This window comes from Oncorhynchus nerka, linkage group LG1 (genome assembly GCF_034236695.1).
Source record: "Oncorhynchus nerka isolate Pitt River linkage group LG1, Oner_Uvic_2.0, whole genome shotgun sequence".
NCBI lineage: Eukaryota > Metazoa > Chordata > Actinopteri > Salmoniformes > Salmonidae > Oncorhynchus > Oncorhynchus nerka.
The window spans coordinates 19,500,723-19,644,901 of record NC_088396.1 but is presented as its reverse complement, the minus strand read 5'-3'; the positions used below and the strand labels follow the sequence as shown (position 1 = coordinate 19,644,901).

Here is a 144,179-nt window from a genome sequence, read left to right as displayed (position 1 = left end):
CATCCCCCTTGCCTCCTTCAACTAGGCTGCTGTGGTAAATTTGTAAATTCATGAGAAGACCTCCTCATGGACACACAGTATAGAGAGAGTAGATTTTCATGTAGGACAAAGGGATTTCTTCCACCTCACAGAACTTGAGGTACGAACAAATTTCATGTTCTGGAGAAAGTATAAAAGATCGGTGAAGAATCCAGCTACGAACTGGTCCGTTTGTCACAACTTGGGAAGATCATGGGAGACGGTGTGGCCACATTACCATACCGCTGTTTATATAATAGCCTCAGATATGAGGTTTACATCTAATTGTTGTATAAGATGAATGAGTGAGTATGATACTGTTTGTATAATTGTGTAATATGATTTTGGACTGTTTAATGAAGAAAAATACAATTCCCTTTTGATTTGAACTAAATCAGAGGACCGCCCCTGAGCACAGTTAGGGTCAAACATCCTGGGACAGCCCTCTTCGGCCCTTCCGAATAAAACCCCCACTCTGGTTTTCGATCAGCAGACCGAGCTTACCTCAATTACGAGATGGCTAAAGGTTGTAGACCATGTTTTTCTCCATTAGGAGGACAAAGGTTGTAGACCATTGCTGAATCTTTTAACCATACCACATGGTTAAACTCTTAGACTATCGATACCGACAGAATAAGAACAAGTCTTTGATATTTATTACTAGTCTGCAGCTAGGAATTCGGTATCATTGAACGCGAAGAACAACAACCGCCGAAACACCCATTCTATAAGAATGTCACTCTGAACAATCCCCTCTAACCATGACAGAGAGAGAGAGAGGGAGAGAGACGGACAATTCTACAAAATAAATTAACTTTTCACCAGCGATCAAATCAAATCAAATCAAATTTATTTATATAGCCCTTCGTACATCAGCTGATATCTCAAAGTGCTGTACAGAAACCCAGCCTAAAACCCCAAACAGCAAGCAATGCAGGTGTAGAAGCACGGTGGCTAGGAAAAACTCCCTAGAAAGGCCAAAACCTAGGAAGACAACACACTGAGCGTAAATATATATATATTGATTACAATTGTTCCCGAATGAGTGAGCGTTCATGTGCAAAGAATTAGCATTTCAATTGTTATAATTATCACTCTGTAGTGACTTCTTAGTCGATCCCCACTTCCCCTTTTGTCTAACAAGCCGCCATGCCGGTTTAGCCCACTAGGGCACATTCTCCTGTCATTTCCTGTAACCACATTTACCTTGTTTGTTTGTTTATGAATTTCTGTGAATTACTTAGTTAGTAATAAATAAATGATTTAAGACAATTGATGTATGGATGACTCATAGTGAAGACTGGGTTCGTGCAGATAACCAACAATTTACGACGTTTGGAATGAGACTAATGTGAGGTAAAGTAAATAATTCATTAATTCGAAGACTAATTGATCAGATAAAATATCTGAAAGGTTATTTTAGGAAATGATAACTTTGTAATCTGAATATTTTTCCTTGGTTCCCCGACTTCCTAGTAATTACGGTTACATGATTAATCAGTCTAATCGCATAATACTTAATTACAGAGAATCTTTGATAAAAACTATAAGTCTTCAGTTAATGATAGTAAAGACACGACAACATTCAACAATCACAGCACTTACAGAAATGACTTCTGATTGGCTGAGAGAAATGTATGATAAAAAGATTGTGGGAGCTGTTTTGTTAGACTTCAGTGGGGCTTTTGACATTATCGATGATAGTCTGCTGATGGAAAAACTTATGTGTAATGGTTTACACCGCCTGTTATATTATGGATAAAAAGTTACCTGTCTAACAGAACACAGAGGGTGTTCTGTAATGGAAGCCTATCCAAAATAATCCATGACTACAACTTAACAAAGACATGCAGTTAGTTTCAGAATGGTTGGCAAGGAATAAGATAGTCCTAAATATTTCAAAAACTAAAAGCAATATATTTGGGACAAATAATTTCCCTAAACCATGAACCAAAACTAAATATTGTAATAAATAATGTGATAATTGAGCAAGTTGAGGTGACTAAACTGCTTGGAGTAACCCTAGATTGTAAACAGTCATGGTAAAAACATGTTGATACAACAGTAGCTAAAATGGGGAGAAGTCTGTCCATAATAAAGCGCTACTCTGCCTTTTTAACAACACTATCAACAAGGCAGGTCCTACAGGCTCTAGTTTTGTCGCACTTTGTCTGCTCAGTTTGGTCAGGTGGCACGAAGAGAGAGCTCGGAAAATTACAATTGTCTCAGGACATGGCTCAAAGTGGAGGAGAGATTGACTTAATCATTACTTGTTTTTGAAGAAGTGTTGACATGCTGAATGCACCGAGGTGTCTGTTTAACTGCTAGCACACAGCTCGGACACTCATGCATAACCCACAAGACATGCCACGAAAGGTCTCTTCACAATCCCCAAGTCAAGAACTGACTATGGGATGCGCCCAATACTACATGGCTACATGGAACTCTAGTCCACATCAGGTAACTGATGCAAGCGGTAGAATCAGATTTAAAAAACAGATATAAAACAGTGAGGACTGTGAAGAGACACACCAAGGCACAGACAGCCCTACACATGATAAGACATGAACTCTACAGACACATACACATGGATGTTGCATTGTAAATAAGTGGTGGTGGAGTGGTGGCCTGAATGAACACACTGTTGAGTAAGGTGTAATGAAATGTAATGTCATGTAGTATTTTCAACTTTATGTAACTGTATTATGTTGCTGGACCGCAGGACGAGTATGGGGATCCATAATAAATGGATACAATAAGGTTGCTACAACCTAGCCTATGAATGAAAGTCTGAAACGCATGAGCATTGCCTTGTTTCTATTAGGTGCACGGGTCGAGAGAATTTCGAATAATCATGGTGACAAACAGTGACACATTCAATACCTCCTTGCCCACTCTTGCCTGCATCTAGCTGATCTAGAGTGTAATAATTAGTCCAACAGTTGCAAATGAGAGTTCCTATTGGACAAATTCAGGTATGTTTATACCCGTTTCATTCCGTTTGTGAAACATTTTTCAACAGAATCGGCGGAATGAATACGACCCTGATCACATGCACAGTTCACTTTCATAGCAGCATGTTCATAACTAACCACTACACACAGCCTACGTCATTATCACCTCATAGTCAACATAGCTACTAAAACTAACATGTTAGTAAACCAGCTAGAATCTGCAGTACAATGTACAGTCAGAAAGCAGTTCAGCGGTTACACCGGTGTGCCCCGATGGCAATAATAAAACCAAAATCTTACCTTGACTCAGAAGAGTTCCAGTGTTGGTTAGCCATAGCCAGCTAGCTAACAGAGCATCCCTCTCTGTTTGAGCTGGGTGTTTGAGTAGGCTAAAATAGCTAGCTGCATAAAAAAAATATATACAAATACAACCAAATATAGATAGCTCTCTCTCTCTCGCTTCTCTGTAATTTTGGAAGAAATTAATTTGTTCAAAACTGATGAACTATTGTCTTCCTCTCTTTATGAGTCAACTATTCACCATATGTTATGCACTGCAGTGCTAGCTAGCTGTACCTTATGCTTTCAGTACTAGATACATTCTCTGATCCTTTGATTGGATGAACAAGATGTCAGTTCATGCTGCAAGAGCTCTGATAGGTTGAAGGACTTAATAATAATTACCGTGTAAGTCTATGGAACGGGGTGAGAACCATGAGCCTCCTAGATTTTGTATTGAAGTTAGTGTATCCAGAGGAGGACGGAAGCTAGCTGTCCTCTGGCTACAAAATAGTTCTACCCTACAGAACGCTGCTGTGGCTACTGTAGACCTTAATTGCAAAACACTGTGTTTCAATCAATTATTTGATGACGTTAATATATTTAGTATAGTTTTATCTAAAAAACATAACCTATAAAAATATTTCACTATTTACATTTTTATGAAATTCACTGAGGATGGTCCTCCCCTTCCTCCTCTGAGAAGCCTCCACTGCTGGACTCTCTAGACTATCACTGGGATCTCTCTCTAAGGAAGAGATAATCGAGTATTTGTCTGGATGAGCCAGAAAATGTGACACATCACTCCCTATGCAAATATTGTGTCTCAAACATGACACTTCAAGTCAGCTCTCCGCTTTGAGAGTGGAAATGGAGCGAAAACACATAGGGATTTCTGGTGTGAACTCTTCGTACACCAAAATGTCAGTCGGAACCAGTCCAAAACCGCTTAACATCTAAGAGGGTATTAATTCATACTTAGCTAGCATGTTACCTAACCCTAACCCTATCTATAACCTTAACCCCTAGCCCTAACACGGAACCCCAACCAGCTGCGCGCATGTGCATAAATGTATTTTTCCCCCACACCAAACGCGATCACGACAGACAGGTTAAAATATCAATACAAACTCTGAACCAATCATATTAATTTGGGGACAGGTCGAAAAGCATTAAACATTTATGGCAATTTAGCTAGCTAGCTTGCACTTGCTAGCCAATTTGTCCTTTTTAGCTAGCTTTTTTACGTTCGTCAATGGAAGGATCGGACCAAGGTGCAGCGTGGTAGGCGTACATCTTACTTTATTCAATGAACACTGAAAAAAATTCAAATACAAACGAAATGTAAAGTTTAGTAGGGCTAAACAGCACAGTACCAAAACAAGATCCCACAAACTACAGGTGGAAAAAGGCTGCCTATGTATGATACCCAATCAGAGACAACGATAGACAGCTGCCTCTGATTGGGAACCATACCCGGCCAACAAAGAAATAGAAAACATAGATTGCCCACCCTAGTCACACCCTGACCTAACCACATAGAGAATTAAAATGATCTCTACGTTCAGGGCGTGACAAGCTTGCTGTTGCTTGCTAATTTGTCCTGGGATATAAATATTGAGTTGCTACTTTACCTGAAATGCACAAGATCCTCTACTCTGCCAATTAATCCACGCATAAAACGGTTAACATAACCGAATCGTTTCTAGTCATCTCTCCTCCTTCCAGGCTTTGTCTTCTCTTGTCTTTATATTGCGATTGGCAACTTTCATAAATTAGATGCATTATCGCCACTGACCTCATTCGTCTTTCAGTCTCCCATGTGGGTATAACCAATGAGGAGATGGCACGTGGGTATCTGCTTCTATAAACCAATGAGGAGATGGGAGAGGCAGGACTTGCAGCGCGATCTGCATCAGAAATAGAACTGACTTATTTTTTAGCCCTTGGCAACACAGACGCTTGTTGGCACGCACATCAGTCTGGGTGCAATAATTGAATAATATAGATTTCTAAATTTATTTTGCACGGTGTAGTCAGCCTGTATCCATCATATGTAACCTTAACCACTAACTCTAACCCCTAGCCTAGTTAACGTTAGCCACCTAGCTAACATTAGCCACAACAAGATAATTGTGTACCGGACACAAATGCGTTAAGAAGAAAATTGTGTGGTGGACATGAAAAATTTTACTTTTTCATATGCCCATCGTGGATTTTGAAAAATGTATTTGTGTCTATTTGAGGGACATTTTTTGATAGTGTGTGAAAATCACCTACGTAACTGATCTCAGTTTCAAACATCATCCGTCACCGATTTACAGCTCCATAGGTTGGGCTATCTTTGTGTCCTGATTGCAACCAACCTTTATCAAGATGATTTCGCCTTCTGGTGGGTATTTTCATCAGAACAATTTGATCTTGCAACTTTAACTGACTAGGGGATTTATCTATTTGAACATAATTTCATTGTTTAAGGAAACAGATGCAAAGGTATTTGTTTTATAATACTATTTAAATAGTCTATCACACATGTTGCTGCAATCCATATTATTTTCATTTTCAATGTGGTAATTAATTAGAAGTTCGTCTTCAATAACTTAATTTTCGCAAAGCTACAATCATCATAATTGACAAAGGCTCCATTTACAGTCTCATCATTTTATTTCAGTTGTAATAAGTACGATTATTCCATTTATCTTTTTCATAATTCCGATTTAGTTGATTCTGATAGGATGTTACTTCGTTGGGGTGGGACTAGTAAACAAAAGACAATGACCATTTCCCATGCCATTCCCGCTGTTTACTAATAAGCCTGTTTGACACTGTAACAGCGTCAGATCAGCTGGTCTAGTAGTTTTATTCTGCTGTTTTTTTTTCATTGCACCCAGGGTTATTTTAGCATGGAGCTCTTGTGTAATCTCCCATCAGTAGCGTGTTAAAAGAATCCAGAGGTAACCTGCAGGTAACCCACAGGTTCCGCGTCTTCGTTGCATTCAGGCCAATCATTTCAAACCTCGATCAGATTGGGATACTATCACGTGTCTCTCTATTATGTGTGGGGATACTTGGGAACAGATTTCCTGAATTAAAATCTGGATTTCCTTGTGTTTTTACAGTCTTTGATGTACAAAAAAAGAAAAAGAAAAGCAAGTTGGGGAACCCTTCGATAGACTGGCCATACAGAACAAAGAGAACGACAGGGCATATGTCTAGCAGACAGGGAGGATCAAAGTTGCTTTATGAACAGCTTTCAAAAGAAGCCAATGTAATTTATGGTCTGGCCATCATATGATTTCAACACGTTACAGCTGACTAACATACGAACAACATCCTCACATGCATGGGTAGAACACACCGATGTTGCCCAGGGGTCTTTTCACATTTTCAGAATGCGCTCCAATATTTACACAGCCTGGGAAAGAAATGCAGAGCAGCTGTTTCTCATGCTGGGGTTGGGTTAAATGCTAGCGCAACAAGATCTCCAGTTTTAGGTTCACTGGTTCTGCTCCCCCTCTCTCCATAGAGCTACAAGAGGTTTTACCTTCTTTAATCTGTCTAGCTGAGAAATTGTGATTAAAATGGTCACTGGCTTCCCGTAAACGGCGAGGAGCGCTTTGATGATGGGGATGTTTTGTGACTCGGCTTGTTTTACTTGTTCCAGATCGTTACAATCACACGATGCTCAGATCTCAGTTGTTTGTGTGTGTTTTCTATTAGTTGGTCCCATCATTAAAATATATATTGAAGTCAAGGCTTTTCATGAATAGAACAAGTTGCTTGAAATATCTCTTATTTCCACTTAAAGACATGAACATCTGTCATTGTCATTATTATTATTTGTTTGCATTCTCTTCAACATTCAAGTTCCAGCCTGGTCACAAATGTATCTCTCACATTCCTCATTTTTGCAGCTAGTATTCCCTTCTGTTTAGTCTAAAAGACACTGAATACGCCTTGCCTACTTAAAACAACAGAATTAACAGAGCCTTGCCCTGAGAGAGGTGATCAGTGACAGCTGATATAAAACCATAACAGTATAAAACCATAACAGCCTACAGCTCTCTGTCAGAGATATTGTACAGTGGTGAACCGGGTATAACTCCAGCAGGTCAAAGCCCTAGACCATGCCCTGTTTGCTTAGTCTGACTTTCTCATGGAAACCTCTCATCTCTTCTGCAACGCAAGTGTATCGCTGCGGTACCTTGGGTTGGATCTTCAGCTGTTCAAATAAAGGGAAATGCTCCCCGGCTGTGATGCATTTGGGTTGCTATGTTTTCAGTTTGACACCTGTCCAGAGTAAGATAGACATAAAGGCAGAGCTGAATCTATGTTTTCAGTTTGACACCTGTCCAGAGTAAGATAGACATAAAGGCAGAGCTGAATCTATGTTTTCAGTTTGACACCTGTCCAGAGTAAGATAGACATAAAGGCAGAGCTGAATCTATGTTTTCAGTTTGACACCTGTCCAGAGTAAGATAGACATAAAGGCAGAGCTGAATCTATGTTTTCAGTTTGACACCTGTCCAGAGTAAGATAGACATAAAGGCAGAGCTGAATCTATGTTTTCAGTTTGACACATGGCCAGAGTAAGATAGACATAAAGGCAGAGCTGAATCTGGATTTGACGCAAAAAATAAAATAAACTTCTGGCTAATGACTGATTGAAACAAAATATAATACAAACACATTTTTAGGTGAGTGCCATATCCATATCAACCCAGCATCGTGGACCTTTTCATATCACATTATATGTTGCTATCCAGTGTTGTCACATATCCAGTTTTTGGTTCATTCATGTTCTGTACTACTAAAACTAGAAAGCCAAACCCTTTGATTAATTTGACAGATCACAAAAAGCAGACCAGAGGTGGCTACAATAAGCTTTCACTTTGAGTTGACAGCAACTAAACAAATGCCAGTTGAAATGTTACCACAAAACTGTCTAGAAGGATCAGATTGCTCACAAGGCAAGTAGAGTGCAGGTCAGGAGTATAGTCGACCAACAGCAGGCTGTCATATGAGGTGCACCCAGTGAGGGTGAAATAAATTAAAGGCTAGCATGCAGATTGCCATACACAGGTTTGCTGGTTCAAATCTCACCCCAACCCTTAACTCTAAATTTAACTAATCACATTTATTAAACTCAACCAACCTTAACCAATTGGAATTACTTGCCTAAATGCAGCCAATCACATTTCTGCTCTTGAGGCAGAGCTGCCCTGAGAACTGGATTGAACTGCCTTGTTATTTACACATTGCACATTAAAGCTCCACTCATAATTGTAATTTACTTAGTTCCTTACTTACAATAGAGTTTGAAATATTACTTAATCCACCTTTTAAGATGAATGACATGTTATATAACATTATGAACCTATATCTATCCTACCCTGCCATTCTAAGGTCTTCGAAAGCCAAGTCAACAAACAGATTACCGACCATTTCGAATCCCACCGCACCTTCTCCGCTATGCAATCTGGTTTCAGAGCTGGTCATGGTTGCACCTCAGCCACGCTCAAGGTCCTAAACGATATCTTAACAGCCATCGATAAGAAACAATACTGTGCAGCCATATTCATTGACCTGGCCAAGGCTTTCGACTCTGTCAATCACCACATCCTCATCGGCAGACTCGTTAGCCTTGGTTTCTCAAATGATTGCTTCGCCTGGTTCACCAACTACTTCTCTGATAGAGTTCAGTGTGTCAAATTGGAGGGCCTGTTGTCCGGGCCTCTGGCAGTCTCTATGGGAGTGCCACAGGGTTCAATTCTTGGACCGACTCTCTTCACTGTATACATCAATGATGTCGCTCTTGCTGCTGGTGAGTCTCTGATCCACCTCTATGCAGACGACACCATTCAGTATACTTCTAGCCCTTCTTTGGACACTGTGTTAACAACCCTCCAGACGAGCTTCGATGCAATACAACTCTGCTTCCATGGCCTCCAATTGCTCTTAAATACAAGTAAAACTAAATGCATGCTCTTCAACCGATTGCTGCCTACACCTAACCGCCCGTCCTACATCACTACTCTGGACGGTTCTGACTTAGAACATGTGGACAACTACAAATACCTAGGTGTCTGGCTAGACTGTAAACTCTCCTTCCAGACTCACATCAATGGGGCGCAATCGGGCGATGTAGGCTTGTACACAATCGCCCAAAATTAACACACACATACACACTCTCTGTGTGTGGTTACAGTAGGCTAACATATGTCAATGGTTTTAGGAACAGCAGTAACATCAGGCAGGATTTAGGCTACCAACTGCCTAGCTAGTTGTAGCTCAATCTTGGGTGCAATGATCACGTTCCCGCACTGCCTGACTGTGTCATTGCTCATTGATTTAATGTCACTTTAGCCTACATGCTACACTAACAAAGTTATAAATTATATAGCTATCGGCTATATTAGCCACGACTTACCGTTCTTTGTGCAGCTTCAAAAGTCAAACAAAGTTGGAAATTGTTGCGCCTCTGTCTGTAATTTTCTTCCCCCGTGTTTTGGAAGTTGTAATCCGTTTCTTGTTGATACAGTGTCATCTGTACATCTGCCGGGGCGGCAGGGTAGCCTAGTGGTTAGAGCATTGGACTAGTAACCGCAAGGTTGCAAGTTCAAACCCCCGAGCTGACAAGGTACAAAATCTGTCATTCTGCCCCTGAACAGGCAGTTAACCCACTGTTCCTAGGCCGTCATTGAAAATAAGAATTTCTTCTTAACTGACTTGCCTAGTAAAATTTAAAAAAAAAAACTTTTTCTCAGCTGGCACAATTTGATGTCCGATTCAAACTGTAATCCGTTAAATGAAGAGTTGATGTGCAGCACACTTTTTTAAATAGCATAATTTTACATTTTTGGGCTTGGGGAGGGTATCAAGTCAGGTCGAGTCAAAAGGCTCAAGTCCAAGTTAAGTCATGAGTCATTGGTGTTAAAGTCAAAGTCGAGTTGCCAGTCATCATATTTGTGATTCGAGTCTGACTCGAGTCCAAGTCATGTGACTCGAGTCCACACCTCTGTTCATTTGTACAACTGACTAGGTATCCCCCTTTCCCTTTCCAATCTGCTTGCATGAATCCCATGTAATTACAGTAAAAAGCCAAAATTATTACAGTAGCATTTATATTCTGACAGTGTAGTAGGGTAATTTTACAATATTGTACTGTGTCATTGTAATGCATTTTCCAGTCACTTACAGGAAGCTGGTGGCAAGTTACTGTGTACATTACAGTAAAGTAATTTGAACTAGTCAGAGATTGGCAAAAATGCATTCAAAACGTAACTTGTCACAAACACATTCTTCTTCTTCGTCTTTGATGAGGTTTAAAGGCGGTTGGCATCCAATAAATGTTGCATTACCGCAACCTACTAGACTGGAGTACAACTCCCTTATACTTTGCTTGAAAAAATAAATAAACAAATACCCTACCATCTAACATTACACTCACAAAAAAGAAGAAAGAAAAATAATGAACTTACCCCACCCTACTCGACTATTTAAATCTACTTAGTCCTCAGGCCAACAACTTGAAAGGATGGGACACCACCACTTAACACACCCTGTAACTCTTCTGATGTCAAGTCTCGCACACCCAAATACCTCTCTTCAGCTGCCACTATAACCTTCATTTTCATCAATTTACGTTGCATCCCTGCAGTACAGTTGATAACCATTGCTATAAATGCAGAAAATCCAATCTTATTGAGATATATATCACTTGTTGGCCTATCCCTCTGTACTGGGACAGATCTACTACTCACACCACTCCTCTTAGGATCCCTCCCCTTGACCCATCTTCCTCTACTTTCTTCACTGACTCAGCAAATGACAACTTCTGCACTACTCTAACCAGGAAACCTCAACCTGCCTCTCTCGCATGAGACATTTCTGATCCCCAGCCCCATGGACACCCCTACAATTAACACATACCACTGCTTTCCCCAATGCTACACATTCCTTTGTCTCATTCCTTTGTCTCATGTCACTTTGTCGGACGAAGACTCAAGATCAAAACTAAAAAGAACAGACAATGACTTACGCCACCCTGTCTGCATCGCACCAAACGACGAGCATCACAAACACCGGGAATCTTCCCCTTCAGTTGGTCAACTTTGACATTTACTGCTACCCCAGTAATCACTCCTTTCAATTGGCACCCTTTTCTTGAGAGAAAGCAAAACAATTCACATTTATTGCCCCCATTCGTTTAACGTGGAACGTCTTCTCCCTCTGACCAGCAGAAACACAAACAATTATCGCAAGACCACTTCTGGTTACCCTCACCAATTCCTCAGCACCCAACTCTGTTTTCACCCACACTGAAATGGATCAGCCAAAAGGCAAGGGTCAACTTTTTCCAAAAACTTCACTCCTACTGTCACAAACTCATTTTTATCCTGACCGTCGGTACAAGCATCTGGTTCCGAGAACTTCACCACACCTACCACCTCCGATACTTTGACCTCATTCACTTCCATTTCTCCTCCTGTCTTCAGCTCACTCTGCTTACACTTTCTACCATTCTTCTTTAACAAACCATCTCCCTTTTCCCCAAAATGTTTTACCGACTAGAGCTCACCCTCTTCCTCCCTCTCTCTCTTAGCCCTCCTCTGCCTCTTTTTCCCCCTCCATTCCTCGTCCGTATTCCAAGTATTTTCCTTATGGAAGTACTGCACTTCTCCTGACATACATCTTGTTCTTGCGCTTCTCAAGGGACGCCATTTAACCTGGCTGTTAATCTCTGTACAATCACACGAGCCCCTCAGGATGTAACCCTCAACAGTGCATCCCACTTAATAAAGCAGCTGCTTCATCTTGATGTTCTTCTTTATCAAAAGCTACCTTGACGCTTTTCCATTTCAAACAAGCGCACTCTTCCAACCACCATCCACTGTCTCGCTTCATGCCCGGCACAAACACATCATATGGTGAAGACCAATGTATCCTTAACTACAACTACATTTCCAGTTACAGAAACGTTTTACTTGCTATGACTGTGATATGTTGTCACGAGAATTTTGCGATCTCAGTTGTTGAACTTAACTACTCAAAGCTGTGTCTATTTCCTGAAGGTTGTAAATCTCCAATTTCAAAGAAGTAGACAAAGACTCAGTCTGCAAAATATCAATACTTTATTCAGAGAGTACTCTGAAAATCATACAATGCACATAGCCTTTTATACCTCACACACACACACATGAACTCACATCGGTAGAAACTCCACCACTCTTTAGGTGGGCTGTATTTTTCCCATGTTCACATATATTGTTTATCACCCTTCTGCAACGTGTTTCATCATTATCACAAGTCTACAGTTCAGTTGTCCTTGAATGTCTACCCAGCTCATATTGCAAAATAGTAACACAATGGCCTAGTCACACACATTGTTGAATTATGACTCTAACACATTATTATAGCCTTATAATTCTAATACATTTCACACAGTTATACAGTTTCAGGGTGGAATACTTTAGTCATTGATTTAAACATATAAATTCCTTTATCATATGTGTTTTTTTAATGAACCTTATATAACTGCTCTGACTGTAAGTCACGTCTGCTAAATGACCGAAATGTAAATGTTAAAAATGACATTTGCAAAGCACACTGCTGAGTATTATTCTAATAAGCTCCGCCCTCAAACTATTTATATTTTGATCAAATTTGGCCTTGTTTGGGGGTGGAGGTCATTAGAATAATACCCAGCAGTGTGCTTTGCAAATGTTAATTTTTAAGTGGTTAAATATGTGTAAAATATATATGAACTACTGTTCAAAAGTTTGGGGTCACTTAGAAATGTCCTTGTTTTTGAAAGAAAAGCAATTTTTTTTTGTCCATTAAAATAACATAACATTGATCAGAAATACAGTGTAGACATTGTTAATGTTGTAAATGACTATTGTAGCTGGAAACGGGTGATTTTTTATGGAATATCTACATAGGCGTACAGATGCCCATTATCAGCAACCATCAGTACTGTGTTCCAATGGCACGTTGTGTTTTCCAATCCAAGTTTATCATTTTAAAAGGCTAATTGATCATTAGAAAACCCTTTCGCAATTATGTTAGCACAGCTGGAAACTATTGTTATGATTAAAGAAGCAATAAAACTGTCCTTCTTTAGACTAGTTGAGTATCTGGAGCATCAGCATTTGTGGGTTCGATTACAGGCTCAAAATGGCCAGAAACAAAGCACTTTCATTTGAAACTCGTCAGCCTGTTCTTGTTCTGAGAAATGAAGGCTATTCCATGCAACAAATTTCCCAAAAACTGAAGATCTCGTACAATGCTGTGTACTACTCCCTTCACAGAACAGCGCAAACTGGCCCTAACCAGAATAGAAAGAGTGGGAAGCTCCGATGCACAACTGAGGCAGAGGACAAGTACATTAGAGTGTCTAGTTTAAGAAACTGACGAGTCACAAGTCCTCAACTGGCAGCTTAATTAAATAGTACCCGCAAAACATCAGTCTCAATGTCAACAGTGAAGAGCCATGCTCGGTTGTTGGCTCGTTAGCTGGCTCTTTAGCTAATGTTACGTGATGTGTGGTCTTACATGTTGTCTACCTAGCTAGGTTCATTGTTTACCTAGCTAGCTAGCTACATGTCTTAATTAAGCTAAAGTGTACAACACCCTTTGACTATGGTCAGGGTCAGTAAACGTTGGCAAAAAAAGCGTAATGAAATTGTGGCCAGCAGAGCTGGTTAGGCTGTTTTCATGTTATCCAGAGGTAAACAAAAAATCATTGTCCAGAGCTCAGAGAGCGAAACTAGATGGGTGGGGCTAAAGCTTAATTATGTGGGTGTGAATTATGCTGAAATGGGTGTAGACAAAGAAGAGCGCTTCGCAAGAATTAATTGTAGTTCAGGCCAGTGAAATAAAAAATTACAAAATAGGTATTGAATGTATTGAAATACATATATCAAATACATTTAACAAAAATACTGCATGTCGTTGGCATTAGCTACCTGCACTGTAAATTTGCAACAGTTTACTAACCACTGTGCTTCCAGTAATGCACTGTAAAGTCCTGTAAATCTACAATCTACTGGCTACTGTGATGCAAGTAATTGATCTAAACTAATTAAATCTGTTAGTAGTTGGATTTATTGCACTCTTTACTTCGATGGTTATTTCAGTTTAGATGGTTGAGGTAGTCTTAGTAGTCAAACTTCCCTATCCCGGCAGTCATTCTGAATGCAGGTTGCAGGTGATTACAAATTCCACTTGTTGGATATGTTGACTCTTCCTGGATTCCAATAGGGATTACGCATCACTTTGAATGCCAGCATAATGTGACTGGTCTGATGTGGCTGGTAAACCAGGCATTTCCTAACACCACTGTGTTAGGGTTTAACTAGGCCTTCAAAGAAAGGTCTTACTGTATGATACTGTATATGGAATTATTAATAAGGCTATATAAGACTAATAAGACTAATAAGGCTGGTGAAATCTTTCAGACAGTTATAGGAAGAATCCTCCAAAGATAAAATCGTTTTCGGTAGAACCCTTCATAGAAAGTTCTAGGTAGAACCATATACAAAGGGTTTTATGAAGAACCCTACATAGAGGGTTCTAGGTAGAACCCTTTGCACCAAAAATGGTTCCCCAATGGGGACAAACCGAAGAACCCTAGCTATTTAGCACCTTTTCTATGAGTGTAACTTTATACAGATATTACTCAACTAAAATATAAACACGGAACAATTTCAAATATTTTACTGAGTTACAGTTCATATAAGGAAATCAGTGACTTGAAAGACATTCATTAGTCCCTAATTTATAGATTTCACATGACTGGGCAAGAGTGCAGCCATGGATGGGCCTGGGAGGGGATAAGCCCACCCACTTGGCAGCCAGGCCCACCCACTGGAGAGCGAGGCCCAGACAATCAGAATGAGTTTTTCTCCAAAAGGGCTAAATTACAGACAGGCTGGGGTGGTTACACATGGTTGTTAGGTCTGTTGGATGTGTGAAGGAAAATGTTTGTACTTTTCTAATAACCAATTCGACCCCGTTCATGCAAGTGACTGATTGATTGTACTTGGGAGGAATCCTCACTATCAGTATAAGCAATTTGGCAGTATGCCCAGAACATTGTTTTGATAACTGAAAGCGGTGTCTCAATTTCAAGGTCTCAGCTTGGAGAGAAGAAGCCTTGTGAGGTATTGGTCGGTCATGTGCATGAACCAAACGTTAATGATGAATTAATTATGAATAATGAATAAGCTGAATCATGAAAACATAACACGTCTATGTAAGCAGTATATAAGAGAACTAACGAGACTGCCCCGGCGGAGCTCCCGACCGACATGTACTATGGTGCATTAAGTTTGTTTGAACCTCTACAGCTTGCTGATAATAAATAATGATTCATTTAATATTGATTTCAGGTGTCCCTGGTGGTAATTTCCACGAGAGATGTACTGCCTAATTCTCTTAAATGATTTTGGAGGCTGCTTATGGTACAGAAATTAACGTTAAATTCTCTGGCAACAGATCTGGTGGTCATTTCTACAGTCATCATGCCAATTGCATGCTCCCTCAAAACTTGAGACATCTGTGGCATTGTGTTGTGTGACAAAACGGAAAATTTTAAAGTGGCATTTTATTGTCCCCCAGCACAAGGTGCACCAGTGTAATGATCATGCTGTTTCGTCAGTGACTTGATATGCCACACCCGTCAGGTGGATGGATTATATTGGTAAAGGAGAAATGCTCACTTTACATGGATGTAAACAAATGTGAACATTTCGCTTGTTGGGTTTATATTTTTGTTCAGTGATATAAATATATATTTTCCAACGCAAATTCTCCTATTCACTGCACACAATACCCATCCACACTTAATTTCACCTTGCCAAAAGCTATACAATTGAATGTTCATTACTAATTTTGCACATCGGCAAGAGCATGCCCTGACATTGAAATGCAACGATAAATACAGAGGTAGTCACTTAATTTGAGCCAGTTTGCTACAGCAGGAAAACAATCCTGCAGCAAGAGGACATGTGAATTATAATGTGGATTACATTTAAGGGACATTTTTGTAGGGGTTGGTACATTTTTATTTAGGACAAATCAAGTCTGAAATTTCAAAGTGGAAATGACAAGCTTTAGAAGCCTTTGAAATACACTACAAGTTTTAATTTCCTCATGTGCAGGAAAATTCTCAACAACAAAATAGTGATAAAATGAAGGTCCTACATCTGTACATGTCTACTTTTTTTAAAGACTCCCAATTAGACCAATTAGCCATTTGAGAAGAGTCATTGATTTTGATCAATGATAAAGGAACAGGGTCTTACAGGGTATCAAAACTGCGCCCAGTCTGCCGAGTATTGAAAGAAAACAATGTACTTATGTGCAGCTATTCACACATGCTGTGCATTATAATGCATTATGCATACTTCATAAGGAGCTATACATTTGCTTATTAATGCATTATTAAGAGGGTAAGATTAATGAGCATTCAAAGGCTTTCCTCAGTCTGGTTGGAGTCTACATGTAGTTAGATCACAGATTGGTATAATTCTGAACTGATCGCTACATTTTTACCCCAAGTCCTCACTGTCCATGGATGGTGTGAAGACAATGCTACATGGCTCATAATAGTCTCTGTATACTAAGTGATTCACGTTTTCAGTTGGGGAAGTCTCATAGCATTGTCTCAATTGTATGACTGTTATGTTCCATGCTGTAATTAGTGGTGACCATTTTGAGACATTCTCCATAGAGTAATGTGATCCCTACATAATGTGGTCACATTTAACTTTTATAAGAAATATGTGACATGTAACCTGTTTTTTATTGGCCGAGGAGAATGTAAAACACTGTAATACTTGAGGTCATGAACAGTGCTTTAACAGCCATTCTATCCCTCACCATAGATCCCATCTTTCCTCAGTTTCTTCTATATGACTTTGACAGCTCCTCAAACTGAACTGTTATCACAAAGCAGCAGGGGGATGCTTGTGAGAGAACCAAAGCCACAACAAGCCCTTGAGGTAAGCAGTTTTACTGCATGTGGTTCCCTTTGTCTCAATGTCAAAGCCAAAGACAATCTGCTGTATACTGATATTTGTGGAGGTCTCTCACTGCAGGTTTGAAGTGGGCTATACTAATGATGATCGACAACGAAGCTGAGTCTGGCCACGTTGATCCAACTGCCTTGATAAAGCAGGTGGAAATATCAAGGAAACTACATTGACAAAACCATCCTCCGCCAAGAGATGTGGTTCAGAAATGTGTGAGGTGGATTGTAATTAGGAGTACAGCAGCTTCTCTTACTAGGTTCAGGGTTACCATCTCTGTTTGGTTTACTTCAAAAGGTCCCACACTTAAGAATACATATTATCAGCCAATTGGTCATTGATTTGTTTTGTGAGGGTTCTGATCTATACCATTCGCTCTCTTCTATACCATTGAGTCCATTAACGCATAAGAGTCTAAGCCCTATTTTAGCCGGCAGAGGGGGGAGTCCTACTAAATTATACGTAATTGTTTTAAGAAAACATTTATTTGGCCTTACTGCTATTAGCCCATACAAACGCACCGAATAACAGATTCACTACATGTAACAACAGATAGTCCCCCCCAAAAAAAATCTAAAGGAAGTTTGTTCTGAAGTGTCTAGCCTATATCTGAGAGATATAAGAAAGATCGGGAATCATTATTATTATTTTTGTACATGTATTTATCCCCTTATTTTTGCCACTAAACAGTCTAAACCAAACTTTTTATAGTCCCGTACCCCTTCAAACATTCAACCTACAGCTGCGTACTCCCTCTAGCACCAGGATCAGCACACTCTCAAATGTTGTTTTTTGCCATCATTGTAAGCCTGCCACACACACACTTTACGATACATTTATTAAACATAAGAATGAGTGTGAGTTTTTGTCACAACCCGGCTCGTGGGAAGTGAGAAAGAGCTCTTATAGGACCAGGCCACAAATAATAATATAATAATAATCAATCATTTTGCTCTTTATTTAACCATATTACATATAAAACCTTATTTGTTAATTGAAAATGGTGAATAACTCACCACAGGTTAATGAGAAGGGTGTGCTTGAAACGATGCACATAACTCTGCAATGTTGGGTTGAATTGTAAAGAATCTCAGTCTTAAATCCTTTTTCACACACAGTCTGTACCTGTATTTAGTTTTCATGCTAGTGAGGGCCGAGAATCCACTCAAATAGAGGTACGTGGTTGCAAAGGGCATCAGTGTCTTAACAGCTCGATTTGCCAAGGCAGGATACTCTGAGCACAGCCCAATCCAGAAATCTGGCAGTGGGTTCTGACTAAATTAAGTTTTCACAGAACCGCTTGTTGCAATTTTGATGAGGCTCTCTTGTTCAGATGTCGGTAAGTGGACTGGAGGCAGGGCATGAAAGGTATAACGAATCCAGTTGTTTGTGTCATCCATTTTGGGAAAGTACCTGTGTAATTGTGCACCCAACTCCCTCAGCTGGTTCACTATATCACATTTGACATTGTCCGTAAGCTTGAGTTAATTTGCACACAAAAAATCATACAATGATGGAAAGACCTGTGTGTTGTCCTTGTTAATGCAGACAGAGAAGAGCTCCAACTTCTTAATCATAGCCTCAATTTTGTCCCGCACATTGAATATAGTTGCGGAGAGTCCCTACAAACCTAGATTCAGATCATTCTGGTGAGAAAAAACACCACCCAGATAGGCCAGTCGTGTAAGAAATTCGTCATCATGCAAGCGGTCAGACAAGTGACAATTTTGATCAATAAAGAAAACTTTAAGCTTGTCTCTAAAAATAAAAAAAACATGTCAATACTTTCCCCTTGATAACCAGTGCACTTCTGTATGTTGTACGCTGCCTATATCATAGCGGAGTCCCAAAAATACACGAAAGTTCAGGGGCCTTGCTTTAACAAACTTAACCATTTTCACTGTAGTGTCCAAAATGTATTTCAAGCTGTCAGGCATTCTCTTGGCAGGAAGAGCCTCTCGGTGGATGCTGCAGGGTACCCAAGTGGCGTCGGGAGCAACTGCTTACACACAAGTTACCAGTCCACTATGTCTCCCTGTCATTACTTTTGCACCATCAGTACAGATACCAGCACATCTTGACCACCAAGTCCATTTGATGTCACAACGTTGTCCAGCACATTAAAAATAACCTCTCCTGTTGTGCTGGTTTCCAGTAGTTTGCAGAAGAGGATGTCTTCCTTAATTGACCCCCCATAAATGTAACGGACATATACCAGGAGCTATGCCAGGCCCGCCACGTCTGTTGACTCATCCAGCTGTAACGCATAGAATTCACTGGCTTGTATGCGAAGCAGTAATTGTTTCAAAACATCTCCTGCCATGTCACTGATGTGTCATGAAACAGTGTTGTTTGATGATGGCATTGTCTGTATAGTTTCCCCCAGCATTGTCCCACCCATATCCGCGGAAACAGGAAGAATTAAGTCCTCCACAATAGAATGGGGCTTGCCTGTTCTAGCCACTCGGTAGCTCACCATATAAGACCCTTCTAGCTCGTTCATATTATATATTCATATGGTATCTGTTTCTTTTATACATGTCTTACTACTCGAAAGTCATCTTAATTCTCGCTCAAAAAACTCCAGTTGCTTATTTTTCAAATTGGCATGTTTTGTTTTCATTGAGTTGTGAGATAGTACTTTTGCACATCTAACACACTGTGCTGAGGAAAGTCACTACTCCCAATATAAGTCAACCCCACATCAATGTAGTTCTCATCGTATTTGCAGCTCATCAATGGTCTGAGATCCCTGTCTGTTGTTCGGTGCTTTCCTGGGTAAGGGGGCAGTAGCTCCTCGGCTGCATCAGATTCACAACTGTCAGTGTCCATGCTAGCTGGGCTAACAACAAACATCATAGTTCCGCTCCGCCGGACCCAGCTTCTTAGAAAAGAAAGCGCAGGGACGGAGCTTCGGTGGCGTGCCCGAGCGCTGCCCCCCCAAAGGTGCGGACTCAAAACCTGAACCTATAGGGGAGGGTCTGGATGGGCATTTCTCTGCGGTGGTGGCTCTGGTGCGGGACGTAGACCCCACTCCACCTCTGGCTTGGCCCACTAGGTGGTGCCCCTAGAGCGGGGACCCTCGCTGCCGACCCCGGACTGGGGACCCTCGTAGCGGGCCCCGGACTGGGTACCCTTGTTTCGGGCCCCGGACTGGGCACCCTTGTTGGAGGCTCCGGACTGGAGGGCGTCGCTGGAGGCTCCGGCCTGGATGGCGACTCGGAAGGCTCCGGACTGGAGGGCGACTCGGAAGGCTCCGGACTGGAGGGCGTCGCTGGAGGCTCCGGACTGGAGGGCGACTCTGGAGGTAGGAGACACAGAGACAGCCTGATGCGTGGGGCTGCCACAGGGCCCACCAGGCTGGGGAGACCTAGAGGAGGCCTGGTGCGTAGAGGAGGCACAGGGTGAACCAGGCTGTGGGGGAGCACTGGAGCTCTGGGGCACAGCCTTGGCACCACTCCTCCAGGCTGAATGCCCACTTTAGCCCGGCCCCTCCAGAGTGCAGGCACAGGTCGAACCGGCTGTGGGGGAGCACTGGAGATCTGGTGCTTACCACTCGCACCTCTCCACTTGGCTCAATGCCCACTTTAGCCCGGCACGGGCGGAGCGCAGGCATAGGACAAACTGAACAGTCCCAGCGCACCAGAGACACAGTGCGCAGAGCCGGCGCAGGATACCCTGGGCCAAAATGACGCACCGGAGACAGCTGAGCTGCCACAATCCTCCCTGGCTGGATGCCCACTCTCGCATGGCATTTGCGGGGGGCTGGCATATAGCGCACCGGGCTATGAGCGCGCCCTAGAGACACTGTGCGCTTTATCGCATAATACGGTGCCTGACCAGTACCACAATGCTTCCGGTAAGCACAGGGAGTTGGCTCAGGTCTATAGCCTGACTCCGCCAATCTCCCCGTGTGCCCAATTTTTTTTGGGGGGGGAGCTGCCTCTCGTGCCTGCTTCGCTGACTCGCCTCATATCGCCACCTCTCAGCTTTAGCTGCCTCCAGTTCCTTTTTCGTGCGGCGATATTCCCCAGCCTCTCTCCAGGGTCCCTTTCCGTCCAATATTTCCTCCCATGTCCAGGAGTCCTGAACCCTCTGCTCCTCCATACCATGCTGCTTGGTCCGCTTGTGATGGGTAGTTCTGTAACGGGTGTCGCCGTCTGAAGAAGAGGAATCAGACCATAGCGCAGCGTGGTAAGTGTTCATGCTTTGTATTGAAACTGAACACTATAACAAAATAACAAAGAGAATAAACGAAACCGAAACAGTCCTGTCAGGTGCAGAAAACACTAAACAGAAAACAACTACCCACAAAACATAGGTGGGAAAAAGCTACCTAAGTATGGTTCCTAATCAGAGACGACGATAGTCAGCTGTCCCTGATTGAGAACCATACCCGGCCAAAACAAAGAAATAGAAAACATGACCAAACCAAAATAGAGACATACAAAGCTCTCTAAGGTCAGGGCGTGACAACCCGCTCTATGCTTTACAGGAATATGACCCTGAACATAAAACGGCAACACCTCCTCCATTGACATTCCTGTTTCTTCTGATGAAGTTGAAGCCATGTTTCACTACCACTGGATCATCAAAGATAGTCAGTATATGAATGTTATCTGATACTTGCAAGTTATCGATTTCATGAACCTTGTTTCTTAGCCTACATACACTACATGATCAAAAGTATGTGGACACCTCCTTGTCAAACATCTCATTCCAATATCATGGGCATTAATATGGAGTTGGTCCCTCCTTTGCTGCTGTAACAACCTCCACTCTTCTGGGAAGGCTTTCCACTAGATGTTGGAACATTGCTGCGGGGACTTGGTTCCATTCAGCCACAAGAGTATTAGTGAGGTCGGGCACTGATGTTGAGCGATTAGGCCTGGCTCGCAGTTGGCATTCCAATTCATCCCAAAGGTGTTCAATTGGGATGAGGTCAGTGCTCTGTGCAGGCCGGTCAAATTATTCCACATCGATCTCGACAAACCATTTCTGTATTTATTTTTATATAACTAGGTCAGTCAGTTAATGACAGCCTACCAAAAAACAAAAGGCCTCCTGTGGGGACGGGGGATGGGATTAAAAATACAAATGAATTCAATAAAAATATAGGACAAAACACACATCACGACAACAGAGACAACACAGCACTACATAAAGAGAGATCTAAGACAACAACATAGTATCACGTTGTATAAATAATTGCAGATAGGCGCAGGAATTTGTAATACGGGGGTTTAATACTCCACCCAAAATATACAACATCCCATGACAAGGCACGGGGACGAAGCCCAAACAAACACGTATGCAAAAACACATGGATGTAACCCATGTTTTTAAATATTTTTTTATTTAACTAGACAAGAAAACCCAAACAAAAGAGCGAGGTAATAAATACATGGGACGAGAACCACAATACACTACACGGGGCGAAACTGTAATAACAAGTGCACAATACACGCAGCCCGGAAGTCGAAATAACAAAGCACAGGTACTCACAGGCCTACGGATATGGAAACAATAACCGACAAGACAATGGTGAACAGAGGGCACATACAGTGCCTTGCGAAAGTATTCGGCCCCCTTGAACTTTGCGACCTTTTGCCAGATTTCAGGCTTCAAACATAAAGATATTAAACTGTATGTTTTTGTGAAGAATCAACAACAAGTGGGACACAATCATGAAGTGGAACGACATTTATTGGATATTTCAAACTTTTTTAACAAATCAAAAACTGAAAAATTGGGTGTGCAAAATTATTCAGCCCCCTTAAGTTAATACTTTTTAGCGCCACCTTTTGCTGCGATTACAGCGATAGATGTAGTGATAGATGTGCAGAAGATGAATGTGCAATTAGAGATACTGGGGTGCAAAGGAGCAAGATAAATAAATAAATAGTGCATGGGGATGAGGTAGTTGGATGGGCTATTTACAGATGGGCTATTTACAGATGGGCTATGTACAGGTGCAGTGTTCTGTGAGATGCTCTGACAGTTGGTGCTTAAAGCTAGTGAGGGAGATAGGAGTCTCCAGCTTCAGTGACTTTTGCAGTGCGTTCCAGTCATTGGCAGCAGAGAACTGGAAGGAAAGGCGGCCAAGTAGAAATTGGCTTTGGGGGTGACCAGTGAGATATACCTGCTGGAGCACGTGCTACGGGTGGTGCTATGGTGACCAGTGAGATGAGAAAAGGCGGGGCTTTACCTAGCAAAGACTTGACCTGGAGCCAGTGGGTTTGCAGACGAGTATGAAGCGAGGGCCAGCCATCGAGAGTGTACTGGTCGCAGTGGTGGGTAGTATATGAGGCTTTGGTGACAAAACGGATGGCACTGTGATAGACTGCATCCAATTTGTTGAGTAGATTGTTGGAAGCTATTTTGTAGATGACATCGCCGAAGTCGAGGATCGGTAGGATGGTCAGTTTTACGAGGGTATGTTTGGCAGCATGAGTGAAGGATGCTTTGTTGTGAAATAGGAAGCCGATTCTAGATATAATTTTGGATTGGAGATGCTTAATGTGAGTCTGGAAGGAGAGTTTTTAGTCTAGCCAGACACCTAGGTATTTTAATGAAGAGATTGAGATAAAACTGTCTAGTTTGAGTGTTTGTTGCAGCTCTTTCCAGTCGCTAACTGCAGCGAACTGAAAAGACAAGCGACCCAGAATGTGTGTGCTTTGGGGACCTTTACCACAATGTAACTGGCAGAATGGTGTTGTATGTGGAGGATGAGGGCTGCAGTAGATATCTCAGACAGGGGGGAGTGAGGCCTAAAATGTTTTATAAATAAGCATCAACCAGTGGGTCTTGCAACGGGTATACAGAGATGACCAGTTTACAGAAGAGTATAGAGTGCAATGATGTGTCCTATAAGGAGCATTGGTGGCAAATCTGATGGCCGAATGGTAAAGAACATCTAGCCGCTCGAGAGCACCCTTACTTGCCGATCTATAAATTATGTCTCTGTAATCCAGCATGGGTAGGATGGTCATCTGAATCATGGTTAGTTTGGCAGCTGTGGTAAAAGGAGGACCAATTACGATAGAGGAAACAAGGTCTAGATTTAACTGCAGCTTTGATATGTGTTGAGAGAAGGACAGCCATACTCCCAAGTACTTGTATGCGGGGACTATCTCAAGCTCTAAACCCTCAAAGGTAGTAATAACACCTGTGGGGAGAGGGGCATTCTTCTTGCCAAACCAAATTACATTTGTTTTGGAGGTGTTCCGAACAAAGTTAAGGGTAGAGAAAGCTTGTTGGATACTAAGAAAGCTTTGTTGTAGAGCATTTAACACAACATCCGGGGAGAGTCCAGCTGAGTATAACACTGTATCATCTGCATATAAATGGATGAGAGAGCTTCCTACTGCCTGAGCTATGTTGTTGATGTAAATTGAGAAGAGCTTGGGGCCTATGATTGAGCCTTGGGGTACTCCCTTGTTGACAGGCAGTGACTGAGACAGCAGATTTTTGGACATTATACACTGCGCTCTTTGAGAGAGGTAGTTAGCAAACCAGGCCAAAGACCGCTCAGAGACACCAATACTCCTTAGCCAGCCCACAAGAATGGAATGGTCTACCGTATCAAAAGCTTTGGTCAAGTCAATAAAAATAGCAGCACAAAAGTGCTTAGAGTCAAGGGCAATGGTGACCTTATTGAGGACCTTTAAGGTTGCAGTGACACCTCCATAACCTGAGCGGAAACCAGATTGCATATCAGAGAGAATACTATAGACATCAAGAAAGCCAGTTAGTTGATTATTGACAAATTATTCCAACACTTTTGATAAACAAGGCACAATAGAAATAGGCCTATAACAGTCAGGATCAACTTGATCTCCCCCTTTAAATAAAGTACGAACCTTGGCACCCTTCGAAGCAATGGGAACCTCCCCAGAGAGGAGAGACAGGTTAAAAAGGTCAGAGATAGGCTTTGGCGATTATAGAGGCATCAACCTTAAAAAAGAAAGGGTCTAAACCACCTGAACCAGATGGTTTTCTGGGGTCAAGTTTAAGGAGCTCCTTTAGTACCTTGGACTCAGTGACTGCCTGCAGGGATAAACTTTGCAGAGTGGCAGGGGAAAAAGAGGGAGGAGCATCAGGGCTAGTCACATTAAAAGGGTTGGAAGATGGGGAAATTTTGGATGGTAAGGAGGCATGGCTGAGTCAAATAGGAATCCTGACAATGAAGTGGTGATTAAAAAGCTCAGCCATGTGCTTCTTGTCAGTAACAACCACATCAACTTTAAGGGACATGGACAGCTGTGAGGAGGGTTTATTCTCCAGAACTTCTTGGGATTGGACCCACAGAGAGAGAACTGCTCCTTAAAGTAACTAACTTTGGCCTTCCAGATAGCCTGAGTGCACTTATTTGTCTCAAGGCTTAAATACCCTTCTTTAACCTGTCTCCCCCTTTCATCTACACTGATTGAAGTGGATTTAACAGGTGACACCAATAAGGGATCATAGCTTTCACCTGGATCACCTGGTTAGTCTATGTCATGGAAAGAGCAGGTGTTCCTAATGTTTTGTCCACTCAGTGTATGATCCCACTCTTTCAGCGTTGACTTAACACTCTCAGTGTTGATATAATTTAACACTGGTACCAATGTGTATATCGTCCCACTCTTTCAGTGTTGATTTAAGGCTGAGATCCCGCTAACGGGATAGATATGACAACATCCAGTGAAAGTGCAGGGCGCCAAATTCAAACAACAGAAATCTCATAATTACAATTCCTCAAACACAAGTATTTCACACCATTTTAAAGATACACTTCTTGTTAATCCCACCACAGTGTCCGATTTCAAAAAGGCTTTAAGGCGAAAACACCACAAACGATTTTGTTAGGTGAGTACCTATTCACAGAAAAAAACAGCCATTTTTTCCAGCCAAAGAGAGGAGTAACAAAAAGCAGAAATATTGATAAATGAATCACTAACCTTTGATGATCTTCATCAGATGACACTCATAGGACTTCATGTTACACAATACATGTACGTTTTGTTCGATAAAATTCATATTTATATAAAAAAATCTCAGTATACATTGGTGTGTTATGTTCAGTAGTTCCAAAAACATCCAGTGATTTTGCAGAGAGCCACATCAATTTACAGAAATACTCATCATAAATGTTGATGAAAATACAAGTGTTATGCATGGAACTTTAGATAAACTTCTCCTTAATGCAACCTCTGTGTCAGATTTCAAAAAAGCTTTACCGAAAAAGCAAACCATGCAATAATCTGAGTACAGCGCTCAGAGACCAAAACAAGCCAAACAGATATCCGCCATGTTGTGTAGTCAACAGAAGTCAGAAATAGCATTATAAATATTCACTTACCTTTGATGATCTTCATCAAAATGCACTCTCAGGAATCCCATTTCCACAATAAATGTTTGATTTGTTCGATAAAGTTAATAATTCATGTCCAAATACCTTCTTTTGTTAGTGCGTTTGGTAAACAAATCCAAACTCACGATGCACGTGCAAGTCCAGCGGAAAGTACGGATGAAAAGTCCAAAAAGTTATATTACAGGTCGTAGAAACATGTCAAACAAAGTATAGAATCAATATTTAGGATGTTTTTAACATACATCTTCAATAATGTTCCAACTGGAGAATTCCTTTGTCTGTATAAATGCAATGGAACAGAGCTCGCTCTCACGTGAACGAGTGTCACCAGCTCATGCCTCTCTGCCAGACCTCTGACTCATTCCCCTCTCATTCGCCCCCACCACACAGTAGAAGCATCAAACAAGGTTCTAAAGACTGTTGACATCTAGTGGAAGCCGTAGGAAGTGCAATATGACCAATATCCCACTGTCTATTCGATAGGCCAAGAGTTGAAAACTACAAACCTCAGATTTCCCACTTCCTGGTTTGATTTTTCTCAGGTCTTTGCCTGCCATATGAGTTCTGTTATACTCACAGACATCATTCAATCAGTTTTTCGAAACTTCAGAGTGTTTTCTATCCTAATATGCATATCTTAGCTTCTGGGACTGAGTAGCAGGCAGTTTACTCTGGGCACCTCTGGGCACCTTATTCATCCAAGGTACTCAATACTGCCCCCAGTCGTAAGAAATTAACAGTGGATATTTTGCTGTGTACGATCCAGACACGTGCTGTATCCAAATATATATAACAAACTCCTGTTTCTCACATTTCCAGACTATCCTCTCAGGGCACTTTCAACTTTGTACAGTGTTTTGCTCGACATATGGAAGCTGGAATCTATCCTCTTGCAATCTGTATAGATACTGTACAGTCTTCAACGAATGTCCTACACAGCCATGCTAGATGACATTCCTCTTCCAACACTGCTTTTGTTGTGATGTCTTAAGCTGTGAACAAGTACACTTCGGTCTTTCATGCATGTCACAAGTTATCATCACTGTGTGAAGGGTTTATTTGGGATGGGGAGAAAGCCAGTGTGAAGGGGTTCATTTGAGATGGGGAGAAAGACAGATTTGTCTGGCTCTCTCCCCATCTTGACTAGAATTGTTGTAAACCAGTTGTAAACCAAGTAGATTCACTTTTGTACTTGAGTGTAGTTTCAGTGATGTGTACATCTTACAAATATCAGATTCAGAGAAAACATGAATAAACTCACCACACATAGACAAATCATCTGACACTTATTTAGCCAAATTCCAGCAATTTTTCAGTGTATTAACTAAAGAAAGAATTGTGTCCCCCTGTGGCGTTGATCAGTAGCTTGTTTGGGGCCTTGTGATGTTCAGACTTGATGGTACAAATCTTTAGGGGGTCTCAGAGTAAGCAAACTGTTGGAAACAGAAAGGATTGACTTTAGTGAACACTTGCTAGAGAAATGGAAAGCATATTAATACACACAAATGGAAAACATTTGTCTCTTCCTCATTTCAACACTCCAGTGTCTTCCTTCCCTAGGCCTTTATCATTTTAACTGGATTTGTGTTATGTTCTGAAATGTTTTCAATTTCATGGTCATGTTCATGATGATCCTTAGACAAACATGTTTATTTTAGTTGATATATGTACTCCGGACATGGTCCATTATCAGCCAACCTTTATTTAATGTAATGCAATCTTAATTGAAACAACAGTGTTGGAATATTCACATAACTATTCTGGGGGAAACAGAGTTTTGCTTTCCAAAATGATTCAGCTTTTGGAAGTTTGAGCCCATCGAGAAACAGTGACAGCATGCATTTCCTCTCCGTGAAGCAGACCTAGGTTAAAAACGATTTGAAACAATTTACAAAAACAGATGTGCTTGATTGAGCTTGCCTGTTGTAATGTAACCAATAGAAAAAAAATCCCAATTATTGCAAACCCAGTCTACCTGGCACTCCTCGCAGGCTCAAGCAAATGTTCACAGTATTTGAAAGATTGAAAATAGTATTTCAACTCAGGACCGCTCTATACCAGAGCCTAATATTCAACAGGAAGAGGCATGGCAAGGGTTCAGCTAGCACATGTTGAAAGGTCAACACACAGCTTTATAGCTTCACTCAGAGGCAGGACCTCTCACTGTACTGTAGCTTCGTGGTGACAAGGTTCTGGTGTTGACATCGAATTAGACCACACATCCATTTACATTTTTTGTAACTATGGATTGGACCGCTATACTCGTATACTACATTATTCTGCCTCATCTGTTGCTCATCTGTTGCACCCCATTTATAATGAACTGCCCCTCTTGTTTGAAATGATGAACATATTACAATTGGGTACCTGTAAAAAGAAAGGAAAGCGGTGATCACTGGGACATGGAAAAGCTTGAACCACTCTCTGATGAGTACAGTAACCCATTAGATCACTGTACCACTGAAGAATAAAGCTACTAGAAGGAAGATAATAAGGAGATATGTGAGACAATGACAGCGTTATCACAAAGGTTGAGTGGGGCAAATGAGAGCGAGTCGTTCCTGAAATTTTGAATGGTGATAAAGCCAGTAAGTGTCTCCCTAATTACGAAGCTTCTACAGAGCAATTAAAGGCATATTTTTAGTGCAGGCAATTACTGTACATGAAGATGTTTATGTTGGTCCATGATGCAGATCTCCATACATTTTGAATTTGATCTCTTTTTTATATATACATGTATATATATAGAATTGAGGTGAGTTTATATGTGTGTGCATGCCAGTGGAGGCTCCTTAAAGGAATGTCAGTGAATTTAATAAAAATGAAAATAGTGAAACATTAAAAAAGCTTACATTTTTAGATAACATTATACTAAATATATTCACATCACCAAATATTTGATTAAAACACACTGTTTTGCAATGAAGGTCTACAGTAGCCTCAACAGCACTCTGTAGGGTAGCACCATGGTGTAGCCGGAGGATAGCTAGTTTCCGTCCTCCTTTGGGTACATTGACAAAACCTAGGAAGCTCGTGGTTCTCACACACTTCCATAGACTTACACAGGAATTATGACAACTTCCGGAGGACATCCTCCAAACTATCAGAGCTCTTGCAGCATGAACTTACATTTTGTCCACCCAATCAAAGGATCAGAGAATGAATCTAGTACTGATAGCATAAGCTACAGCTAGTTAGCACTGCAGTGCATAACATGTGGTGAGTAGTTGACTCAAAGAGAGAGAAAGGCAATAGTTGAACAGTTTTGAACAAATACATTTCTTAAAAAATGAAGGAGAAGCAAGAGAGAGGGAAAAAGAGAGCTAGCTATATTTCATATTCTTTTTCACTTTAACTTACTTAAGCTAGCTAGCTAGTTTAGCCTACTCAAACACCCGCCTCAAACAGAGAGGGATGCAATGTTAGCTAGCTGGCTATGGCTATCCAACACTGGAACTCTTCCAAGTCAAGGTAAGCTTTTGGTTGTATTAATTTATTGCCACCTGGGCCCGCCGATGTAAATGCTAAAGTGCTTGCTGACTGTGCACTGTACTGCATGACTGTAGCGGGGTTAAAATGTATTAGTTCTATTAGCTATGTTAACTATAATGTTAGATGTTGACAAAGATGTAAGCTGTGAGTAGTGGTTACCGGTTATGATTTGAAGGTTTGACTTGGAAAAGTGTTTTCGCCAGATCACAGACAGCTGATGTGTTGTACACTGAAGTCCACAAGCGAAGGGAAAAGGTGATTGAGGAGGAGAGCGCGTAGATGTGAGAATGAATTACAACGAGCAAAGTGATCATGCGGTTTGTATGTGGCTGCTCTGAAAGTGAACTGTGTTTGCATGTGATCAGGAGTGTATTCATTCCGCCATTTCTGTTGAAAAACGTTTCTTAAACTGAAGCAAAACGGAACGAAACAGGGATAAACATACCTGAACTTGTCTAATAGAAACTCTCATTTGCAATTGTTGGACTAATGATTACACCCTATATCGGCTAGATGCAGGCAAGAGTGTGCAAGGCGGTATTGAACATGTCACTGTCTGTCACCTTGAATACAAAAAATGATCTCGACCTGTGCACCTACGATGTAAACTTTAATTCATAGGCTAGGTTTTAACAACCGCATGATGGGTAGAGGGAAAGTTTGAGTGTCATGTAGTAGCCTAAATCTATCGATGTTACATTGAGCTGGGTGAATGGAACATGAATGATATGCTGTAAGAGAAATCAGGCCATGAGCATTAAAACAAATATTGTCCTCCCTTATCTTAAATGGCACCGACCACCACTGGTGCATGCGCGTGAAGGAGAGACATAAAATGGTGCTGTCTCCATGGTGATTTTGGGATGGCAGAGGAGTGAAGTTCAGTGGGCTATGTCCCGCTGTGCTTCAGCTTCAGTAAAACTGAGAACTCCAGTAAACTTTGACTCTTCTTAGCAAATGAAAATGTTACCACCAAACGCTATCAAGTATTTCTTTATAAAGCCTCAGCATGAGAATTGCCTGCTGCATTGTTTTAATTGACATGGTTTTCTGGTTGTAGTGATATCAGATGTGAGAACGTTTTGTATTCTGTGAAATACTTTAGTTGCCTGGTCAGATGAATCACATTACAACCAGTTAAAGACATTAACAATACAACATTATAGCAAGTTTTGGACTGAAAATGTTCCCTGAAATTGTTTCTCTCAATAGGATAAGTCCTGGCTACTCAAACATTTTGAGGAAACCGATTACCCCCCCCAAAAATCAGTGAAGAAACTTAGTACTGCCCACGTCAGCTATTTATCTTCATATGAGTAATACATATTTTTGTAAGGTATACTTCAATTTAACCCACTAAGCCACGCCTCCAATAATTTTCCATTATGCCTTTTCAATTGAAATGTAGATTTACCACCCATTACTGCATTTGTTAGTGACAGAGACATGCATGTTGAAATCATTCATTTTCAGTTTCAGTTTACTGAGGTAGTTCCTAGGTGAATATTAGAATTGTACCATTAAATATGTCATAAGACATTGTACTTGGGGGAACTCATAGTTTGCAGGCCTGCAAAATTCTCCCCACGAATTTTCCAACTAGGATTTCTAGAATGCCTGGGAAATGTCCCTGAATTCTGTAACCCTAACTGTAAATTACATTATACTGGCTTGCGAAGTGATATTTAATTTCAATTGGCATCTAGCCAGCGTTAGGCTAGCCAACAGCTGAAATATGTATTCACCCACAACCTGCCTTCATAATCCTGCCAGGATTAAGAGTAATGGGAGGAAACTACCTAACCCATTTAAACTGGAACAACCATTTCAGTAAAGGATGAAAAATGATTGGATTGGTTAAGAAAAACATTATTTATCTTTGTGTAGCATAACATTCAGCCAATCAATCACTCAATGTACATTCAACAACACAGATATTAAAAACAATTGAAAATAAATCTACCTGCAGTAGAGCATGCAGGGAAACCAGTTAATTTTATATATATATATTTTTTAAATAGTTGGTGTAACTTCTCATTTAGTTTTGAGTCAGTACCACATACACATTTTAAGTAATAATAATAGTAAGTAAAACTTACTAGAAGTATTTGAGTAAAAAATGTCCTGGGGTTTACAGTGCTCCTACACTGTAAACCTCAATGTGCTGTCATTACCCAAAACTTTTGAGGAAACCTGTTGGACTTATATTATCAATTACGTAAAGTGATGTTGTAGTCATCACTCAAATCGATAGTCACTGTGACCCTGTACGGAGTCCAGATTTAAGTTTTATCAACCTGAACCTTTTCTTTAGCAACACCCACACTAAGCCACACCTTCAATATAATTTCCCAGTGTGCCTTGATTTTCGAGTGAGTTGTAGAGTTACCACCCATTACTGTATTTGTTAGTGACAGAGACATAGTTGTTGAATTTGTTCATTTTATGTCTTGTAGTCATTCCCAAGTAAGTTCCCTAGGGAGTGCTGGTATTATAATTAAGTTGTTAATGTCAATGCATTCCATTAGACCTTATTTTGAGGCCTGTCTTTACCCTGAAACTGTGGCCTAAAGCTCTTGATCTACAGGCTACATCAGGCCTGTAAGTAGGGTTGCAGAATTCCAGTTACTTTCCCTAAATTCCCAGATTTTCAAAAAATCCTGGCCAAGGTTAGAGTTTGCGTGCATAGATGTCAAACCTATAGAAAGTACATGTATTGTTAGTGTCAGAGTTTTCTGTAAATATGCCAAAGTAAGTGGAGAATCATATACTTTTTTATTTTGAGTCAAGCTGTCTGTCATTTTCACAGACCTAAAAAGTGAACAGTGAACAAAATGTAGTCAATATGAGCTGGGAGCTGGAAATTCCTCTGTATGCCCCTGATGCCTTCAATGGCAAAATTGCATTTTACTTAGATCAGCTTATATTCTTTCACACTCACAATTTCACTATTACCTTTTTTGGGGGGTAGGGGCTGCCTCTGCTATGCAAAGTAACAAACGTGTCAATTCAGATATAATAGAACATGACACAGGAAAATGTATGAGGCTACCTTCTCTCATCATTATAGCCTCACTTTCTAACTGTCTGTCATCTGAAAAGACTTGGTGGCATGAATCCCCACATCCCCTCCCCCCAGGCAGAAGCACTTAAGTGTGGTGCTGTCTCTGTCTCCACTACAAAAAAAGGAAGGGGAAAGCACTTCCACACTTTCTATTTCTATTGTTCTCATGGCGCTGTTTCTTCTTTGGTTGGTGGGGTGCTACGTCTGGTAGTTCATGATACTGTTTTCGCTAAGGGGTTTGTAGACAGACACAACAGACAACAACAAATGCATTTAAAAATGTTTGTCCTTAATGTTTAGGGGTCCTTGCATTTTCAAGTTCATTGCATTGCTAGAAGCAGTGTATTCTTTTTAGTTAAAAGATTTTGGTGGCTGCTCATCTGCCATTGGACAGGGTTAGCCTGATATGAGACATTTGCAGGCTCTGACTAAAGAGTGACCCCCTCGGGCGCTACATGCTCTCTGACCTTTTTATTCAGACTCCGCTCTTGAAATGTTAGAAATAAGACTCCCATTCAGAATAATTTGCATACAGGATGCGGCTATAGTTTTTTTTTTTAAACACACCAGAGCTGCAATACAGTTAATTTGAGAATGTTTGGAGCAACTATAATTCTACCATCCCAACACAAGCTGGTCTCAGGGGAATTCGTAGGATTTGGTAAGTAAATCAGGTCCCTACATTTAGTACGACATATTACATTACATCAAACACACAACCTTTGGATTGCTAGACGCCCCCCCCCCCCCGACCAACCTCCCTACTATTGTTTCTATCTCAAATAACTAGACCATTTGTACATATCATATATCTTGGAGTTGCTCAGAAATACATATAGTATTTTTGTATGCCTCTGAGGCCAGTCTGCCCAACAATGGGAAATAACGGAGATTACATTTTCCAAAGTAAAATTTTGCGTCTTTTTTGGAATTGTGATAAAATCATTATTGTAACTGCTTTTCGGCGAAAGACACAACTAAATAATGTCCTCAGGTGTGCTTCTTTTGACTTCATCATGTGTGTAAAGGTTATATTTGGCAACTGTTGCTTTTCCTGAAAATGTCCAATCCATGTCGGTGTTTTCAATGTGAGTGGATGCACCTGCAATGTAACTCCACAGTTTCTGAGGAAGCCACATGTGTGATAGAGTGAGGAAATATTAATGGCAAAGGACAGTCAAGACACAGGTTTTCTTCATATTTTGGAGACAGCTGCTTCCTTTGGGAGATTTTCCAATACACTGGCCATGCTGGGATCCCACTTCCTCATGGAAAGTACTTTTTATATCATGAAAACAATGATATCATAGCTGTCGGGGAAGCCAAAATGCTATTTTTGGTTGGATTAATGAGAGACGATTTGTTGTACATTGCCAGGACCACAAATCTACAAATTATGTTGAATAGTTCTTTGGTGAAAATGTTCTTGAATGATCAGCGTATTTGCCCCACTGCTGACCTCAAACTTATAATAACGTAAAACTCTCTTTCTTAATCCTTATCATTTACTAACTGACATTAGTAATATGCATCATCTATTATTTTTCTTATGTTCAATCATAAGTGACTGAGGCGAACCCCAGGCGGCTTAAACCATGTTCAACAGATGTGTCATTCTCTTGCCAGACTGGGTTGTTTCACCACTGTGAATCATACTGTGATTCCCAGCTGCACTTGCAGCGATGTCTGAACTGTCAAATCAAGAAGCAGTGATGTAGTAAAAGGTCACAAATACCACTGACTTACACAATATCCTGACACGACTCAATGTTGTAACTAGGATAACATCTGCGAGAAGTGTTAGTTATTCATAGCCAAAAATCATGGAAAACATTCAGAGAACATTCAGACAACATAGCCAAAGATCATGGAAAACATTCAGATAGAGAAGCGTCAGAGAACATGCACATGTAAAACCAGCAGCCATCTTCTCAGGGGCTATTACTGAGGTCAATTTAAATCTGTTTCCTAAAAGTTAAAAGTTTTTTAAAAGCTGCATGGAAATCCTATTGAATGAGCTGTGGTTATGTCACATGAGCTTGTAGGAGGACCACTGCTCCAATAGGGTTAACTAAGGGTTGGGGAGGGGTTAGAACCCTAGGCAAGGTTTCTTACACTACCATCAGTTATATTGTAGTCTTTACCTTGTCAATTATTTCCCATAATGTAAAAAACATCCTGTTGTTTTTATGGTAACTTACTGACAGTCAGTTACCTGCAAGTTACTGTAAGTAAATGTACAGTATGTTACCGTAAAATCAAAATGAATTTTGGTTCAACAGTACATTACTGCAAACATTAACAATTGGCTATGATATAGAAAATGCAGCCTTAATAAGTAACTAAATCAACATTCGTCAAGGTTTTGCTTTCGTTAATGCCATTGATATTGGACTGGCATTAGTTCAGTACACTGTCTCATTAGATCGAACAACATTGTAATTATGAGAAACGCGATCCTGCTGCTCTGTGCAATTGTTATCTCCGCTATGACAAGATTTGCCGCCTTCCTCCTCTAACTTAATTTTCTAGAAATATCACTGGCCTACTAATGAAGCTCTTTCTGTGTCTGGCTTCATTTTGCACGGCACAAAGCCTTGAGCCCTTACACACTCACTAGACTGGTCACAAAGCTTGATTCCAGATTCCCCCTGCTCTGACCAACTCTGTCTCTTTTCTTTGAATGATTTCCAAGACAAAATGCCTTCAGGCAATCCTTTGCAAACCCCTGATAATGTAAATGAGATAGAGGGGTAAAGAGAAGAAAAGAAGGCAAGAGATGGACTGGTGGGAAAAGAAAGAAATGAATGCAAGCAGCTTAAAGATCCTTGCACGTCTTAGTCTACAACACCCTGTCTTGGGGGATTTAAACATGGGTGGAGGATAACATCATATGATGGTGGTGGGGGAAGGTTCACTGAGATTGGGTCACGTATGAGGACAATCTCGACACATTGGCAGACACGTTCACTCTGGCTGCGATGGAGAGAAAAAAAAACGGTCATAACATGCACATTGACAGCCAAAGCGGAACGAAAGAGAGTGCCACTGAACCCATTGTTGTTCTAAGAAAAGAACGACAATTGTAGCCACATGCATAAAGTTTCCAAAAGCTTTCCCTCCACACACCACTGGGATGGCTATTTCCAGTTAACATTAATCCACCTTTCCTACCCCTCGACTCAGTCCCCTGTTGCACTGTAGGATACTGTAAATCTCTCTGCTCACACTTGGGCAGATGTTGCACAAATCCCAGCAACCTCTGGGTGCTCTCTGTTATGCACATGACCTCGGGAAGGCTTGGCAGCAAAGCTGGACTCTTGCCTTATCCTTCCTGCCCATCCCTTATAAGTGCTAACTCATTGAGGACACTAGGCACTCTTCTTCACCCAGCCACCACACCCTTGGTGTACAGGATTCAAGAACACTTCCCAGCCAAAGTGTGTTTGTCCAGCTGAGCACTCTAACATAAATGTTCCGTTGGTCCTCACCCTACCCCCCCTTGTAGTAGTCCTCAGCACGTTTCCATTGCATTCACTGATAATATCCCACAAAACGGAATCAGTGGGCATGGTTTTCTGCTATCCATGTGTTAGTTAGTGCATGTCACTCTAGGCAATTGAACATGCAATTGAATATGTCAGATAAAGTTATAAGCAAGGCCGTAATTGCATATGAGGAGGTTCAGACCTCGGTCACAAAGAAATTATACAAATATCTATTTTGTACGCAATAAAGAAAATCTATTAATTAAGTGTCAACATCTAAATATTGTTCCCAGCATTGATCAAAGTTCAGAATGCTTATCTGCTTGATCTGACTGAGTTCTAATCATGCCTTCCTTTTTGCGAACGACTGGAATCATGAACACAGTTTTCATGAGGGCCAAGAGAAGCCAGGCTTCCCCAAAAGATTAACCAAGAAAAAAAGAAAGAATGTAAAATAATTTATCTTTCATCTCTCTGTGTTTTCATAATTTTCCATCAATTCGCAAGAGGCTGAATGTACTATATCTTACCGGAGAAAGCATCCGAGCAAGCGATACAGGGCCCGTTTGTCTATGTATGCATTGGACCAGTAACCGAAAGGTTGCTGGATCGAATCCCCGAGCTGACGAGGTAAAACTATGTCGTTCTGCCCTTGAACAAGGCTGTTAACCCACTGTTCCCCAGTAGGCCGTCATTGTAAATAAACATTTGTTCTTAACTTTTTATGGCTGCAGGGGCAGTATTGAGTAGCTTGGATGAAAAGGTGCCCATTGTAAACGGCCAGCTCCTCAGTCTCAGTTGCTAATATATGCATATTATTATTAGTATTGGACAGAAAACACTCTAAAGTTTCCAAAACTGTCAAAATAATCTCTGTGAATATAACAGAACTGATATCGCAGGCGAAACCCAGATGATAATCAAAACAGGAAGTGGCTTCTATTTTGAGAACTCCATGTTCCATAGCCTCCCTTTGCTGGATTTAAAGGGATATGAACCAGATTCCTTTTCCTATCGCTTCCTCAAGGTGTTAACAGTCTTCAGACATAGTTTCAGGCTTTTATTTTGAAAAATTAGCCAGAACAATAACATTGCGTCAAGTGGTCACATGAGTTTTGCTCACGCAACAGAGTTCAGATAGGTATTGCTTTTCCCTTTCCTACTGTGAAAGACATTTGCGGTTGATATATTATCGATTATATATTTTAAAAACAACCTGAGGATTGATTATAAAAAACGTTTGACATGTTTCTGTGGACATTATGGAAACTATTTGGAATTTTTGTCTGCGTTGTCGTGACCGCTCTTTCCTGTGGATTTCTGAACATGAACGTGCCAAACAAACAAAGGTATTTTGGATATAAAAATAATCGTTATGGAACAAAAGGAACATTTGTTGTGTAACTGGGAGTCTCGTGAGTGAAAACATCAAATCAAATCAAATGTATTTATATAGCCCTTCGTACATCAGCTGATATCTCAAAGTGCTGTACAGAGACCCAGCCTAAAACCCCAAACAGCAAGCAATGCAGGTGTAGAAGCACGGTGGCTAGGAAAAACTCCCTAGAAAGGCCAAAACCTAGGAAGAAACCTAGAGAGGAACCAGGCTATGTGGGGTGGCCAGTCCTCTTCTGGCTGTGCCGGGTGGAGATTATAACAGAACATGGCCAAGATGTTCAAATGTTCATAAATGACCAGCATGGTCCAATAATAATAAGGCAGAACAGTTGAAACTGGAGCAGCAGCACAGCCAGGTGGACTGGGGACAGCAAGGAGTCATCATGTCAGGTAATCCTGAGGCATGGTCCTAGGGCTCAGGTCCTCCGAGAGAGAGAAAGAAAGAGAGAATTAGAGAGAGCACACAGGACACCGAATAGGACAGGAGAAGTACTCCAGATATAACAAACTGACCCTAGCCCCCCGACACATAAACTACTGCAGCATAAATACTGGAGGCTGAGACAGGAGGGGTCAGGAGACACTGTGACCCCATCTGAGGACACCCCCGGACAGGGCCAAACAGGAAGGATATAACCCCACCCACTTTGCCAAAGCACAGCCCCCACACCACTAGAGGGATATCTTCAACCACCAATTTACTAACCTGAGACCAGGCTGAGTATAGCCCACAAAGATCTCCGCCATGGCACAACCCACGGCCAACCCAGACAGGATGATCACATCAGTGACTCAACCCACTCAGGTGACGCACCCCTCCCAGGGACGGTATGAAAGCATCCGAAGATCATCAAAGGTAAACAATTAATTTGATTGCTTTTCTGATTTTTGTGACCAAGCTACCTGATGCTAAGTGTACTTAATGTTTTGTCGTGCGATCGATAAACTTACACAAACGCTTGGATTGCTTTCGCTGTAAAGCATAATTTCAAAATCTGACACGACAGGTTGATTAACAAAAGGCTAAGCTGTGTTTTCCTATATTGCATTTCATGAATATAAATATTTGCAGTAATATTTATTGAATGTAGCGCTATGCTATTCAGCGGTTGTTGATTACACTTATCCCGTTAGTGGGATTGCAGCCATAACAAGTTTTAACTGACTTGCTTAGTTAAATGAAGGTTAAATAAAATAAAAAATGTAAAAAATTATGTGTAGGCCATCTGATGCAGTCTGGTCATAAAGAGTATAACATTGTTGCCACCTGTAGCATTGAATGCAAGGGAAACCTGCCAGCATTCGGCCTCCCTTGATAAAAAAAGTAATAAAATAATAGCCAATCAGAGTTGAGCTAAACTGAGTAAACTCAACTGTGAATGGTCCTGGCGCACCAAAAAGAAGTGTCAAGGGAAGCCAGTTTGAATTTGGGTTATCACAGAGAAATACATAATCGATAGAAACAACTTCAATTGTTGCAATTGTTGCATCTTGTTGTGTTGTTGTCCTCCGGTTGCTAGGTAGCTAGTTAAAATTGTCCCATTCCTAAATTAGCCATGAATGGAGATAGGGATTTGGACTTGTGGTCTTAGTTCATTTTCGTACTGGCCAATGATTATAATGGCTATTCTGATCCAAACATAAAATACATTTTGTCCCTGGACTGAGAGGATGGAAGTTCAATGTGTACTAGCTTCCCCGGTCAACTGTAAGTAACTGTAGACCACACAAGCTCACAGAACGGGACCGTCAAGTGCTGAAGCACATAACGCATGAATATCGTCTGTCCTCGGTTGCAACACTCACTACAGAGTTCCAACCTGCCTATGGAAGCAATGTCACCACAAGACTGTTCGTTGGGAGCTTCATGAAATGGGTTTCCTTGGCGGATCAGCCGCACAAAAATACATCAAAGTAAGAGAAGAATAACAAATAATTAAAAAGCAGCAGTTAATAACAATAGCGGGGTACTGGTACAAATCAAATCAACTCCAATTTTATTTGTCACATACACATGGTTAGCAAATGTTAATGTGAGTGTAGCGAAATGCTTGTGCTTCTAGTTCCGACAATGCAGTAATATCCAACGAGTAATCTAACCTAACAATTTCACAACAACTACCTTATACACACATGTGTAAAGGAATGAATAAGAATATGCACATAAAAATATATATATACACTGCTCAAAAAAATAAAGGGAACACTAAAATAACACATCCTAGATCTGAATGAATGAAATATTCTTAATAAATACTTTTTTCTTTACATAGTTGACTGTGCTGACAACAAAATCACACAAAAATTATCATTCAAATCAAATTTATCAACCCATGGAGGTCTGGATTTGGAGAGAACACTCAAAATTAAAGTTGAAAACCACACTACAGGCTGATCCAACTTTGATGTAATGTCCTTAAAACAAGTCAAAATGAGGCTCAGTAGTGTGTGTGGCCTCCACGTGCCTGTGTGATCTCCCTACAATGCCTGGGCATGCTCCTGATGAGGTGGCGGATGGTCTCCTGAGGGATCTCCTCCCAGACCTAGACTAAAGCATCCGCCAACTCCTGGACAGTCTGTGGTGCAACGTGGCGTTGGTGGATGGAGCGAGACATGATGTCCCAGATGTGCTCAATTGGATTCAGGTCTGGGGAACGGGCGGGCCAGTCCATAGCATCAATGCCTTCCTCTTTCAGGAACTGCTGACACACTCCAGCCACATGAGGTCTAGCATTGTCTTGCATTTAGGAGGAACCCAGGGCCAACCGCACCAGCACATGGTCTCACAAGGGGTCTGAGGATCTCATCTCGGTACCTAATGGCAGTCAGGCTACCTCTGGCGAGCACATGGAGGGCTGGGCGGCCCCCCAAAGAAACGCCACCCCACACCATGGCTGACCCACCTCCAAACCGGTCATGCTGGCGGATGTTTCAGGCAGCGGAACGTTCTCCACGGCGCCTCCAGACTCTGTCACGTCTGTCACATGTGCTCAGTGTGAACCTGCTTTCATCTGTGAAGAGCACAGGGCACCAGTGGCAAATTTGCCAATCTTGGTGTTCTCTGGCAAATGCCAAACGTCCTGCACGGTGTTGGGCTGTAAGCACAACCCCCACCTGTGGATGTCGGGCCCTCATACCACCATCATGGAGTCTGTTTCTGACCGTTTGAGCAGACACATGCACATTTGTGGCCTGCTGGAGGTAATTTTGCAGGGCTCTGGCAGTGCTCCCCCTGCTCCTCCTTGCACAAAGGCGGAGGTAGCGGTCCTGCTGCTGGGTTGTTGCCCTCCTATGGCCTCCTCCAGGTCTCCTGATGTACTGGCCTGTCTCCTGGTAGCGTCTCCATGCTCTGGACACTACGCTGACAGACACAGCAAACCTTCTTGCCACAGCTCGCATTGATGTGCCATCCTGGATGAGCTGCACTACCTGAGCTACTTGTGTGGGTTGTAAGACTCCGTCTCATGCTACCACGAGAGTGAAAGCACCGCCAGCATTCAAAAGTGACCAAAACATCAGCCAGGAAGCATAGGAACTGAGAGGTGGTCTGTGGTCACCACCTGCAGAACCACTCCTTTATTGGGGGTGTCTTGAAAATTGCCTATAATTTCCACAGCATGTGAAATTTATTGTCAATCAGTGTTGCTTCCTAAGTGGACAGTTTGATTTCACAGAAGTGTGATTGACTTGGAGTTACATTGTGTTGTTTAAGTGTTCACTTTATTTTTTGAGCAGTGTATATATGAATGAATGATGGTACAGAACGGCATATGCAAGATGAAGTGGATGGAATTGAGTACAGTATATACATATGAGATGAGTAATGTAGGGTATGTAACCTATACAAGTGGCATTGTTTATTAAAGTGGCTAGTGATACATTACATCAAGATGGCAAGATGCAATAGATGGTATAGAGTACAGTATATACATATAAGATGAGTAATGTAGGGTATGTAAACATTATATGAGATGGCATTGTTTAAAGTGGCTAGTGATTCATATATTACATCAATTTTCCATTATTAAAGTGCTTAGAGTTGAGTCAGTATGTTGGCAGCAGCCACTCAATGTTAGTGGTGGCTGTTTAACAGTCTGATGGCCTTGAGATAGAAGCTGTTTTTCAGTCTCTCGGTCCCTGCTTTGATGCACCTGTACTGACCTCACCTTCTGGATGATAGCGGGGTGAACAGGCAGTGGCTCGGGTGGTTGTTGTCCTTGATGATCTTTTTGGCCTTCCTGTGACATCGGGTGGTGTAGGTGTCCTGGAGGGCAGGTAGTTTGCCCCCGGTGATGCGTTGTGCAGACCTCACTACCCTCTGGAGAGTCTTACGGTTGTGGGCGGAGCAGTTGCCGTATCAGGCGGTTGTACAGGATGCTCTCGGTTGTACATCTGTAAAAATGTGTGAGTGTTTTTTGTGACAAGCCGAATTTCTCGCCCTGAAGAGCGTGTCATCAGTCCGGTGAAACCTGTGCCGGCTCCACGCACCAGGCCTCCAGTGTGCCTTCTCAGCCCGGTATGTCCTGTGCCGGCTCCCCGCACTCGCCCTGAAGAGCGTGTCATCAGTCCGGTGAAACCTGTGCCCGGCTCCACGCACCAGACCTCCAGTGCGCTTTCCCAGCCCGGTACGTCCTGTGCCGGCACCCCGCACTCGCCCTGAAGAATGTGTCACTAGCCCTGAGTCCTCTGTGTCGGTGCCCAGTCCAGGCACGGCGTCCAGTCCCACTCCATGGCCAGAGCCTTCCTCTGCGCTGGTGCCCAGTCCAGGCATGGCGTCCAGTCCCGCTCCATGGCCGGAGCCTTCCTCTGCGCCGGTGCCCAGTTCAGGCACTGCGTCCAGTCCCGCTCCATGGCCGGAGGCTTCCTCTGCGCCGGTGCCCAGTCCAGGCACGGCGTCCAGTCCTGCTCCAGGGCCTGAGCCTTCCTCTGCGCCGGTGCCCAGTCTGGGCATGGCGTTCAACCCAGCTTCATGGCCGGATCCGCGGTCTGAGCGGGTGCTACGTCCCGCACCGGAGCCACCACCGACGCTAGTTGCCCACCCTAACCCTCCCCATCCAGGTTCAGGTTTTGCGGTCAGAGTCTGCACCTTTGGGGGTGGGGGTACTGTCACTCCCTGACCATAGAGAGCCCTCTGGGTTCTATGTTGGTGTGAGTATGGTTCCCAATTGGAGGCAGCCTCTAACTGGGGATCATACTTAGTGTGTCCCTTTATCCCACAACACAGGTGGGAATTGTTTTTGTTCAGCGCTATGTGCCCTACGAACGGCACGTTCGTTTATTTATTTGTTGTTTTGGGTTTCACTTTGAAAATATGTGGAACTCTACTCACAATGCGCCTTGGTCCGCTCATTATAACAAACGTGACAACAAATCTAAATAGATTTTATATTTGATGTTCTTCAAAGTGGTGGCTACTCTTTTCTTTGATGACAGCACACTTCTGGCATTCTCTCAACCAGCTTCATGAGGTAGTCACCTGGAATGGTTTTCCATTTTTTTTAAACATATTTTTTATATTTCACCTTTATTTAACTAGGTAGGACAGTTGAGAACAAGTTCTCATTTACAACTGCGACCTGGCCAAGATAAAGCAAAGCAGTGCGACTCAAACAACACAATATACAAATCGATATACAGTGTTTGCAAATGTAGTAAGATTAGGGAGGTAAGGTAATAAATAGGCCATAGAGCGAAATAATTACAATTTAGCATTAACAGCGGAGTGATAGATGTGCAGAAGATGAATATGTAAGTAGAGATACAGGGGTGCAAAGGAGCAAATAAAATAATAACAATATGGGGATGAGGTAGTTGGGTGGGCTATTTACAGATGGGCTGTGTACAGGTGCAATGATTGGTAAGCTGCTCTGACAGCTGATGCTTAGAGTTAGTGATGGAGATATAAGACTCTAGCTTCAGTGATTTATGCAATTCGTTCCAGTCACTGGCAGCAGAGAACTGGAAGGAAAGGCGGCCAGAGGGGGAGTTGGCTTTGGGGTTGACCAGTGAAATGTACCTGCTGGAGCGCGTGCTACGGGTGGGTGCTGCTATGGTGACCAGTGAGCTGAAATAAGACAGAGCTTTCTTTAGCTAGCAAAGAATTATAGATGACCTGGAGCCAGTGGGCTTGGCAGCGAATATGAAGCGAGGGCCAGCCAATGAGAACATACAGGTCGCAGTGGTGGGTAGTACAGTTGACGTCGGAAGTTCACATACACCTTAGCCAAATACATTTAAACTCAGTTATTCAAGAATCCTGACATTTAATCCTTGTAAAAATTCCCTGTCTTACGTCAGTTAGGATCACCACTTTATTTTAAGAATGTGAAATGTCATAATAATAGTAGAGAAAATGATTTCAGCTTTTTTTTCTTTCATCACATTCCCAGTAGGTCAGAAGTTTACATACACTCAATTAGTATTTGGTAGCATTGCCTTTAAATTGTTGAACTTGGGTCAAACGTTTCAGGTAGCCTTCCACAAGCTTCCCACAATAAGTCTGGTAATTTTGGGCCATTCCTCCTGACAGAGCTGGTGTACCTGAGTCAGGTTTGTAGGTCTCCTTGCTCGCACACGCTTATTCAGTTCTGCCCACTCATTTTCTATGGGGTTGAAATCAGGTCTTTGTGATGACCACTCCAATACCTTGACTTTGTTGTCCTTAAACCATTTTGCCACAAATTTGGAAGTATGCTTGGGGTCATTGTTCATTTGGAAGACCCATTTGCGACCAAGCTTTAACTTCCTGACTGATGTCTTGAGATGTTGCTTCAATATATCCACATAGTTTTCCTGTCCCATGATGCCATCTATTTTGTGAAGTGCACCAGTCTCTCCTGCAGCAAGCACCCCCACAACATGATGCTGCCACCCCTGTGCTTCACGGTTAGGATGGTGTTCGTCTGCTTGCAAGCATCCCCCTTTTTCCTCCAAACACAAAGATGTTCATTATGATCAAAAATTTATATTTTTGTTTCATCAGACCAGAGGACATTTCTCCAAAGAGTACGATCTTTGTTCCCATGTGCAGTTGCAAACCGTTGTCTGGCTTTTTTTATGGCGGCTTTGGAGCAGTGGCTTCTTCCTTGCTGAGCGGCCTTTCAGGTTAGGTCGATATAGGACTCGTGTTACTGTGGATATAGATACTTTTGTACCTGTTTCCTCCAACATCTTCACAAGGTAGTTTTACTGTGCTGTTGTTCTGGGATTGATTTAAACTTTATGCACCAAAGTACGTTCATCTCTAGGAGACAGAACGTGTCTCCTTCCTGAGCGGTATGACGGCTGCGTGGTCCCATGGTGTTCATACTTGCATACACTTGTTTGTACAGATGAACGTGGTACCTTCAGGCTCCCAAGGATGAACCAGACTTGTGAAGGTCTAAAATTATTTTTCTGAGGTCTTGGTTGATTTAATTTGATTTTTCCATGATGTAAAGCAAAGAGGCACTGAGTTGGAAGGTAGGCCTTGAAATACATACACAGCTACACCTCCAATTGACTCAAATGATGTCAATTAGTCTGTCAGAAGCATCTAAAGCCATGACATAATTTTTGGGAATTTTCCAAGCTGTTTAAAGGCACTGTCAACTTAGTGTATGTAAACTTCTGACCCACTGGAATTGTGATAAAGTGAATTATAAGGGAAATATTCTGTTTGTAAGTACTCGTTGGAAAAATTACTTGTATCATGCACAAAGTAGATGTCCTAACCGACTTGCCAAAACTATAGTTTTTTAACAAGAAAAGTGTGGAGTGGTTGAAAAACGTTTTTTTAATGAATCCAACCTAAGTGTATGTAAACTTCCGACTTCAACTGTATATGGAGCTTTGGTGGCAACACGGGTGGCACTGTGGTAGACCACATCCAGTTTGCTGAGTAGAGTATTGGAGGCTATTTTGTAAATGACATCGCCGAAGTCGAGGATAGTCATTTTTATGAGGGTATGTTTGGCAGCGTGAGTGAAGGATGATTTGCTGCGAAATAGGAAGCCAATTCTAGATTTATTTGTGGCTTGGAGATGCTTAATATGAGTCTGCAAGGAGAGTTTACAGCCTAACCAGACACCTAGGTATTTGTAGTTGTCCAAATATTCTAAGTTAGAATCGTCCAGAGTAGTGATGCTAGGCTGGACGGGCGGGTGTGGGCAGTGATCGGTTGAAGAGCATGCATTTAGTTTTACTTGCATTTAAGAGCAGTTAGAGGCCACGGAAGGAGTGTTGTATGGCATTGAATTTCGTCTGGAGGGTTGTTAACAAAGTGTCCAAAGAAGGGCCAGAAGTATACGGAATGGTGTCGTCTGCGTAGAGGTGGATCAGAGAATCACCAGCAGCAAGAGCGACATCATTGATGTATACAGAGAAGAGAGTCGGCCCTAGAATTGAACCCTGTGGCACCCCCATAGTGACTGCCAGAGGTCCGGACATCAGGCCCTCCGATTTGAAACACTGAACTCTATCTGAGAAGTAGTTGGTGAACCAGGCGAGGCAATCATTTGAGAAACCAAGGCTGTTGAGTCTGTCGATAAGAATACGGTGATTGACAGAGTCGAAAGCCTTGGCCAAGTTGGTGAAGAAGGCTACACAGTATTGTCTTTTGTGGTTATGATATCGTTTAGGACCTTGAGCATGACTGAGGTGCAGGTCGGAAACCAGATTGCATAGCAGAGAAGGTACGGTGTGATTGGAAATGGTTAGTTAACTGTTTGTTATCTTGGCTTTCGAGGTATGCCTTGTTAAAATATACTTTGTGGAATTTCTTTCCTTCTTAATGCATTTGAGCCAATCAGTTGTTTTGTGACAAGGTAGGGGTTGTATACAGAAGATACTCCTATTTTGTAAAAGACCATATTATGGTAAGAACAGTTCAAATAAGCAAACATAAACAACAGTCTATCATTACTTTAAGACATGATGGTCAGTCAATGTGGACAATTTCAAGAATCTGGAAGTGCAGTCGCAAACACCATCAAGCGCTATGATGAAACTGGCTCTCATTAGGACCACCACAGGAAAGGAAGACCCAGAGTTACCTCTGCTGCAGAGGATAAGTTCTTTACCTTTACCAGCCTCCAAAATTGCATCTCAAATAAATGCTTCACAGAGTTCAAGACACAGACACAGACACATCTCAACATCAACTGTTCAGAGAAGACTGCGTGAGTCAGGCCTTCATGGTCGAATTGCTGCAAAAGAAGCCACTACTAAAGGACACCAATAAGAAGAAGAGACTTGCTTTGGCCAAGAAACACAACCAATGGAAATTGGACTGAAGGAGATCTTTCCTTCTAACCGCTGTGTCTTTGTGAGACGCAGAGTAGGTGAACGTGTGATCACCTCATGGGTGGTTCCCACCATGAAGCATGAGGGAACAGGTGTGACGGTGTGAGGGTGCTTTGCTGTTGACACTGTCAGTGATTTATTTAGAATTCAAGGCACACTTAACGAGCATGGCTACCACAGCATTCTGCAGCGATACACCATCCCATCTGATTTGCGCTTTACATTTACATTTAACATTTAAGTCATTTAGCTTTGTGGGACTATCATTTGTTTTTCAACAGGACAATGACCCAACACACCTCCAGGCTGTGTAGGGGCTATTTGACCAAGAAGGAGAGTGATGGAGTTCTGCATCAGATGACCTGGACTCCACAGTCACCCAACCTCAACCCAATTGAGATGGTTTGCGATGAGTTGGACCGCAGAGTGAAGGAAAAGCAGCCAACGTGCTTCCACACCTTCATTGCTTGCTGTTTGGGGTTTTAGGCTGGGTTTCTGTACAGCACTTTGATAAATCAGCTGATGTAAGAAGGGCTATATAAATCAATTTGATTTTGATTTGATTTGAACAAGTGCTCAGGATATGTTGGAACTCCTTCAAGACTGTTGAAAAAACATTCCAGGTGAAGCTGGTTGAAAGAATGCATAGAGTGTGCAAAGCTGTCATCAAGTCAGAGGGTGGCTACTTTGAAGAATCTCGAATATAAAATATATGTTGATTTGTTTATCACTTTTTTGGTTACTACATGTTTCCATATGTGTCATTTCATAGTTTTGATGTCTTCATTATTATTCTACAATGTAGAAAATAGTACAAATAAATAAAAACCCTTGAATGAGTAGGTGTGTCCAAACTTTCGACTGGTACTGTATATACTGTCATGACTGTCCTGTGAGGATCCAAATGGGTCAGATCATTTTGTCAATTTATGATAGTAACCATACCCTTTGTCTCACCCACAGAGGGGAGAGGAGGGACCTGGTTGGGGGTTGACAGATCACGCCCTGTCGTAAGTTAAAGGAGAGGAGCTCCAGAGAACATCCCTCTCCAAATTAACACAGGAATGTTCCTTTGATTCCAGAGACTTTTCCCGCTGAAACTCTAACACGTTCTAAAGCAAAAACTGGACAAATATTCCTAACAGAGAATGTGGGGAATGGTCAGAGGCGAGCTAAAGAATAATACTGTCATATGTGTTGTTATTTTGTGATGTCATTAAAAGTGTTATTAAGGAAATTCTGTAACTTGAAAATATATACAATCCATGTACGATGTCTCCATCCTTTACGTTGTGCATGAAATATGAACATTGATGAAAGTAGATAAGAATGTTAATTTGTTAAGATAGGAATGTGATTTTAGGAGCCATAAGAGAAAATTGTCTCCTATAAACTTTGCACAGTAAGTAGCCACTCCCCTAGTGAGGTCAGAGAGCATGTCAGCTTGATGGAACTGTCCCTTTCGACCAGAGTGCATAAATGGATTGGTAAAGGAATTAACATTTAGACCAGGAAAGATGGGGAGTTGCAGCCCACGTCTAAAGTGGTTTGAACCCTGAATCTCAACACGAGGTTGAGACAATAACGTCACCTCCCGGACACTCACTGGTACGGCTGATTGGCTGTCATAAGTAAAATCTCTTCGAAAGTGAATTTAAGTGGGACCATTCTACTACTCTGTCAAATCACTGTAGTACGCTACTCTCATCACCTCACTGGAACCTTGACACGGTTGGCTAGCCTATCTTCAAAGAAGTTTCATGAGCGAATGAGAGGAGAACAACAGAGAAACACCTTTTGGACAATCATAGCCTTACAAGTTTGCAGAGGAAAAGCCCAACAGCCTTCCTAAAAAGACCTGGTTCCGACAGAGATAAAAGGCGAACGAAGGCATTCACACGTAAATGCATTCATGATTTCTTACTCCAAACGGGCGGCAGTTCATGTGAAAAGTATATGATTACTGTGAGAGTAGTTCCTAAAATGTATCAACGATAAGTGTCTCTTTTCCCCTCTCTCTCTCCCTTCCTATCCATCTCCTTTGTAACAAGTTGCCATAGATTGTGTCAGTCCGCTAGGGACCTTTTCCTAATGTATTAAGTGTGTATGTTTATCCTGTGTTATCATTTAGTTAATAAATAATTAAACCAATTTGTGTATCACATCAAATCAAATGTATTTATATAGCCCTTCTTACATCAGCTGATATCTCAAAGTGCTGTACAGAAACCCAGCCTAAAACCCCAAACAGCAAGCAATGCAGGTGTAGAAGCACGAGTAGTACTGAGTCATAAGTAAGGCTCAGGTTTTTGCAGATACAGGAAGATATGACTGTTCAGAATGATGATATGATACGAGATTATGATTAATACATTGACTGTTTTATGGAAGTGATAGGTAAAGACCTTTAGACTTTAGTTCGGGAGATGGTAACTCTTTAAACAACCACTCTCGTTGTAACGGTTTTCTTCCTTCGAAAGAGAGTCGGACCAAAATGCAGCGTGGTTAGTTCTATACATCTTTAATGAAGAAAAACCATGAACAATACAAAAACAACAAACGGACCGTGAAAACCTATACAGCCTATCTGGTGACAACTAACACAGAGACAGGAACAATCACCCACAAAACACTCAAAGAATATGGCTGCCTAAATATGGTTCCCAATCAGAGACAATGATACACACCTGCCTCTGATTGAGAACCACTCCAGACAGCCATAGACTTTGCTAGATAACCCCACTAAGCCACACACCCAACACCCCACAAAACCCCAAGACAAAACACACCACAATAAACCCATGTCACACCCTGGCCTGACCAATTAAATGAAGACAAACACAATATATTACGACCAGGGCGTGACACTCGTGGTGCCCCAAATTCCAAATTAGTTAATTGTTATGATACATTTAATCGGAATTGGGATTAAAGAGCTTATGTTTGGTAATGTGTTATTGTTATATGACTGCTTTATATAAAAGTACCATGTATGTAAAATGTATATGTAAAATGTATAAGTAAAATGTATGTAATGTATATGCAGCAGAAAAGCTGTAAAATGTGTGTGTATATGTCACGCCCTGGTCTAAGTATTTTGTGTTTTTCTTCATGTATTGGGTCAGGCCAGGGTGTGGCATGGAGTTTTTGTATTGTGGTGTGTTTTGTCTTGGGGTTTTGGTGTGTAGGTTAGTGGGATTGTAGCTTAGTGGGGTGTTCTAGGAAAGTCTATGGCTGTCTGAAGTGGTTCTCAATCAGAGGCAGGTGTTTATCGTTGTCTCTGATTGGGAACCATATTTAGGCAGCCATATTCTTTGGTTGTATTGTGGGTGATTGTCCTTAGTGTCCTGATTATGTGTTAGTTTGCACCAGTTTAGGCTGTTTCGGTTTTCATTACGTTTATTGTTTTGTAGAGTTTGTGTTTTGATTCGTGTTACGTTGTTTTATTAAACATGGATCGAAATCGACACGCTGCAGTTTGGTCCGACTCTCCTTCACCATTAGAAAACCGTTACAGTATATATATATATATTTGTCCTATATATAACTTTTTTTTTTTTAAATATTTTTTTATACATAGTTGATTTGAGAAATAACAGTCATCAGATGAATGAAAGTAAAGTCACGACAATACTCTACGTCAAGTGTCCTTGAGCACTGCTCGATTTATGTTGATTTTACGTTGGTGGTGATAATTGAACACATATTTACTTGATTCTGGGCAGCTTTTAACAAAGAGCAGTCTGTGGCCATATCTCTTTCACGCTCACAGATCTGGTGGTGTAGCTGAGTCCCAAGTGTGGTCACAGTACAAAATTATACACGTTTATTTACACTAATTTAAATCATAACACAGCAGCATACTGTCATTTTATAGAAATAATACCAAGTTGTTGTATATATTTAACAGATTGTTACTGCAACTTTAGGCAAAGAAATGTTTTATTGCCAATATCCATTATGTCCACAGACCTGGTGGCACAGTAGGAACGTCAGGTAGCTAGCAACCTATAGGTTCTGAGTTCAAATCCCAAGAGAGATTGAGTCCCAAGTATGCAGCAGCATACTGTCCTCTAACATTGAGTAACTAGTTGTAGATTTAATGTCTTTTTTTTACCGCAACTAGACAAAATCCTCCAGGGGACAATGTTTTGTCTAGTTTCCTGGAACAAACCGGGAGCTAGACAAATCCTGCAGGGGACCAGAACTGTTTAAATGGAATTAATATAAATGATGCCTTTCAAAGTAAAATATTCAAATTACATTTGGCGCTTGGGTTTTCAAAGTTTGTCACGTGTAGTGTCATGTTATCATATGTTGAAATTTTGCATCCCCATTTTGTCACATTTATTTCACATGAGATCATATGGTCACATGTGTAGTTTTATGTTTTGACATGTTGGCATCACATGTTGGCACATGTTGCTTCACATGTTGACACATGTTATCGCATTAACTTCACATTAAATCACGTGATCACACGGGATTGCATGTGTTCACATGTGAAATTCATGTGGTTTTTCTTTAAGGGCCTCTATGATGTTTGGCAGGCAATCCACAACCAGACAGGAAACTGTGCTCCCACATCCCACCTTTTCCCAGAGCCTTAGGCATTTGGGGCAGAACAATGGCAGGAAACAGAGAAAGATAACACTTCGTTCCTAGAAGTGGAACCTTCTTCAGAGGCACACATAACTGAACAGGGCTGCCACTCAAATCAAGCCCAGAATGTGAGGCAACCAGATTGACCTAAAGCCAACGGTGGGCCAGATGAGCATTTGATGAAATGGATGATTCTTTACTACACACTCCCAGTGTGCATCTAAAAACATCTGAAATCAAGGAAAGCAATATGGAGGATGCCTACCAGGAATATTGGGAAAAGGGGAGCCTCGGATTTGAAGACAACGGAGATGCAACTTTGACCTACACTCTTAGAAAAAGAAAGTGCTATCTAGAACTTAAAAGGGTTGTTCGGCTGTCCCCATAGATAGGAGAACCCTTCGAAGAACCATGTTCGTTCCAAGTAGAACCCTTTTGGTTCCAAGTAGAACCGTTTTGCATTCAATGAATAACAGAGATCCACAGAGATTTCTACATGTAACCCAAAGTTGTTCTATCGGGGACCAAAAAAGTGTTTTTACCTGTAACCAAAAAGGGTTCTCCTATGAAGACAGCCGAGGAACCCTTTAGGAACCCTTTTTTTCTAAGAATGTAGCACACACGTCCCCATTCATTCGATAAAGCTCTAATGTCAGAACAACACCCACGACCTGCCTATTATGGCAAACCTCAGCTTGCTTTTGACCAACATGGAAGTAAATATGGGTATATCGATATGGCTATACAGCACTAGTAGTGCAGTTGTTGCATAAACAAATTATAATATGCGTGTTTTCTGATGATACTGTCAAAAGGAACCATTTCAACTGGCTCAAGCCAAGTTAATTTTAGTGTTAGCATATTAAAAATACCCTGTTCTCATCGTAAATCTATTGTTATAAGAAGTATGAAAAGGATTATTGCATTCTCTTTCAACCTGAGTTCAGACAAACATGCATTCAGTGGAGCTGCAAAGAGGAGGGTTGATGTCATCTCATGCTATAATGGGAAGAATTAGAATTTATTGCCCTGTGAATCCTTGCGGCATAATGATTCCGACACTTCCTGCAGCGCCACCCAAAACCAGGTTGCCATAGCAACCGGGATTCCGAGTTCTTGACCTGCCGTTTCACTCCTCAGCAACCCATTCCTATAGCAAAAAAGGTTAATACATTGTTCCCTAGAGTCCTAGGTCTTCAATCTTGCAACTTTGTGTTCTTTGCGTCATAATTGACTATAATTTATTATCTGCGGTACGGTGAACATTGCAGAGACAGTGGCTGAGGTTTTGCAGCTTTACAAGGGCTAGGTTCATCTTTCCTATGCATGCTCTACGTTAGTCCTGAGTGGAAATATATGATACTCAAGCAGCACAGGAGGCTGCTGAGGGGAGAACGACTCATAATAATAGCCAAAACGGAGCAAATGGGATGGCATCAAACACTTGGAGACCATTTGTTTGATGTATTTGATACCATTCCACTAATTCCGTTCCAGTCACTACCACCAGTCTGTTTTCCCCAATTAAGGCGCTACCAACCTCCTGTGTCAAGCAGACCGGGTCTTGACCAAGGTCATTTCTGTTCCCTTATGAAACCAGAGATCACAGACGTTATGTTTGACGCTGAAATAGATGCCATTATTGATAGTACTTTGTTGACATGTCACTGTTGTGCAGCATGGAAATGTGAAAGTGTCAGTTGTCATGAGTGGAAAATACAGTATGCTGCCATTTAAACGCTTCGACAGATGTGTTACCAGTGCAAACCAATCTCGTTTGGATAGTGCTACAGAGATTATGACAAAGGTCAAATAATCTATTACTAATTTGAACTGCTTTCCCTGTTCTTTTACAAAAGCACTTACCTCAAAGATGATCAATGTTATATGGATGGATGCATTTCATAAGTTACCCTTTAACACCAAGTGTCTTGGGAATATGACACTAGGACACCGCTGGGACTGAAGACAACTGCTGAGCCACACATACATTCTACTCTCCCTTAGCAGGAGTCTGGGTAACGGTAACGAAAGAAACCTTGTCAGTTGGCACCCTTTAAAATGTTTGGCAGGGGACTATGCTTCACAAACGGGGTAATAAAACTCTTATGATCCCTCAGTTGTGATGATGCAAATCCCACAGGCTGCTGGATTGGATCGTCGTTGCATTTTTAAAAAGTTGTATACTCTGTTGAACTTGCACGTCAGTGATGTGTGGTTTTTGTCAGGCTTCACAGTGAGCCAGCAGATCTAGTTCTCCTAGTGGATGCTGACTCCCATGTACGGGTGTCATGTTGGACGCCCATCTTCACACTGAGCATAATTGTAATTTTCCACAAATGTAAAGGTTTAGAGACTAAATGTTTCTTTAACCTTTATTGCGGGTTTTATAATGCAGTAATGAAGGTAAATACTAGGTAAATAGGTAAATGCTGAACATATGACATAATACACATCCTTTTATGTATTTTGAACATATTTGCATAATGCATTAATATTAATATAATCTGACGCATCAACCAATCATATCTTTATAGATATTTTTTTTAATCAATCTGTAGCTATAGAGCAGCTATATTATGTTTTATGTAATATCCAATATATCCTGTATTTTATGGAATGTCCAGGGTTGAGCCAACACCCAGCCACAGATCCAGAAAAGCTCAATTATACAAAATACTTATGCTCTAAAAATACACAGTGGTGTAAAATACTTAAGTAACAATACTTTACTAAAGTACTACTTAAGTGGTTTTTGGGGGTATCTGTACTTTACCTTACTATTCATATTTTTGACAATTTTACTTTTACTTCACTACATCCCTGAAGAAAATGATGTACTTTCTACTCCATACATCTTCCCTGAGACCCAAAAGTACTTATTATATTCTGAATGCTTAGCAGGACAGGAAAATAGTCAAATTCACATACTTATCTTTGATACTTTGATCTGGTGGACTCGTGTTTCATGCTTTGTTTGTAAATTCTGTCTGAGTGTTGGGGTGTGCCCTTAGCTATCAGTAAAAAAAATGGAATATAGGAATATTTAAAACCAAATACTTTTAGACTTTTACTCAAGTAGTATTTTACTGGGTGACTTTCACTTTTACTTGAGTAATTTTCTACTAAGGTATCTTTACTTTTACTCAAGTATGAAAATGTGATACCTTTTCCACCACTGAAAACACATACATTATTTCATTTACTCAGTTCAGTTAAAAGGCCAAAACCAAGCATTTGAACCTTTCTCCAGATGTGTATGCATTCAACTTGCAAAGGGTTTTTGGGGGTGAGCTATTTCTGAAAGACATCAAAATCTAGAAATACTGCTTCTAAATGTGGGAGACAGGACCAGTCATTTTGATCCAACCACATTACTTTAAACCTTATTCTATGCCACTTCTGTTGACTGCAGCTTGAAGTGGATTTGTAGGCCAGGTTAGTCATTGTTTCTATGACTCATTCCCATCGTACACTAAATGCTGGGTTAAAAACAACCCAATTTGGTTAAATATTGGACAGAAACACATTGGGTTATTTTGACCCAGGCAGTTGGGTCACAAACAACCCATTGTTTTCTCTAAGTTGGGTTATTAATACTGGGTTATTGAGCTATGATCCACTGGGACAGATCAGAAGACTGGAGGTGTGGTTTGCTGGAGTGTGGCTTTAAGGTAGTTATTTTTGGCCACCTGTGAAAGTTAATGTCATTCTGGTAAATCTGTTGTATTGTCAACACATGTTAAGGTTGAGCAGTGAGACTTTGTAGATTTGAAGAGGCTTACACAAGAGTTTGATTTAATTGCCGATGCATATCCCAATATTGGGATTGTAACCACTTTATTGTAATATTTCAATATTAATGTTATACATTTCATATAAAAGTATGTCATTTGTATTTTATTTTGGGGTAATTAACGATTTGCAAAGTACGAACTGAACATGACATTTTCTCCAAAAATAACCATCTAAAAGCAATGCCTTTGGATTGCCCAAACATATAATATAAAGGTCATGAGTAGTCAAAATCATGTTGATCATGAAAATGTATGATATTTGAAGGAAACCAGATCAAATATGACAACTAAGATATGAAAAATGACTGTTTCTTCTACATTGATAAAGTTTGATTATACAGTTACTCTCCCATGTCAAACGCTTGTATTCATTGTTAAGGGCACAAGGTGACATCTTAACTCTCATTAAAATGCAGTAATACAGTAGAAAAGTCTAAAAACAGTGTGTGCAAATTAGGTAAGATACGGGAGGTAAAGGCAATAAATAGGCCATGGTGGTGAAGTAATTACAATATACCAATTAAACACTGGGTTGATAGATGTGCAGAAGATTAACATGCAAGTAGAGATACTGGGGTGCAAAGGAGCAAGATAAATAAATAAATACAGTTTGTGGATGAGGTAGTTGGATGGGCTATTTACAGATGGGCTGTGTACAGGTGCAGTGATCTGTGAGCTGGTCTGACAGCTGGTGCTTAAATCTAGTGAGGGAGATTTTTGCAGTTCGATCCAGTCATGGGCAGCAGAGAACTGGAAGGAAAGGCGGGCAAAGGGGGAATTGGCTTTGGGGGTGACCAGTGAGATATACCTGCTGGAGTGCGTGCTACGGGTGGGTGCTGCTATGGTGACCAGTGAGCTGAGATAAGGCGGAGCTTTGCCTAGCAAAGACTTGTAGATGACCTGGAGCCAGTGGGTTAGGCAACGACTATGAAGTGAGGGCCAGCCAACGAGTGTGTACAGGTCGCAGTGGTGGGTAGTATATGGGGCTTTGGTGACAAAATGGATGACACTGTCATGGACTGTATCCAATTTGTTGAGTAGAGTGTTGGTGGCTATTTTGTAAATGACATCGCCAAAGTCAAGGATCGGTAGGATGGTCAGTTTTATGAGGGTATGTTTGGCAGCATGAGTGAAGGATGCTTTATTGTGAAATATGAATCCGATTCTAGATTTAATTTTGGATTGGAGATGCTTATTGTGAGTCTGGAAGGAGAGTTTACAGTCTAGCCAGGCACCTAGGTATTTGTAGTTGTTCACATATTCTAAGTCAGAACTGTCCAGAGTAGTGATGTTGGATGGGCGGGCAGGTGCGGCAGCGATCTGTTGAAGATCATGCATTTAGATTTACTTGCATTTAAGAGCAGTTGGAGGTCACGGAAGAATTGACAGAGTCAAAAGCCTTGGCCAGGTCGATGAATACGGCTGTACAGTAATGTCTCTTATCAATGGTGGTTATGATATCGTTTAGAACCTTGAGCATGGCTAAGGTGCACCCATGACCAGCTCTGAAACCAGATTGCATAGCGGAGAATGTACGGTGGGATTTGTATTGGTCTACAAATACCTAGGTGCCTGGCTAGACTGTAAACTCTCCTTCCAGACTCACAATCTGTTTGTTAGCTTGGCTTTCGAAGACCTTAGAATGGCAGGGTACGATAGATATAGGTCTGTAGCAGTTTTAGTCTAGTGTCTCCCCCTTTGAAGAGGGGGATGATTGCGGCAGCTTTCCAATCTTCAGGAATCTCAGACGATACAAAAGAGAGGTTGAACAGGCTAGTAATAGGGGTTGCAACAATTTTGGTAGAATATTTTAGAAAGAGAGGGTCCAGATTGTCTAGCCCGGCTGATTTGTAGCGGTCAAGATTTTGCAACTCTTTCAGAACATCAGCTATCTGGATTTGGGTGAAGGAGAAATGGGGAGGCTTGGGCGAGTTGATGTGGGGGTTGCAGGGCAGTTGACCGGGGTAGGGGTGGCCAGGTGGAAAGCATGGCCATCCGTAGAAAAATGCTTGTTGAATTTCTCAATTATAGTGGATTTATCGGTGGTGACAGTGTTTCCTAGCCTCAGAGCAGTGGGAAGTTGGGAGGAGGTGCTCTTATTCTCCATGGACTTTACAGTGTCCAATATCTTTTTTTGAGTTTGTGCTACAGGATGCAAATTTCTGTTTGAAAAAGCTAGCCTTAGCTTTCCTATCTGCCTGTGTATATTGGTTCCTAACTTCCCTGAAAAGTTGCACATCAACGGGGCTCTTCGATGCTAATGCAGTATGCCACAGGATGTTTTTGTGCTGGTCAAGGGCAGTCAGGTCTGTCATGAACCAAGGGCTATATCTGTTCCTGGCTCTACATTTTTTGAATGGGTTATGCTTATTTAAGATGGTGAGGAAGGCACTTTTAAAGAATAACCAGGCATCCTCTACTGATGGGATGAGGTCAATATACTTCCAGGATACCCGGGCCAGGTCGTTTAGAAATGCCTGCTCGCTGAAGTGTTTTAGGGAGCGTTTGACATGGATGAGGGGTGGTCGTTTGACCGCAGACCCATTACGGACGCAGGCAATGAGGCAGTGATCGCTGAGATCTTGGTTGAAAACAGCAGAGGTGTATTTGGAGGGCAAGTTGGTTAGGATGGTATCTGTGAGGGTGCCCGTGTTTATGGATTTGGGGATGTACCTGGTAGGTTCATTGATAATTTGTGTGAGATTAGGGGCATCTAGCTGAGATTGTAGGATGGCCGGGGTGTTAAGCATGTCCCAGTTTAGGTCACCTAGCAGCACGAGCTCTGAAGATAGATGGGGGGCAATCAATTCACATATGATATCCAGGGCACAGCTGGGGGCAGAAGGTGGTCTATAGCAAGCGACACCGGTGAGAGACTTGTTTCTGGAAAGGTGGATTTTTAAAAGTAGAAGCTCGAATTCTTTGGGTACAGACATGGATAGTAAAGACAGAACTCTGCAGGCTAACTCTGCCCCCTTTGGTTGTTCTATCTTGTCTGAAAATGTTATAGTTAGGGATGGAAATTTCAAGGTTTTTGGTGGTCTTCCTAAAACAGGATTCTGACACGGCTAGGACATCCGGGTTGGCAGAGTGTGCTAAAGCAGTGAATTAAACATACTTAGGGAGGAGGCTTCTAATGTTAACATGCATGAAACCAAGACTTTTACGGTTACAGAAGTCAACAAATGAGAGCGCCTGGGGAATAGGGGTGGAGCTAGGCACTGCAGGGCCTGGATTAACCTCTACATCACCAGAGGAACAGAGGAGGAGTAGGATAAAGGTACGGCTAAAGGCTATAAGAACTGGCTGTCTAATACGTTCGGAAAGAGAGTAAAAGTAGCAGGTTTCTGGGCGCGATAGAATCAATTCAAGGCATAATATACAGACAAAGGTATGGTAGGTAAACCAAGGCATTGAATGATGATGAGAGAGGTATTGTCTCTAGAGACATTTAAACCAGCTGATGTCACCGCATGTGTGGGAGGTGTAACTAAAGGGTTGACTAAGGCATATTGAGCAGGGCTAGAGGCTCTACAGTGAAATAAGACAATAATCACTAACCAGAACAGCAATGGACAAGGCTTATTAACATTAGGGAGATGCATGCAAAGCCAAGTAATCATAGGGGTCCAGTGAGTAGATAGGCGGGCTGGAGACACAGCGATTCAGACAGCTAGCAGGCAGGGGCTAGCAAGCTAGCAGAACGGCCTTAGAGGGACGTCGCAACGGAGGAAGTCTGTTATAGCCTCCTCGTGTGGTTACGTCAGTAGACCAGTCGTGATGGATTAGTAGGGTTCAGTGTAGCAAAGGGGTCCAGTCCAAGCAAAGGGGTCCAGTCCAATTGGCAAAATTGGTATAGTTGCCCAAGAAATTGGCCAATGAATCACTTCAGCTAACAGAGCAATATGCTCTAGACAGCTAGTGGGCCACAGCTAGCAGGCTAGCAGATGGGCATTCAGGGGACGTCGCGACACAGGGGCCTGTTGGAAAAAAAAACCTTGGGCAGATTATGACGGTAGTCCAGTCGCGATGGATAAGCAGGGCTTTGTGTAGTAAAAGGGGTCCAGGCCGATTGGCAAAATAGGTATAATGGTCCAAGAATTTGTCCGATGGACCTATTCAGCTAACTGTCCGTTATGCTCTACACAGCTAGCATGCCGTGGCTAGCAGGCTAGCAGATGGGCATTCAGGGGACTTCGCGACATAGAGCCAGTTGAATAATCACCTCGGGCAGATTACGTCGGTAGTCCAGTCGTGAAGGAGCTCCGTACTGGCAGTAAAAGGGGTCGGGCCAATTGGCAAAATAGGTATTGTAGCCCCGGAGTGGTTGATGGACCTCTTCAGCTAGCCGGGAGATGGGCCTAGCATGGGCTTGCTCCAGGCTAATTGGTGCTTGCTTCGAGACAGAGACGTTAGCCAGGAGTTGCCACTCGGATTGCAGCTAGCTAGTCTAAGGCACTGCATCTCAGTGCTTGAGGTGTCACTACAAACACCCTGGTTCGTTTCCAGGCTCTATCACAACTTGCTGTGATTGGGAGTCCCATAGGGCGGTGCACAATTGGCCCAGAGTTGTCTGGGTTTGGCCGGTGTTGGCCGTCATTGTAAATAAGGTTTGGCGCCTTTAAAAAAATATATGTTTTGCTTAACATGACAAACCCAAATCTAACTGCCTGTAGCTCAGGCCTTGAAGCAAGGATATGCATATTCTTGGTACCATTTGAAAGGAAACACATTGAAGTTTGTGAAAATGTTAAAGGAATGTAGGAGAATATAAAACATTAGATCTGGTAAAAGATCATACACAGAAAAATCTAACCGTTCTTGTATTTTTTGTTACAATCATCTTTGAAATGCAAGAGAAAGGCTATTATGTATTATTCCAGCCCAGTTGCAATTTAGACTTTGGCCACTAGATGGCAGCAGTGTATGTGGAAAGTTTTATACTGATCCAATGAACCATTACATTGCTGTAAAAACAATTGTATTAAGACTGCCCAAATGTGTCTAATTCGTTTTTTAATAACTTTTCATGTTCACAACTGTGCACTCTCCTCAAACAATAGCATGGTATTAGTTCACTGTAATAGCTGCTGTAATTTGGACAGTGCAGTTAGCTTAACAAGAATTTATGCTTTCTGCCAATATCAGATATGTCCTGGGAAATGTTCTTGTTGCTTACAACCTCATGCTAATCGCATTAGCCTATGTTAGATCAACCGTCCCGCAGGGGACACACCAATCCTGAAGATGTTTTAACCCTTTAAGCTAACCCTTCCCCTAAACCTAACCCTAACCTTAACCCTTTAACCTAACTCCTAAACTGAACCACTAACCTTAAGGCTAACCCCTAACCACTAGCCTATTTAATGTTAGCCAGTTAGCTAAAATTAGCCACCTAGCTAGACTTTGAGCATGGTATGATCTTCGGTGCCATGCGTGCCGGATCCAGGATCTCAGAAATGGCCGCCCGCACAACAGTGTCTGGGTTTTACCGAGAATGGTGCAACAAACAAAAAACATCCAGTCAGTGGCAGCCCTGTTTGCTAAAACAGATCTTTGATGAGAGAGGTGTAAGTAGAATGGTTAGAATTGCTGCTGGTCACAAACCAACCTGGACTCAGAGCATTTTGTATTATTCTGTACGTAAATCCGGGACCCTCCATTTAGTATGATATAATATGTTTAATTTGGTATGTATTCATCTTTGGAAGTCACCCATTTCGTATGATATGTTACAAATTACAATTTGTATTATGTGTTGCGAATTTGCAAAGCAATATGTTAAGAATTAAGTCTAATGCTCAATCGAACAGTAACTGAATGCTTTGATGCCTGTCTGCCTGCTTTGCATAGCAAGTCACGGCCATGTGACTCAGTGTCTGTAGGAGCGATCTATTTCCGTGATCATGATGGTGTAGCTGATATAATGTCCGGTGAGTGTGGGATGAAAGGAGGCCACAAAATGGTGAACCACTATAAAGAAATGGCATAGGAAAGTATTTTGTATTTTGAAAATACAAATGACAGCTTTCGAAAGTATCTTCTTACAAAATACATTGGTGTGCAGTTTAGCCCATTATAATCCAAAATGCTCAGATGCAATTAAAATACATATTTCAAATACATGGCCAACTGGTCATAGCTCAATAACTCAACTAAGTGACCCAACTGCTGGGTCAAGAATAACCCAGCTGAGGGACACCCATTTCAAATCTCTGTCTCTCTAGAATTATTGAGGAATTGTTACACAATCAGACGTAATACTACATTTAATGAAAGCTATGAAAATGTTCCTAGAGGGGAAGATCATTCGAGGCACATCACCATCTGACCTTTGGAATATCTATGGGAGAAGGTGAACTGACGCGTGATTCAGTCATTTCCATTGTTCAAGATTGGTAGGTCTCTCCTCAAGCTTGGTAGGTCTCTCCTCAAGCTTGGTAGGTCTCTCCTCAAGCTTGGTAGGTCTCTCCACCAGCTTGCTAGGTATGTCCTCAAGCTTGGTAAGGTTCTATGCGGACCAACAGCTGCCGTCTCAATCTGCATTAATCTGACATTACTATCTTAATTGCCTTCATTTCCGAGCTAAGGGCAGAGGAGCAAGGGGACATTTGTAAATAATCCCTCCCTTGTTTATGGAGCGCTCTTATCTAAATACATGCACGAGATTGCATATTAAACCCATTTGTTGTTGTTGGCATGTCCAAGGGAACATACAATACCTTAAGTTAAATAAATGTCAGCTGTCTCCTTGTCGGTTTATAAACATAGAATATAAACCAACTTTATCCAAGCAACTATTTGATTAATGATGGATTGTTTGATTTGCATTGGCATGCCAAGTTTAAACTAGTTCTTCAAAGCACTGCACTAGTTTCTCTTCACAGCACAATAGAAAGGGAGGTCTCACTTGAACCACATCCTATTGATTTAGGATTTATATGAACGTTTGAATTGCATGCTTCTCAAATCAGGATTATTCCTATGTGATTACATTGGAAAGCAATGTTAGACAGCTGAAGAATTTAAACTCTTTCAACTCTCTATCGGGTTCAATTTCCATTAGCAGTTGCTTATATAATCTATAGCCTATGCACAAGATATGATTGACCTTTATGGGAGTCCATAAGGTTGACATACTTACGTATCCTGATGACCACAAGTAATGACAACAACAAAAAACTTCTTTCTTACAATCACAGGAAAGCTGCATATAGTGCTCTTGACCCTCTTACATGATAGTGTGGAGTGACCTGAACAGATATTTCCTACTCTGATAGAGGAGTTACTCTAGTAGTAGTAGTTACCATTGTTAGTGGTCATCAGTCTACTGGCTCCGCAAACATGTCGTCTACAGACTCTTCCCTGGTTTTCTTAGAGTAATCGCTGCACACGGTGCCACTTTACAATCCAAAGCTTTCCTTGTCTTTGTGAAACTTGACAAATAAACCATGCTCTGACCTATCAGGGAGTAATCTACTCTGCAGAAATGTGTTTATATCCCTGTTAGTGAGCATTTCTACATTGCCAAGATAATCAATCCACCTGACAGCTGTGGTATATCAAGAAGCTGATGAAACAGCATGATCATTGCACAGGTGCACCTTGTGCTGGGGACAATAAAAGGCCTCTCTGAAATGTGCAGTTTGGTCACACAACACAAAGCCACAAATGACTCAAGTTTTGAGGGAGTGTGCAATTGGCATGCTGACAGTATCAACGTCCACCAGAGCTGTTGCCAGATAATTTAATCTTCATTTGTCTACCATAAACCGCCTCCAACATCGTTTCGGAGAATTTGACAGTAAGTCCAACCGGCCTCACAACCGCAGACCACGTGTAACCACTCCTGCCCAGGACCTCCACATCCGGCTTCTTCACCTGTGGGATCGTCTGAGACCAGTCATCCGGACAGCTGATAAAACTGTGGGTTTACACAAGCAAATACTTTTTTGACAAACTGTCAGAAACTGTCTCAGGGAAGCTCATCTGCATGCTCTTCATCATCACCAGGGTCTTTACCTAACTGCAGTTCGGCGTCGTAACTGATCTTAGTGGACAAATGCTCACCTTTGATGGCCATTGGCACACTAGAGAAGTGTGCTCTTCACCAATGAATCCCGGTTTCAACTATACCGGGCAGATGGCAGACAGCGTGTATGGAGTCGTGTGGGCGAGCTGTTTACTGATGTCAACATTGGGAACAGAGTGCCCCATGGTGGCAGTGGGGTTAAGGTATGGGCAGGCATAAGCTATGGACAATGAAAATGTTTGATCGATGGCAATTTGTAGAGAGATGCTGTGACGAGATCCCGAAGCCCCTTGTCATGCCATTCATCCGCAACCGACACCACATGTTTCAGCATGATAATTCACAGCCCCATGTCGCAAGGATCTGTGCACAATTCCTGGAAGCTGAAAATGTCCCAGTTCTTGCATACTCACCAGACATGTCACCAACTATTAAGCACGTTTGAGATGCTCTGGATCGACATGTACGACAGCGGTGTTCCAGTTCTCGCCGATATCCAGCAACTTCGCACAGCCATTGAAGAGGAGTGGGACAACATTCCACAGGCTACAATCAACAGCCTGATCAACTCTATGCGAAGGAGATGTGTCACGCTGCATGAGGCAAATGGTTGTCACACCCAGATACTGACTAGTTTTCTGGTCCACGCTCCTACTTTTTTTTAAGGTACTATATCTGTGACCAACAGATACATATCTGTATTCCCAGTTATGTGAAATCCATAGATTAGGGCCTAATTAATTGATTTCAATTGAGTGATTTCTGTATATGAACTGTATCTCAGTACAATCTTTGAAATTGTTGCATGTTGCGTTTATATTTTTGTTCAGTGTTACATACCCAGGGAGAAGAAGTCACACATTGATATATGACTCGCTGACAGATCCGAAGGAGGATTATCCAGATATTCCGATAGATGCCTGACACAGAGGCGAAGACCTGAAAATTATTGTTTGGTAAAAGACTGACGCAAGAAATGGAACAAGACCTTTGGGTGTCAAGCTCAATAAGCTCTCTGATTTCCTTGGGCAAAGTCTTATATTACAACTAAGTCAGTAACTTTGTAAAATGAAGTGGGATGATCCATGTTAGTTAAAGTGGATTTAAATATGTTGATCATTTCTCTCAGTTAATTTTTTTAAATTTACAGTAGTTTTTTCTCTCGCTGAAATGTGCTTGGTCAATTGAAACACTTACAGGTTCAATGCAGCCATTTTTTAAAATCTCAATATCAAATCCTTTCTGGGTAACAATAAAGTACCCTGCTGTGATTTTTGTCCAATTAACATGGTCAAAAGGGGAGAAAAAAATGCTTCTTCGCAAAAAGCAATTTCTCGAACTAAAATGTCACCAGGACTGTCTGGGAGTGTTCTGTATTTAACCTGAAAACAAGCTGTTATTGGCAGAGAGGTTCTAAACTCTCTTTGTTATTGGTCTATTAACTTCACCAGGTGGTCCAAAACCCCACCCATGCAAAACGACCTGACAATTTTTGTCTGTCTTTTCAAACAACTATTACACTAAAAGGGGATTATGCAGATTTTCACAATTTCACAGTATTGTTCCAACCTCAGTGTGGAAAGACATAGAAAACCCAGGAGAACCTAGTTTTCGTATACTCAGTGGCTGTCTCAATGACCATTTCCTTTTGGAGGATGAACAAAAAAGAAGGAAAAATCTGATATTCTTTCTACATTGTTAACTTGACCCAATGCTCTGTTTCTGATGCCAGTGGGTGGTTTTAGCTGGGAGCAATCCAAGCAATCCATGTCAAGGACATACATGTATATTATCTCAACAACTGAGAAGACTGTAGTTACTGGTCTGGGACACATACACACACACACACACACACACACACACACACACACACACACACACACACACACACACACACACACACACACACACACACACACACACACACACACACACACACACACACACACACACACACACACACACACAAAAACACAGAGCTCTGGTTACCCACACACGAGAGCTACAGTGCCTTTCAAAAGTATTCAAGCCCCTTGGAATCCTTCAGGTTTTATTGTTTCAAAGTGGGATTAAAATTGATTTAATTGTATTTTTTTTGGTCAACAATCTACACAAAATACTATGTAATGTTAAAGTGGAAGAAAGATTCAATAAAAAAAAGATGAATAGACATGAAAAAAATATAGAATATAGTCGTTGCATAAGTATTCAGCTCCCTTGGTCAATAATCAATGTTAGAACAACCTTTGGCATCGAATGGAGCTGTGAGTCTTATTGGGTAAATCTATGTGTTTTGCACACCTGGATTGTGCAATATTTGCCGATTTATTTTTTTGTTTTAATTCTTCAAGCTCTGTCAATATTACTGTAAATGTACAGGACCTTTACTGTAACACAACTATACAGCATATTACCGGGAACATGTGACTACTGTAACATGCTGTATTTCTAGAATTTACAGTACATTACTGGAAACACAGTGGTTAGTAAACAGTTGCAGATTTAAAATTCAGGTAGCTAGTGCCAACGACGGGCAGTATTTCTGTTACATGTATTTGATATAGGTATTTCTATTGATATTACGTTTGATACCGGAACTCCGAGGCATGCTTTGAAATCGCTGAGCAGCTAACTTCAAAGCAGTGTGCCGGTGTGTGTTTCCCTTTATCAGAAGTACGTCACCAATGACATCCGAAGCATCATTTGATCACGTGCTTTTTCAAACCGTGTGTTGCAAATACGAGATCCCACTGATTTCACTGTGATTCCAGGGCTTCTTCGATTCCAAGCTGACCTCTACTGGACACCGTACTATACCTAATATAGTTAGGATTTTGTACATATAGTTTAACCTGACAGGTAGAGAAGGGAACTACAGAACAATCAGGGTCTTGAGGGTATGAGGTTAAAAACCATTGAAGACACTGTTGTGAATTATAATTGTTTGATCCACACCTTCTGCACTGTTGCTCAAATAATTTAGTAAAAGTATAAACTTCTGTCTTAAAACCTCTTGGCGCACCAATCCCTTTAGCGGGATCATTATGGTCAACAACCTGTGAATTGCAGAGTGCCAAATTCCAAATTCATATTAAATTACTAAAAATATTAAATTTTCATGAAATCACAAGTGCAATATACCAAAAACACAGCTTAGCTTGTTGTTAATCCAACTGGCGTGTCAGATTTTTAAAAAAGCTTTACGGTGAAAGCAAACCTTGCGATTATGTGAGGACAACTTTCAGCAGTAGATTGGTCATGAAAGTCAGAAAAGCAATAAAATTAATCGCTTACCTTTGATGATCTTCGTATGTTTGCACTCACGAGACTCCCAGTTACACAATAAATATTTGTTTTGTTCCATAAAGATTCTCTTTATATCCAAAAATGTCCATTTGGTTGGCGCGTTTTGTTTAGTAATCCACAGGCTCGTGCAGGTCACGACGGGCAGACGAAAATTCCAAATAGTATCCGGAAAGTTTGTAGAAACATGTCAAACATTTTCTATAATCAATCGGTAGCCTTTTCAATAGGAGAGAGAGAGAAAAGGTCTCGCTCCAGGCGCTCCCACATGCACAAATCTGGGAACACCTAGCTATCCAGCGACGTGATGTGATTATTCTCGCTCATTTTAGAATAAAAGCCTGAAATTATGTCTAAAGACTGTTCACACACTGTGGACGCCATAGGGAAAGGAATCTGGTTGATATCCCTTTAAATGGAAAATAGGCTTGCAAAGGAACAGAGTAGTTTCAGAAACATAGCACTTTAGATTTTCCTCAGGTTTTCACCTGCAATATCAGTTCTGTTATACTCACAGACAATATTTTGCCAATTATATGCATATTCTAGCTTCTGGGCCTGAGAATTAGGCAGTTTACTTTGGGAACGTTTTTTATCCAAACATCAAAATACTGCCCCCTTGTTTCGCATCCTAAATAATGCCATAGATTCTGTATTTGAAAAGCAGTAAACTTGAATGCAAAATAGGGAAGTATGATGTAAGATGTAAACCTGGTATTCCAACTGATTATAGGCTACTAAAGCCAACAAATCTTCGTAGCATCACAGAGTGTTCCAGAATAATTTGACGAAAGCACCGAAAACCTTCAGAAAGCCTTGGTTTGCCATCACTAGGTGTTTCTATACCTGTTTTGTCATCTGTTTGTTACTGGCCTGAACTATAATTCATGCAGTCTACTTCGTAAGAGTTGAATTAGAACACATGTATTTTGTATTTTCGAATACAAATATACTTGCAAGTAGCATTAAAATCCTCTCGGTAACGATATTGTGTTTTCTTTTAACTTACTATGACTGTGGTACAGTACATTCTTATTTACCTTAGTTTAATACATTGACTGTAAGTTTCTCTGGATAAGAGTATCTGCTAAATTACCAAAATGTAAATGTAAATGTAAAAATGAACACTTGCAACGCACACTGCCGGGTATTATTCTAATGAACTCTGCCCCCAAACAAGGCCAGTATGAGGGGTGCGAACTGGCGGCAGAGAAATCAGACGCAGGAGAGATATAACTGTGTTTCCAACGGCGCAGTTTATTAACAAAACCCACCGGAAAACAGAATAATAAAATAAATGGGTACATAACCCAACGCACACCAGGACAGACGTGCACAAGCACTTACAACAAACAATCACCCACAAGGACATGAGGGGGAACAGAGGGTTAAATACACAACGTGTAATTGATGGGATTGGAACCAGGTGTGATGGAAGACCAGACAAAACCAAAGGAAAATGAAAAGAGGATCAGCGATGGCTAGGAGGCCGGTGACTTCGAACGTCGCCCGAACAAGGAGAGGGACCAACTTCGGCGGAAGTCGTGACAGCCAGATTTGATCAAAATGCAAATAGTTTGAGGGCAGAGCTCATTTGAATAATACCCAGCAGTGTGCTTTGCAAATGTTCATTTTTAACATTGACATTTTGGTCATTTAGGAGACGCTCTTGTCCAGAGAGACTCATAGCTGATTTATGCTTGATCCGGAAATGCTGTCCGGAGGCTCCGTCCGGAAGCTCCATATGGAGGATGTGATGCAATTGTAGGCCACCCAATTTTTGTAACAATGCAGAGGACTCCGTGTAGCTCCACATTGACATGATTGATTGACTGTAGGTCAATCAATATTATTTTAACATTCAAAATAATAAACATTTCAAAACAATAAGCAATCCATTCAAATTAGGCAAACCAAATGGTCATCTAATCAAGCAAAAGCAAAAACATAACAATCAAAAAACAAAACAATCTGGAGAATAATTCTGTCAGTCAATCAGTCTGTCAGTCAGTCAGTCCACAATGTGTCTGTGTCTTTGTGTTGCGGAAGGGGTGGGATCTGGGCTGGCAGTTGCTGGATGAAGGTGGCACTTGTGGTTGGTCGGCACGGTGTCCAGGGTTGGTGCTGGTGTTGGGGCTGGGGCAGGGAGAAAACTGGGTTGATGCTGGTGCTTGGTTCAGGACTGGAAGTCATGGTAGTACCAGGACTGGAGACCAGGGGTTGGTGCTGGGTCTGGTGCTGGTACTGTGGACCGGGAAACAGGAACCGGGAAGAGGGAACTGGGAACTGGGGCTGCTGCAGGTTCTGGGTCGGGATCTGTAGTGGAGAGGAAGGACAACCTGAGGAACAAGCCGACACATAAGGGAGCCCCAGGGGTCAGTGGTAGTACTCCACTGTGGACTGCCAGCTCTAGGTGAAAGTCTGATCTGGTCCCTCTTCCGTGCCTTGTCTGGTGGTCTGGTGCTGGGAACCGGGATCTGGTTTGGTGTAACTAGACCAGGACCAGCAGACCGCCACCCCCGGAGCAGACCAGACAGTATTAGCACCATATTAGCCTCCCGGAGGTCAGTGATGGTACTCCTCTCTGGCCTGCTGGTCCACCACACCTCTCTGGCCTGCTGGTACACAACACCAGAACAGGCGTGGTGGAAGGACCAAAGATCTAGACCTACGCCCAGAGCAAGCAGGCCAGAGAGGAGTACCTTAACTGACCTCCGGGTACTGATCCGGTTCCTGACCCGGAGGTCAGTGATTGTACTCCTCTCTGGCCTGCTCGCTCTGGGAGTAGGTCTAGATCATTGGTCTTTCCGCCACGCCTGTTCTGGTATGGTGATGAATAGTTCCTGGTTCTAGTCTTGGTGTTGTCTAGTCTGGTCGTTGTTCTGTTCCGGTTCTGGAAGGGGAGGAAGTGTGAGCAGTGAGCAGACACACCTGGAAACCTGTGACCCGTAGGTCAATGGAGGCACTCCCCTGTGATCTCCTTCCTCCGTGCCTCTTGTTCTGGTGCTAATACTGTCTGGTCTGCTCCCGGGGGTTGGCGGTCTGCTGGTCCTGGTCTAGTTGGTGGTGGCCTGAGCAGGGTAGATGGAGAAAAAGAAAGGTGGGGGAGTAAGGCTCATCTAGGCAGCCGTTCGTTCTCTTTTCCTCAGGCAGCTGGTCCAGGGCTAGTTCTGAATGCTTGGGGGGGGTCTGGTTACCTTTCCGTCTTCTCCAGTCCTTCTGGAGAGAGACAGGGCCATTTGCGATCAAGCCACTATTACCGTTGCAGACTCCTGGTCCATCCATTCCAAAGACAAGGATAGAGAAATCTCCACCAAGCAGAGATATACATAAAGAGAAACCATTTACGGTTTGAGACTTATTAGCACTCTGATTTGTCCCCTATATACATTTGATTTCTGGGCATCTACTACCACATATCACTTAAATTGGTACAGCACTCTCACTAACGGGTGCAACAAGTACAGCCTCCAACAAGGCACGCCTCAAAATGTGTTAATGAGCCACAACAACACCATGCACCCACAAAAGGTTTTTGGCGCAAAAAAAATACAATTTTATATTGTATTCTGTGGGGGTGGTACTGAATGACAGTAAATTGGCAGCGCATTAGCCAGTAACTTGCTGTTGAATCACAGGAAATGTTTTTTAAATTCCCCAAAAAATGGTATTGTTCTTTCCACTCTGTTATTTAGGTCATTATTGTGGAGTCACTACAATGTTGTTGACATTGAACTCTGTAGCTGTTTTAAAATCATCAACGTCCTCATGGTAACATCCCTGATTTGTTATTGATTTGTTATTGTTACCCATCTACCAATCACTGCCCTTCTTTGTGAGGCTTTCGAAAAGTTCCCTGGTCATTGTACTTGAATCTGTGATTGAAATTCCATACAAGACTGAGGAACCTTACACATGTTGGATGTATGGGGGACAGAGGAAAGGTTAGTCACTCAAAAATCACATCAACCCCTATTATTTCACACAGAGTGTGTCCATGTAGCGTATTATGTGATTTGTTAAGACAAATTCAGTGGTGTAAAGTACGTAAGTAAAAATACTTTAAAGTACTACTCAAGTAGTTTCAGGGGTATCTGTACTTAACTTTACTATTTATATTTGTTGACAGCTTTTATTTTTACTTCACTACATTCCTAATGAAAATAATGTACTTTATACATTTTACCTGACACCCAAAAGTACTCGTTACACTTTAAATGCTTAGCAGGACAGGGAAATGGTCTAATTCATGCACTTATCAAGAGAACATTCCTGGTCGCCCCTACTGCCTCTGATCTGGCAGACTCACCAAACACACATGCTTCGTTTGTAGATCATGTCTGGGTGTTGGAGTGTGCCCCTGACTATCCGTCAATAAATTAGTAAACAAGAAAATGGTGCTGTCTGGTTTGCTTAACATAAGGAATTTGAAATTATTTACACTTTTACTTTTGATACTTAAGTATATTTTAGCAATTACATTTACTTTTGAGACTTATGTATATTTTTACTCAGGTAGTATTTTGCTGGGGGACTTTTACTATCTTTACTTTTACTCAAGTATGACAAGTATTACGTACTTTTTCCACCACTGGCCTAAATGTAGGTTTGCCTAAACAAAGGGGTCGAATTCCTATGCAACGTCACTATTTGATTCATGATTTTTTTTTTCATTTTGACATTACAGACTGTTTTGTGTAGATGGTTGACGAAAAAATTACAATTAAATCAATTTTTGTAACACAATAAAAGGCAATACTTTATCCTTCAATTCTCATTTTCTGTTAACGGGGCCTGCGTTACGACACAACTGTCTTTGCGCGCTAGGCTCTTAAGACTTACAGTCCTCAAGAAACTTTCGGGGTGATGCAGGTCGGCTGCTGCTTCAGAACTTCTCTTGGTCAAATCTCAACAGATGGTTGGCACCATCAGGTGGTTTACACAAATAGCATTGGACGTGATAATAAAGGGCCTCGTTAGGCATGAATTATTACCGTGGGTGTGCAGGTCAAACATACTGGTTGGGGGACACAACTATTTCGGGCACTCTAATTGTTGGGCTTTCAAGTGTAATCCTCTACTGATATTTCATTACCATTCTCATTCCTTTTTCCTTTTTAAGAGGACAAATGGGCAGCGTGTTGTTTGGCAACCGAAGCCATTAGAAGAATTGCCATTGATTGCTCAGCAAACAGCCTAACTAGGCTCCAGCTTTAGGAGCATGCTCACAAAGATAATGCTCTTGCTTGTGCTTTTATTTATTCATGGGGCTGGTCCGACATCTGGGGATGAGGGAAGCATCCAGGCCTGATCTTGACATTTCAAATTATTATTTATTTCAGGGGATGAACTGATGCTCTTCAATTTATTTCAACTGTGCCTGGGTGAATATGTCCTTATCGTGTTTAATTTACGTTACATTTAGCAGACACTCAACCCAGAGGCTTTAACAATCTGTGGCATGTTAGAAATGTGCAACAGCCATCACAATAACACACGAAAGCACAACTCTTGTGATATGACAACACTTTTGTTTATGTCATTACCTCTTTTATAAGGGCATAAAAACAAATATTAAAAAAATTATACCTTTATTTCAACAAGGAACATATACTGAGACCAAGGTCTCTTTTACAGCTGGGCCCTGCGTACACATGTTTACACATACAGTGTAGGTACAATGATTAAGAAACTACACAAGACAAACAAAACGATCACAGTTAACACAAAAAAAATAGAGCAACAGATTACATTTACACACAGGTTATTCCCCTAACAGGTTATTCCCCTAACAGGTTATTCCCCTAACAGGTTATTCCCCTAACAGCACAATAACTTGCATTACCCGAAACAGTTACAAGCAATACAAAAATAAAATAAGACAAGAGTCTCATGTTTAAGTTTAGTCTGCAGGCTCTTCCATAGGCAAGGAGCGTAACAGGAAAAGGCAGCCATACCCAACTCTGTGGAAGTCGCATGGGCCTCAAGTGTAATCCATGCTTGAGACCTGGTTGTAGGAATTATAATTATAATGTTGATGAGTGATGATAAATAAGAAGGTAGCTTATTCAGAAGTGCTTTATAGACAAACAAGCATGTTGTCCTCGTCTCATGGACAGCGAAGTCAAACCCACATTTTGATACGAAACACAATGGTGAGTTCTGTAGCTAGTACCCGTAATAAACCTAAGTGCGCAATGATAAGTAGCATCCAGCGATTTAAGTGTTGATGCCGTAGCATGCATGTAAATAATATCCCCACAATCTATAACAGACATAAAAGTAGCTTGCACAATTTGTCTTCTATTTATAGAGGAAAAACATGTCCTGTTTTTATAGAGGAAGCCTAGCTTGATTTTTTAGCCGTTTACAAAGTTCGTCAATATGCATTTTAAAAGACAGTATATCATCCAACTATATCCCTAAGTATTTATATGCAGAGACCTGATTAATTTGAGAACCATCTGTAATACATGTATGTGACCTGCACACTGATTCAGATAACATACAGGGTTAGTATAGCTGCTCTGTGAAATGACAAACAAAGAGTGCATTGCCGTGGTCACCTCACCCATAATCCCCCTTGGGTATTTCCCAAGGCACGGAAAGACAAATCCGACCAACCTGACTCTTCTTCGTAGCTGTGACCCCTGCAAAGGGACAGAGGGGTAACGACCGAACACCCTCTCAAATTTCAGCTCCTGTCCCTGTTGTGTTTCCGGAGGGGGGTTGTGAGGGGAGTAACGAGAAAGAGAGAGGGAGAGGCAGAGAGAGGGGAGTCCTACTCTTCCCAGAAAACCACGGTCAACCAGTAAACAACACCACGACCACCAAGATTGCCCGCACGTTGATCCAACTGCATTGATAAAGCAGGTGGAAATAACAAGTGGAATCTACATTGACAAAACCATCCTCCCCAAGAGATGTGGTTCAGAAATGTGTGAGGTGGATTGTAATTTGAAAGTAAATGTATTAGGAGTACAGCAGCTTCTCTTATTAGTTTCAGGGTTACCATCTCTGTTTGGTTTACTTCAAAAGGTCCCACACTTAAGGAGACATATTATCAGCCAATTGGTCATTGATTTGTTTTGTGAGGATTCTGATCTATACCATTCGCTCTCTTCTATACCATTCCAGACACAACCAATTAAAGAGGGAGAGCTATTGAGTTCATTAACCCATATGAGTCTAAGCCCTGTCTTAGCCAGAGGAGGGGGGAGTACAATATGGATGTTCCCTGTCTTAGCCAGAGGAGGGGGGAGTACTATATGGATGTTCCCTGTCTTAGCCAGAGGAGGGGGAGTACTATATGGATGTTCCCTGTCTTAGCCAGAGGAGGGGGAGTACTATATGGATGTTCCCTGTCTTAGCCAGAGGAGGGGGAGTACTATATGGATGTTCCCTGTCTTAGCCAGAGGAGGGGGAGTACTATATGGATGTTCCCTGTCTTAGCCAGAGGAGGGGGAGTACTATATGGATGTTCCCTGTCTTAGCCAGAGGAGGGGGAGTACTATATGGATGTTCCCTGTCTTAGCCAGAGGAGGGGAGTACTATATGGATGTTCCCTGTCTTAGCCAGAGGAGGGGGAGTACTATATGGATGTTCCTGTCTTAGCCAGAGGAGGGGGAGTACTATATGGATGTTCCCTGTCTTAGCCAGAGGAGGGGGAGTACTATATGGATGTTCCTGTCTTAGCCAGAGGAGGGGGAGTACTATATGGATGTTCCCTGTCTTAGCCAGAGGAGGGGGGAGTACTATATGGATGTTCCCTGTCTTAGCCAGAGGAGGGGGGAGTACTATATGGATGTTCCCTGTCTTAGCCAGAGGAGGGGGGAGTACTATATGGATGTTCCCTGTCTTAGCCAGAGGAGGGGGGAGTACTATATGGATATTTTTAAGAAGGTGAAGGATCATTTAGCTATTTGATTTTGAATGTTAAGATCCCTTGAAGTATAACAATCTGTACAAATTATTTGATGAAAAATTATTTTTGGCCTTACTGCTATTAGCCCATACAAATGCTCAAAACAATAGATTCACTACATGGAACAACAGTCCCCCCCAAAGTATATCTGAAAGATATATGAAAGACCAGGAAACATTTGGTATATTAGTTTTAACATTATTTAGCATTTGACATTTAACCCCTTATTTTTTGTCAGTTAACAGTCTCCATATACTGTATACTTCCATAAATGTTTTCAACTGGTACCGGAGGTCCTTCAGACAAGTCTTACGAGGCCTGTGGGCATGCTAGAGCAAAACAACTGACATGTACGTGTTCGAGAGAGTCTAACCTTCACACAGAGGGCTCATATTTTTTGGATGCTACATACAGAAGTTGGCAGATCGGCATTACCGACTTCATAGAAGTCCCAAGACGCTTGTGGGGGTACTTTTGTAGGCCAAACTGTTCGAATGATACAGACGATTTTGTGATTTTCGGGATCTCTCATGGTCTGACAAACATCGCTCTAGCTCTGTCACCTTTCACCACGGAAGTGTTACATAGACGGTGGGTTGAGATGCATCTAATGCAAAAAAAACAGATATCTGTAGCTTAAACTGACAGATTTCTATGCTTTAAAAAATAATTATGCTAATTCGATTTCTGCAGGGGTGCAGACATCGACCTTTGGGGGGGTTTAATGTGTCCTTACAAAACCTCTCAACCCTGCTTACATAATGGCTAGATCAGCCAATCAAAAGAGTCCAATCATTAGTCTAACAGTTGCTGAAGTCCAGTTGCACCCAAGCCGGCGATTGCTGTTCATGCTCAAAAAAGTCTTGTTCACTTTGCATATAACCATTTCCAAAGTTCCGCAAGTAAACAGACCTTTCTCTCAATAACAAGTTGGCTCAGTTCCTAAGGATACATTGGAGCTATCAGCACAAGCCTTTGTAATTATTCTTATTGAGCTGAGACTCTCCCTTCACCCCATTTCCTCTTCTATCATAGAGAGGGGGTGATTAGATAGGAAAAACATACAAGTTGGCTCCTTCCTATCCTGTGTTTCCTGCCTTGCAGCTCTCAAGAGCCTGAGCAGGTCAGGACCTTCTTAGACGTGTTGCATAAAATCAAACTCATGGTTTGTCCTCTGTGTTCCACTGTGTCCATGTACAAAAGGGACTTTAGTAGAATATATTTTCCAAAATTAGACAAAGCAAAACAAGGAAAATGTCTCTACTTCTAGGGTTTTAAAGCCATCCTCCTTATGGTGTGTCAAAAGTGATTGATGGCATTTTACTGAACACGTTTCACCACTCTTCAATAGATGATGTCATCCTGAGTCTCAGTAGGGTTGGACCGCTCTCCGTTATCCTCACTTAAGTGGTGGCCAGACCATAAACACTGGGTTTTCCTGGCACCGCCGTTATGGTGTTGCCCGATTGTTGATGGAGGACACCGGCAGTTGGTTTTCTCATGAGATCATGTGTTTGGTTTGGCCAATCGTCGACAGGTTAATCTCTGTCAGGCCAGAGTATATAGGAAGGTCAGTCTATCATTAACTACTAATCAAACACCATGCACATGGAGAGGCCATGCCTAGTTAGATCATTTCCTCACTGACTTGTACCCAGACATCTTGTTTTATATATGGTCCTGCATTTTTTGACATTTGTTTCGGCTTGTCTTTCAGTTAAACATCATTTTCTAAAATAGAATGTTTGTTTATGTTAAAATTATACATAAGGACGCAAGTCATCAAAACAGGTTTTGCACTACTTTCAACTTGAAAATAAAAGGTCTCTAAAGCAATCAACATCTCAAGTTCCCCATTAACTGCAATGGATTTATTTGATATTCAAGAATGAACCACACAATCTGTCAATAATATTTCCTCTTGTCCCGTCATCTCCAAAGGCCCCAAATTCATACTCTTAATCGGGGGGGCAATATTTAACAGATACAGTGCCTTGCGAAAGTATTCGGCCCCCTTGAACTTTGCGACCTTTTGCCACATTTCAGGCTTCAAACATAAAGATATAAAACTGTATTTTTTTGTGAAGAATCAACAACAAGTGGGACACAATCATGAAGTGGAACGACATTTATTGGATATTTCAAACTTTTTTAACAAATCAAAAACTGAAAAATTGGGCGTGCAAAATTATTCAGCCCCTTTACTTTCAGTGCAGCAAACTCTCTCCAGAAGTTCAGTGAGGATCTCCGAATGATCCAATGTTGACCTAAATGACTAATGATGATAAATACAATCCACCTGTGTGTAATCAAGTCTCCGTATAAATGTACCTGCACTGTGATAGTCTCAGAGGTCTGTTAAAAGCGCAGAGAGCATCATGAAGAACAAGGAACACACCAGGCAGGTCCGAGATACTGTTGTGAAGAAGTTTAAAGCCGGATTTGGATACAAAAAGATTTAAACATCCCAAGGAGCACTGTGCAAGCGATAATATTGAAATGGAAGGAGTATCAGACCACTGCAAATCTACCAAGAACTGGCCGTCCTTCTAAACTTTCAGCTCATACAAGGAGAAGACTGATCAGAGATGCAGCCAAGAGGCCCATGATCACTCTGGATGAACTGCAGAGATCTACAGCTGAGGTGGGAGACTCTGTCCATAGGACAACAATCAGTCGTATATTGCACAAATCTGGCCTTTATGGAAGAGTGGCAAGAAGAAAGCCATTTCTTAAAGATATCCATAAAAAGTGTTGTTTAAAGTTTGCCACAAGCCACCTGGGAGACACACCAAACATGTGGAAGAAGGTGCTCTGGTCAGATGAAACCAAAATTGAACTTTTTGGCAACAATACAAAACGTTATGTTTGGCGTAAAAGCAACACAGCTCATCAACCTGAACACCCCATCCCCACTGTCAAACATGGTGGTGGCAGCATCATGGTTTGGGCCTGCTTTTCTTCAGCATGACAGGGAAGATGGCTAAAATTGATGGGAAGATGGATGGAGCCAAATACAGGACCATTCTGGAAGAAAACCTGATGGAGTCTGCAAAAGACCTGAGACTGGGACGGAGATTTGTCTTCCAACAAGACAATGATCCAAAACATAAAGCAAAATCTACAATGGAATGGTTCAAAAATAAACATATCCAGGTGTTAGAATGGCCAAGTCAAAGTCCAGACCTGAATCCAATCGAGAATCTGTGGAAAGAACTGAAAACTGCTGTTCACAAATGCTCTCCATCCAACCTCACTGAGCTCGAGCTGTTTTGCAAGGAGGAATGGGAAAAAATGTCAGTCTCTCGATGTGCAAAACTGATAGAGACATACCCCAAGCGACTTACAGCTGTAATCGCAGCAAAAGGTGGCGCTACAAAGTATTAACTTAAGGGGGCTGAATAATGTTGCACGCCCAATTTTTCAGTTTTTGATTTGTTAAAAAAGTTTGAAATATCCAATAAATGTCGTTCCACTTCATGATTGTGTCCCACTTGTTATTGATTCTTCACAAAAAAATACAGTTTTATATCTTTATGTTTGAAGCCTGAAATGTGGCAAAAGGTCGCAAAGTTCAAGGGGGCCGAATACTTTCGCAAGGCACTGTATGTCAGTGGTAGCATAAAGGTCAGAGACAGTCTGTTAATTGTACTGTTAATTTTAGTTGTTTTTCACTTTATATATTCACTTTGTATGTTGTCTACCTCACTTGCTTTGGCAATGTTAACACATGTTTCCCATGCCAATAAAGCCCTTGAATTGAATTGAATTGAATTGACAGTCTCCAATGCACAGCTCTACAGACATTTCTCTCTTGGCACTTTTCCACACCTCTGGATGTCTCTCTTTTCCCCCTTTCACTCATTGCACCCAGCGATCAAGGCTCGTTAGGGAGCCGTGGGAGAATCAGAGCACTGATCCACGAGGGGAGAACCGTGGCTCTTTGACACGTTTCACTGGCGTTTCATAGCAGGATGAAAACAGCCTCCAAATGGAGTGCACTGAGAACAATAGGAAGTTGGATGGGATGAGGGCAGCATTTTGCCATTTGGTTGCATTAGGCGCATGTGGTTTTTTGGCTGTTTCAGCAGCAGTGCGACACATGCTTTGTGTCTGTTTTAAACCTGTCGGCTATCACTAACAATACAGTCAATGGTGCATCTCCTCCCTTTACTGCACTGTACCTATCAAAAGCAAGCCTACTTTTATCCCACGCGGTGGCTGAAGACCTGTAGATGGGTCTCAACCAATTTCTTGATGTTGCGGCTTAAAATGGGGCTGTTGGAGGACACATCGTTTTGTTCACTCCGAGTGTTAATACAGGGAAATGATCTCTTGCAAGAGGAACACATTTGCAATGACATGAGGTAGAGCAAACATGAAACAAAAGAATGGGGCGCTGAGAACTGTGTTTGTTGTACCAAATCTCATCCCACGCATCGCCCTGTCTGTGGGTATCTGAGTCACTGAAACAGAATTTGCTGAGTTAAACAGAACATTTGGAGAACTATTTAACAGCAAAACGATGTGTACTGTATGTACCTATGTGGTTTGAAGAGCAGGGAGACATCTACACTGAGCCTGTAGTTGTGGTTTGTGTAACGCCTGTTACCATCACATTTTGAAGCTAAGCGCAGGTGACAGTGGCCCAAAGTCAACCTTGTCCTGCTATAACCAACCATCGGTGTGGCAGTCCTGCTATATTCAGGTCATTCTGCAGGAAGACAAGTTAGCAGCAGGAGCATTGAACTGACATGAAAGTATTCTCTCTCAAGCAATAAATATACTGTAGAACTTTTTGCTTTATGCGGCCATTTGAAATGAAGGTCTAAAAACCTTCCATTTTGGACTGGTGTGAACACATAAGGAAGTGTTGAATAATGCCTGAGTTTTCCCTCCCATGCAAAAATCTCACAAACGGTCATTTGAAATTTCAGCCGTCAACTCCAGCTAGTCGTGGCCAGTCAAGCAGCAGTAACCTAGCTGTACAGGGGAGTTATAATTGGATAACGTGTGATATAGAAAGGGATTGGTGGTGAATACATCTCTTTTGCCATTTTGGAAGAATAACTTCAAGCTAGTGTAGTAGCAGACATGGGTTTAAATACTATTTGAAATCTTTCAAATAATTGCAGCACTTGCTTTAGCCTGCCGTGAGAGCCAGATAGGCGGTGTTTGCATTTTTGTGACTATTCTATTGGTCCCACTGCACCAGGCAAGCTCAAATCAAGCCCAGCTATAGTATTTGAAATGATTCAAAATGGTGTTTGAACCCAGGTCTGTGTAGAAAGGTGTTGAACTGTTGAACTCCTCAGATAACTATTTGTGTAATGAAGATGAACCTTTTCTAGCAGTGATTCTAACCCTAACCCTAATTCTAACCCTAACCCAAAACATAAACCTAACCGCTAAATCTAAATTAGCCTTTTTTCAAGTGATGACATTTAAAATATCCTACATTCTCAGAATTTTAATTGGTTTACTATTCTTTTGGTACTCATAAATATAGTAAAACGTGTACAGACACACACACACACACACACACACACACACACACACACACACACACACACACACACACACACACACACACAGTGAAGTTCAATTGATCATAACATTAATTATCATTCAGGTTTTGTATTGCAAACCTATATGACAATGTGTATTATCTTCTCTTTCCACACTTGATTGATTATACCCGAGGCATGGAAAGAGAGAACACATACAGTACAAGGAAACGGCTTGACAATGCTCAGTGCTTGTGCAGAGTGATTTCATCTGGAACTTACATTGATGACAGTGTTTCAAAAAGCTAATTAGAATCATTTGTAGCAAGTGCATGGTCTGCCCCAGAAATAAGGTTCAGAGAACCATTTTGTAACTCATGAGGTATATTAAGTTGACTGTTAGACTTCCATTTGGCTTGTATTCATATCCCATTTGCAAATAACTGAAATAACAACCAGTAAGTTATTGGGAAATGAAACGTGTCCTCAATGACTTACTAGACTAATGCTAATAAAAACGGAATAAAGTTGCATAAAGTACTGGATTGGATTGGTTAGTGTGTTCTTCAAATGTACCTATTGCCTTTGGCACAATCCAATACTGACTAGCTCAAAACCGTCAATAGCACATAATAGTCCATTTTTACCGTAGGCATAAAAAGAGAGAATGACGCATGCCCAAGTTGTTGAAGCCCCCACAACTCCTCTGGTTACAATAAAACATACAGTGAAACAATAGCCTGTGGGTAGCAGGAAAGGCACTTGTTCTCCATTTGTCAAGCACTCTCTGTTTGTCACATCACCTGTTCAAGTGTTCCATTCTTTCAAAAATGGCTATCCACATTGTTGATAAAGAAAGTGGGAAGCTGGTACGTTACTGTACATCTAGCTTGAGTATGTGTTACTACAGATGTAGGATCTTAATTGTACCACTATTTTGTTGCTGAGAATTTTCTGCACAGCAAGAAATGCAAACTTGTAGTGTATTTGAGATTTAAAAATGCTTTTAAAGTTTGTAATTTCCACAATTTCATACATACATTTCCTGTTGCTGCAGGATTATTTACCTGCTGTAGAAAACTGGCTCAAGTTAAGACCCCAAATCTGTACCAATCAATTCCCCTCTACAGAGGCAGAGCTGCTCATGAGAGCTATGATGTGATTGACAGTCAGTTACCAATCATTGTGTAAACCAGCAGTACACAGCTCCAGTCCTCAATGCCCACACCAGCATACACTCTCCAGCCAATCAATAAAATTAATTGATCAATTGAGTGCAGAGGACGTAACTGAAACCAGCAGGACTGCAGAACTAGAGTCAATCAATCAAATGTAGTTATGAAGCCCTTTTTACATCAGCCGATGACAAAAAGTGCTATACAGAAACCCAGTTTAAAACCCCAAACAGCAATTTAATTTCAATTTCCCATGAACACCCATCTGTTAAGTGAATTTTTCAGCTTTTTTGTTGGTTTCTAAAACAATCTATAGGGAACTCATAAACAGTGTGGTCATGACAGGATTATTATAAGAATAATCCATCTGAAACAAAAATCTAAGTTAAAGAATAGGACTAAATCAAATCAAACTTTAAATGGACTTTAAATAAAGTTTAATTTGATTTAGTCCTATTCATTTACTTACATTTTTTGTTGAGATGGAGACGTGAATCCAACAATTCAATTATTCATTTGTAGACAAACTGGAATTAAAGACAGACTACGTCAGTGGAACAGTTGGAACTATCCAAGCAGAAGATACCTCTCCTTCAAACATTGATACTTCGAGAGTTTAGGATATTAAGATGATTCTGAGAAAAATGGCTTTAAAGTTCAGAACCCTCATTGGTTTGAATAGTGCCCAACAATGCTACCCAACCCTTTCTTTTTCTGATAGTGGATAAAACATTGAAAATTTGACATTGTTTTAAAGATACAAATTCAACATATTTTATACAGGGTTTGTCTATGTTCAAATGTCAAAACAATAGTTAACATTGATACAATTTTTTAAATCCAATGTATTTTTCACGTAGATTCCACGTCACAATACCTTGACATTACGTGACTTTCCTATTCAATTTAAAAACGTCAGTGTATCTTATTTTTTCTGTTGAAATAGAGAATATAAAAAAGAACAAAGAAAAATAAATGTTTCACAAATATATATTTTCACATCCAAAGAATAAAACACATACAAATTACACCCATACAAGTCAAGTGGAGTCAGGGTGTGTAGACTTCCAAATATATATACACAGTACATTTTTAACATACAATACAGACATTATCCTTGAAAATACTTTTCTTCGTAGTAAGTGCTACTTCAAATGTCAAAGTCGTCTAATATGAAAACACCTCTGAATACAGTTTTAAGATATCATTAAGTTCTTTAATAAGAAACTGTCCTGCAGTCCACGTCACATTCTAACAAATGTTACGAAACAGGATGCATGGAATTTACTTGCCAGAAGTACTGGCAGCTAATATAGAGATGTATCTGAGAGTTGGTATCGACATGTCTTCTTGTCTCCATGCCACACCACACACACACACACACACACACACACTTGTGCTGTGTAATAGTATCTGTTTAGTTACCAACGGTCACTGTATGATTATGATTATAATGTTCAAGTGGTAGATGCCTGGGATGGCCAAAACAACTTTCCTTGTTAGGAATTTACAGATGCAATTCAGGCATCATTCACCCTCTATCAGAGTGCAATTGCAAAATTGAGGAATGGCTTTGTTTGTACCCTTGTGGAAAGCTAGCAGAAATGGCAGAGACAATTCATTTGAATGTCAGTCCGATGGCTAATGATCAGTAAAAGCATCAAAATGGTAAAAAACAACTTCCTGCTGACAACCTCCCACACACTTCTATATGACAGCTGCTTCATATTTGAATGCCTCGTATACACCCGCAAATACAGCGTAAATATATACAGTATATGTACATAAAGCACTCACCTTAATTGCATTTCTGCACTGCAAGATTTACAACATACAAAAGTATGTGGACACCTGCTTGTCAAACATCTCATTCCAAAATCATGGGCATTAATATGTAGCTGGTCCACCCTGCACTCTTCTGGGAAGGCTTTCCACTAGATGTTGGAACATTGCTGCGGGGACTTGCTCCCATTCAGCCACAAGAGCATTAGTGAGGTTGGGCACGGATGTTGGGCGATTAGGCCTGGCTCGAAGTTGGCGTTCCAATTCATCCCAAAGGTGTTCGATGCGGTTGAAGTCAGGGCAAGGTGCAGGCCAGTCAAGTTCTTCCACATTGATCTCGATAAACCTTTTCTGTATCACTTTGTGCACAGGGGCATTGTCATGCTGAAACAGGAAAGGGCCTTCCCGAAGCTGTTGACATAAAGTTGGAAGTACAGATTCGTCTAGAATGTCATTGTATGCTGTAGTGTTAAGATTTCCCTTCACTGGAACTAAGGGGCCTAGCCCGAACCATGAAAAACATGGTTCCTTCGCCACCTAACTTCACAGTTGGCACTATGCATGCTGGCATCCACAAAACCCAGATTTGTCCGTCGTACTGCCAGATGGTGAAGTGTGATTTATCACTCCAGGGAACGTGTTTCCACTGCTCCAGTGTCCAATGGTGGCGAGCGTTACACCACTCCAGCTGACGCTTGGCATTGCACATGGTGATCTTAGGCTTGTTTGCATCTGCTCAGCCATAGAAACCCATTTCACGAAGCTCCCGACGAACAGATCTTGTGCTGACATTGCTTCCAGAGGTAGTTTGGAACTCGGTTGTGAGTGTTACAGCCGAGGACAGACAATTTTTACTCACAAAGGGCTTCAGCACTAGGCAGTCCCGTTCTGTGAGCTTGTGTGGCCTACCACTTCGCGACTGAGCCGCTGTTGCTCCGAGACACTTCCACTTCACAATAACAGCACTTACAGTTGACCGGGGCAGCTCAAGCAGGGCAGACATTTGACGAACTGACTTTTTGAAAAGGTGGCAACCTGTGACGGTGTGACGCTGAAAGTCACTGAGTTCTTCAGTACGGGCCATTCTACTGCCAATGTTTGTCTATGGAGATTGCATGGTTGTATGCTCGATTGTATACACCTGTCAGCAACAGCTGTGGCTGAAATAGCCAAATCCACTCATTTTGAAGGGGTGTCCACATACTTTACATAATCTGATTGTGAGTCGTTTCCAGCATTTGGATGAAAACAATCATTTAAAAAGTAGTGAAATTCACGTGAATGATTCCGATAGTGACAGTGGCAATTATATGGAATTTAGAATATATGAACATACAGTATGTGCCAGACATATAGAGAACACATTGTTTTATAGGCATACCGTTTGCCACTGAGGGGAATGTAAGGTTTAACCTATAAATATTTATTCCATAGATTTAAAACAGTGCCAGAACCAAACTTCATAATTGAAGTAACATTCAGTTGTACAGGACAGATATTGGCATAAATGACAATAGTTGATAATGGTAAAGCATGTACCTTTTCAAAAGTTATTAACTACCAACAAGGGACTGTACTGTATATCTGTGTAACTTTGCCCTTAACTTGAGCTTAAATTCAGCTAGAGAAACAGAGATAATAGCCTCAGAGAGCCTAGTTCTTAGTGGCATAGATTGTTGTGTATAAAAATAGCCGACAAGGGTGGTTCTTGGCTTGGCATATCACAAATAATACTTTTAGGCAAACACCCAGGCTTTATCTGAACTGATAATATCTTAATTTGGATTGTCAAACCTCCTTTTTTAAATTTTTATGTACAGTCATGTTAAAAGGACTGCGTAACACTTGAATGCTTTAAGATAAATGATCAGAATATAAACATTTGGCTTCCTCTGAAAAGCAGCAAGGAAGCCTCATACATGGATACTTGAAAAAGGTTGGCAAAAAGTGATTCTCACTAAGCTGATAAAACGATTAAGTGCCCATTTCAATGTGTTAATCGAAGGTAGCAGAATTTTTTTTTTGTTCCGTGCGTGTGTATACAAGTGTCCGAACGTTTCTGTTGTTTATCCCTTCTTTCTCCCCTCCCTCGGTTAACCCAGGAAACCTAGTAACAAACTGCAGCCTCCCCTTCCCCACCATTCCGAAAAAGAGTCATCCTATCCTCAGGTGAACGGGTTCTCTGATTTTAAGATGGAGGTCTCGATGTCGAGGCAGGCCCCCTTGCCGTTCAAGTGTTCTGTGTGGCTGTCGATGCTGTAGCAGCCCTGGACCTCGGTGATGGATGAAGCAGTGTACGAGGCAGACCGCATGGCATCTGAGTGGGCGAAGGTGCTTCCAAACTGGATACGGTACTGGTTCCAATGTCTCCTCAGAACCCCTTGCACCTACCAAGACACGATGTCGACCATAAGATTCAGCACACAGAAAATAAATCAATACATTTAGTAATAAATTACTAGTAATGAATGAACCCTAATTGCAAGACCGTATCCTCACGCAGTGTTTTCCTGGCCATCTCCCAGGCATTCACAATTACCATATTAACCCTTGACCACTTCATATGTTACATAAAGCAACCCCAATCCAAACACAAATAACACATTTGGTAAGAAACCCTCTCAATTCAAGGAAACGTATAGTATTACGCAGAGTCATGAGTGCATAGAACTCCCTTCCATCTTATATAGTGTAAGTGAACAGCAAACCTGGTTTCAAAAAACAAATAAAGCAACACAGCCTCCCCCCAATGTGACCTACTTGTTGTGTGTATGTACTGACAAGTACAGTTGAAGTCGGAAGTTTACATACACTTAGGTTGGAGTCATTAAAACTTGTTTTTCAACCTCCCCACGAATTTCTTGTTAACAAACTATAGTTTTGGCAAGTCGGTTAGGACATCTACTTTGTGCATGACACAAGTAATTGTTTACAGACAGATTATTTCACTTATAATTTACTGCATCACAATTCCAGTGGGTCAGAAGTTTACATACACTAAGTTGACTGTGCCTTGAAACAGCTTGGAAAATTCCAGAAAATCATGTCATGGCTTTAGAAGCTTTTGATAGGCTAATTGACATCATTTGAGTGAATTGGAGGTGTACCTGTGGAAGTATTTTGAGGCCTACCTTCAAACTCAGTGCCTCTTTGCTTGACATTATGGGAAAATCTAAATAAATCAGCCCCAAAAAATTGTAGACCTCCACAAGTCTGGTTCATCCTTGGGAGCAATTTCCAAACGCCTGAAGGTATCACGTTCATCTGTACAAACAATAGTACGCAAGTATAAACACCATGGGACCACCCAGCCGTCATACCGCTCAAGAAGGAGACACGTTCTGTCTCCTAGAGATGAACGTACTTTGGTGCGAAAAGTGCAAATCAATCCCAGAACATTTTCTCTGGTCTGATGAAACAAAAATAGAACTGCTTGGCCATAATGACCATCGTTATGTTTGGAGAAAAAAGGGGGAGGCTTGCAAGCCGAAGAACACCATCCCAACCGTAAATTACGGGGGTGGCAATATCATGTTGTGGGGGTGCTTTGCTGCAGGAGGGACTGGTGCACTTCACAAAATAGATGGCATCATGAGTCAGGAAAATTATGTGGATATATTGAATCAACATCTCAAGACATCAGTCAGGAAGTTAAAGCTTGGTCACAAATGGGTCTTCCAAATGGACAATGACCCCAAGCATACTTCCAAAGTTGTGGCAAAATGGCTTAAGGACAACAAAATCAAGGTATTGGAGTGGCCCTCACAAAGCCCTGACCACAATCACATAGAAAATGTGTGGGCAGAACTGAAAAAGCATGTGCGAGCAAAGCCTACAAACCTGACTCAGATACACCAGCTCTGTCAGGAGGAATGGGCCAAAATTCACCCAACTTTTTGTGGGAAGCTTGTGGAAGTTCAACAATTTAAAGGCAATCCTATCAAATACTAATAGAGTGTATGTAAACTTCTGACCCACTGGGAATGTGGGAATGTGAAGCTGAAATAAATCATTCTCTCTACTATTATTCTGACATTTAACATTCTTAAAATAAAGTGGTGATCCTGACTGACCTGAGACAGGGAATTTTTACTAGGATTAAATGTCAGGAATTGTGAAAAGCTGAGTTGGAATGTATTTGGCTACGGTGTAAACTTCTGACTTCAACTGTATATAGGGGACAAATCAGATTTACAACATGTCTCAAACCGTAAATGGTTTCTCTTCATTATGTATATCTCTGCTTGGTGGAGATTTTCTGGGATGGTGTTCCATTCTCTATCCTTGTTTTTTGAATGGATAGACCAGGAGTCTGCAACGGTAATAGTGGCCTGACCGCGAATGGCCCTGTCTCTCTCAGCGGACAATCGCCGGAATGATTGGAGAAGACTGAAAGGTAACCGGACCCCCCCCTCAATGTGTATGTAAACGTCCGACTTCAACTGTATGTGTAACTGACAGATGCATACACACACTACATGTTAATGTTTTTAAATGTATGTAAATTGTTAAGTATTTTTGTCTGTAATGTCTTTTTTGTTATACGTCAGACCCCAGGAAGACGAGCTATCGCTATTGGCTATCGGCTAATGGGGATCCTAATAAATCAAATCAGCACTGCTCATACCACTCTATGGACTGTCCCGTGACTGTCTCTGGATGCCTGCCAATGCTTTAATGATCTTCAATCTGAGAGAATCATCACCAGAGGCCCACAAGCTCCCATGAAATGCTCTGGAAGGTCAACTTCCCCAGATGCATTCCCAGGTCAGGTCACCTCTCGGGGAGGGTTTGCACAGAGGAAGTTGCCTAACCTTGGCTTGATCGCACAGGGAACTGAGGACTCAAATGTACAGGGGAGGAGAGGGTCGCAACATTTCTGAAAAGGTCCCAAAATGTCCTGTGAATAAGCTGCAAGGGAATCCTCCGACCTAAAATTCTATATCTGGGATTTCAGAAAACCTGATAAACGAATGTGGGTCAGAATCTTACCTCTCCGTTGAAGAAGCAGAAGATGGTGGCTACCAGCAGACCCTGAGAAAATAAAGCAAACAAAGGAGCCCAGTCAGTGCATATCGGTTATAAACCCATCGCTTTAACGCCCTGGGAGGATGTCTCAAGCTCTCAAACACCCAAAACAGTCGAGCCGTGGGGCTGATTTTGCCAACTTTGATGCATTTTGGCAGCGGACCTTTCGAGGAGCATGTAAAACGAGGGCGAGAGAGAGGTACAGAGAGAGAGTAGGGACAGAGAAAGGCGTTGTAATGTATTATTTATTGAGCTGATTCAGCCTGGCACCAGAAGGCACTGACTGTACCTCATCATGAGTTGCAGCATTCAACCCTCCTCCTCCCCTGCCAGACAATGACATATACTTTCTTCCACAGGCCATGAGATAAAGACACAGAAGTCAAAGGCTAATAAGGCGCCGACCTGGTCTTAATCCAATAATAAGAGACGGTGGCTGCAGATGACAACTTCAGTTTTATTGTGGCAATGGGAACGTTACTGCTGCTTACTTCAGAAGGGGTATGGTTCTCTTTTTCTCCCCCAGACACCTTAGTATGCACTTACCGACAGTACGTCACTCTGGACAAGAACATCTGCCAAATTACCATGCACAACATACACGAAAGTCACCCTAACCTTGGTTGGAAACATGAAAGATACATTACTGTAAGCCTAAAAATGTATAATGTTATAGTCATATGTGAGCTAGGGTAACTAGCAGAGAATAGATAGTCTTACCTGATAATGCATTAAGATGTGCATGATGTAGTCGTAGATCTCAGAGGAGACCCGTCCCTCTGGTTTGTAGGGCAACAGGACGTACTGGATCCCCAGGAGAGGTACCAGAATCAGGGTGGCGCGCACCGCCTTCATGTAGAGACTGGATTCAGCCTGGTGGGTCACCTTCAGCTTGGTGATCAGGACACGCACAATGTTCAACAGGAAGAACAGGTTCACCTTGGAGGATATAGAGAGAGGAAAAGGCCACATTTGTCAGAATATAGCCATTGAGAGGATATGTTTATCCAAAGAACCCTCAATAACCATACATAAAAAACAAGGAATACTGTTCACGACTGTAAGCAATAGTGGGTTTACTTCTTGATGTCATAAAATGGTGCATTATGGGTAATACATACGTTTCTGAACCACGGATAAGTGTATTACTGGAGAGCAGATTAACATAACATTCATTATAATTCTCAAATTGACTAAACAAGGAGAAATCAGGCAGAATTCCTCAAAATAAAGAAACATCAGCACATCTGATAAGACATGCAGCTCTATACCAGATTGGACCCAAAGAAAATAATTGCAAACTACAAGAGGATGCTTGATTGTCCGGTTTCCTTTGAAGTCAGACCAATGGTTTTATCAGGTCATTCCTAGAATGCCAAAGGCACGTGGTTCTGCCGAATGACTAATGGGCGGGTCACTAATCTATCAACCTACAGGATAGTTCTGTGAAATTACTTATCTAGATATTTGTTTCCTGGGCTAGTTGAACAAAAACAGTGTGGTCTCTTTTTGTCCATAGACAATATCCTTGAACACTGCAACCCCTTTCCACTTAAGTTTGCACTCAAGAGAAGCAGGAATATAGATCGTATTTACATGTACCTAAATGTACTACAGACTTACCAACAGAGCAGCACAGATGGGCCCATGGATTATGTAGAGGAGTGAAGTGTTGGAGCTTATCCAACAACTGTAGGAGGGGAAGAGACAAATTAGCATTCAGGGTCTGCCGCCTTCTTTTATGGTTTAAATTAGATTTTTACAAGAGCTGCTTACAGGAAACATATTCATAAAATTGGATTGAAAGCTCTAGAAGTGTGCCAACAGGATTCTAATAGGCAATGGGTACATGGTAGGGAATACTTGTAGCTGTAATAGAAACTAATTACAGCAAGATGTATTATGCTGTATGAATAGCTTGTAGTTGAAGAAATGATAAATTCACTGAAAACAATTGTGGTACAAAATACAGTATCTGAACGTAACTCACTTGTCATTGTAGTAGTAACTGCGAGCGATTGCATGTATAGATGCTGGAATTAGAGGAAAGCCTGAAAAACAACAGACATCCATTGTCCGTGACAAACAGTGTTACTTCCATGAAATAACATCCAAACTTCACATCAAAATAATATACGGGTATACGGGGGTATCCCCAAAAACCTACCCCAGCCGAGAAGATAGTACCACATCAAGTGCTGTTTCTCAGCAAACACAGCAACAACGATGAGGGTGTGCAGGTATATCCCTTCACAAAGCATCCAGAAATAGTTGCAACCAAAAAGATAAAGATGGATAAACTGGGACACTTTACAGCTTGTCTGGAAAAAAAGAAAATAAGGATGTTGCACATGCAGTTCTTCTGTGCTTTACTCTTTGAATATCTCTAAAGGCAGCAGCAAATTAGCCGTGTGTATACTGCCATTGCATTGGTGTGTGGCTGTAAAATGTACATATCATAATACACATATAAAATGATCAATCACATAATATCCATCCACCCACCCACCCATCCACTTACAGGGTTTCTTTGTACTAGCTCCTGGTTATTCGCCACAGCGGTCAGCCAGATGATGGTAATGACCGAGTTCAGTACAAAGGAGAAGAAGAGGTTTTTGTGGAGAGTGATTCGCTGACAACTTAAACTCCTACACGAAAGGGGAAAAGGTGTAGACTTTTTCATTGTGGCGTTAAAAACCGAAAGTAATTTGGCATCAACTGTCCGTGTCTAACAACAGATCCAGGAACAAAACCTTTGAATATTCAATTAGTTCTATTGTTTGGTTCATTTATACTCACTTGAAATAGAAAAATATTCCCAGGGAAATTAATAGGGATGTCAGTGATAAGCCATGACCAATGAGGGCCAAGTAGAATAAATTCATGGCAGTCTGAAAGAGAATAGACACAATAAGCCTCATATTGCCCTAGCATATTACTGTATGTGTTCTGAACTCCCTAAACCCAGCTATATAATGACAATGCATTGATGAATCAATACAAAATTATAATGCAAGTCCCATAGCCCTGATAATCAAAGAGCAAAGAGTATTTTCAAGTACTTAATGTCCATTCAATCAAAATAGCCATCTGGAAGTTTCTCCATGAGGTCAAAGTGACATTCCTCACATGCAGCAAGCACTTCTGTTTGAATTAACGGAACGTCCATTTGCGAGTTGTTGTTTTTTGGACCGCAACGTACCATTCTGCCTTCATTAGTATGCTCGTTGCATCGTGTGTAGTTGGTCCATGTTCGGTTGCTCTCGGGATGCAGAAACCAGTGGCCGTTGTCACTGCATATTTTTGTCACCAATTCTGTAAAGCATTACATCAAAATGTAAGTAGATGAATCTATAAACACATCAAATACAGTCTTCAAAATGCAGAGACTTGAAGTTGCTTTTTCTGAAGTCATTTTTCCTCAAAGTAATATAATTTGCAAGTGCTTTTAAAGCAACAATGCTTCTGGCAGGGATGCCCAAACCTCTTCCTGGAGATCTACCGTCCTGTACCAGGCGTCAGAGGAAGACCCCAAAAATGTTCAAAGACTCCAGCTACTCAAGCCATTGACTGTTCTTTCTGCTACCACACAGAATGCGTTACTTGGGCTCCAGAGTGATGCAGCGGTCTAAGGCACTGCATCTCAGTGCTAGAAGTTTCACTATAGACCCTGGTACGATTCCAGGCTGTATCACAACCGGCTGTGATTAGGAGTTCAATAGGGCGGCACCCAATTGGCCCAGCGTAGTTAGGGTTTGGCCGTGGTAGGCCGACATTGTAAATAAGAATGTGTTCTTGTTTGAACTGCCTAGTTAAATTGAAAAAACAGTGCACCAAGTCTGGGACTGTGAACAGTTTCTACACCCACTGCTAAATAGCTAATCAGATGGCTACACAGACTACCTGCATTGACCCGTTCTTGCACTAACTCTCTGGCATTGAATCTATGCACACACACTGGACTCGACCCACACACTCACACATACTACACTGACACTCACATACACTTTTTTTTGCACAAACTCTCCTGCACTGACTCTATGTACACACACTTCAAGTTCTTAGGAACCTAGGCAATATTGAGTTTTTTTTATCTATTACTTCTTACATTGTTACCCCAGGAAATCTTAAGTCTTATTACATACAGCCGGGAATAACTATTGGATATAAGAGCAACGTCAATTTACCAACATTACGACCAGGAATAGGACTTTCCCGAAGCAGATCCTCTGTTCGGACCACCACCCAGGACAATGGAGCGAATTCCAGTAGGTGATCCAAAACGATGATGCCCCAGAAGTGGCCGATGAAGCGGCCACCTGACCAGGCTCCGTAGACGTGCACATCGCACACCACTCCCGAGTATACTACTAGCCAATGTTCAGTCTCTTGACAACAAGGTAGACGAAATTCGAGCACCCAAAACCCTGACAAACTTTTACAGATGCACAATTGAGAGCATCCTGTCGGGCTGTATCACAGCCTGGTATGGCAACTGCACTGCCCTCAACCGCAAGGCTCTCCAGAGGGTAGTGCGGTCTGCACAATGCATCACCGGGGGCAAACTACCTGTTGTATTTCTATCCTGTTGTGTATTTTCTATCCTGTTGCCTAGTCACTTTACCCTTTCATATAGCTACCTCAATTTCCTCGTACCTCTGCAAATTAACTCGGTACGAGTAATCCCAGTATATAGCCATGTTAGATTTACTCTTTATTTTTTACTCTTTATTGGTATTCATTATTCACTGTGTATGTATTCCTTGTGTCACTATTTCAATGTATTTATTTTTATCTTTATCTTTAACCCTGCATTGTTAGAAAAGGACCCGTTAGTAAGCCTTTCATTGTTCGTCTACACCTGTGGATTACAAAGCATGTGACAAATAAAATGTGATTTGATTTGACATGGTGTGCAGGCCCTTGTTCCAGCCCAGCACTAACACACTGATTAAAACAGGTCGTGGTCCAGATTTATGACTATGATTAGATTATAATTTGAAACAGATGTGCTAGTGCTGGGCTAGAACAAAATCCTGCGGTTTATTAGTACAGCATATCTACTTGGTACCACTGAACTGGAACACCCTGTGTCTGCAATTTTAGAAGTACTCTAAGACAGAACATGACATTGTTCCTGTACCAAAGAAGGCAAAGATAACTGAACTAAATGACTATCGCCCCATAGCACTCACTTCTGTAATCATGAAGTGCTTTGAGAGACTAGTCAAAGATCATATCACCTCCACCTTACCAGCCACCTCAGACACACTTCAGTTTCCATACCGCCCCAACAGGTCCACAGACGACGCAATCGCCATCACACTGCACACTGCCCTATCCCATCTGGACAAAAGGAATACTTATGTAAGAATACTGTTCATTGACTATAGCTCAGCATTCAACACCATAGTACCCTCCAAGCTCAACATCAAGCTGGAGGCCATGAGTCTCAACCCCGCACTGTGCAATTGGGTCCTGGACTTGCTGACGTGCCGCCCCCAGGTGGTGAATTTAGGAAACAACATCTCCACTTTGCTGACCCTCAACATTGGGGCCCCACAAGAGTGCGTGCTCAGCCCCCTCCTGTACTCCCTGTTCACCCATGTCTGCATGGCCATGCAACTCAATCATCAAGTTTGCAGACAACACAACAGTAGTGGGCTTGATTACCAACAACGACGAGACAGCCTACAGGGAGGAGGTGAGGGCACTCGGAGTGTGGTGTCAGGAAAACAACCTCTCACTCAATGTCAACAAAACAAAGGAGATGATCGTGGACTTCAGGAAACAGCAGAGGGAGCACCCTCCTATCCACATCGAAGGGACAGCAGTGGAGAAGGTGGAACGTTTTAAGTTCCTTGGCGTACACATCACAGACAAATTGAACTGGTCCACTCACACAGACAGTGTGGTGATGAAGGCACAACAGTGCCTCATCAACCTCAGGAAGCTGAAGAAATTTGGAATATCAACCAAAACCCTGACAAACTTTTACAGATGCACAATTGAGAGCATCCTGTCGGGCTGTGTCACAGCCTGGTACGGCAACTAGACCGCCCTCAACCGCAAGGCTCTCCAGAGGGTAGTGCGGTCTGCACAATGCATCACCGGGGGCAAACTACCTGCCTTCCATGACACCTATAGCACCTGATGTCACAGGAAGGCCAAAAAGACCATCAAGGACATCAACCACCCGAGCCACTGACTGTTCACACCACTACTACCATCCAGAAGGCTAAGTCAGTACAGGTGAATCAAAGCTGGGACCGAGAGACTGAAAAACGGCTTTCCTCTCAAGGCCATCAGACTGTTAAACAGCCATCACTAACATTGAGTGGCTGCTGTCAACATACTGACTCAACTCTAGCCACTTTAATAAAAAAAAAATGGATGTAATATATGTATCACTAGTTACTTTAAACAATGCCACCTCATATAATGTTATATATATGTAACAGGAATCACTAACTCAGAGAGGCTGCTGTCTACATTAAGACCCAATCACTTGACTAGACTCTACCCACACAGTCACATATACTTACAGTGACACCCCCTACACACACATACACACTACATACACCCACACACATAACACATGTACACATGCATACTGACGCCACACACACACTCACACGCACTTTCACACTCACCACATACCCTGCTGCTGTTGTGTATTTTCTATCCTGTTGCCTAGTCACTTTACCCTTACATATAGCTACCACAATTACCTCGTACCTCTGAAAATGTACCCGGTACTAGTACTCCCAGTATATAGCCATGTTATATTTACTCTTTATTTTTGCTGTTTATTGTTATTCGTTATTCACTGTGTATTTATTCCTTGTGTCACTATTTCAATGTATTTATTTTTATCTTTATCTTTAACCCTGCATTGTTGGAAAAGGACCCGTTAGTAAGCCTTTCATTGTTCGTCTACACCTGTGGATTACAAAGCATGTGACAAATAAAATGTGATTTGATTTGACATGGTGTGCAGGCCTTTGTTCCAGCCCAGCACTAACACACTGATTAAAACTGGTCGTGATCCAGATTTATGACCATGATTAGATTATAATTTGAAACAGATGTGCTAGTGCTGGGCTAGAACAAAATCCTGAGGTTTATTAGTACAGCATATCTACTTGGTACCACTGAACTGGAACACCCTGAGTCTGCCATTTTAGAAGTACTCTAAGACAGAACATGACGCAGAAGGCACAGAATAAGTTAGAGGAAAAACTAAAAGAAATGGAGCAATTTATTAATGAAAGATCAAGTGTAATATATTCTAAAAATAAAGCCAACTGGATGGAAAATAGGGAAAAATGCACCAAATATTTTTTTCTCTTCAACATCGAACGGAAAACTATTTACAGAAACTTGTTACAAATGATGGAGTCATCCATGATTCACCAAACAACATTTTGAAATACAATACAATAAAAAAAGAATACAACCTTACATTACCGTGTAGTTTACCAATCAAATGTTCCAACTGTGAAGTACTCAGTATATATATACCGAAAGAAAGAAATTATTTCACTACAATATATTTTAATAGAAAGTTAGCCAAATTAGATTTATGCTACCAGACCTGTCTACATAGCTGGTAAATTCGCTCTGGCTATCTACTCCGATTTCAGGGCACGGGTAAAATAGTCTAGAGAGCTACATTTTCAGATATTGCAAGTTTCTAATTTTGACAGAAAGTAATTTTCATTACAAGTTAAATTGTACAGTTAGCTAGTTAGCTAACATTAGCTGGCTGGCTCACTGGCTAAAATTACATGTATGATCTTATTATTCGTATCTCAGCACAATTTGCTTTTGCTAGTTACAGCCTAATGTTAGCTAGCTAATATTGAACCTGATTGGTTAGTGCCCTGCAGATTCATACAGGGCTGTAACGTCATGAGTTGGGATTATGGTTTGTTGTTTACCTAGCTAGCTACATGTCTTAACAAAATACTCCACTATGCAAGTAACCATTTCATTAGAATGTCACTGCGACAACTGTTGACAGCCAGCTGGTAAATTCGCTCTGGCTATCTACTCTGATTTTTCAGAGCACTCTCGTCTGACTGTGCCAGAGTGCAGAATAACTGAGGAATTTATGAAAGCTCAAACACCCGTTGAATATGGTCGGTGGCAGTAAACGTTGGCAAAATAAAAATTGTTGCCAGCAGCACAGTTGCAGTCACCAATGCTGTGGATACCACAAAAACAGCCTAACCAGCTCTGCTAGGGCGAGTAAAATGGTCAGTGAGCTGTTCTCTTATTTGTGTCTGGAAGTTGCTAGTAAGCTAGCTAACATTAGCCAGTTAGCTTGGGTGCTTGACTGTTGTTGTTGGGACAGAACGCTCGGATTAACCCTTAAAGAGATGGGTGGGTATAAAGCTTAAGAGGGTGTGAACGATGCTGAATGGGTGTAGACAAAGACCTCTGCTGTAGGTACTAAATCATTCAAAGGCCATTTTCTCTTTTTACAAGTTTATCAACTTTCAAAGCAGAATTACTTTCCCATTGTTTCTCAAATGCAGTGTATGATATAACACAATTTCAAATTTTGCTACATTAGACCGAATCAAAGCAGGTCAGTCACAATTGTGATAAATAAAAAAGAAGAGACAGAATCATTAGATCACTTGTTTCGGTACTGCTCATATGTAGCTTGTTTTTGATCGCACGTTCAGGAATAGCTGAAAAAAATTCAACATTTAGCCAACTCTGCAAATAGCACTGCTGGGTGATTTGGTAATCATAGTCAATCGATCAGTAATATAATAATACTCTGAGCAAAGGTGTTTATCTTACATTTACAATCTGTAGAAACTATAAGAAATACAAGCTTCAGAACTTCTGTGAAACATCACAGCACAATGGAAAAATGGATGGTCTTCAGAGATAGATGGGAGGGGTTGAGGGTAGCTGTAGGGTGGGACTAAAAACAAACAAAAGATAACTAATGTCAAATATACTGTCCGTGAAATGTATGTAGTATGTATACGCTGGAAGTGGACGCCTAAGTATTGTTGTCCATTAGTTTACTCCAATCAGGGGAGGGGTGGTAGGGTTAGAGGAAAATAATAAAAAAGGAAAAGATCTTTAAATAATATATATTTACAAAAAACTATATATGGGAAATTGGAAATGATGCATACAATTACATTGATAGCAGCCACAATCTCCGTGGGCTTCGGAGGTTACCTGAGGGGTCAAAGTCCTGGAAGTAGTCAGGGCAGTACTGCTCTGAAGTGAAGCCTGCCTCTGTGTCGTCCCAGCACAGCCACCCATCCCAAGTCCGGTTACACACTGGTCCTGCAGCATAGAAACCATCAGAGAAGAAACCTGTTCAAATAAAGCAGGGGCACTGAGAGGTGAGGTCACTGACACTGTCTGTTACACTAATCAACACTGTGGTTCACCGAAGCAGGTCAAGCCAATACGCAGTTTAAATCAATATGTGATGTAAGTACATACAGTGTCTTCAGAAAGAATTCACATCCCTGGACTTTTTCAACATGTTGTTGTGTTACAGTCTGAATTAAAAATAAATTAAATTTTGATTGTTTTTGTCACTGGCCTACACACAATTCCCCATAATGTCAAAGTGGAATAAAAAATGAAAAGCTGAAATATCTTGAGTCAATTCAACCATTTTGTTTTGGCAAGCCTACATAAGTTCAGGAGTAATAATTTGCTTAACAAGTCACCTAATAAATTGCATGGACTCAATCTGTGTGCAATAAAAGTGTTTAACATGATTTTTTCATGACTGCCTCATCTCTGTACCCCACACATACGATTATTTGTAAGGTCAACAATGGCGCCGGAGAAGAAGGCTGAAGTTTTACATGTCCCCAACTGATTATGTTTTTTGTTTGTTTATTTGTGATGTTTTTGTAACTTATTTTTTTACTTATTTTGTACATAATGTTGCCGCTACAGTTTCTTATGACCGAAAAGAAATTCTGGACATCAGGACTGCGATTACTCAACAATGGCCGGCATAATCCTTTTTCTCCTTTAACGAGTCTGACGAGGCCAACGCGAATGACATACTGCTTTCTCGGGAACAGGCCCAGATCCTCGTGACTTGTGTGAAGAGGAGGCAGAGAAAAAAGGGCCAGAAGGCGGGCTGCCTTCTGAGAATTCGTAGGCGAACCTCCACTTCCTTCCATTCTGCTAGCAAACGTGCAATCTTTGGAGAGTAAAATAGATTATCTATGCGGAAGATTAAGCTACCAACGGGACATTCAAAACTGTGGTATCTTATGCTTCACGGAGTCGTGGCTGAACGACGACACTATCAACATGTTGCTGGCTGGTTATACGATGTACAGGCAGGATAGAACAGCGGCGTCTGGTAAGACAAAGGGCGGCGGACTATGGATTTTTGTAAATAACGTCTGGTGCACAATATCTAAGGAAGTCTCAAGCTATTGCTCGTTTGAGGTAGAGTATCTCATGATAAGCTGTAGACCACACTATCTACCTAGAGATTTCATCTGTATTTTTCGTAGATGTTTACATACCATCAAGGGCACTAAGACAGCATTGAATGAGCTGTATTCCCCCATAAGCAAACAAGAAAACGCTCACCCAGAGGCGGCACTCCTAGTAGCAGGGGACTTTAATGCAGGGAAACTTAAATCCGTTTTACCAAATTTCTATCAGCATGTTAAATGTGCAACCACAGGGAATACATCTCTGGACCACCTTTACTCCTCACACAGAGGTGCATACAAAGCTTTCCCTCACCCTCCATTTGGCAAATCTGACCATAATTCTATCCTCCTGATTACAAGCAAAAATTTAATCAGGAAGCACCAGTGACTAGATCAATAAAAAAGTGGTCAGATGAAGCAGATGCTAAGATACAGGACTGTTTTGCTAGCACAGACTTGAATAAGTTCCGGGATTCCTCCGATGGAATTGAGGAGGAAACCACATCAGTTATTGGCTTCATCAATAAGTGCAACGATGATGTCGTCCCCACAGTGACCGTACGTACATACCTCAACCAGAAGCCATGGATTACAGGCAACATCCGCACTGAGCTAAAGGCTAGAGCTGCCGCTTTCAAGGAACGGGACTCTAACCCCTAAACTTATAAGAAATATTGCTATGCCCTGCGACGAATCATCAGACAGGCAAAGCATCAATACAGGACTAAGATCGAATCACACTACTGAGTAAGACCTTTAAACAGGTCAACATTTACAAGGCCGCGGGGCAAGACGGATTACCAGGACGTGTACTGCGAGCATGCGCTTACCAACTGGCAAGTGTTTTCACTGACATTTTCAACCTTTCCCTGTCCAAGTTTGTAATACCAAGATGTTTTTAGCAGAACACCATAGTGCCTGTGCCCAGGAACTGCTTAAATGACTATTGACCCGTAGCACTCACGTCTGTAGCCATGAAGTGCTTTGAAAGGCTGCCCATGGCTCACATCAATACCATTGTCCCAGAAACTCTAGACCCACTCCAGTTTGCATACCGCACTAACAGATCCACAGATAATGCAATCTCCATTGCACTCCACAATGCCCTCAAAGCTCATCAATAAACAAAGGACCCTGGGACTAAACACCTCCCTCTGCAACTGGATCCTGGACTTCCTGACGGGCCGCCCACAGGTGGTAAGGATAGGTAACAACACATCCGCCACGCTGATCCTCAACACAGGGGCCCCTCAGGGGTGTGTGCTCAGTCTCCTCCTGTACTCCATGTTCACTCATGACTGCATGGCCAGGCATGACTCCAACACCATCATCAAGTTTGCCGATGACGCAACAGTGATCACAGACAACGACGAGGAGGAGGTCAGAGACCTGGCCGTGTGGTGCCAGGACAACAATCTCTCCCTCAACAGGCACGAAAAAACCTATTCCCCCTCAGGAGACTGAAAAGTTTTGGCATGGGTCCTCAGATCCTCAAAAGGTTCTACAGCTGCACCATCAAGAGCATCCTGACTGGTTGCATCACTGCCTGGTATGGCAACTGCTCGGCTCCGACCACAAGGCACGACAGAGGGTAGTACAAACGGCCCACTACATCACTGGGGCCAAGCTTCCTGCCATCCAGGACCTCTATACCAGGCGGTGTCAGAGGAAGGCCCTACAAATTGTCAAAGACTCCAGCCACCCTAGTCATAGACTGTTCACTCTGCTACCGCATGGCAAGCGATACCGGAGTGCCAAGTCTAGGTCCAAGAGGCTTCTAAATAGCATCTATCCCCAAGCCATAAGACTCCTGAACATCTAATCAAATGGCTACCCAGACTATTTGCATTGTCCCCCCTTCTTTTACACTGCTGCTACTCTCTGTTGTTACCATCTATGCATAGTCACTTTACATATTACCCCAACTACCCCCCCGCACATTGACTCTGAACCGGTACCCCCCCCTGTTACAGTATATAGTCTCGCTATCGCTATTTTACTGCTGCTCTTTAATTACTTGTTACTTTTATTTATTTTTCTTATCCATCTTTTTTAAAACTGCATTGTTGGTTAGGGGCTCGTATTCGGCGCATGTGACTAATACAATTGGATTTGTTTTGAAGGTCTCTCAGTCGAGCAGTGAATTTCAAACGTAGATTTAACCACAAAGACCAACGAGATTTTCCAATGGATCGCAAAGAAGGGAACCTATTGGATGGGTAAAAAAAAAGTATACAGCAAATCCCCTTTGAGCATGGTGAAGTTATTAATTACACTTTAGATGGTGTATCAATACTCCCGGTCACTACAAAGATACAGGCATCCTTTCAAACTCAGTTCCCGGAGAGGAAGGAAACCACCCAATAGTGACTTTAGAACATTTACAGAGTTTAATGGCAGGAGAAAACTGAGGATGGATCAACAATATTGTAGTTACTCCACAATAATAACCTAATTGACAGTGAAATGAAGGAAGCATAATAAAAAAAAATATTCCAAAACATGCATCCTGTTTGCAACAAGGCACTTAATTAAGTAATACTGCAAAAAATGTGGCAAAGCAATTAACTGTGTTATGTGTTATGTTACGTTATGTGTTATGTTAGTGTTGGCTGCCTCATGTTATGGGTATGCTTGTAATCATTAAGGACTGGGGAGCTTTTCAGGATAAAACATAAATGGAATGGAGATAAGCACAGGCAAAATCCTAGAGGAAAACCTGGTTCAGTCTACTTTCCACTAGAGACTGAGAGATGAGTTCACCTTTCAGCAGGACAATAACCAAGAACACAATGCCAAATTTACAGTTTTGACTTAAATCTGCTTGAAAAAAAGACTCCAAAATGGTTGTCAAGCAATGATCAACAATCAATTTGACAGAGCTTGAAGAATTTTGAAAATAATAATTGGCAAATGTTGCACAATCCAGGTGTGGGAAGTTCTTAGAGACTCACAGCTGTAATCACTGCCAAAGGACTTCTACAAAATATTGACTCAGTGGTGTGAATATTTGAAATATTTCTGTATTTCATTTTCAATACATTTGCAAACATAAAAAAAAACAACAACATATTTTCACTTTTTCATTATGGGCTATTGTGTGTACATTGGCGACACAATAAATATATTTAATACATTTTGAATTCAGGCTGTATATGAGTATATGAAATCTTTTAATGTTGTTTGTTGACATTACATACAGAAGTTATTGGAGACATCTTCTGAAATATCTTGTTGCTAATGTCTTTGTGGTTTTTTGTCTACTTATCAGTTTGTTATGTACAAAACTAACAAATTAACAACTATTGATTCTGACTAAGCCACTAATTGTATGGTGGCAATGAGATATTACTGTGGAAAACCCAGATAATGAAACATCTCACATCAGACTGATTTCTAAATATAGAACTGCTTCCTGATATTGTCTTCCATCCACCAAAAAGTCCATTTGACTAAAAATCAATCTTAGGGAACAACATTGAATCAGAAACGAATACAAATGCCCTTTCTTGGGTTTGAATTTGAAAAAACAAAAATACCCCTGCTTGTCTCACTATTGACTTTTCTTCACTTTTATCTAATAGTCGGGAGTTTCAGACTTTGTTTTTGACAACAGGGTGGGATGTGGGTTTTAAAGCTTTGGATTGAAATTCACAATCCCCTGGCATGTGGTGACAATAACGCTTGAAATAATAGAAGAGCTAGACGTTGCTCTTGATGGGGAGACTTATTTTAGAAAACATTTCCCTGACAAAGATTGGGCCTTCTACTGAAGAAAATGTGTCATACCTCCTACTGTAGCATCCACCCACACAAACATTTTAATAAATCAATATAACACTAAAGTCAAAAGCATTATTGAAAAAAGAAAAGTGGCAAATATACTTTCCCAAATATCTCCAAACGTTTTGTTTGAAATAGTCAGTTAAGTATGTTTAGGGTCTTTAAAAAGTTTTGGTATTACACCTGTAGGATTACCCTAAAATTAAATACTGATTATAAGTGTGATAGGACTACTAATTAGCCAAGACTCCAAGCGAACATCCCCTAGCTGATTGCTGGTGTGACTGAATGCTAATTAGGATTGGGCAGTATCCAGATAACCCTACCGTCATACCATTTCTGTACTATACCGGGGTATTCAGTATTACCGGATGTGTAGACAAGGGGCACTATTTTAAAAATATATATAATTTCGGCCCCAGGGCAGTAGTGGAAAAAGTACACAATTGGGATACTTATGTAAAAGTACTGATACCTTAATAGAAAGTTACTCAAGTAAAAGTTAAATTCACCCAGTAAAATACTACTTGAGTAAAAGTCTAAAAGTATTTGGTTCTAAATATACTTAAGTATCAAAAGTAGATGTAATTGCCCAAATTTACTTCAGTATCAAAAGTAAAAGAAAATATAAATCACTTCAAATTCCTTATATTAAGCAAAGCTGACAGCACCATTTTAATGTTTTTCAAATTAAAGGATAGCCAGGGGCACACTCCAACACTGAGACATAATCTAAAAATTTTGCATTTGTGTTTAGTGAGTCCGCCAGATCAGAGGCAGTAGGGATGACCACGTATTCTCTTGATAAGTGTGTGAATTTAACCATTTTCCTGTCCTGCTCAGTATTCAAAATGTAAGGAGTACTTTTGGGTGTCAGGGAACATGTATGGAGTAAAATGTTGATTATTTTCTTTAGGAATATAGTGAAGTAAAAGTAAAAGTAGTAAAAACATTTTTTTGAGTAAGGTGCAGAAAACCCAAAACGCTACTTGAATAGTACTTCAGAGTATTTTATTAAGTACTTTACACCACTGCACCAGGGATCAGGAGGGGGTTGAATGTCTCTGCTGTTGATCTTGACATCTCGCCACTTAGCTGGCAAGTTAGCAAACCAGATGCATAGCTGGAGTCCTGACTTAGATATAACATACTCAGCTGACCCCTCCCCGGATGTTGTGTTAAACGCTCTACAACAAAGCTTGCTTAGTGTCCAACAGGTTTTCTCTGCCCTTAACCTTGTTCTGAACACCTCCAAAACAATGGTCATGTGGTTTGGTAAAAAGAATTTCCCTGCACCCCCCGCAGCAACTTGCCCAAGCCTCCCCCATTTCTCCTTCACGCAAATCCAGATAGCTGATGTTCTGAAAGAGCTGCAAAATCTGGACCCCTACAAATAAGTAGGGCTAGAAACTCTGGAACCTCTCTTTCTAAAATGATCATCCGAAATTGTTGCAACTCCAATTACTAGCCTGTTCAACCTCTCTTTCGTTCCTGAAATCCCCAAAGATTGGAAAGCTGCCACGGTCATCCCCCTCTTCAAAGGGAGAGACACTCTAGACCCAAACTGCAACAGACCTATATCTATCCTGCCCTGCATTTCTAAGGTCTTCGAAAGCCAAGTTAACAAACAGATCACCAACCATTTCCAATCCCATCGTACCTTCTCCGCTATGCAGTCTGGTTTCCGAGCTGGTCATGGGTGCATCACAGCCAAGCTCAAGGTCCTAAACAGTATCATAAACTCCATCGATAAGAGACAATACTGTGCAGCTGTATTCATAGACCTGGCCAAGGCTTTCGACTCTGTCAATCACCACATTCTTATCGCCAGACTCAACAGTCTTCGTTTGTCAAATGACTGCCTGGCCTGGTACACCAACTACTTCGCAGACTTAGTTCAGTGTGTCAAATCGGAGGGCCTATTGTCCGGAACTCTGGCAGTCTCTATGGGGGTGCCACAAGGTTCAATTCTTGGGCTGACACTTTTCTCTGTAAACATCAATGAATCAATGATGTCTCTCTTGCTGCTGGTGATTCTCTGATCCACCTCTACGCAGATGATACCATTCTGTATACTTCTGGCCCTTCTTTGGACACTGTGTTAACTAACCGCCAGACGAGCTTCAATGCCATACAACTCTCCTTCCCTGGCCTCCAACTGCTCTAAAATGCAAGGAAAACTAAATGCATGCTCTTCAACCAATTGCTACCAGCACCTGCCCGCCCGTTCAGCATCACTACTTTGGACGGTTCTGACTTAGAATATGTGGACATCTATAAATACCTAGGTGTCTGGCTAGACTGTAAACTGTCCTTCCAGACTCACATTAAGCATCTCCAATAAAAAATCTAGAATCGGCTTCCTATTTCTCAAACAAAGCATCCTTCACTCATGTTGCCAAACATACCCTTGTAAAACTGACTATCCTACCGATCCTTGACTTCGGCGACGTCATTTACAAAATAGCCTCCAACACTCTACTCAGCAAATTGGATGCTCTAGCAGGTATATTTCACTGGTCATCCCCCAAAGCCAAATCCTCATTTGGCCACCTTTCCTTCCAGTTCTCTGCTGCCAATGACTGAAATGAACTGCTAAAATCACTGACGCTGGAGACTCATAACTCCCTCACTAACTTTAAGCACAAGCTGTCAGAGCAGCTCACAGATCACTGCACCTGTACATAGCCTAGTTAAATAAAGGTTAAATAAAATGAAAATGTATTGAAAATCATACAGTCGGTATCTTTAAATACCCAGGTATATGGTATAAATGGTATATCACTCAAGCCTAAAGCTAATCAGACACAACACTAGCAGATTAGCATCCAAATAAGAGGCTGATTAAAGCCCCTTGTGTAAATGACACCAAATTACTGCAGCACTGATATATTGGCATTCCTCTCAGTCCCTCAGCACCTTTTCTCTCCTCACCTGCCGATTGGCTAATGTTAATTCCCTGGATACAAATAAGACTGGTGGGATTATCAAACCTTGTCAGCCATGAACTACACAAGATTTTTTTTCTCCCTATGAAATACCTCCTCGTTGGACATCAGTTGCTCAGCTCGAGTGCTTGTGTAACATGAATCGAACCCACTTAGGATTCAAACTCATACATGAGCACAAGCACTCGATAAAAGTTAAAGTTATCAATTTATCAATAAAATCAAGTTATCCTACCTAATCGGTTGAGGATGTTGTCATTCACAATGAGTGGTACTAGCTTCAGAATTTTCTACAATAAAGAAAAAATAAGTATGTCAATGTAGCAACCTAATTTTGCTACAAGACAACTTTTCCCTATTTGGGATTCAGACGCTCAATTTCCCTCACACAAATAATAATTTACCATGACCCACTATGCCAATGACAGTGGTGCCTGTACACAGGTCATGCATTTTTGATCATTTTACCTATTTTGTTGTGGTCATTATCTTTCATGATTTTCTGGTAGCACTCAAACTGGGCGGTCACAATCTTTTTCCTGGTGACGTCTGTGTCGTGGTAGACATTCACCGGTACGTACTCCTGGGTCTCGTTCACCTCTGGGCTAGCCACAACAAAGATCTACAAGTAAGAGAACCCAGTGCATTACATAACATAACATACCACATAGCATTACATGGCATCACACGACAGAATAAATATAGAATATCCAAGGGAACAGTATCAAGTTAATAGCAGAAAATCATATGAATCATATAAATGCAAAGCTTAAGTGGAATTAATAAACATGATTAATTTAACATTTTTGCTAATCACAAAATTAAAAAGGCCTCATTCATATTTGATAGAAGTCATCTTAAGCTAAATTAACTGGACTGTATATAGATTGTCTGTCATCTCCATCATTAGTTTGTCGACTCATTTGGCTGTAAGCAAATAGCTAAACAACACAGTATATTTTTAAAATGTGTCTACACCCAGGGTTGTGTCTGAATTCTATATTTGAACTCAACGGGGGACCGATTAAAAACGCTCAGTCACCATATCCTCATTTAGGACACAGGAAGAGGCCGTAATGTAGAGCCGAGCGACTCCCTTTAAATCCATGTGAGCTCCATGGAAAATTAAACAAAGTAAATGGTGTACAAAGACATGTCAAATCACCCAATGTGAACCCAAATACCATGGGCCAATGTTAAATTGCAAGTCTTAACAAAATGTCATGCCAAAATAACAAAATTGTGGGTGTTCTATTGCTGAATCATTAGGTGATCACTGGACGCAAAAGCAGGATACACTGCTTTGTATTCAATGATTTTAAGTTTGTCCTGCTCTTTTTTGTACAGATCAGTCCCCGAGAGAGGGATAAATGGATGGGGACAATAGTGACAAGAATCAGTTAACAAGTTAATGCATGTTAACCTACCAGTGTCTGGACCTATATGCCATCATATTGACCCCTTGCCAATCTCACATGCACTTTATTGAATATTCATCAATATAAACGTTCACCTAAGTTATTGAGATTTTCTGCATAGATAATTCACTAGAATTAAAAAGGATACAAACACCATTTTTTCCCAGAAAATGGTGGCATTCTATTACTGGGCATGCCTTTAAAAAATGTAAACATACACAGTATCTTATACGGTGTATAAACCCACCAATGAGACAGTAGACATGAAAAGAGCATTTCTCTGCACTTATGTGGCCCTGCACATATGTGTGTGCGTGCGTTTGTGTGTGTGTGTGTGTGAGGGACAGAGAAAGCGACAGAAACACAGACAGACACAGAGAGAAAGAAAAAGAGAGAGTAAAGAGAGTCAATTCTTACATCAGTGGGAGTGCACAGTAGGAGACAGATGACCATCCAACACCAGCCGAAACCGTCCATCTTATTTTTCGGCATGTCAGACGATTCACTCTTTAATGGCTATCGAGCTGCTAAGACGAAAAAAGCCCATTAAAATACAGATCCACATTTTCTCACTTCAGCAATCAACATCATCCCTCCATCTCCATCCCTCATTCATCACTCATTCCCTCCAATATGAAGATGTACACCCATTTGCCGCGCTCTACCTAAATCCTATGCAATCGATTGAGCGACTTCATGGGATTATTTCCAACCACGGACATCATATCGGCTCCTTAGTGCAGCTGTGGACTGTGCTGTGCCATCACCAGTATTTATGGCAACATAGCATGCACATGTCCTCCAGTTCAGTTCAAATTGGCCAGTGTGGATAGTAGCGAGGTCAACACAATCCCAGAGGATGACCAGAGGAGACTGGGGAAGAGTGAAGAAACACCTGATCTCTAATATGTTCAGACGTTACAGGCTTGGAGGCGTATTTCTTGTACAGCTGCCATTTGCTCCTCTAGTCCTGATCCTGTAGTCCTGATGTATTTGTATATTGTAAATATATAAACAGCAAAATACATTTACTACTCCAAACAATCTTTGAGAAAAGTCTTTATATTGCTCTATTTGTATTTTGAAATGCACATAGATCGTTTGCATGTAAATTACATTTTGAAATTCCCAATGCGTACAGTGGACACAATGCTTTGTCAGGTGGATCAGAACACAGAGTCTTGGATGCTATGTCAATCAGTATCTAGAAGCGTTGCCCGGACACTTTGTTTGGACCGGACATCCCACGTACTGAACACATAATGTAAGTATTTGTAGAATTGAGTCTTGTCAGGACCACGAAATACTACACTGCTCAAAAAAATAAAGGGAACACTTAAACAACACAATGTAACTCCAAGTCAATCACACTTCTGTGAAATCAAACTGTCCACTTAGGAAGCAACACTGATTGACAATAAATGTCACATGCTGTTGTGCAAATGAAATAGACAACAGGTGGAAATTATAGGCAATTAGCAAGACACCCCCAATAAAGGAGTGGTTCTGCAGGTGGGGACCACAGACCACTTCTCAGTTCCTATGCTTCCTGGCTGATGTTTTGGTCACTTTTGAATGCTGGTGGTGCTTTCACTCTAGTGGTAGCATAAGACGAAGTCTACAACCCACACAAGTGGCTCAGGTAGTGCAGCTCATCCAGGATAGCACATCAATGCGAGCTGTGGTAAGAAGGTTTGCTGTGTCTGTCAGCGTAGTGTCCAAAGCATGGAGACGCTACCAGGAGACAGGCCAGTACATCAGGAGACGTGGAGGAGGCCGTAGGAGGGCAACAACCCAGCAGCAGGCCCGCTACCTCCGCCTTTGTGCAAGGAGGAGCAGGAGGAGCACTGCCAGAGCCCTGCAAAATGACCTCCAGCAGGCCACAAATGTGCATGTGTCTGCTCAAACGGTCAGAAACAGACTCCATGAGGGTGGTATGAGGGCCCGACGTCCAACACCGTGCAGGACGTTTGGCATTTGCCAGAGAACACCATAATTGGCAAATTCGCCACTGGCGCCCTGTGCTCTTCACAGATGAAGAGCATGTGACAGACGTGACAGAGTCTGGAGACGCCGTGGAGAACGTTCTGCTGCCTGCAACATCCTCCAGCATGACCGGTTTGGCGGTGGGTCAGTCATTGTGTGGGGTGGCATTTCTTTGGGGGGCCACACATCCCCCCATGTGCTTGCCAGAGGTAGCCTGACTGCCATTAGGTACCGAGATTAGATCCTCAGACCCCTTGTGAGACCATATGCTGGTGCGGTTGGCCCTGGATTCCTCCTAATGCGAGACAATGCTAGACCTCATGTGGCTGGAGTGTGTCAGCAGTTCCTGCAAGAGGAAGGCATTGATGCTATGGACTGGCCTGCCCGTTCCCCAGACATGAATCCAATTGAGCACATCTGGGATATCATGTCTCGCTCAATCCACAAACGTCTGTTGCACCACAGACTGTCCAGGAGTTGGCGGATGCTTTAGTCCAGGTCTGGGAGGAGATCCCTCAGGAGACCATCCCCCACCTCATCAGGGGCATGCCCAGGCGTTGTAGGGAGGTCATACAGGCACGTGGAGGCCACACACACTACTGAGCCTCATTTTGACTTGTTGTAAGGACATTACATCAAAGTTGGATCAGCCTGTAGTGTGGTTTTCCACTTTAATTTTGAGTGTGACTCCAAATCCAGACCTCCATGGATTGATACATTTGATTTCCATTGATCATTTTTGTGTGATTTTGTTGTCAGCACATTCAACTATGTAAAGAAAAAAGTATTTAATAAGAATATTTCATTCATTCAGATCTAGGATGTGTTATTTTAGTGTTCCCTTTATTTTTTTGAGCAGTGTATATTAAAAGCTACATGGTAATGCTTCAAGGGTTGCAGCATGGCTGGTGCATAGTTTAAGAGACAAAATTCAAACGTTCACATGCCCCTCAGGTCGAACAAATGTGCTTTTCAAAATCAAGGGAAGATGAGGGAATTTCAATCTTAACCAAATGTGGTTGCCAAGAAGATATGTCTGTACAAACGTCTGCTCTGGATTCAGAGTCTAATGCATAGACCCGAGGGGAGCCCATCTAGCACTTGTAAGCAATAATCCATCCGATTAACAAGACATAGATGTACAGATATGTTTGCAGAGTCAGTTCTGCATGATTCATTGGCTGAACCTTGCAGTAATGTTGCTAGCTGTTAGCCGGAACAGACTTTTCTAGTGAGACAGTAGGGAAGAGTGAGCATTCCTGACACATATGCCACCATTGTGTATACAACTGTTATATCACAATATGTTAGCTAAATATGTCTATTTAGCCTCAAGTGCTATGGGAAGGGAGAAGTGCTATACTTGAGTGGCAGGGTTAAATGAGCAGAAATACCCTTAATGGCCTAAAGGAGTAGGACATTTTTATACTTCAAGTTGCATGGCTAATTATATTAAACTGTAATGCAATTGACCCAGGATAATAGGAAATATAACTGGGAGAAAATTGCTGTTTTGTATTCAAGAACTGCTGTTTGTATTCAACAACATCCAGCAAACAATTCAATGTTTTTGTTCACAATACGACAGAGGTTAGTGACCACTACGCATGCTCAATAGACTCGGTGTGCACAGAAAGAAAATCACTTTCATAAAGAATTCCCAACAAAAATATATCCAAGGCCTACTTCCGACTCAAAGCCCAACAAACATGGTCATGGGAAACTTCACTTTATCATGCGCTGTGCTATCTACTATTCTAGAGACCCTAAATCCAAGCCAGGGGAATGGATGCCCGCCTCCCAAGTCTGCTAGGAATTAAAACGCCATTACACCAGGGAAATGCTGGAACTGGGATTGTAAAAAAAGTGCAAATTGGAAACAGACAGGAAACTATCAGCTGCACTGTCACACACTAATGGTCCTCTGTGCCAAATCCCCCAGCTGTACTGGAAGGGCTGACTCCAACCTTTTACAAACTGAGACTAAAGCCAAAGATGGATCTGTCCAATGACAATATAAAACAGACATTACAGATGTTTTATTTATTTATTTTATTTCACCTTTATTTAACCAGGTAGGCCAGTTGAGAACAAGGTCTCATTTACAACTGCGACCTGGCTAAGATAAAGCAAAGCAGTACGACAAAAACAACAACACAGAGTTGTGCAAAGGTACAGTCAATAACACAATAGAAAATCTATGTACAGTGTGTGCAAATGTAAAAGAGTAGGGAGGTAAGGCAATAAATAGGTCATAAAGGCGAAATAATTATAATTTAGAATTAATGCTGGAGTGATAGATGTGCAGATGATGATGTGCAAGTAGAGATTCTGGGGTGCAAAAGAGCAAGAAGGTAAGTAATAATATGGGGATGAGGTATTTGGGTGTGCTATCTACAGATTGGCTGTGTACAGGTGATCGGTAAGCTGCTCTGACAGCTGATGCTTAAAGTGAGAGAGGGAGATATAAGACTCCATCTTCAGTGATTTTTGCAATTCGTTCCAGTCATTGGTAGCAGAGAACTGGATGGAAAGGCGGCCAAAGGAAGTGTTGGCTTTGGGGATGATCAGTGAAATATACCTGCTGGAGCGTGTGCTACGGGTGGGTGTTGCTATGGTGACCAGTGAGCTGAGATAATGCGGGGCTTTACCTAGCAAAGACTTATGGATGACCAGGAGCCAGTGGGTTTGGCGATGAACATGAGGGCCATCCAACGAGAGCATACATGTCGCATTGGTGGGTAGTATATGGGGCTTTGGTGACACTGTGATAGACTACATCCAGTTTGCTGAGTAGAGTGTTGGGGGCTATTTTGTAAATTACATCACCGAAGTCAAGGATCAGTAGGATAGTCCGTTTTACGAGGGTATGTTTGGCAGCATGAGTGAAGGATGCTTTGTTTTGAAATAGGAAGTTGATTCTAGATTTAATTTGGGATTGGATATGCTTAATGTGAGTCTGGAAGGAGAGATTACAGTCTAACCAGACACCTAGGTATTTGTAGTTGTCCACATATTCTAAGTCAGAACCGTCCAGAGTAGTGATGCCAGTCAGGCGGGAGGATGCAGGCAGCGGACGGTTGAAGCATGCACTTAGTTTTACTAGCATTTAAAAGCAGTTGGAGGCCACGGAAGGAGTGTTGTATGGCGTTGAAGCTCGTTTGGAGGTTTGTTAGCACAGTGTCCAAAGAAGGGCCAGAAGTATGCAAAATGGTGTCGTCTGCGTAGAGGTGGATCAGAGAATCACCAGCAGCAAGAGCAACATCATTGATATATACAGAGAAAAGAGTCGACCCGGGAATTGAACCCTGTGGCACCCCCATAGAGAATGCCAGAGGTCCGGACTACAGGCCCTCCGATTTGACACACTGAACTCTATCTGAGATTACAGAATGCATCCATGGTTAACTTGGATTAGATTCAGATATGCAGTGCTACTTCATGACACATCTCTGAGGGTAAAACTGCCTGCTGGGGTATAGACTGAGAGGTTTGCAGAAACATGTTATCTAATCAGCAAACCAGCTTAAGATACCAAGAGTGAAATGCTTAGCTTTATGTCAAAGACTATCTGCAAAAACCATTTGGATGATTAAATCATTGTTGGACATTCTAAATAAATATTCAGTTGTCGTATGTTTTCAAGACGAATGACCATGACTCAAACAATTCATTTAAAAACATGTTATTGTTGGGGGGTTTACAGGTACAATATCAATATCAAATCATATTTTCATTTTATATAACATGTACCCGTTAGCAGCCACTCAAAACAAAACAAAAGTAAGAAATACATACAGAGAAACTGTAATCAAACAGGATTTTGTAATAATAAATGTGGCATGTAAAGAAAAATAAACAAAAAGAGATAGGCCTACACCCCCAACTCCCCATCCCATTCCCCCCGCATCCTCCCAACCCGGAACCCAACAATTCTAACAATATATCCCTTCGTAAGACATTCAAAGGACTGTTTGAGATTGAGAAGAGGGATATATTCGGCACCAATTTAGAATGATGCTTTTTAAAGCGTTCATAAATGTGCCATACCTGTGTCATAATCACCAATGACAAAGATGACATAACCCACTATGTTGAATATGACATAAACATGTGCTTTATAAATGGTGACATGTTGTGCTACAAGATGACATAGGCTCTAAAGTAAGGGTGGGCAACTCCAGTCCTGGAGGGCCTGATTGGTGTCACATGGTTTTCCCCATCCCTAACAAACACAGCTGATTAATCAAATGTTATTCTAAACTGAAGATCATGATTAGGTGATTATTGGAGAGGTGTGTTAGCTAGCTTGAGGCAAAACTGTGACGCCCACCCCTGCTCTAAAGAGAAGTCATGTTAGTCACATTACACCAGGCACCAATTACCCCGATGAAAGGAAATTGAAAGTGTCTTTCTTCTGGAACCAAGTTACATGTTCCTCAGTACACAAACACGCACACAACGATATAACAAGCCATACCGTGGGGTGCTGGGCCCAGTCAGGTCTTTGACGTAACAATATAACAAGCCATACCGTGGGGTGCTGGACCCAGTCAGGTCTTTGACATAACAATATAACAAGCCATAACAATATAACAAGCCATACCGTGGGGTGCTGGGCCCAGTCAGGTCTTTGACATAACAATATAACAAGCCATAACAATATAACAAGCCATACCGCAGGGTGCTGGGCCCAGTCAGGTCTTTGACATAACAATATAACAAGCCATACCGCAGGGTGCTGGACCCAGTCAGGTCTTTGACATAACAATATAACAAGCCATACCGCAGGGTGCTGGGCCCAGTCAGGTCTTTGACATAACAATATAACAAGCCATACCGTGGGGTGCTGGACCCAGTCAGGTCTTTGACATAACAATATAACAAGCCATACCGCAGGGTGCTGGGCCCAGTCAGGTCTTTGACATAACAATATAACAAGCCATACCGTGGGGTGCTGGGCCCAGTCAGGTCTTTGACATAACAATATAACAAGCCATACCGTGGGGTGCTGGACCCAGTCAGGTCTTTGACATAACAATATAACAAGCCATACCGCAGGGTGCTGGGCCCAGTCAGGTCTTTGACATAACAATATAACTCGCCATACCGCAGGGTGCTGGGCCCAGTCAGGTCTTTGACATAACAATATAACTCGCCATACCGCAGGGTGCTGGGCCCAGTCAGGTCTTTGACATAACAATATAACAAGCCATACCGCAGGGTGCTGGGCCCAGTCAGGTCTTTGACATAACAATATAACAAGCCATACCGCAGGGTGCTGGGCCCAGTCAGGTCTTTGACATAACAATATAACAAGCCATACCGCAGGGTGCTGGGCCCAGTCAGGTCTTTGACATAACAATATAACAAGCCATACCGCAGGGTGCTGGGCCCAGTCAGGTCTTTGACATAACAATATAACAAGCCATACCGTGGGGTGCTGGGCCCAGTCAGGTCTTTGACATAACAATATAACAAGCCATACCGTGGGGTGCTGGACCCAGTCAGGTCTTTGACATAACAATATAACAAGCCATACCGCAGGGTGCTGGACCCAGTCAGGTCTTTGATATAACAATATAACAAGCCATACCGTGGGGTGCTGGGCCCAGTCAGGTATTTGACGTAACAAAATAAGCCATACCGCAGGGTGCTGGACCCAGTCAGGTCTTTGACATAACAATATAACAAGCCATACCGCAGGGTGCTGGGCCCAGTCAGGTCTTTGACATAACAATATAACAAGCCATACCGCAGGGTGCTGGGCCCAGTCAGGTCTTTGACATAACAATATAACAAGCCATACCGCAGGGTGCTGGGCCCAGTCAGGTCTTTGACATAACAATATAACAAGCCATACCGTGGGGTGCTGGACCCAGTCAGGTCTTTGACATAACAATATAACAAGCCATACCGCAGGGTGCTGGGCCCAGTCAGGTCTTTGACATAACAATATAACAAGCCATACCGCAGGGTGCTGGGCCCAGTCAGGTCTTTGACATAACAATATAACAAGCCATACCGCAGGGTGCTGGGCCCAGTCAGGTCTTTGACATAACAATATAACAAGCCATACCGTGGGGTGCTGGGCCCAGTCAGGTCTTTGACATAACAATATAACAAGCCATACCGTGGGGTGCTGGACCCAGTCAGGTCTTTGACATAACAATATAACAAGCCATACCGCAGGGTGCTGGGCCCAGTCAGGTCTTTTACATAACAATATAACTCGCCATACCGCAGGGTGCTGGGCCCAGTCAGGTCTTTGACATAACAATATAACTCGCCATACCGCAGGGTGCTGGGCCCAGTCAGGTCTTTGACATAACAATATAACAAGCCATACCGCAGGGTGCTGGGCCCAGTCAGGTCTTTGACATAACAATATAACAAGCCATACCGCAGGGTGCTGGGCCCAGTCAGGTCTTTGACATAACAATATAACAAGCCATACCGCAGGGTGCTGGGCCCAGTCAGGTCTTTGACATAACAATATAACAAGCCATACCGCAGGGTGCTGGGCCCAGTCAGGTCTTTGACATAACAATATAACAAGCCATACCGTGGGGTGCTGGACCCAGTCAGGTCTTTGACATAACAATATAACAAGCCATACCGCAGGGTGCTGGGCCCAGTCAGGTCTTTGACATAACAATATAACAAGCCATACCGCAGGGTGCTGGGCCCAGTCAGGTCTTTGACATAACAATATAACTCGTCATACCGTGGGGTGCTGGACCCAGTCAGGTCTTTGACATAACAATATAACAAGCCATACCGCAGGGTGCTGGGCCCAGTCAGGTCTTTGACATAACAATATAACAAGCCATACCGTGGGGTGCTGGACCCAGTCAGGTCTTTGACATAACAATATAACAAGCCATAACAATATAACAAGCCATACCGTTGGGTGCTGGACCCAGTCAGGTCTTTTACATAACAATATAACAAGCCATACCGTGGGGTGCTGGGCCCAGTCAGGTCTTTGACATAACAATATAACAAGCCATACCGTGGGGTGCTGGACCCAGTCAGGTCTTTGACATAACAATATAACAAGCCATACCGTGGGGTGCTGGGCCCAGTCAGGTCTTTGACATAACAATATAACAAGCCATACCGTGGGGTGCTGGACCCAGTCAGGTCTTTGACATAACAATATAACAAGCCATACCGTGGGGTGCTGGGCCCAGTCAGGTCTTTGACGTAACAATATAACAAGCCATACCGTGGGGTGCTGGGCCCAGTCAGGTCTTTGACATAACAATATAACAAGCCATACCGTGGGGTGCTGGGCCCAGTCAGGTCTTTGACGTAACAATATAACAAGCCATACCGTGGGGTGCTGGGCCCAGTCAGGTCTTTGACGTAACAATATAACAAGCCATACCGTGGGGTGCTGGGCCCAGTCAGGTCTTTGACGTAACAATATAACAAGCCATACCGTGGGGTGCTGGACCCAGTCAGGTCTTTGACGTAACAATATAACAAGCCATACCGTGGGGTGCTGGACCCAGTCAGGTCTTTGACATAACAATATAACAAGCCATAACAATATAACAAGCCATACCGCAGGGTGCTGGACCCAGTCAGGTCTCTGATACAACAATATAACAAGCCATACCGTGGGGTGCTGGGCCCAGTCAGGTCTTTGACATAACAATATAACAAGCCATACCGTGGGGTGCTGGACCCAGTCAGGTCTTTGACATAACAATATAACAAGCCATACCGCAGGGTGCTGGACCCAGTCAGGTCTCTGATACAACAATATAACAAGCCATACCGTGGGGTGCTGGACCCAGTCAGGTCTTTGACATAACAATATAACAAGCCATACCGTGGGGTGCTGGACCCAGTCAGGTCTTTGACATAACAATATAACAAGCCATACCGTGGGGTGCTGGGCCCAGTCAGGTCTTTGACGTAACAATATAACAAGCCATACCGTGGGGTGCTGGGCCCAGTCAGGTCTTTGACTTAACAATATAACAAGCCATACCGTGGGGTGCTGGGCCCAGTCAGGTCTTTGACATAACAATATAACAAGCCATAACAATATAACAAGCCATACCGCAGGGTGCTGGACCCAGTCAGGTCTCTGATACAACAATATAACAAGCCATACCGTGGGGTGCTGGGCCCAGTCAGGTCTTTGACATAACAATATAACAAGCCATAACAATATAACAAGCCATACCGTGGGGTGCTGGGCCCAGTCAGGTCTTTGACGTAACAATATAACAAGCCATACCATGGGGTGCTGGACCCAGTCAGGTCTTTGACATAACAATATAACAAGCCATACCGCAGGGTGCTGGACCCAGTCAGGTCTTTGACATAACAATATAACAAGCCATACCGCAGGGTGCTGGACCCAGTCAGGTCTTTGACATAACAATATAACAAGCCATACCGTGGGGTGCTGGACCCAGTCAGGTCTTTGACGTAACAATATAACAAGCCATACCGTGGGGTGCTGGACCCAGTCAGACATTTACATTACATTACATTTAAGTCATTTAGCAGACGCTCTTATCCAGAGCGACTTACAAATTGGTGCTTTCACCTTATGACATCCAGTGGAACAGCCACTTTACAATAGTGCATCTAAATCTTTTAAGGGGTGGGGGGGGTGAGAAGGATTACTTTATCCTATCCTAGGTATTCCTTAAAGAGGTGGGGTTTCAGGTGTCTCCGGAAGGTGGTGATTGACTCCGCTGTCCTGGCGTCGTGAGGGAGTTTGTTCCATCATTGGGGGGCCAGAGCAGCGAACAGTTTTGACTGGGCTGAGCGGGAACTGTACTTCCTCAGTGGTAGGGAGGCGAGCAGGCCAGAGGTGGATGAACGCAGTGCCCTTGTTTGGGTGTAGGGCCTGATCAGAGCCTGAAGGTACTGAGGTGCCGTTCCCCTCACAGCTCCGTAGGCAAGCACCATGGTCTTTGACATAACAATATAACAAGCCATACCGCAGGGTGCTGGGCCCAGTCAGGTCTTTGACACAACAATATAACAAGCCATACCGCAGGGTGCTGGGCCCAGTCAGGTCTTTGACATAACAATATAACAAGCCATACCGTGGGGTGCTGGACCCAGTCAGACATTTACATTACATTACATTTAAGTCATTTAGCAGACGCTCTTATCCAGAGCGACTTACAAATTGGTGCTTTCACCTTATGACATCCAGTGGAACAGCCACTTTACAATAGTGCATCTAAATCTTTTAAGGGGGGTGAGAAGGATTACTTTATCCTATCCTAGGTATTCCTTAAAGAGGTGGGGTTTCAGGTGTCTCCGGAAGGTGGTGATTGACTCCGCTGTCCTGGCGTCGTGAGGGAGTTTGTTCCATCATTGGGGGGCCAGAGCAGCGAACAGTTTTGACTGGGCTGAGCGGGAACTGTACTTCCTCAGTGGTAGGGAGGCGAGCAGGCCAGAGGTGGATGAACGCAGTGCCCTTGTTTGGGTGTAGGGCCTGATCAGAGCCTGGAGGTACTGAGGTGCCGTTCCCCTCACAGCTCCGTAGGCAAGCACCATGGTCTTTGACATAACAATATAACAAGCCATACCGCAGGGTGCTGGGCCCAGTCAGGTCTTTGACACAACAATATAACAAGCCATACCGCAGGGTGCTGGGCCCAGTCAGGTCTTTGACATAACAATATAACAAGCCATACCGTGGGGTGCTGGACCCAGTCAGGTCTTTGACATAACAATATAACAAGCCATACCGTGGGGTGCTGGGCCCAGTCAGGTCTTTGACATAACAATATAACAAGCCATACCGTGGGGTGCTGGACCCAGTCAGGTCTTTGACATAACAATATAACAAGCCATACCGCAGGGTGCTGAACCCAGTCAGGTCTTTGACATAACAATATAACTCGCCATACCGCAGGGTGCTGGACCCAGTCAGGTCTTTGACATAACAATATAACAAGCCATACCGTGGGGTGCTGGACCCAGTCAGGTCTTTGACATAACAAGCCATACCATGAGATACTGGGTCCAGTCACATTCACTCACTCCACCGCTGAAAGGTCAGCCACAAAATGTTGGCTCCATTGTAACAGGTTGTAATCAAGCCCTGGTCTCCAGTATGAGAACAGAAGAGGTATACCTGGTGCGGTAGTCTCAGGTTGGACTACTCCAAATCATCTCGGCTCTGACACACACACACACACACACACACACACACACACACACACACACACACACACACACACACACACACACACACACACACACACACACACACACACACACACACGTTGCAGGTCCATCAATCCATCTAAGTACCTCTCACACCCTACAGTAATATGTGGATCATGAGAACATTCATAAATCAGCAAACAGTTTTTCACCAATTTATTCACACTTTATGTAGTGTCCTGTAATACTTTGTTTGAATTGAGACACCTTTGGTCATTCATAACACATCCATAAATACTTTATATCACATGACACTGTACTAATTTTAAAGTCAGATATCTTTGGTCATTCATAACACATACAGTACCAGTCAATAGTTTGGACACAACTGCTCATTCCAGGGTTTTTCTTAATTAAAATTTTTTTTTTGTCTACATTGTAGAATAACTATGAAATAAGACATATGGAATCATGCAGTAACCAAAAAAGTATTAAACAAATCAAGATATATTGTATATTTGAGATTCTTAAAAGTAGCCACCCTTTGCCTTGATGACAGCTTTGCACACTCTTGCACACAATTAGGCCCCCCCAAAACATACTGATTTTAAAGGGCCCAACCAAGGTTTTTTTGGCTGTGCATGATTGCACTTTAGAGTATGTCATCCTGCATTTTGGGTCAAGCTGAGGTCAGGTCCAATATTGGCTGGGCACCCATGAGGGAAAGAGGTTGGGCCATCCTAGAAAGGGCTTAGAGTGTGTGTAATTTATCCACCATCCTGGTGTTGCAATGCTCTACCAAGATACATAACAGGGTTATAAATGCTTTGTGAAGCCTCAATTTAATATGATTTCTAAAGCCTTTATTAAGCGGCACATATGCCACCCTTTATAAAGCACAGGTTTATGTCATATTTGACATAGTGGGATATGTCACACTTGACAATGGTGGTTATGTCACACAGTTACTCCACATTTATGAACCCTTTATAGAACATGACATACGGTCACAGATGCATTGTAACACATTCATGAACCCTTTATAGACAATGACATACGGTCACAGATGCATTGTAACACATTCATGAACCCTTTATAGACAATGACATACGGTCACAGATGCATTGTAACACATTCATGAACCCTTTATAGAACATGACATACGGTCACAGATGCATTGTAACACATTCATGAACCCTTTATAGACAATGACATACGGTCACAGATGCATTGTAACACATTCATGAACCCTTTATAGAACATGACATACGGTCACAGATGCATTGTAACACATTCATGAACCCTTTATAGACAATGACATACGGTCACAGATGCATTGTAACACATTCATGAACCCTTTATAGACAATGACATACGGTCACAGATGCATTGTAACACATTCATGAACCCTTTATAGAACATGACATACGGTCACAGATGCATTGTAACACATTCATGAACCCTTTATAGACAATGACATACGGTCACAGATGCATTGTAACACATTCATGAACCCTTTATAGAACATGACATACGGTCACAGATGCATTGTAACACATTCATGAACCCTTTATAGACATTGACATACGGTCACAGATGCATTGTAACACATTGATGTAGCTCTTATGGAGTCTTTATGAAGCATTTATGAGCTGAATGTAATTTGAAGCGGAACCACGCTAGGTTCACCAATATTTCACATTTGTCTATTTACTTTATCAGAAATGATTGGTTATGGGTACCTTCAAGTGTTTGTAAAATATTACTGTTCTCAGATTTTTTATTAATAGATTTTAGTGTATCCATTGCTATGCATAATAAAAATGTTGAAATCCTGATTATTTGACTGTGATATGTGGGTGTCTCAACCTAACTATTTTAAGATGAATGCACTTACTGTAAATCGCTCTGGATTAGAGCATCTGCTAAATGACTAAAATGTTAAATGACTAAAATGTAAATGTTTTACATACAGATCTTATTACACTGTATTAAGTAATAAAATTTTTTTTTTTTTAAATATTGATAAATAATATAGTTATTAATAATCTAGTTATTTGTTACATTTGACTGTGGAAAATCTAGCAGTACTACTTATTTCTCTGAATGTGAGGTGGATATATAGCATTTTGCAAATAAAACATGATTATTTGTGTCTCTGAAATGAAACCATCAAGTGATAAACTGTACATTTTCGAGTGTTAAATGTAACACTGGTCCAGTATCTATACGTGTCCACACTTCTCAGTGTTAAATTAAACACACTGCTTAGTGTAAAGTCTTATTTGCATTTTTCCCAGTGCCTTGACTTTTGAGTGAATTGTAGAGTTACCCCCCATGACTGTATTTGTTAGTGAAAGAGACATGGTTGTTGCATTCGTCAATTTTCAGTCCTGTGTCCTTCACCAAGTGTGATCTTAAACTAATATGTCATCTTTAAAATTAAATAACAAAATAACAAGTACTTAATTAGGCCTTATTTTGGGGGCCTAGTTTTCAGGCACACATTACTCACATTATAATGGCTTGCAAAGTGATGTGTAAATCCTATTAGAATTCAGCCAGAGTGGGGATATCCAACATTTGACATTTTATTCACCCACAACATGCATTCAGAATGACTGAAAGGTTGGAAGGACTGAGATATGAAACTGCCTAAAGCAGGGGTGGGGAACCTTTTTGCCATCAAGGGCCATTTGGATATTTATAAATTAATTTGGGGGCCATATTATGCTATTTTCTGCTTTATTCATGTTTTAATGTGACTTTAATCACTGACATTGGTTTTTCAGTTTATATATGACTTGTATGTTTCTTGTGTCCTTGAGTATTTAGAAAAGTGCTAGTCCTATTTAAATAAATGTTAGTATTGTAAATAATGTTGTTGTTGTTTTTATGATTAATTGTTCAAACTCTAATGCGATGGCTGAAACTGCTTATCTTTGAAGAGGCGTTTGATGTCAGCTGGCAGTGAAGATGACGCTACTCGCAGCTGGTTTTCCAGGTTTTCCTAGGTTCCAGTCAGTCTTGAGCTGAATCGAGTTTTTACAAGAGTCAGTTTGGAAAAGAACTGCTCACAGCAGTAGGTCGTCCCGAACACAGATGCACATTTAATTGCATGTCTCATCAGAACAGAAAAAATGCTCATCGCTAAAGTACATTTTGTAGAACTCAAGGAGAGGGAGGTTGTTGTACCTGGCATTGAACTCGTCATTGCTTTGCAGCTCAATGACTTCATGTTGTAGGCCATCCGGCACATCCGCTGATTCAACAATAAACGGTGTTGCAAATATGTTCAACTCCAGTTGTTTACTTTTCACATCCTTAAACCGCTCACAAAATGCCTTTGGCGAGCTTTCCACACTTACCGTCATATTCCAACGTAATTTCAGGCTCTTGTCCTTGCAGAGTAAGAAAATAACCCCTTTCTAGTTGGACCTGCCACAGCTTTAATTTCGCTTCAAATGATGCAATTGCATTCAATTAAATCACTTGGACTGAGACAACTCATTTATTTTTTCACTAATGCAGTTAATCCCTTTTTCGAGCCAACCATGGCTGGCGCTCCATCTGAAGTAAGGCCACTTAATTTTTCAAACCGTAGCTCAAATTTGCTCATGGCCGAGACAAGTCTCTCAAACAAATTCTCATCTCTGGTCGTGCCATGCTTGGCTTCCAACGACAGCAATTCCTCCCTTGCGCCAAACTCAGCGGTAATCTCATGCACAAAAATGGCAAATTGGGCCGTATTTGTGATGTCAGTCGTATCATCACATGACAAAGAGGGAAACTCGACATTTCTTGCAGTCCTTCAATGTTTTTTCGATATCTTGTGCCATGCCACTTATCCGCTCCGTGACGGTTCTTCGAGACAAACTGACACTTTGGAAAAAAAATATATATATATTTAAATTTTCGACCCCTTTTATCACCCCAATTTTGTGGTATCCAATTGTTTTAGTAGCTACTATCTTGTCTCATCGCTACAACTCCCGTACGGGCTCAGGAGAGACGAAGGTTGAAAGTCATGCGTCCTCCGATACACAATCCAACCTAGCCGCACTGCTTCTTAACACAGCGCGCATCCAAACCGGAAGCCAGCCGCACCAATGTGTCGGAGGAAACACCGTGCACCTGGCAACCTTGGTTAGTGTGTACTGCACCCGGCCCTCCACAGGAGTCGCTGGTGCGCGTTGAGACAAGGACATCCCTACCGGCCAAACCCGGATATTATGAAGACTATTTGGAATTTCCGTCTGCGTTGTCGTGACCACTCTTTCCTGTGAATTTCTGAACATAACGCGACAAACAAATGCCGGTATTTTGGGTATAAAAATCATCTTTATGGAACAAAAGGAACATTTGTTGTGTAATTGGGAGTCTCGTGAGCGAAAACATCCAAAGATCATCAAAGGTAAACGGTTAATTTGATTGCTTTTCTGATTTTTGTGACCAAGCTTCCTGATGCTAAGTGTACATAATGCTATGCTAGGCTATCGATAAACTTACACAAACGCGTGGATTGCTTTCGCTGTAAAGCATAATTTCAAAATCTGAGACGACAGGTGGATTAACAAAAGGCTAAGCTGTGTTTTGCAATATTGCACTTGAGATTTCATGAATATGAATATTTTTTAGTGATATTATTTGACTGTTGCGCTATGCTATTCAGCGGTTGCTGACGAAAATTATCCCGTGACAGGGATGGGTAGCGTCAAGAAGATTTTAAACAAATACATGTCTGTCATAAAAACACACCAATCTCTTTCATAACTTTAAACAATAAAACATAATTTACCAACATTTCTGAAAGTGGATATACAGTATAACATTTTGGAATGAAACTCTTCCAGCACAACTCACAGGAAGAAGTGTCTGTAAAAGTGTTTTTCGAGGACCACCCTGTCCCACTCTCTCCTGTCCTAATACACATATTGCCCCCGTGAATCATGTTGCTATGGACTACAGCTATTATTTACAATGGAAATAGCCACAAAATCCTATGTCTGGGGACGCACGCTATAAGACAAATGGAGGAACACTTAAAACATGTATTACCTCCTAAGTGACCTACAGTTTATAGAGATCAAGAAGAGAGAACTCCGCTTATCCTATAGCTCTGATTTTTGGACAGGACAAGATACCACAAATTACTCATTCAGTAGTGTGAAATGTGCATTGCAGGTAGAATTGTGTTTTAATATAACAAAACAGATATGATTATTTCATCACGTGGAGTAGCCAATCATGCCCTCTCCATCCATTACATTTTTAGCTACAACAGAACGTTTTCTCTTTCTGAACGCAGCCCATGGATAAGCTAAGCAGGTATCAGGTCAGTTATTGATCTATTTGGGTAATACAACTTTTATTGTTGTTTAGACACATCTGTGGAAGGGGAAGACAGTGGGTGGTCTTCTACAAGCCATACATCAGAGTAGTAGGGAGGGAAGAGGTTAGTCACGGGCCTTTGTAACAAGAACAACATTACTTCTTCTACATCTGAAGGCCGAGAGAGATCCCTTGGAAATATGAAGAACAGCTGTGAATTCTCGCCTGCCACAACAAGCGAACTAAGGAGCCAGAGAGTGAGCAGTCTTGGCTTATCAACTCCATTGTCCGTTGATGCAGTTGTGCGTTGTAAACATCCTACTGCCCGCACAGGATGTTTGCACCACCATCCTTCCCAAGTTTCTTTGTATGGCATTTAGAGAAGCAATTTATTTCCCTTTTTAGAGAATTCTGAAACATTGCAGTCTTTTTCTCACAATATGACCTGCTGCGATTACACTTATCGTTCAATAGCACACCAGCTACAGACCAATCGCAAGGACACAACCATAAACATTGGACAATGCAATGTTTACATAATTCCCAACACTGTTTAAGGATTCAAATAGCAAAAGGCTACTGAAGCACCTAGATAAGAGCTGTGTGTGTGTGTGTATCTGTAAAAAAAAAAAAACAGTCCACTGGCAAAATATTGAAGTTGCTTATCTTTCTTTGTGGAAGCATGCAGTATTCAGCACTGTGGGTGTATTTTATAATTCACATATTTCAAAAACGACTTCACCATTTACAAGTTTGGACATTGAGTTCAACAACTGTGTAGGGAGGATCCTTGGAGAGACAAGGAGGCCGTTGTCCCATTTCTTAAGGTCATTGTTGCAGTCAACATGCAGCTTTAAAACATTATACTACTGGGAGATGTCACCTGGGAGCCAAGGGAGGACAGTCTGACTTCTGGCTTCTTTTGGGCCTGGAGTAACCCAGATTAAACCTTCTCCTGGGCCCGTATTCATAAAGCGCCTCAGAGTAGGAGTGTAGATCTAGGATCAGGCCATCCCTGTTCATTCATTATAATCTAAAAGGCATAACTGAACAGAGATCAGCACCGCTACTCTGAGACACTTTATGAATACAGGTCCAGGACAAAACAAAAACAGTCATTACAGAAGCTCAATGGAGAATAGATTATCCTCTTTTCCTTCACTGTATTACAAAGACAAGGGACAGGACACCTTCTCTTTGACACAAGCATGGAACTTGATGAAAAAGTCCCCTCATTTTCCTTGATAGTGTGCAGGTGAATGACGTGTGGCACTCTTTCCTACACAAGAAACAGCACGTGCCAGGGCAGTTATTCAAGGAAACAGGTGGCTGAGTGCATAGGCATTATCAGCTGTAACCATGAAACACTTTTCTATGGACCCGACATAAGGATTCCAGGTGACAAATGATGTGTTGAATGAATTTGAGTCCAGCTTCATTGAAAGCAGATAATATGCATCCAGCTGGGCTGGGTTTATTTGCATATGCACATGCTGGCTTTAAGACCTGCTAACAAACCCTGTGTAATATCAAGGGAATGAATTTGGCGAAACACTGTTCAAAGCCCATTTTTTGCTAGACCCATCTCTATGTTGTAATGAAATATAGTGAACACTATGTCTAGGAGATATGGGACCCTTGGATGGCAAAGGGGGAGCAAATCAATCACCTTTAGTTCCTAGAATGTCTCTTGAAGGGAAACGATCTTTGGTTCCTGGAATGTCTCCGGACGTTTTCAGCATGGTCACATTCCAGGAACGGACCACAGGGGAGGGGGAGACATATGAAACGACTAAACGAGAGCCTGGTGAGTAATATACTGTGTGTATACTGTGTGTATATATACATATATATATATATATATATATATATATATAATGTAATGTCAGTGGGGAACCTTCAGAGCATTCTTCAGAGGATCTCGTCACGGTCATCTCGTCTCTGAGCATTCAAACGATCATCAATAAAATGCAATTGTAGATTGTAGATATTATATTTTTGTTCAGTGTATATTGAGACAAATCCCAAATAGCAAAATAGAACTCAACTGATTGAACATGAAATGTTTTTCAATATGATTGAAATAGGGCTACAGCCTACTGTTTATATTTTATTGCAGGCATCTCGGTTTTCATTTGAAGCAACATTTTATACTTCACTTGTTTGTAACATTGGCAACTTTGTATTTGTAGTCAACTATTATACTGATAAAGAGCCAATACAGTAGGTTGCGACAATACACTAATAGGTTGTAGTCTGTCATAAAACCTTGAAGAAGAAGAAGACAGAGCAAGAGAAAACATTCATGTAAATGTAAAGGTCAAAGTAAGCATACGCTGATTAAAATACCTGGCTTTCTGAGCAATCTTTTGAATTATTAAGACATGTAAACCCCTTAACCGGTGTTCCAGCGGGTGTATTTGATCTGTACATGTGCTCGCACCAGCCAAGTGAGCCTCCCTCCTTCGCTTAGAGTGAAACAACTGAATGTATGTGTCCTGGAAGTTGTTTTCACATAAAAACTTGAAATGTCCAAACTCAGAATCAAATATGCTTCCCAAAAATGACATGTTCACTGTGGTAAAATTTTCATTTGATTGTGCCATCAGGTAGCCTGATTTCAGATGTGTCCATGTAAACAGAGTTATGAGGGAAATCGTTATTCTTGCAAAGCATGTCATTGTTTTAATATAACTATTATATGAATCTGACTATGCACAATAATCGCATTTTTGTGTGCATGAAACCACACTCTTTGTTAGGTAGCTTATGTTGTGATAGTGGGTCAATGGTGATGGCGGCTGCAGCAGCTGTTATCAACTTCAAGGTGGATGTTGTTGCTGAAAAGTATGTAATAAAATATATTTGCAATGGAAAGTAAGATTTGGTTTGTTCATGTCATGGACATGAAATGGTTTTGCTTTTGTATTGGTATGATTTCATGGGGCCTACTGGAGAAAATGGGCTGCTTATTCTTTAACATTATTTGATGCTGTTTGTGACTGCTGTCGTATGTCTATCAGCCGTGTCTGTGTTTGACCAAAACGGGCTCCCCTTCAGCTCCATGGAGTGCACAGGTATTACGGTCGCTGTCCTTTCATCACCATGAGCCTGTCACCTTTGATGTGACACTTTTCTTGTTGCTGTTGGTGATAATATGATAAGGGTGTTGGCTACCATAAATTGTGTAAACAGTGCATTATTTTATGCTGTGTGTCATGATGTCGTGTCCATGCCGGTTCTGTATCTGTGTGCTGCAGCCCGAAGCGCGGCCAGGTCTGTTTGATTCATTCATCATGTCATCAAAAAGTATTCCTCCTTCTTCACTAGAGCTAGAATGGTCTGACTAAAGAAGCTATAATGCCGGGCGCATGAATTAAGTGATGCTATGTTTTCTGTTATTTCCTAGATTTTTTTCCTAGATCACCTGCAGAGATAGAGCACCTTATGTACTCGCCTATGTTTCTAACTGGTTATAACTAGGTATGACCATGTACAAAATCTCAATTACCTTACATATATGCTTAGTTGCAGTCAAAACAACTCATACAAGTCTATCAATGGCATGAATACTTCGTAGAATTGTCATACAGAAACAAGCGACCCCCTAAATGTACACATAGTGATGTATTGTATTCTCAGAAAAATAGTTGTTCTACAGGAAATGTTTTATAAATACCATAATTCCTGTATTATCTCCAATATTCCATATGCAACATTTAAGCATCCTGCCATATGCCCTACCAATCCCATTGTTTCACTAGCAGCAATGCTAAAGCTGGCTGTGGGGTAAGCAAATAAAACTAAACCATATTTTTGGTAAATGTCTCTCAGGATCATTGGATTAATTGCTTTTTGTCAATAAAATGAAGTACAGTATATTTAAAATGTTGGATGTAGCACCCCTGGCAGTTGTTTTTTCCACATAAATATGACAAAATGTATATTTACTTCAAAATTCTAAAAATGATACTGACATCAAATGATGGTGAATCCGCTTTTTAGTATGTTGATTGTATTTGGATTCCACTTGGAAAAAACCTCCACATTATTTAAGGGAACAATTTAGAATTACATTTGACAAAATATGCAAATTAACTGTAATTTTGCTCAAATAACAGTCTGTTTTGACAACAAAGAAAAGTCAGATAACATTATTTGCATGTCTAATGATGTTTTGATATGAAATAAGTTGATATTTTGCTATGATTGTTGCTTTTTCCAATGACCCCAGTTGCTAATTCATGTACTGTGTAAAATATGTTGGTAGTATGAGGGTTAATTTCTTCAAAATACCTGACTAATTAATTACATTCAGGGAACATTGTCTCTGAACATTATTTCATAACCAACCCAGAAGCAAAGGAGCAAACAAGAAAATGTTCTCAGAACACTCTAGGAACATTCTTGGAACATCATTCTGGTTGTGCAGCAACTCTGTGTTAGCAGACCCTATCGGTAATCTCTCCCATATGACCATGGAAGTGCCTGGCCTCACATTTCAGGCGGCAGCCATGTAAGCAGGACATGAGAATGGACAGACCACATCATGTTGACTCACAGTTCGCCTTGGGCACTACCAGATGTCAAGGAAAACAATAACAAACACACACAGATGCTAGGGAGGAGCCATTTCACAAATGGACATGCGAGGAACCAAACGTCTTAGGCATGAGTGTTATGTTTACCCACCATAATATAGGAAGGACATGCATCGCATAAACTGGCTAAATTGGCCCACAGAGACATGCAGTATAATTCTGGAGATGAGCGGGAAGCAGACACTTGTGTTGGGGGAAGAAAATATGCTTCATATTGGCACTGCAAGGGGGAGTAGAGGATCTTATGTCAACTTTCCTCTTCACCCAAATGACAAACCCAGATGCAAAGCCTCTGTCTCTTCCCACACCACCTGCAGATGGTTTGCCAACCCTACCAAAGCTTGGCATGCACAGTCAAGATTCTTCCCACCATTGTATTACTCACTAGAGGCTAACTAAGACAAGGCCAGTGAAGGCATTCCCAACATTTGCTGGCAATGAGGAAGTCTCAAGGAGGTATCCCTGCTGCTAAATAACAATTGGACACACAATGGTAAAGCATGCTGTTAGTAAGGCAGCATTTCAAAAACACATCATACTAATGGCCTTGGAAAATATGCAAATTCCGTGTCAAGAGAAACAAGTTAATTTTTTATTTTTTGTATAAACTTGCAAGGGATCTTCGAAGGTAAAAACTACAGAGATGTTGAAATTTTGACGAGATTAAAGTGCAAACGTATACAGTACTATGTAATGTACCTTGCAGAAATATCAGGACTGTGCCTAAAGTAAAATGAGGCACAACACAGTCAGGGCCCGGTTTCACAATAGTGATGGAACTTAGGCTTACAAGTGTTTTATTGATGCATCTTTCCTACAACGGCTGTAGATATAACATGCGTTTCCCAAAACACCAAGCTGACATATCATGAAATTCAACAAAAATATAAATGTAAAGTGTTGGTCCATGTTTCATGAGCTAAAATAAAAGATCCCAGAACTTTTCCATGTTCACCAAAAGCTTATTTCTCTGTTGTGATCACATTTGTTTACATCCCTGTTAGTGAGCATTTCAAATTTGCCAAGATAATCCATCCACCTGACAGTTGTGGCATATCAAGAAGCTGATTAAACAGCATGGTCATTACACAGGTGCACCTTGTGCTGGGGGGTCAATAAAAGGCCACTCTAAAATGTGCAGTTTTGTCACAAAACACAATGCCGTAGATGTTTCAAGTTTTGAGGGAGTATGCAATTGGCATGCTGACTGCATGAATGTCCACCAGAGCTGTTGTCAGGTAATTTAATGTTAATTTCTCTACCATAAGCCGCCTCCACATCCTGCTTCCTCACCTGCAGGATCTTCTAAAAACTGGCACCTGGACAGCTGATGAAACTGTGGGTTTGCACAAGCGAAGAACTTCTGCACAATCTGTCAGAAACCATCTCAGGAAAGCTCAACTGTGTGCTTGCCATCCTCACCAGGGTCTTGACGTGACTGCAGGTCGGTGTCGTAACCGAATTCAGTAGGCGAATGCTCACCTTCGATAGCCACTGGCACGCTGAAGAAGTGTGCTCTTCACGCATGAATCCCGGTTTCAACAGTACCGGGCCGATGGCAGACAGTATGGCATTGTGTGGGCGAGCGGTTTGCTGATGTCAACGTTGTGAACAGAGTTCCCCATGATGTCGGTGTGGTTATGGTATGGGCAGGCATAAGCTACGGACAATGAACACAATTGCATCTTATCGATGGCCGTTAGAATGCTCAGAGATACCGTGACGAGATACTGAGGCCCATTGTCGTGCCATTCATCTGCCGTCATCATCTCATGTATCAGCATGATAATGCACAGCCCCATGGTGCAAAGATCTGAACACAATTCCTGGAAGCTGAAAATGTCCCAGTTCTTCCATGTCCTGCATTCCAGACATGTCACCCATTGAGCATATTTGGGATGATCTAGATCGACAGCGTGTTCCAATTCCCACCAATATCCAGCAAATTTGTACAGCCATTGAAGAGGAGAGGGACAGCATTCTACAGGCCACAATCAACAGCCTGATCAACTCTATGTGAAGGAGATGTATCACGCTGCATGAGGCAAATGGTGGATTTCCTTATATATGAACTGTAACTCAATAAAATTGTCGACAGTGTATATTGAGACAAATCAGAAATAGCAAAATAGAACTCAATTGATTGAACATTAAATGTATTTCAATATGATTGAAATAGGGCTACAGCCTACTGTTTATATTTTATTGCAGGCATCTCTGGTTTTCATTTGAAGCAACATTTTATACGTCACTTGTTTGTAACATTGGCAACTTTGTATTTGTCGTCAACGTTATTCTGAAGTTATCGGCGATCACAGAGAGACGGATAAACCGTGTGATTCTATGTTTAGCGGAGATCTTTAATGTATAAAGTGAGGTGGCAGGACAAAAAAAAAGTCAGGCGTTAGATTACGAGCGTTTTCAAGTGCAACGTTAATAACGATGGTTTAGGATAAACAGCTCTGAGATTTAGCGACACTCCTACGAAGGTTCTTACAACGTACTTAGCCCTAAGATACTTTTGGGAAACCGGGCCCAGGATAATAAAACAATACAGGTATACAGGTCAGAGTTTGATTTTGCTATAATTAACATCACTATGGCAACTATATATCCTAATGCATCTACTTCTATTCATACTTGAACGTCCAGTTGTACCTCAACTTTGCACTGATATTCTGAGATTTAAAACAACGTACTCTGACAGAGACTGACGTCTTGTATTTAAATCATAGATGAAAAGTTGACACGTTTCCCTTGTGTCTTGGTAGACTAAACTGAAGTTTTAATATCAACTTAAACACGTATTGCCTTGGAGTAGACCGTTTTAAATTACTCATGCAACAACAGTAGTTACTTTCTTAATTAAGAAAAAAACAATACAGACATTTCTGCCTGAAAACCACTTATCTTCTCACTGCGGCTGTGAGCTGCCTACAATGTCATGTCATCCTTGAACAAGGCAATGTGTAATCATCTCATTTGTTTACCAGGCGAATATGAAAAACAAGGGGAAGCTCAAAAGGGAGAAAAACACACACACACACACACACACACATAGGAAAGAATCCGGTTTCAAAGGTTTGCTATGTTGGGCAGCTGTAAAGATATGTGTAAAAATACACAGGTATAAATACAGCAAGGACGAGTAGCACCATACACAGCACTTGTAGTGTTAATAAAAGTTCAACTCTATATTAGGGGTATGATTTCAATGTAGACTTGAATTACACAATAGGTTAGTTTAAATAGCCTAACCTAGCAAGCATGAGCCTACTTGTTTAATAAGTTAAAGAACCTGAAGCAGTAGCATGTAAGAAACCTAGTTCTTATTCCATCATACTTTCCACTTGGCCAGACCACATTGTAAGGTCAGTTGATGATCAAATGCAGTCAAGTGCATTGGGCAAACATGCACACGCATGTAGTGTTGTGTCTAGTCATTAAACTGTCATTCATTCCCTAGATATTTTTTTTAGGCCAAAAGCCACTGTGGAAAAGTTGTTTGTTTACCTTTATGATCTAATCTCTATATCTGTGGTCTGTTTACTTCCACAAGACATCACATAAGACATCAATTACATTAGTTCCCTATGGGAAATATAAAGTTATTCTATTATAAATAATGGTCAGTGAAAGAAAAGACCCGTGGTGAGTGGACCTCTCAACCCACTGGAAGAGGACCATCCCTTGTCCCTCTGTAGTCTCAGAAGTTCATCATGTCCATCAAAGTGTAACCACGTCACTCCATCCACCCCACTGCCTGAGACCAGCATACAAAAACCCCATCTGCAGACTAGCATCCCCATTCTACGCCAATAAAAAGGGATTCCAAGGGTATGGGGGCTCAGGCTAGACGCTGTCCTTGTTGATCCTAGGACCTACAGATCTAGGGTCATGCTACCCAAATCTTAACCATAGTTATTAGAGGTGGTGAGAGTGGCTGTGAAAACGAATTAGGGCAACCTTACTGGACTGAACTGGTGGGGGCACTTTTAGTAGCCCACCCTATTTATGACGTTTGTTAGGACAGGGACAGTGTACACCAAAAACAAAGGTCTCAGAGCGCTTATAAGTGATGTATTGCTTCAGATTTAGCTGACAGATATAGAGCAGATCCAAACCATGTTTAGCCCAGCATCGCTCGTGCTAGCCTGGCTTGGTTTGGCTCAGCAGTGTGAAAGGGGTATTCGTCTCTCGTTGCATCTGAGACTTTCTGACAGATCCTGTCCTGATCTCTATGGAGGCTAGCTGGCCTGTGAACTCGACCTGGGGGGCCAAAGAATCCTCCCACACGTGCACACCATAGGCCCTAGACTTAACCTCTGAGACCATTCCCCTCACACATGATAGACTCTTGTAGGCTACTGTAGCGTTAGTGTGTTCACATGTCAACTGGAAAAGAACAAGACATTTAAAGTATGCAAATACAGACTTGGAAATGAGATGTACAGGCAATGTACAAAGGATTACAAAGGGTAGTAGTGTACAGAGCATTGCAAAATCAGGGATGTTGTGACGCACACAGGCAAATGTTAAAACCACAATATTGACATCTAAGTGGGAGGACAGCTATTGAAGATCATAAAAACAAGATGACTATATGACTACGGTATCTACTATGCAGCCACACAAGCTAGCTCTCTAAATATGTTGAATCTTATGGAAATAATAGGCCTGACACAATAAATTGTTTCCCTTGTGCTATACTGCCCAGGGCAGGGGTGAGATAGTATGCGTATCCGGCCCATCCAGTGTACTAACTCCTAGGGACCCTTTGTCTCTCTCTGTGACCCATCAGAAGCCACCTCCCGCCCTCTAAATCAGGAAGGTTGTGTCAGCCGCTGACAGTTTGTTTAGCGCGCATCGACATGGAACACCCCTGGAAATGGCCACAGATTATTTCCACTGTCCTATATTCTTCAAAAAGCCCTCAATCTCAAAATCAAATCAAATAAAATAAAATCAAATTGTATTTGTCACATACACATGGTTAGCAGATGTTAGTGTGAGTGTAGCGAAATGCTTGTGCTTCTAGTTCCGACAATGCAGTAATAACCAACAAGTAATCTAGCTAACAATTCCAAAACTACTACCTTATAGACACAAGTGTAAGGGGATAAAGAATATGTACATAAAAATATATGAATGAGTGATGGTACAGAGCGGCATAGGCAAGATACAGTAGATGGTATTGAGTGCAGTATATACATATGAGATGAGTATGTAAACAAAGTGGCATAGTTAAAGTGGCTAGTGATACATGTATTACATAAGGATGCAGTAGATGATATAGAGTACAGTATATACGTATACATATGAGATGAATAATGCAGGGAACATTATATTAGGTAGCATTGTTTAAAGTGCCTAGTGATATATTTTACATCATTTCCCATCAATTCCCATTATTAAAGTGACTGGAGTTGAGTCAGTGTGTTGGCAGCAGCCACTCAATGTTAGTGGTGGCTGTTTAACAGTCTGATGGCCTTGAGATAGAAGCTCAGATAAACGTTTGCCCGAGCACACACACGCAAGCATAGAAGATGCTGTCCAAAGGGTCTGACTGTTGCAATAACACACAGTAAGTCCAGTTAACACGACAGGGCTGTCAGTGAAACATACATAGTTCAAATCAACGGTCACTCACTAAAATAATGGTCTGTAAAACATATGTGTGTTGGGGGGGGGGCTTTTTAATGTCATTGTGTTTCGACTCGGAATGAAATATAAGGACTAGAGGGAGGTTTGAGAGAGTGATGCATATCAGCACCATTGTAGTTTAGTGTAATGTGATAGCCGAAGCCTAGGGAGAGCGGAACACTAAACATATGATGTGTGCCAAGGTTGTTGTTTAAACAGGGGGATTCAATAATGGCCCGATGCACTTGAATGCATACGAAGGGTAATAAAATATGGAGACAGGATGTGAGATGATGGGGTTATTAGCCCGCTCTCAGATTAATGACTAAACCACAGGCTGGTGAGAAATAGAGAGACAGAGAGACAGAGATAGATAGAGAGAAAGATAGAGAGAGAGACCAATGAGAGGGGGAGAGAGTGTATGTGTGAGACAGACAGACAGACAGACAGACAGACAGACAGACAGACAGACAGACAGACAGACAGACAGACAGACAGACAGACAGACAGACAGACAGACAGACAGACAGACAGACAGACAGACAGACAGACAGAGACAATCAAGGGCCTCCAGCATGATGAAAGCATCACAATGCATTTGTGTTTGTGTGTCCCGACTTCAAAACATGGGAGATGATTTATTGGAGATGGTTTAGCAGTGAGCAGCATCATCTCTGCAGATCAGCAGCATGTATCCACAGCATCTGCTTTCTGAGAAGATACCCTGGCTAACATATCTGCCTGAAGGTGTTTACTTCTTCTGGGAGAGAGAATGCTGTCTTAAACTGTGTGGCAGCTGTTGGTTCAGATGATGTTTAGATATCGGAAAAAGTAAGCGGCCATTTGTGTTGAGGGGACATTTATGTTGAGAATTTGTTCAGAACCTCATCTATTATGCAGACCAAACTATGAACAATGTCAGATTCGAATGTAGCTCTTGGGATAATGCATCATATTCGTCTTTGAAGAATGGTATTTTCTTATTTTTATTCCTCCCATGTTGTGGATATTTTGCATACTTTTTCATAACATTGTGAGCAGTGAGTTCATATTCACATGTAATGTGAATATCTAGGTAAGACAATAACGACTGATCTTAACCTATCCGAAATACAGTCCATTCTGTAGCTAGACCAGAGTGAGAAACAGACACATTTTCAATCTTCAACACTGTTCTCCTTGTTGACTTTTTTGGATGCCTCAGCATAATCTGTGCCATGGAAATCGTTGAGCATTTAAAGACATTGTTACCAAGTCACAGAGGCACCTATTATACACTGACATGTAATATCCCACTTCGACGCAGCATGCAATGGCCACTCTACAGGACTGCTCGGGTGTGGAATCCAAATCCAATGCTTTACAGTTCAAAACAAACACTCCCCTTTTACTATGTGAGCTCATACAGATGACGGATCTTCATTTAATCACACTTATTTTGCTACAAATTTTCCTGCGCAGCAGTAAATTCAAGGTTAAAAAATGCTTCTAAAGTTTGTAATTTCCACTTTAAAATGTCAGGCTTGATTGGCCCTAACAAAAAATATATCAACCCCTACAAAAAAATGTCCATTAATTATATTATGATCCCAAAAATAATTTCCTGTTGCTGCAGGATTATTTTCCTGCTGTAGCAAACTGGCTCAAATGAAGATCCTACATCTGTATATTTACTGCGAACACTTGGCCATTAATCCTTGCAGACTTATTAGACACTTCTGTCAGTTGGCATCTCATGAGATATTCAGACTGAAGAACCTTCTTCGGCTGTCCTATATCCCCAGTCCAGTGAAACAGCATATTTTCCTCAGCACGCTTTTAAATGGAACACAACAAAAATCATGAAAAATGTCATAAATGTTGAAAGAAGCAATAATATTTTGCGTCATGTTATTTTCTTCATGCTAGTGGTTATTGTGGATGTGTTATAAGTAATTAGACTTGTGAGAGTGCTTGTGAGTTTTAAAGGGTGCAAATTATGGACATTGGGGGGGAGGGGAGATGAGGAATACAGTGTCAGGAAAATGCATCTGGAAAGGCTTTACAATGTCTAAAGTGTCCTGATGGACTTATAGTACTTGGTTTTTACATGTCTACTCTATCCTCTCCTTGAAGGAGTAATATCTCTGCATTTCTCATCGTATCGTGCCAAGATCTGATGTGAGCATCATCATCTTCATCATGGTCTTCCCTCTAGCTTCCCCACAATATTTCATCATGTCCAATCTGTGCCTTACATAACAATGCAGCTGATTCAACAACAACTTGAGATAGCACTGGTGCCAAACAGTGTTCGGGTACACCAAGAATGACACCGCTGCAATGCTGTCAGTAAAAGTTCAGTTCAACTGTATGTGCTGTGCCATGTAAAAATAAATGTCTGCATTTCATGTCTGTTTTCAAATGTAACAGTGTCTGTGGAAAACCAAATTTTCCATGTGTCTGAAGACAGTGGATGATATTACAAGATGGCTATCTGTGACACAATAATTCTCCTTCATTTGACTCAATGTTCAGGCCAAATATAAAAAGTCTCCAGTCAACTCATTCTCAAACAGCAATATGCATACACTTACGGAATGCCCAGTAAATTACTTTTTGTTTAGGAATAACATGGTTATGATGACAATTTAGGATATATAGGTTACCTACCATATCATGGCCTAAATTCAAACAAATTGGTTGCCTAACACTTACACTTTATGTGCAGCTTCCACTATAAAGTTTGAAAAGGTTCCATATAAGGACCCATACAAGGTTGTAAAAACATGTCTTGAATAAAGCTTGAGTTAAAACTAATTACATATTGTAGGTTGTCTTCCTTACAAACCTGTAATGAAGCATGTTGCAGTGCAACCTTAATGATAGGCTACCTCCCACTAAGCATTTACCACCAGGCAACATCTTTTGGACGTCTTTTTTTGGTCATGTCCTCGGACGTTGATTTCTGGTCCGGATCGGACCAAATTTGAACCAATCATAGACGTCTATATTTGGTTCAGATTTAGACCGGCTTTGATTTCAATGTCTGGACCAGCCTACGTTTGTCCTAAATATAGGCCGAGATAGCGCTGGTGGACAGCACAGTACTGTTTGGGCAGCACAGTACAGTACATTACAGTTCACGATAAAGAAAAGTACAGTACACTACCACAGAGTACACTGGACTTACAGTAAAGTAAAGAAAAGTATATTAGTGTACTGTATTGTACCCTACTCTAATGTACTTCACTGAACTAAACTGTACTGTACTCTACTGAATTAAAATATACGGCACTCTACTGTACTGAATTAAACTGTACTGTACTCTACTGAATTAAACTATTCGGAATTCTACTGTACTGTACCCCCCCCCCCCCCCTTAAAAGACTTAGATGCACTATTGTAAAGTGGCTGTTCCACTGGATGTCATAAGGTGAAAGCACCAATTTGTAAGTTGCTCTGGATAAGAGCGTCTGCTAAATGACTTAAATGTAATGTAAATGTAATTAAACTGTACTGTATTGTACTGTACTCTACTGAATTAAACTATACGGCACTCTACTGTACTGTACTGAATTAAACTGTACTCTATTGTACTGTACTCTACTGAATTAAACTATACGGCATTCTACTGTACTGTACTGAATTAAACTGTACTGTATTGTACTGTACTCTACTGAATTCAAATATACGGCACTCTACTGTACTGAATTAAACTGTACTGTACTCTACTGAATTAAACTATTCGGAATTCTACTGTACTGTACTGAATTAAACTGTACTGTATTGTACTGTACTATACTGAATTAAACTATACAGCATTCTACTGTACTGTACTGAATTAAACTATACTGTACTCTACTGTACCGTACTTTACTGTGTTTACTGCACTCTACTCTACTCTAATAAATTAATCTCAACTGTACTGTACTGTACTGTACTGTACTGTACTATACGGTACTTTAACATACCCCTCTGAATTAAACTCTACTGTACTATACTGTACTGTACCCTACTGTACTGTAATGTACTGTACCCTGAAAAAAACTCTGTCCTGTACCGTATTGTACTGTATTATTGTGTTCTACTGTGCTGTACTGTACTAAACTGTTCCCTACTGTACTGTGATTTTCAAACTTGTAAAACATAGCTTAGACGTCTATGATTCGTGCAAATTTGGATCTGGTCCACACCGACCAAATTTGTACTTGTTTGGGTGTGGAGTTTATTAGAAAATAAAACCCAGCATGCTTTGCTAGTGTTTGTTTTACATTTACATTTCGGTCATTTCTAACCTTTCATTCTGCACCTGAAATGCAGGTGATGTCAACGTCTGTCAACGTCTGGAAAATATTTCAAAAATACACATTTTCAACTAATTTTGCTTAATGGGCTTGCATTGTTTTCTGTTCCAATCCTTTCGATTCCTTTAAAACTCTTTATTGGAAAGGTTGTCATAGATGAAACAAATCCGTTTAACACTAACATAACCTAATGATTAAGTATTCATAGGCTATTCCAAGTAATAGGCTATAGCCTCGTTATTGACCTAATTCCTGATCTTCTTCAATACTGTCTCACAGGGGTATCGACCAAGCCTTCTCTTGATTGTGTTCTCATTTCTCCATGTAATTATGCAAAATATTACTGCAAATGACTAGCCTATCTGCGGTGCGCAATTGATTTTTGAGTACTACAAGAAATACAGTAGTCTATCCATGTAGACAGTGCACTGAAATCCCAAAACCGATTTCAGGACAATATTAATCCGACAGAAATGTAACTCATTACAACAGACTCTTTCCGATTATTATGGTCTTGAATGGGATATTCATGGGCTATTGATTTGAGAAATGTAAATGCCTATGCATGGATAAAACTGGAAAATAGTAATCTTAAAATAGATCTGTAAATATGGCCATCATAGGCTATTCGAATATTTCTTACCTGATGACAAGAGCTTAAAATCCAATGACAACGTGATTTAGAAAGTCACATAAACCGACCAAACACTCCAGAGACAGCTTTCCAAATGCAACCTTCCGGGCGGTGATAGTGAACCAAACCCAACGGATCCCAACGCTCAATGAATAAAGTGTCAGACTAGGACTGCTGTCAGGTTGTTGGAAGCCACCCACTATTGTTAGCCGACTTCCTTTTACATCACGAATTAGCCTACAGCGCTTCGGGAGAACCCACCAAGCTTTAACATCATTCACGCGTAACAGACGCCGACGGCATGTAGGGGAGACCGGGTTGGTTGTCTCGCGGGTTGGGCCCGGTTTCCCAATAGCGATGGAACTTAAAAAGTGCGTCGTTGAGGTATGCGTCGATACTGATAGGATCGAAAGAAAGGCAGCGCTGCTCTCGGGTCATCTGTCTCCACCCAAATCTTATTTTAACATTAGAAATATTCCACAATACTGACGACGGATCAGCTCCTAGAGAAATAGTATCACATCTGGCTGCAAATATTCAGGCAGTTTATTCTAATGCTTAGCCTATGATAATGCACTAAATCAACATTTTGCATACCATATTTAGGCAGAAATTACAGTAGCCAAATAGCAAAATAAAACTAAATTGAATGAACATGAAATTGATGTCAAAATTATTTAAATATTTAGGCTTATATGTAGCCTATAGGGGAGACTAGGGATGGTGCAACACTACTTTGCATTTTTATCAATTTCTCTGAGATTGTTTGAGCTACAACATTAAAAATGTGGTATGAACAACATACATTGGTCTTCTACAAATTGGTATAGGTAATTTAACTCAAAATTAAACAGACAAGGTGTGACTTTGTATCAAATACAAGGAGTGAAATGTTACAATTTACCCCACCAGCAAACCCCTGAGGTCAGTTGTAATAAGGCTTGGGTTGAAATTTTAAAGTTAAAAAAAATGCATAAATCATGACATATAAGAACATATTGAAAGACTTTATTGAGAACATGAGAACAACATTGTCATGTTTAAAATTCTGTTTGGAAGAAATAATATTACTATTTTTACACTCTTTACACTTTTACACTTTTACACTAACTGGCCATTTTCAACTAAACAATAATGTCTGACTACTAAACAACACCATCTGAAGTAAACAACTGAATGTTTGTGTGTGTGTGTGTATGAGTAAGTGAGTGAGTCAGTTGCGATAGTGGTATGGTAGTCCTGGGGAACAGGCTTGGTGGGCCCATAATTCACATTCCCAGTACTGCACCCAGACCGCCTTAGGCTTGCTACAACTAACCCTGACCCTTGAAGCCATTAGCTACACAGCAAATTCCCCTGTGTTAAATTAACACCAAAAATGTGGATCCGAATAGCATAGGAGGTTGGTGGCACCTTAATTGGGGAGCACAGGCTCGTGGAAATAACTGGAACAAAATAGATGGAATGGTATCAAATACATCAAACAGATGGTTTCCATGTGTTTGATGCCATTCCATTTGCGCCGTTCCAGACATTATTATGAGCCGTCCTCCCCTCAACAGCCTCCACTGCCTTATAGGACACTGAACATTGCTAAATCAACACACTGCTTAATGTAAAGCTTCATTTGCATATTTCCCAGAGTGCTTGACCTTTCAAGTGACTTTTATTGTTACAACACATGACTGAATTTGCTAGTGACAGAGAGATGGTTGTTGCATTCATCATCTTATTACTCCGACAGAATTCAAAAAGTGAGATTCTATGTGAAATGTTGTCCTGGAAATGTTAATATTTGACACATTACAATGTTTTTCATGAGGCCTTATTTTGAGGTCTTACACTCTAAAAAATATTGGGTAGTTTGGATGACCCAACTGCTGGGTTGCAGGCATCTGTAAAAAAAGAGCAAGGTTGATTAGTTGATTCTGTGTAATTGAGATAGGACCCAACGGATCAGATCAGAAGACTGGAGGCTTGGCTTAGTAGGGGTGTGGATTTCATTAAGTACTTTTTGGCCACCTGTGAGAGTAAATGTCATTCCGGTTCATCTGTTCTGTTGAACTGGTATCACTAGTTAGGGTTGAATTGTTTTTATTGCTTTAATGAACTGTATAAAAGTGTTTCTTAAAAGCTTACACAAATCCCAAAGTGATAGTACCCACCTTGTTGAAATATGTAAAATATAATGTACATATTTTTCTACTAGAATATGTATTGTGCAATAATATTTAAAGAAAATTATACATTGCAGTATACAAACTTAACAAAATCAACAGAAATAGCAAAAAATGGCTATCTAAAAGCAAGTTACTGCCTAGTTAGGTCTTCAGCCAGCATAGAACAAAAGGGAGTGAAGGGTCGTTCAAAACTCTGACAGTTGTCAAGTCAACGCATCACAAGAAACATGCAAAACGGGAGATGTATAATTATTGATGCAATTGACTCTGGTTTCTCTTCATTATGCACAACCCTGCATGGATGATATTTTCTGGAGTTGTGTCCCTCTCTCTATCTTCTCTCTCATTATCCTTTTCTTTGGACGGACCAGGAGGCAGCAAAGGTAACGGTGTCTTGACCACGGTTGGCGCAGTCTCACTGGTCCAGCGGACAAGGCTGGAAATCCTGGAAGAACTGGGGAAGACAAAAATGTAACTGTGGCCTGACCGCGGCATGACCTGACTCCATGGACCACCCCAAATCCCAGCACCAGACCAGCTGCCTGTGGAGGAAATGACGGACTGCAGGCCTTGAGGCGAGTAGAGTGCTGCCGAGGCGGGCCTTACTCCCTCTACCCTTGGCCTGCAGCCCTCCTCCCCTGCCTTTCTTTTTTTTACATCTGCCCTCCTTAGGCAACCACCGACCTGTCCAGAACCAGCAGAAGACCAACAGAAAGAGAGAAAAGACCAGACAGTATCACCACCAGAACCAGAGGTGTGAAGAAAGGATCAAAGACACCAACCTATGCCTGGAGTGAGCAGACCACAAGGGAGTGCCTCCATTGACCTAAAGGTCACAGGCTTCCAGGTGTGTCTGCTCACTCTGAGGTTTGTCCTTCCTCCCCCTGCAGGACCGGAGTAGATCAACACCGTCCTTCTTCAAATCCCCCCCACCCAACCTGAACAAAATGACCGAGATGAACCCAGGAGTGATGTACAGCTACAACGCGGTGAGGCTGGCACTAATCCCCATCGAGGAGACTGCCAAGGACGGAGTGCCGCCAATCGCTGGGGAGCAGCTGGAGCAACTTGAGCAGCAATAACAACCGCCAGACCAGAAACCATGACCCGCCTGGAATTCAGCAGGGCAGTTCTACAGAGAGGTATGGGCTTTGAGAACTGCCTGGTGAAACCTCCAGGGCCAGGAATAATTTGAAGCCAGTTTCAAGACCCCCCAGTTACTAGAACAGTTTAGATTAAAATACAGAAATTGTATTTGTGAATCAAATTGTAAAAAGACAAAAAGTCCCATTTCACAGTAATTAAACTCTCAGACACATAATCATAAGTATATAGTTACAGTCCAATTCCACAACAAAAGCATCCAAGAGTATGACATAGAAGTTCGGTTTACACCATTTTGCTACTCAAGGCAGTGGCTAGGAGGGTCCTGGACGAAGACAATGTCTGGACTGGGGCACGAAAATGACTGGTTCAGTTGAACCAGACCCAACAGGAGTGGGTGGAGTCTAACATCTCCCAGTACCATCATGCTCCGGTCCACTACATGGCATTCCCAAACGATGCAGGAACTGCGGCCAACTTGGCCGTCTGGGCGCTACCTGCATGGCCATCGTCTGCAGAATCTGTAACATGATCCTGCAACCTGAGTGGGGAAGGGGGCCACTTCTTTAAAACCTGCCCCAATTCCTATGCTGGCAGGGCAAGGGCCACCACCACCAACCCAAATCCCAACCCCTCCACCCACAATCCCAACACCTCCACCAGACAATGAAGTCCCAGACCTTTCCACAAATACTTTTACTTTAAGTTTGAGCATTTATATGCAAAACAAATTTTATGGGTGATATTTTAGTCACTCAAAAGGCTATTTTTACATGGGAATCAGAATGGCTGTTCGGGACCTTTAAAAAAGGACCGGCTGCTTGATCAAGCCAACATGAATGAAAACCCAAATGATGGTTAAAACTAACTTGTGTTGGGTTATTTACGGAACCTGTTACATTATGCTGGCTTGCAAAGTGTGGTGCAATTCCTATTGAAATCCAGCCAGAGTGGGGATTTCCAACCTTGTGAATTTGAAGGTTATTTTATTTGGTTATGCCTACATAATTAAAATGACATTCAAGTTAAAAAGTTTAAAGCAAGGTATTAAATAAATTCATATTTATATAATTTATATTTAATAAATATAAGTTTAATTGTTCAATCAATGCACATGTAAAAACATAGATATTGAAACAAACA

At 41.6% G+C, this 144,179-nt stretch overlaps 1 protein-coding gene across 3 annotated transcripts; it reads right to left on the bottom strand.

The window, feature by feature from the left end:
* Positions 1-82,678: 82,678 nt before the first annotated feature.
* Positions 82,679-140,140, bottom strand: LOC115110681 (calcitonin gene-related peptide type 1 receptor). 3 transcript variants are annotated; one of them, XM_065012713.1, is made up of 13 exons: positions 139,762-140,140; positions 107,534-107,643; positions 106,167-106,320; positions 97,727-97,867; positions 91,719-91,831; positions 91,316-91,407; positions 91,038-91,164; positions 90,684-90,837; positions 90,507-90,567; positions 90,140-90,206; positions 89,237-89,455; positions 88,481-88,522; positions 82,679-85,875 (listed from the first exon to the last, which is right to left on the bottom strand). In XM_065012713.1, the coding sequence occupies exons 2-13, from the start codon at positions 107,606-107,608 to the stop codon at positions 85,654-85,656; spliced, it is 1,467 nt and encodes a 488-aa protein (XP_064868785.1). In that variant the 5' UTR covers positions 107,609-107,643; positions 139,762-140,140; the 3' UTR covers positions 82,679-85,653. The 3 variants fall into 3 exon arrangements, with proteins under 3 accessions (XP_064868785.1, XP_064868770.1, XP_029492420.1); XM_065012698.1 differs by having other exon boundaries at positions 107,534-107,640; positions 139,762-140,139; XM_029636560.2 differs by having other exon boundaries at positions 97,727-97,837; positions 107,534-107,640; positions 139,762-140,138.
* Positions 140,141-144,179: the final 4,039 nt, after the last annotated feature.

Excerpts from the sequence above, each read along its gene's own strand:
- LOC115110681 (XM_065012713.1), bottom strand. The coding sequence starts at position 107,608 with ATGCCGAAAAATAAGATGGACGGTTTCGGCTGGTGTTGGATGGTCATC. Across the intron at positions 106,321-107,533 it reads TACTGTGCACTCCCACTGAT|ATCTTTGTTGTGGCTAGCCC; the intron begins GTAAGAATTGAC and ends TCTTACTTGTAG. Across the intron at positions 91,165-91,315 it reads GGAATATTTTTCTATTTCAA|GAGTTTAAGTTGTCAGCGAA; the intron begins GTGAGTATAAAT and ends CCTTTCGTGTAG.